The sequence below is a fragment of the Ambystoma mexicanum genome, chromosome 3q, assembly GCF_040938575.1.
Source record: "Ambystoma mexicanum isolate Mex_15411 chromosome 3q, UKY_AmexF1_1, whole genome shotgun sequence".
NCBI lineage: Eukaryota > Metazoa > Chordata > Amphibia > Caudata > Ambystomatidae > Ambystoma > Ambystoma mexicanum.
The window spans coordinates 639,902,426-640,046,604 of NC_090926.1; positions in this window are offsets into that span (position 1 = coordinate 639,902,426).

Sequence of the window (144,179 nt, forward strand, 5' to 3'; positions counted from 1 at the left end):
TAAAACATGTTATAGGCAGTTATACTTGCTCATCTCTCATCTGTGGAGTTTAATCAAAGGCCCCAACAAGCACAGGTGAAGGGTCCACTGGAAAAATTACCTGCCAGCCTTAAAAAAAACTTTACACTGAAAATTGACCTATTAAGGCAGACTATGGGGGTTTCTGCAAGTAACACAAGGAAATGCTACGTGAAAAAGGCCTATCTGTCATTATAAAAGGAAAGGCAGCCTTATAAATCACAGTCGCTGAAGAAATTCAAAGGCCCCTTTTACATGAAAAGCAGGATTTTCAAACACTCAAATTAAAATGGCTATGAATGTGCATTTGCAGTTTGAATGCAAGGCATGATAAAAATGTCCCCGGCTAACATAAAGATGTCAGGAAAAAGACTAGTGTGTGTTGACAAAATGTAACGTATATTATGCTTCAAATACAAAATACTGGCAACAATTGAAAAGAAAAATCCACTTTGTTTCCATGGGTCACATATACATTTCATTTAGGCCCAAGGCAGTCCCTTTTACTTTCTGCTGGGAAGACTTCACAAAGGACTTCCCCTGGCCCACACCCTCCCCACAGGCTTGTTGGCCTTCTGGTCTGGAAAGAGAATTCTTTTGAAGTTTGAGCGTCATAATATTTACAACCTACAGCTCACTAACTTCAAACAACAGAATAGCACATGGCCTATCCAGTGTGTGACTGGATTGTGGGGATGAGCTGTGCAATCAAGGGAACCTGAACTCTGAAAAAAAGAATACAAGAACATAGAAATGGTGGTCAACTTCAGATAAATGTAATGATTTAGGAATTGTGGATTTTCAGACCGCCTCCACTTAAAGTCTTGTGGCAAATGGACTGGAGACAGGAGAGCTCTGATTTTCATACACGAAGATTTCTCATTAGTTTAAAAGGACAATCATAACTGGTGCATTTTTCTCAACAATCAGAAGTTGCATTGCATTCATTCATGTGTCATTTATAAGATCATTTCAAAGCGATTTTGTTGAAATATAATTAATCCACCTGTAATTTAAGGAATTGTAATGGCAAGCAAAAATGTGTTTTGACTGCTCTGAAAATGTCCCGAATTTAAGAGTTGGTGAACTGGTGGAGGGTATATTAGGTATTTGAAGAGTAAATTGCACGTTAATAACTATTATGCTTTTTGGATAAATGGCAGAAAATTGCCACACGCTCCTGTAACATGGTGTGGACCCAGCTGTCAATTTATTAAATCCCCCATGATTAGCTGAAGCGGAATATAAATATATATATATTATGGCAGTTACTAGTGAATTAAAAAGTTTTGCCACGTAACTACTTTTTGCCAAAGAGTTGACATGTAAAAAAAAGGGGATTGCAAATGGGAGTTGCCATATTTCTGTTCTAGACTCCTAAAGAAATCCTTAGAGAGAGGCTGGGCTTGGGGGAGAGAGAAGGGTAAGTGTCCAATCCTGGTTACGAGAATTCTTACAGGGTATTGCCCAATATTGAAAACTTGATGGCGTCATCGCTGGTATATAAAGTGAATGCACTATGAGGGCGGAGCTGCTAAATATTACCAACTGACAGCCGTGAGGAAACACCAAAGGTGATTTGCTGAAAATGCATCTCGGTGGAGCTTGTAAGAGGGCTGGAGATGTCTATTGCTGTAGAGGCCTAAAGGCTGACTGGGCCCTATGGTGAAGAGCTGGGAACCATCCTTGAGAGTGGTATGACCAGACCCATGCCCTATCCTCCTAAAGGGTGCTGAAAATGCAGCTGGCTTTCCTCAACTTTAAACATAGGTTTTCAATGTAAGTAGAATTGAGCCATTTGAAATCAAAAGGTGAGGGAATCTGATTGCCTTAAATCCTTTCCCTTTATAGTGTGCAGGGGTCAAAACTGTGTAGATCCTTAGCCTATTCAACTAAATATTAATTGAATTAATTCCCATTTAGCAAAATACTCTGTGGCAGTTTTTCTGTTAACATTAAAAATTAAGCTCATCCCCATTGTATGCTGAAAGCTATAGCCTGTAGTTTAATTAGGTAATCCTATTCGTCCTTTTGACCCCGACTTCTTTAAGGAAGAGGGGTGTCCTTGTCCCTAAACTAAACCAATCCCTAAACTGCTAACTTCCCCAACACAGGCATTTCAGTGCAGGGGGGTGCTGAAAATCCCAAAATCCTTAATCATACCAATTGTTCGGTCCAGCTTCCCCAACACAAGACTTTAAGTGGGGGGTTCTGAAAATCCACAATTCCTAAATCAGTCAATTTTTCTGTCCAACTTCCCCAACGCAAACCTTTAAATGAGGGGGGGGTCTGGAAAACAGAATACTAAATCACCCTGTTTATTTCCAAGCAGAATTGTGTGTGAAATAATTGCCATATGCATTTGCACAAATCTGTAAACCAAACTGCTAGCCTTTTTAAGCATGCAGGAACACCGAAATTGCACAGCACTGCATATGTAAATTGATGTTGTTCTTTGACCAGTGTTGATTATTTCTTGAATTGAAATTGGTATAAAGTAAAGTATTGTGATTTGTGTTTGTCCCAACCAAATTGTGTAGTTTATATATGTAAAAAGATGTTTGTGTGCCACAGAGAAGGTGGTGTGTGTAGTTTTAGTGTGATCTCCATTACCTACAATTCAAATAAATATAAAAATATTTCCTGTATACCAGCCAGGTTCTTGGCTAATTGGTGGCACAGGGGGAGGGAACCAATGGGCATGACATTAATCTGAAATAGGGTCTAACAAAGAACTGACATTAAACAGTTTGTTGTGTGACACCTTGATTGGGGCGGGGAGAAACTCCTTGTGTTGAGGGTGGCCTCTTAAAAAACTGTTACAGATTGGGGGCTTGTGCCGGTAATTGGCTGGCTATTTTTGACTCATGGCACCTAGACTTACCCAGGACTAGCCAAACTGATCCAGAAGACCATGCCTTATATGAGATTAATGAGTACTGACCTCTACCACACAGAAGGGAAGGTGGCCGCACCAGTGTGTCCTGGGAAGCCAAGAATAATTTAGTAAGTGTTTCAGACCATGAAAACTCCCTTGATGATAAAATGAGGGAGTTGGGCTTAAAGAAAATGAGATTGCAGAGAGACTATCTAGCACGCTTCGCTGGAGAAGCACATTCGGAGCTTCAGCCCAGGAAGGGCATATTAAAAACCTCCTTACATTCAGGTGAAGGGGTGAAATTACCCAGACTATCTGGAAGTTGGAATACTACACTGTTGAGTCAGTCTGAGGAAGAGACTGAGTATTATCCAGTGCCAAAAGGTGACTACAGGGGAAATAACCCTGAGAATTAATGGTGGCACAGGCAAGAGGAGTTCAGACCCTGTGGTTCTGGGAGGCATTCCCAGTCTCATAGAGATAGGGAATGCCTAGAACATAGCGACTGGAGTACCAGTAGAAGCTCTCTGAGTCAGAAGGTGAATGGACTCATGCGCAGAGAAAAAGGAAGGCAGGGAAATAAAGAAAGTGTTTTGTCAAAGACCCAATTAGAGAGATGAAGGCCATAAAGAGCTTCATGATGCCATACCATAAAAACGTGAAGTATTCGGTGTGGGAACATCTAGAATTGTATGAATAAATGATATCCTCATTTGTCATTTGGAATTAAGAGTACTTCAGTCTCTTCTTGGGACTGGTGGACCAGAATGATTGTAAATGGTCCAACTAAATAAGGCAGACATTTTGAAACATTTCTACACACATAGGAACCCACAAGAGGTCCGTAAGGTTGCATATAATTTGCAATGTGGGCAGGATTAGGCACCTATGGAGCTTGTACATGAGTTAAAGCCGGCATTTGCTCATAATTCCTGGTGGGTGAACACAAATAGTAGGGAGTTCATAACTACATATTTCCATGCGATCCCCAAATACATAATGAGTTGTGATTTTCATGACCACAGGACCCTGGATTGGGTAATTGAACAGCCCGCCAGTATCTATGAGATCCAAAAGCCCACTGAGATTAAAAACACCTCCAAAACCCCTAAGCCATCTAACACACCTGCTGCTGCGAAGGTCACAGAGTTGAGAACTACCCCTCCCTTGGACCTGGAGAAGGAGGGCCTAAAATTCTCCTTCTGCCAATAAGCAGAATGAAAGGCAGAGGAGATCCTCATACCCAACGCAATCAAAGGGTAGTCAGGCAGGATCTCAGACCAATGTCCCCTCTGACCCTCCACCTATGTAATTCCTAGGTACAAGGGTACGTAGCCAATCGTAGGGTATGCATACACTCCTCCAGCCCGAGGGGGACCTAATCAGTTAAGTACTGCCCCAGGAAACTTTGCTCACAAACTTCCATCAGGAGAGAAGTATCACTATACCTCACAATCAAAACTTTTTCCCCAGATATCCCCCGAACCACAACTTCCAAAATAATACTCCTCTCTCTCCTGAGTTCCAGGACAATAGATCCCTGAACCCTGGAGAAGGGTGATTCAGGATGGAAAGTTATGGGGGAAATTTCCAGTACCCAAATTACTCCGGGAGAAGGGAGAGTAACTAGTTTCGGGAGCAGCAGAGTTATGACTCAAGGCCTCCCACCAAACCCAGAAAGGGTCTTGTAGGTTGAGCCACAAGGCCAGCAACTGACCCATGACCTGGGACACATGCTGAGGCATCAGTCCAACCATCAGCCTAACCCTTCACCCCAGAATGCCCCAACACCCAGAGCTGATGCTGCGAGAGGAAAATGACGGGAGGAAGTGTCTGAAAAACCACAGGTTCCTGAGGAGGGGACCTGGGTGGAGGGGAGATGCGAAGACCTAGAGGAAGATTCCTTTCACCCCCAGACTGAACCCCTAGAAACTACTCAGCATGAAAGTGACTCTTTTACCCGCGGAAAGTTGAAACCCAAAGAGCAAACGGTAAGTAGGAGAGGGCAAAGAAGAACCCACTTTATGGAGGAGCTCAAGATTATCCCCTTTGAAAGAGAAGAGTCCCTGGAGGACTCAGGAAAGCAGACATTCTCTTTTAGAAATAGGGTGATCCCTCCCAAAGATAAATGGGTCCCAAAAGACACTAAGTGGGACAGGGTAAGTATGGAGACTGACCCAGAACCAGAAACTATTCTACCCAAAAATGTGAGCTAGACAGAATAGAAACAGAGGTATCCTCCCCCATACAGGTTCTGACAACTGCCTCCAGGTAAAAGGGACAGCAAAGAATCAAGGAAGAAAGAAGAATCCCTAAATCCGCCCATTGTTAGTTGCCACATTTTCTTTACAGATTCCTAATATCTGACACAGACAATCACCCAGGATCACCTTGTGCCGGAGTTCAATATCAAGAAAATGACCATGGGCTGTCAAATAACTCACAATTTCTTTGCACCTTGGAGGAGAAAGAAGGTTGACTTTATGCATCGGTCAAGTTGCAGGGTTAGTGTGAATTATCAGCTCTGGTGAAAACTGGAGCCACCCTCCTGTCCGAAAAGTCCTTTAACCAACTAAACTCAGGATGGGGGTAGGGCCACAAAATTCCCCTCACACCACTTCCCGGACAAGTCCAAAATGTTGACAGGTATAACATTTCCGTCGATGGGATGGGACTGCAGATCTGAAAATAAAAATAAGGGCCACATTGATTAAAACATCCGATGATAGTCGTCACTCCAGGGGGCACACCTTGTTTACTGGGGATAAATCACCTCTGATCGACTGTGTAAACCAGGTCCTATGGACCCAAACTAATCGGCGTAGAAAATTAAAAATGAGTGCCAATTATGTGAGCATGAACGGTACCTGACATTTAATTGATTGACTTTCTGAGAAAGTAGAATTCCATTTCAAGAATAACCAACTCCAGACATCACTGTCATCTCTGTGGGAGAACAAATTGGTGATGGGAACCCTTCTTCATTCTTTAAAATCAATCTTCCTCCCAGTTTTAAGTGGCAATCCACACTGGAAGGGAACACCCTAAAATGTTACACCAGTACAAAATCATTAGAAACCCAGAGTCCCGTGAAACCAGACAAGGAAGAACCAGCTCAAGGTCTGACGGACATTGAAAAAAAAGGCTGAATAGTTATTTTTCCCCCATTCAGATACATGAGGGGGAGAAACCTTTGCTCACCAGCGTATGCTTGCATAATGGAAGGAGATTCATCAGCAAAGGATTATTCAGGAAACTCCGAAAAGATCAGACCATTCCCACGTTTAAATTGATTGACAAATGGGAAGTAGGTCTGCAAACTCTAAACTCCAAACATCTCCTCCCTAGCAGGTGTATGCTAAAAATGTCCATTGGCAACAAAAGCATAGAGCATAATTATTGGGTCATGAAAGATGTTTCTTCTGCCATTTATCAGGGAAGTGACATTCTCAACCGATTCGCAATCAATTTAGACCTAATTACTAATAAAGCCTGGTCCCGACTGGGGGGATAACCCCATGGGCTTTGACAACACTGAAAAATCTTTCCAGTTAGCACCATAGCTGACTGATGCGGTTGAGGTTCAAGTGCTAGAAGAGGTTGCCATCCCAGGACCGGTGCGACAATTCACTATTCCTCTAAAAATTAAGCGAGGAGAGAAACTCAAACATCAGGATGCCAATATACATTTAAATTCCCATTTCCAACAGCAAGGTTTGTATTTAAATCCGGCATCTCTAGTAGACCTAGAACACAACACCATTCGGATATTGGAGGATAACGGAGGCCTTCGAAGTATCACTTTGGACGAATACACCTTTATTGGAATGACAGTCGATGGCCAACATCATTCTATTCATTTACGTAATTAAATCATGGGACCAATTCCAAACGACTGTTTAAACATCAGCGGCAGTGTTCCTCCAGAAAATATTTTTACTAGGCATGGGGGCAATTTCATGGTGTAGTCTTCCTGCTCCTATTGGGTGGAAGAGGTGACGTGTGACATAAGGAGGGAGGAGGTAGTGTCAAGGACTACCTAGAATCCCAGGAACCTCCTGTTCAATCAACACCATCAAAACAGATCTCTCCACCCAACTGAAGGATACGGCTAAAATTGCTACACCTGAGGTCTTTCCAGGTTCCAAGCAGATGGTTAAGGAAAGCATCAATTCTGCAGATGCCTGTGAGACCAAGGAGCAAAGACAAAAGCTGAAACAGGTCTTCCTGAAATTCCAGGATATTTTTTCAGTGGGCTCATACGACTCTGCACACACATCAATTCATTCAACAACCATACCCATGGACCCCACGATGGATCCAGTATTTGTGAAACAATACCGGTTACCCCTTATGTCCATGGAGATTATTAAGAAGTTAGAATCCTATGGGATCATTAATCCGATCCACAGTACCTTCAACAACCCGATACTAAGGATACTCAAACCAAACGGCCAATGGAGACTATGTGCAGACCTGAGGGAGTTGAACAAATGGGTCCACATGTCAAATGGCCACTTCCCTACATCGATCAGGGATTGGCACAGATACAAGGGTCAAAGGTGTACACCACCATTGACCTGATCAATGGTTACTGGAGAGTACCCGTGAGTAGGGAACATCAGTACAAGCTTGCCATTACCTTTGGGGGCAGCAGTATACGTGGACCCAAACCCCCTTTGGATACATCAACTCCAGCAATGAGTTCAACATCTTCCTACATAAGGTCATGCCCGACTTCAGGAAAAGGGGAAACCTGTCCTATGTGGATGATGTTCTGATCAAGATCTCAACTGTGGAGGAACACATAGCAGAAACCCGCTATTTGCTAACCCAGTTGCAGAAAGCCAGATCAAAACTGTCTTTTCAGAAGGCACAGTGGTATAAGACATGAGTGAACTTCCTAGGGCACAAGATCACCCCTGAGGGTCTTAATACCCAAGTGAAGAAGTTGAAAGCCTTTCCCAGGCTCCTTGTTTGGCTTACCCCATAAAGAACAAGGAGTTCTTCTTGGAGACAGGGTTCTCAGATACTTGCCTAACAGTGGTGTTGTATCAGAAGCATGACACCGTCAACAAAGTAATCTCATACATGAGCAAGACTGTCCTCTGTGGAGGAAATATTGAATGACTGCGAGAAGGCACTCCTGGCAATGGTGTGGGCATTCGAAAAATAACCACCCATTCACCTAGGGGGAGCACATCATTGTCAAGACTCCTCACCAACCCTTGCAATATTGCCAAAGTGGCAGAATCCAGGCAGGGAATGTCAGTAATTCCAGAATTACTTCCTGGATTCTGTCCATGCAAGGCTTTCCTGTGGAGGTCAGATATAGCCAAAACAATTAGAGCCGCCTAGTGCAAGGGTTGGCGGACTTGCATGATTGTGTTCAAGAAAACTGTCTCGAGGAGGAAAGTCTAATGACCAACAACAACATGGAGGCAGACTTGACTTCCCCATACAAGGTCTATGAAGAATACATGTGTCAAGGGATACCCACAGTTATGTGGATGGGTGATCCTACCATGTTGATAACAATGGGGAAAAATAATTAGTGACTGGCATTGGGAATGTCTGGCTGAATGATAACCTGGAACCCTCTGCTGGTTACAAAATAGGACCACGAAGTAGACAGGTTGCAGAGTTCATGGCTGTTCATCAAGCCATCGTCACTGCAGTACACCACCAACTCAAAGAACTGGTCATAATCACTGACTCTGATTATATCAGGAATGGGTTTGTGCAGCACCTGATTAGCTGGAAGAATCGAGGCATGCTTTGTGCTAACAATAAACCCCTAAAGCATGCCAAACTGATCCAGTCAATTGATGATCTGGTGACCTCCAATAAGATGACCATCTATTGGAGGAAAATAAGGAGTCATTCCAAAATCGAGGGGCCAGAAAAAACTGGGAATGACTTGGCTGACCAGCTGGCAAAAACTGGAGCCCTACAGGGGGATTTCATAGAAACAGAATCCCTGCTGGGGGAAATCCAAGTTGCTGCTGTCACCAGGTCCTAAACTCGTGCAAATAGTGAATTTTCGACTGCCCAGTAAAATATACGCCCGATGCAGATTTGATCACTGCACAGAAAGAGGACCCGTCCATTGGAAATTTCTATCAACACATTGAAGACCCTGTGAGTTTTCCTCTAACAGTCGGATTATACCGGTAAAGAGGATCACTGGGCATTGATGACATGTTTCAAAATGGTTTGTTGGCAAGGAGAGCCCTATCTGGCTGTGACCAATGGGTGGTACCTGCCTCATTCTGAAGCCTGGTATTGAACCATACCCCTGACGCGCCCACTGCCGGTCATGGGGGGTTTCACACAATAGAAATCTTGTGCGAGGTTGCCTGCTGGCCACACATGGGCCAGGACCTAGACACTTACCTAAAGGTGTGTCTTGTGTGTGCTCAATTCCATCCCAGTTCACTCACACACAGAACTCCCCTACAAAAAAGGGAAATGACATTGCCTTGGTCAGATTTGCAAGTCGATTTCATCGGGCCAGTAATTCGCTCCTCTAGAGGAAACCAGTACAATTCCAACCTGGAGATCAGAGCAGAGTCTGGTGAGAACCCCAGGGACCTGGAAAGGAAGGAAGAAAGTGGGTGCTGTGCCACGTCTTCCAACCCACAGATGGAAGGGGAGGCTGGAGTACCCACTCCCAAAGGAAAGAAGAAAAAGTGGGTTCCATGCCATACCCCGCAACCCAGAGATGGAAGGGGGGACAGGAGTGCCCACTCCCTGATGAAGGAAATTACGCCTAATGAAACTCTCCTCTGCCCTGCTCTTCCCCAACAAAGTCATGGAAGAACGGAGTGGGGTATGTGGGGTGCATTTAAAGGCCCCAAACAGAAGTCCCTTTCACATAAATGGCAGGATATTAAACACTGAAACAAAAATGGCCTGGCCTTTATTTTTGTTTTTTCAAGTAGAATTAAAGAGCCATGTGGAAAGGGGCCTACCTGTCATTACCAATGGATAAGCAGCATTTTAATTTACAAAAGAGGGAGGAATCAAAGATCCCTGTCACATGGAAACAGGATTTTAAAACATTGAAAACAAAAATGGCCTGCACATGTGTGTGCAAATAAAAACGGTTTAAAAAAAGTAAAAGTGACAAAAATATCTGTGCTCACAGAAAGATTTCATGAAAACAAAACATGATGTGCGGGTTGACCAAAAGCAATGTATATTATGTTTCACCTACAAAACTCCAGTGATATTTCAAGAGCCACTTCATGTCTTCATGGAAAATGTCAGCGCAAGGCAGACCCTTTTGCTGGCTGTGGGCAAAACTTTATGAGGCAAACTCCCACTCCCAACCTGGATGTCACATCTCCCATCTAATGACGACCCGCAATAAAAATGTCCTGCTAAAGGTGTCGAAATTCAGTGTTCTCCAGACCTGCTGTCTCTGAAAGCAAAAGTTACCCTTGCTGGAACATGACTAATATGTGTGAAAATGGCGGCACAGACTTCAAAGAGCAAGCTTCCAACACAAAGGAGATTGATCAAAAAAACTGTTGGCACAGGCTGGGCCAGTGAAAACAAATTGTGGGAAGCAAGAGCAGGACCATTTGTCCCACATGAAGATTCACAATTGATTTAAAAGGACTATTATCATTTAGGCCTTTTTCTCAACCATCATAAGGCGGATGGATTTGATCTATGTACCATTTTTTATGTAATTTCCCAGCGATTTTGGGGATATAAACTGGATCTACCTGTGACTACGGGAACTGTAATAGCCAGTTAAACTAGGGTCTGGCTGATCTGAACATGTTCCAAATATGTGAGTTGGTGAGCGGATGAAATAAGGGATATATTTAATAACTTACATATTCATAACTGTTATGCTTTTTATGTAAACGGCAGAAAGGTGCCACATGGCCGTGCTACATGATACGGACTTGGTGGTCGGCCTATCTAATTCCCCATGATTAGTGGAAACATAAAATATGTTTCGTATGGCAGTTACTAGTAAATTTATGAAATTGTGATGCATTCTTCGTTTTTGCAAATAAGTTGAAAGGAGAACAAAGGGGAGATTGATTACAAATGGCAATTGCCATATGTTGCTCCAAAACCCTAAACCAATCCTGACTTGGAGGCTGGGTTGGGAAGAGAGAGAAGGGTAACGGTCCAATCCTAGTGGCAGGGATTATTGCAGGGTACTTCCCCAAGATTGTAAAATTGGTGGTGTCGTCGCTATATAATGGGGACTGCACTAGGACAGGGAACGGACAGAAAAAGGAGAAAGACAGGAGGACAGAGAGAAGAGACAGACCATCAGGAAGTAGGTCTGCAAACTCTAAACTCCAAACATCTCCTCCCTAGCAGGTGTATGCTAAAAATGTCCATTGGCAACAAAAGCATAGAGCATAATTATTGGGTCATGAAAGATGTTTCTTCTGCCATTTATCAGGGAAGTGACATTCTCAACCGATTCGCAATCAATTTAGACCTAATTACTAATAAAGCCTGGTCCCGACTGGGGGGATAACCCCATGGGCTTTGACAACACTGAAAAATCTTTCCAGTTAGCACCATAGCTGACTGATGCGGTTGAGGTTCAAGTGCTAGAAGAGGTTGCCATCCCAGGACCGGTGCGACAATTCACTATTCCTCTAAAAATTAAGCGAGGAGAGAAACTCAAACATCAGGATGCCAATATACATTTAAATTCCCATTTCCAACAGCAAGGTTTGTATTTAAATCCGGCATCTCTAGTAGACCTAGAACACAACACCATTCGGATATTGGAGGATAACGGAGGCCTTCGAAGTATCACTTTGGACGAATACACCTTTATTGGAATGACAGTCGATGGCCAACATCATTCTATTCATTTACGTAATTAAATCATGGGACCAATTCCAAACGACTGTTTAAACATCAGCGGCAGTGTTCCTCCAGAAAATATTTTTACTAGGCATGGGGGCAATTTCATGGTGTAGTCTTCCTGCTCCTATTGGGTGGAAGAGGTGACGTGTGACATAAGGAGGGAGGAGGTAGTGTCAAGGACTACCTAGAATCCCAGGAACCTCCTGTTCAATCAACACCATCAAAACAGATCTCTCCACCCAACTGAAGGATACGGCTAAAATTGCTACACCTGAGGTCTTTCCAGGTTCCAAGCAGATGGTTAAGGAAAGCATCAATTCTGCAGATGCCTGTGAGACCAAGGAGCAAAGACAAAAGCTGAAACAGGTCTTCCTGAAATTCCAGGATATTTTTTCAGTGGGCTCATACGACTCTGCACACACATCAATTCATTCAACAACCATACCCATGGACCCCACGATGGATCCAGTATTTGTGAAACAATACCGGTTACCCCTTATGTCCATGGAGATTATTAAGAAGTCAGAATCCTATGGGATCATTAATCCGATCCACAGTACCTTCAACAACCCGATACTAAGGATACTCAAACCAAACGGCCAATGGAGACTATGTGCAGACCTGAGGGAGTTGAACAAATGGGTCCACATGTCAAATGGCCACTTCCCTACATCGATCAGGGATTGGCACAGATACAAGGGTCAAAGGTGTACACCACCATTGACCTGATCAATGGTTACTGGAGAGTACCCGTGAGTAGGGAACATCAGTACAAGCTTGCCATTACCTTTGGGGGCAGCAGTATACGTGGACCCAAACCCCCTTTGGATACATCAACTCCAGCAATGAGTTCAACATCTTCCTACATAAGGTCATGCCCGACTTCAGGAAAAGGGGAAACCTGTCCTATGTGGATGATGTTCTGATCAAGATCTCAACTGTGGAGGAACACATAGCAGAAACCCGCTATTTGCTAACCCAGTTGCAGAAAGCCAGATCAAAACTGTCTTTTCAGAAGGCACAGTGGTATAAGACATGAGTGAACTTCCTAGGGCACAAGATCACCCCTGAGGGTCTTAATACCCAAGTGAAGAAGTTGAAAGCCTTTCCCAGGCTCCTTGTTTGGCTTACCCCATAAAGAACAAGGAGTTCTTCTTGGAGACAGGGTTCTCAGATACTTGCCTAACAGTGGTGTTGTATCAGAAGCATGACACCGTCAACAAAGTAATCTCATACATGAGCAAGACTGTCCTCTGTGGAGGAAATATTGAATGACTGCGAGAAGGCACTCCTGGCAATGGTGTGGGCATTCGAAAAATAACCACCCATTCACCTAGGGGGAGCACATCATTGTCAAGACTCCTCACCAACCCTTGCAATATTGCCAAAGTGGCAGAATCCAGGCAGGGAATGTCAGTAATTCCAGAATTACTTCCTGGATTCTGTCCATGCAAGGCTTTCCTGTGGAGGTCAGATATAGCCAAAACAATTAGAGCCGCCTAGTGCAAGGGTTGGCGGACTTGCATGATTGTGTTCAAGAAAACTGTCTCGAGGAGGAAAGTCTAATGACCAACAACAACATGGAGGCAGACTTGACTTCCCCATACAAGGTCTATGAAGAATACATGTGTCAAGGGATACCCACAGTTATGTGGATGGGTGATCCTACCATGTTGATAACAATGGGGAAAAATAATTAGTGACTGGCATTGGGAATGTCTGGCTGAATGATAACCTGGAACCCTCTGCTGGTTACAAAATAGGACCACGAAGTAGACAGGTTGCAGAGTTCATGGCTGTTCATCAAGCCATCGTCACTGCAGTACACCACCAACTCAAAGAACTGGTCATAATCACTGACTCTGATTATATCAGGAATGGGTTTGTGCAGCACCTGATTAGCTGGAAGAATCGAGGCATGCTTTGTGCTAACAATAAACCCCTAAAGCATGCCAAACTGATCCAGTCAATTGATGATCTGGTGACCTCCAATAAGATGACCATCTATTGGAGGAAAATAAGGAGTCATTCCAAAATCGAGGGGCCAGAAAAAACTGGGAATGACTTGGCTGACCAGCTGGCAAAAACTGGAGCCCTACAGGGGGATTTCATAGAAACAGAATCCCTGCTGGGGGAAATCCAAGTTGCTGCTGTCACCAGGTCCTAAACTCGTGCAAATAGTGAATTTTCGACTGCCCAGTAAAATATACGCCCGATGCAGATTTGATCACTGCACAGAAAGAGGACCCGACCATTGGAAATTTCTATCAACACATTGAAGACCCTGTGAGTTTTCCTCTAACAGTCGGATTATACCGGTAAAGAGGATCACTGGGCATTGATGACATGTTTCAAAATGGTTTGTTGGCAAGGAGAGCCCTATCTGGCTGTGACCAATGGGTGGTACCTGCCTCATTCTGAAGCCTGGTATTGAACCATACCCCTGACGCGCCCACTGCCGGTCATGGGGGGTTTCACACAATAGAAATCTTGTGCGAGGTTGCCTGCTGGCCACACATGGGCCAGGACCTAGACACTTACCTAAAGGTGTGTCTTGTGTGTGCTCAATTCCATCCCGGTTCACTCACACACAGAACTCCCCTACAAAAAAGGGAAATGACATTGCCTTGGTCAGATTTGCAAGTCGATTTCATCGGGCCAGTAATTCGCTCCTCTAGAGGAAACCAGTACAATTCCAACCTGGAGATCAGAGCAGAGTCTGGTGAGAACCCCAGGGACCTGGAAAGGAAGGAAGAAAGTGGGTGCTGTGCCACGTCTTCCAACCCACAGATGGAAGGGGAGGCTGGAGTACCCACTCCCAAAGGAAAGAAGAAAAAGTGGGTTCCATGCCATACCCCGCAACCCAGAGATGGAAGGGGGGACAGGAGTGCCCACTCCCTGATGAAGGAAATTACGCCTAATGAAACTCTCCTCTGCCCTGCTCTTCCCCAACAAAGTCATGGAAGAACGGAGTGGGGTATGTGGGGTGCATTTAAAGGCCCCAAACAGAAGTCCCTTTCACATAAATGGCAGGATATTAAACACTGAAACAAAAATGGCCTGGCCTTTATTTTTGTTTTTTCAAGTAGAATTAAAGAGCCATGTGGAAAGGGGCCTACCTGTCATTACCAATGGATAAGCAGCATTTTAATTTACAAAAGAGGGAGGAATCAAAGATCCCTGTCACATGGAAACAGGATTTTAAAACATTGAAAACAAAAATGGCCTGCACATGTGTGTGCAAATAAAAACGGTTTAAAAAAAGTAAAAGTGACAAAAATATCTGTGCTCACAGAAAGATTTCATGAAAACAAAACATGATGTGCGGGTTGACCAAAAGCAATGTATATTATGTTTCACCTACAAAACTCCAGTGATATTTCAAGAGCCACTTCATGTCTTCATGGAAAATGTCAGCGCAAGGCAGACCCTTTTGCTGGCTGTGGGCAAAACTTTATGAGGCAAACTCCCACTCCCAACCTGGATGTCACATCTCCCATCTAATGACGACCCGCAATAAAAATGTCCTGCTAAAGGTGTCGAAATTCAGTGTTCTCCAGACCTGCTGTCTCTGAAAGCAAAAGTTACCCTTGCTGGAACATGACTAATATGTGTGAAAATGGCGGCACAGACTTCAAAGAGCAAGCTTCCAACACAAAGGAGATTGATCAAAAAAACTGTTGGCACAGGCTGGGCCAGTGAAAACAAATTGTGGGAAGCAAGAGCAGGACCATTTGTCCCACATGAAGATTCACAATTGATTTAAAAGGACTATTATCATTTAGGCCTTTTTCTCAACCATCATAAGGCGGATGGATTTGATCTATGTACCATTTTTTATGTAATTTCCCAGCGATTTTGGGGATATAAACTGGATCTACCTGTGACTACGGGAACTGTAATAGCCAGTTAAACTAGGGTCTGGCTGATCTGAACATGTTCCAAATATGTGAGTTGGTGAGCGGATGAAATAAGGGATATATTTAATAACTTACATATTCATAACTGTTATGCTTTTTATGTAAACGGCAGAAAGGTGCCACATGGCCGTGCTACATGATACGGACTTGGTGGTCGGCCTATCTAATTCCCCATGATTAGTGGAAACATAAAATATGTTTCGTATGGCAGTTACTAGTAAATTTATGAAATTGTGATGCATTCTTCGTTTTTGCAAATAAGTTGAAAGGAGAACAAAGGGGAGATTGATTACAAATGGCAATTGCCATATGTTGCTCCAAAACCCTAAACCAATCCTGACTTGGAGGCTGGGTTGGGAAGAGAGAGAAGGGTAACGGTCCAATCCTAGTGGCAGGGATTATTGCAGGGTACTTCCCCAAGATTGTAAAATTGGTGGTGTCGTCGCTATATAATGGGGACTGCACTAGGACAGGGAACGGACAGAAAAAGGAGAAAGACAGGAGGACAGAGAGAAGAGACAGACCATCAGGGAGGCTGCTGAAACGTAGCATCTGACAGCTGTAAGGAGACACCAGAGAAGATGCATCTGGGCGGAGCTTTCTATCTCTAGGAAGGCCTCAAAGCTGACTGGGTCCTATGGTGGAGCGCAGGAGGCCATCTTTGAGATTGGAGTGACCAGACCCCTGCCCTATCTTTTTAGAGTGTCCTGTGATGCAGCTGGCTCTCCTGAACCTTAAGCAGAGGCTTGCTATGTAAGTAGAACTGAGCTCTGGGAAACCAAGAGGTGGGGGAGTCTGCTTGCCTTGAATCCTTTCCCTTTATAGTGGGTTTGGGGTCAAAACTGTGTATATCCTTAGCCCATCTAACCAAAAATATTAATTTAATTAATTCCCCATTTGGCAAAACACTATGCAGTGAATTTTGTTAAAATTCTAAATTAACAAAGCTCACTTCCCAGTGTACGCTGAGAACTATAGCCTATAATTTAATTGGGTAATCCTTGTTGTCCAGCTGACACTGACTTCCTTAAGGAAGAGGGGTGTTTTTGTCCTAAAATCAATCCAACCTTTTTATCTTGCTTCCCCAAGACAGGCCTTTCAGTAAGGGGGATCTGAAATCCACAATTCCCCAAAGCATTCCAATTTTTCTGTCTGACTTCCCAACCTAGACCAAAGCAAGGGGGGGGCTGAAAAATAAAGTGATGAATCCCCCTGTGTTTATTTTAAACCAAAAGTGTGGATGAAATTGTCCTTACCAATCTTGAAATCATATTGGTAGCTTTTTAAGCCTGCAGGAAAATCGAAATTGCACAACATAACATAAGTGCCTTGTTATTGATCAGTGTAATTATGTTGTGACGTGAAATGTCCAGAAAGTAAAGAATTGAGATTGTGTTCTTTTTAACTCACTTTTGTGATTTATTTGTGCTGAGAGAAGTTGATTGTGTTGTGCCACGGATGAAGTGGTTTTTGTCATTTTCGTGCTAATTTCTATTACTTTTAATATTAAATAAATACCAATATACTTCCCGTAAACCGGCCTGGTTCTTGACTCATTGTTAGCTCAGAGGAGAGGAATCCAAGGGGCATGATATGTGTCTGAGATAGGGCTAAAAAAAGAATCTGTTAAACAGTTTGCTGCATAACCGCGTGAGTGGGGAGGGAAGAAACTCCCTGTGTCGAGGGTGGCTTCTCAATAAACCGTTACAGCAGACTCCCAGTGGGGGAGTAAGGAATTATCAGATGAGACATGGTATCACCCATTCACCGTTATGAATATCTGCTCTATTCATCTTGCCATGATGGCATATTGTGATAATGGTATGCAGTAATACAATTGCAGCAAAAATGTCACCTTTACAAAAAATTGCAGCAAAAATGCTGTGGTTGAACCCGGTAAAGGTGTACCCCATTATACCATTTAAGGGGAGCAGGGATTGCGGGGGTGTCCCCTGCTCCCCTTAAATGGTATAATGGTCTGGGGGTTGCTGGGGTGTCCCCCGCATCCTTTACATGGATTGCAGCAGCAAAACCACATCCTTTTTGCCAAATTATTTGTGTAAACAGCAATTTCTGCCACAATTTGAACACATGGAACTGTGATAATCCCCTTCAACATCCTGCAAAGTCTGCTGACAGTATACTTTAATTTTCTGCAGCCAAACTAATGACAAAAAATGACATGAGGAAGAGGACACCAGAATGAAGATTGCTCGACTGAAGCAAAGCGAGCAGTCCAGCAGTTGGAGAAATTGATTGACTCTGAACAACTCCCTTCCTCAGAGTGGGAGTTCAAAGATGGAACAGCTGAGCAATGCAGAGAGATCCAACCGGATAGCCACTGCTGGGGAAGAAAAGCTATCAGGTGGACAGATGAACAACGAGACATGGGAGAACCATGGAGAAGATTTCCCAGCTTGGGATGGGAATCCAGAAGGCAGCGAGAGAGGCATAGAACAGGGGGGCTAGCGTCTGGACCAGGGAAGCATCCCCAAAAGCTAGAGAGATTCCCAGGCAGGACGTGAGGCAAACAAAGAGCCTTGGACTGGCAAGGGAATCCAGACCGACCTGCAGACCACTACCAACTGCAGAGACATGGCACCTGAAGCAGAGAGAGAAAGTGGAAGCAGAGAAGGACCCAAACAGGGTCATAGAAGCCAAGGGGGCTGTCCTAAAACCAGTGAGCCCACAGTGGAAGGTCGGGGGCCCGGGAGGGAGCTGGAGAAGGTATTCCCTAATGGTAACAGGAGGCAAATTCCTTACTGAACTGATTTATGTAATCCAAGCATTTGGGCAGATATGAATACACCAGTGATAAGACGTACTTGTGGAAGACCTATAGCCCCTTGGACTAAGTTGTGTTGTACAAAGTTTCTGTCAGGAGAGTACCAGGTGTTGTGCGACTCTGGGGCCCACACCCAAGTTGTGGTACTTTGAAAACATAATCCCAAGGAAGATTCATGTGCTAGGATTTTGAATTACATTAAATGTGAAAAAGACCTAGGGAAGATATTCATTTCCCCTGGAGTAGATTGCAACACCAAGAGGGAGGGGTTATCCTTTTTAACTTTGTTTTGGTGGAGAGAAACCTGGGGAAAAGAGTAATTCTCTGGAACTGTGAACATTATCCCTTTGGAACGTTTGTTGGATTTATACCTTTTTGTTGAACTTGAACTTTTGTGCACTTTACAAGTCAAAGACATTACCCTTAACACCTTAGAGCTACTTTTAGAATGAGATGCCTAGGATAGGATTTCAGACACAGGACATTTTTTCTTTGGACATCTTGACACAGGACAGACCCTTAGTTTTTGGTTGAAGTAGGTAAATACCTCCTAGATTAGTGATAGTGAGGCATTTTCCAGCCCCTCTATCATTTCAATAAAGGTTAATAGCAACAACAACCTTTTGCTTTCTGCTATCTATTGTCACAGTGTTAAAATGGAGGTGCTTTTGGTGCACTTTAAGATCTCGGCGTCTCAAGCCCGCCATTTGCTCATTGTTTATCGTCCTCCGGGATCCTATTCCAAATTTTTAAACCCCTTTTTTGGAGTTGGTTGGCTCTCTTCAGGTCAAGGTTGCAGATTTGCTGGTCTTGGGAGATTTTAACATTCGTTATAATTTCCCCCAAGTTCCTATAATGGCTCATTTCTTTGACTCGCATGCTGACCTTGGATTCAGTCAACTTGTTCACTCTGATACTCATGCCTTGGGCGGCATCTTAGATTTGTTTTTTCTGCTGACTCGGGTACTTTGATCTCATGTATGAGATCGGTGCTGTGGTCAGATCATTATTTGTTATCTTTGTCAGTCTAGGATATTGTTCCAAAGACCCGGTTTTGTTCCACTACAATCTTAAAACTAAATTGGGGGGGGGGGGGCGGGGTTGCTGACCACAATCTTATGTTAACTGTAATTAACAACATATATGAGAATACCTCATGTGTTGATCTGTCATTTTTGACTCAGTCATTTCAGGATGTGGCCGCCCAGGTGTCTCCACTTAAACCCACCCATCCTCAGCCATCCCAATCTTAATGCTTAAGACAGCTTGTCTCAAAGTAAGGCAGCCCGAACGTAAATGGCGGGTGGCATATGGTTCCATCAAAAAGCAATACTTTCACTGCCTTACCACTAAATACCACACCACCATTAGGGTACCGAAGAAGAGATTTTTTATGGCAGGGTCGAATCAGCATTACACCAGTCTAAGGAGCTGTTTGGTGTGATTAAAACATTTGCCTCAACTGCTTGTTTTACTCCTGGTCCGCTCCCTACTCAAAAGCTCTGCAACACTTTAGCTGAGTTTTTTATTGGGAAAATTGCTGATATCCATGAACATATCCAATTGAATCATCGGAATCCGGATGCTAGCAGTTCTGGGGATTCTCTGCCTGTTGGGTTACATTCTTGGTCGATTTTCCCTGTGTCACTATCTCAGTCTGTTGCTCGTCTCCAATCTGCAACTCCATCTGATCCTGTCCCTCTGGCTGTGCTTAAAGAGATCATGCCTGCCATGATTTCTTGGGTCACCAGTGCTTTGCACATCTCGTGCCAATTAGGCTTTATTCCTGGGGAGCTAAAAGAGGCGTTGGTTAGTGCTCTTCTCAAAAAACCTTCACTTGACTCTTCAGTGTTGGCTAATTTCCATCCTATTTCTCTTCTTCAATTTCTTGGTTGCACCTCTGCTTTCTTCTTTTTTGGAAACCTCATCTTTTCTTGACCCCTTTCAGTCTGGGTTCTGGCCGGGGTGTGGTACTGAGAGTATGCTCGTGTCTGTTATGGATGATTTGGTCATGTTGGTTGATCGTGGTGGAGTGGGTGCCCTTATTTTATTTATTTATTTGCATTTGTTAAGCGCACTTGCAGCCCATAAGGCATCTAGGAGCTGTTACAGAGGATACATAGATTTAAGATTACATACAGGTGCCAGAGGCTCTTAGTTACAATTTGGCATGCAAATAGGCAGCGGAGGATACAGATTTAATTCACACAAAGAGTCTGATTTTGATAGCCTTATGAAAGGTGGAGCCACCAGCGCGCACTTTCCGTGATGTAGGCCTAACAATGGTGTTGGCATAGATGGATCCGAGTGGTCTTGTGGCGGAGTGCCTGGTAATTCTGTTAGTTAGGTAGGGGGGGGCAAGTTCGTGAAGGCATTTGTGGGTGAGGGCAAGAGTTTTAAAGACAATTCTCTCTTTGGCAGGGAGCCAGTGAACTTGCCTTCTGATTTCGGAGATGTGGTTTCTTCTTGCGGTGCCGGTGGCTGCCCTTAGTGCATTGTTCTGGGCTAACTGGAATTTGGCAAGGTTTTTGTTAGAGGTCCCGACGAGAAGGGCATTACAGTAGTCAAGTCTTGACCCAATGATTGGCCTGGCAATCGTGAGGCAACCTTGACAGTCCAAGAAGGGCCTGGCTGCGTTGAGGACTTTGGAGTAGTACGCTGAGGAAGCAACGATGGCATTGATCTGTCTGTCCATTGACAGGTCGGAGTCAAGGTAGACTCAGAGTGTCTTAACATGGTTTGAGACCTTAATTGGAATGTTATCAGTAGTGAAAGATGCGTACTGTTCTCCAAGGTTACGGAGGGTGAGAGGTGAGCCAGTAAGGAGGAGTTCGGTTTTTTCACTATGGAGGCAAAGCCAATTCTCCGCCATCCAGGATTGGATGGTAGAGTAGATAGAGGAGAGGGTTTTGGAGTCTGCTAGCTAGTCGCCCGTGAATGGGATGAGTACCTGCGTATCGTCCGCATAGTTTGTATATGAAATACCAAGGGAGTCCAGGATGCTAAACAAGGGCCTAGTGAAGAGTTTGTAGAGTGTGGGTGCGATATAGGATCCCTGGGGAACACCTCAGGTGAGAAGGCTGGGGGTGGCGGTGGCAACTTCAGAAAAGACTTTCATGGCCCTTTCTTGGAGGAAGGAGGTGATCCACTGGCAGGTTTTAGGGGAGAAGTTGGCTTGGTTGGCTAGATGGTGACACAGTGGATTGTGGTCAACCAAATCGAATGCTGCGGAAAGGTCAAGGAGCAGTAGGAGGGCAGGTTTACCTGCGTCTCTGAGATCATCCATTTGGTTGTTAAGGTCTAGGAGGGCCGTTTCAGTGCCATGTCGGGGGCAGAACCCAGATTGCCGGAGGCCGAGGAGACGGTTGTCCTCTAGAAACTTCTGGACTTGCAGGTATGCTGCTTTGTCCAAAATTTTGAGCAGGAAAGGTACAGTCGTGATGGGCCTGTAGTTCCCTGGGACGGTAGGATCGAGTGAAGGTTTCTTGAGGAGTGGGCGTACCCAGGCTTCCTTAAGTCCTGATGGGACATGGCCTGATTGGAAGGATGAGTTAATAAAGGCTGAAAGGAAGGGGGCTAGGCTAGGCGCGGAGTCTTTGATGAGGCTGGCGGGGCAGGCGTCCCCTTTGCAATTGGAGGGTTTAATGGAATTGAGCAGGGTGATGACCTCTTGCTCAGTAATGTTTTTGAATTCGAACAGCGGGGAAGACGTGGTCTTGGTGGGTGGCTTAGCAAGCATGTTCGCTATAATTTCGGAGAGGGCTTTTTGGTGGCCAAGAATTTTAGTTTAGAGGGTGTCAAGCTTCTCTAGCATGGCAGACTGAATGCTATTACACCATTTGTCATCTTTGATAGTTGAGGAAGGGGGGGCAGACGGTTTTTCGAGTTCCCTAAAGATGGTGAAAAGTTCCTTGGATCCCGAATTGGCGTAAGCGATCCGTGTGTTAAAGGAAGCAGCCTTAGCCTGAGTAATGTTGGTCTTGTAAGATTTAGGGATAGCTTTGAACTTCTGTTTAGTGGCTTCAGAAGGGTTGGTTTTCCATGTGGATAGTGCAATCCTCTTCTGCGCACGTTGGTCAGGGAGTTCTTTGGAGAACCATGAGTTGGCGTGTTTGGCTTTTTTAGCTTTTTTGAGAGTCAGGGGGGCAATCGCCTCCACAGCTGACGTGATGACATCCTTGAAGGTGTTAGCTAAGGTATCAGGGTTGTTCGAGGAGGGGATTTGAAGGGCTGGGTTAAGGAGGTAGGGTGCCAAGTTCTCGACAGTGAGGAGGCGTGAGCTCCTGGCGTATGTGGCGGGGCATGGAGGTGGCGGAGAGGGAGCCACTTTGTTGGTTCTGAGGTTGAATTGGATGTAGTGATGATTGGACCAAGGAATAGGGTTGTTGTCCTTGATGAGAAGGGAGCAGTTATGATAGCTGACCCAGTTAAGAGTGCATCCTTTGATGTGTGTGGCTGGGAGATGGAATGAGTGAAGCCTAGGTTGGAGAGTGCCTTCTTGAGGTGTTTCGCAGGGGAGTCTTTGGGGTCGTCAGGCCTAGGTTGAGGTCCCCGAGGAGTAGAACCTGTGAGGTCTTTTTGATGTTGTGAGAAAGTGCAGTGATGAGGGTGTCGTGGAAGTCGGTGCACGGTCCTGGGGGTCTGCAGACAATGAGCATGGATGTGGTACAGTTAGGTGAGACATTAATTTTTAGAGGGAGGTAGTCGCTGTTACTGTCAAGGATGCCTTCAACTTCTCTGATGGAGAGGGTGTCTCTGGCGAGGAGGGTGACGCCTCCACATCTCTGAAAGGTGCAGTCTTACCTGAAGATGGAGTAGCCAGGTGGGATGGCCAGTGATAGGGCTGGCCCTGAGCTTTCATTCAGCCAGGTTTCCGTAAGGATGATGAGGTCGAGCTCATCTTTGATGAGCAGGTCGTTGATGTCGAGGGTGTGGGCTGGTACGGAGCGGGCATTGAGCAGAGCACACCTAAGCGTGTGGGTGGAGGGAAGCAGGGGGAGGGGAGGGGTGGGCTGGTAGGTGGAGGAGGGTCAGAGGACCTAGGTGGTGTGGTGGTAAGGGGAGTGTCAATGATACGATCAACGGGCACCTAGGCATCAGTGAGCTGCACAAAATCAATGTGGGCACAAACAATAGGGCTGGTAGGCGTATGAGCATCAGTACATTGCACAAAATCAATGGGGGTGCCATATAGTATATAGTAATATAGTATTAGATCTCTCTGCTGCATTCAATACTGTCGACCACTCTATCCTGCTCTCCTGCTGGTCTCGCTGGTCTTTTCTTGGCCTGGTTTTCTTCTTCCATGACTGGTAGGGGCCAATCACTGTCCCTTCCTCCTTTTCTGTCCTTTTCTCACTCTCTGTTGTGTGGTGTGCCGCAAGGCTCTGCACTGTCCCCATTGTTGTTTAACATCTAAATAAAGCAGATCCTGGTCCGTTTAGATCTGGACTGGGCAGAGCTGTCATCGCGTGTGTGCGGCTGCCTGGCTGCCATGAAGTGCTGGATGGACAACAATTGGCTCAAGTTCAATGGTGACAAGACAGATTCTGTTGGTAGGGTCTGTCCCTGATTCTGCACTTTGTACTTCATCTTTTTGGCATTCTTTTTGGCCATCGTCCTTGGGTCAGTCTCTGTTCCCGGTGACTTTGGTAAAAAATCTGGGTGTATGTGTATCTTTTTCACTGTCGATGGCTCCCCAGGTCAGTGCAGTCAGCGGGACAGGTCACTGTTGAAGGTTCCATTTCTGCCAGACACTTTGAGGCCTTTGGTGGTGGCCGCAATCAGTTACTAGTTGTTTAGACTATTGTAATGCATTATATCTTGCCCATCCAAAGGGTCTGATACATCGGATGTAGCTATTGCAAAACCTTGCAGCACGCATTGCTACATCTTCTCCGTATGGTGCCCACATGAGCCAGAGTTGCATTCAATCCACTAGCTCCCAGTGGATAAAAGGGCCCAGTTTAAATCCCTTTGCCTAGTCCACCGGGCATACCATAATCAAGGGGCTGACTTTCTTCAAGATTTGTGCCTTATGTTCCAAGCCGTTCTCTTGGTTCAACAGTGCAAGTTTAGTTGTGGTTCCTAAATTTCACTTTGCTCGCATTGGTGGCCATGCCTTTGCTGTCGTGGCCAGCAAATTATTGAACAACATTTTTGCTGCACTTAGGAGTATGGAGAACCATCTGCTGTTTCATCGCTCATTGAAGACACTGCTATTTGAGGCTTGTGTGTGTTGCTGTTTCATCTATGTCCGAATGCCAAGATGCCCCTGGGCGTACGTGTGCTATACAAGTGCTTGTAGCATGACATGATATAACAAACCTATGAGTCCTCTGTGTCCGTGTCTCATTCCTTACATCTCGCAATATTTACAAGTGCTGTGGTCAGGAGTATGATAATGATGCAAACATGAACAGGTCGAACAAAGGAGTCAAAAAGCGAGTTCTTGTGCAACACACCCGTGCATTTTTCAACCCATGTGGTTGTAACATTTGACATTTGGTGATTGCTGATGCTTTCAAATCATCAGTGAAATCAGTTTCTCTTTTTTGTATACTTGAGAGACGTCATAGTTTGTGTGCAGCTTCAACTAAACAGTGGTGCATTCTCAGTGAACATGTCCAAAACCTTTCATTGAAAAAGGTCCGTGAAACATGATGGGAATGTATAATTGAAAGCTTAAGAGCTGTGTGGCATCAATTTGTTGATCCACACGCAGCACTCATGAGCATTGAAGAAAAGGTCAATGATGCAACATTGTCCTCAGAAGCAAAGTCCCTTTCTTTACACTTGGAAGATTTCAGTTTTCTTTGTGCTATAGTTGCGTGGTATGACGTTCTCTTTCACGTGAACATTGCAAACAAATTGTGGTACATTTATACATACTGTTGTGTGAATAAGGAGGGTTACTGGAAGGATGGGTGTGTGAGTGTTCTGAGAGGTTAGAATGGAATGGAACTGGGTTTTATTGGAATCGGTTGAGTGGTGGATGGAAAGGGATGAGCTGTGATGTGTGGGCGCTATCCACACTTTTTTTTTGTTACTGTCTGTGGAGCTCAATAAACTCACTGGGAATCTAGGTTATGGTTCTCGTTGACTTTGTTATATTGGTGACGAGTTCAGCACCCTTGCCTCCATCAAAAAGAAGAAACAGATCTCCAGTGTGAGTCCAGTGACCACTAGCACATCAGAACTTCTGTGAACCCTCTCGTGACCCCAGAGGGCATAAGGAGTGTTGCCCTGGTGAAGTTTATACCAGCATGGGCATTTCCGTGAGTATGGGTGTAAAGTGCCGTACCTTACCAAGTCGAGTAACCTAAGCGATGCAAGGAACGCAAAAGGACCTTGGAGCATAGGCATACCTCAGCGATCCGACCATGTTACCTAGTAACAGGCGTCAACAAAGGAGCAGTCCCTCATCTGACAGGAAGAGAAAATTAAAGCAGTTTCGTAGGCTTTATTAGCACTGTTCAAATAGGAATACCAATAATCACAGAACACCACTAACCTGATCGGATGACAGCAAGTTTATGACAGTGAGAAATCCCCCTGAAAGTCCTGCAGCCCGCCACCTGATGTTGTGCGGAGCGGAGGAAAACACAACTCCCAGGGAAACCCTCCTGGGAAGAAAACCATTGGACAGGAATAGGGTGCGATGTTTCTTTGGAACTTCTATTCCTCGAATCTTGTCAGATGAATCTTGGTAGAAGCAGGGAATTAATCATCCTTAACAGTAGATCAAAGAGAAAGACATAAATAGATAAGTATATAGAAACGGAATGCAACCATTCATCCAGGGAAAGAAATTTTTCATACTTCTCATAGAAGAGTCACTGTTTCTGGTGCTGGATCAAAGAAACCTTATAAAGTTTTATAGTACGTAATGGAAAGAATAGTAAGTATGAGATACAACCAGAAGGGACAGATTCAGAAATGACAGTATTATAAGTACCTACGCAAGACGGTATTGAAAGGTTTTGGACATTTTGGAGGCGAGGATGAAACTCCAGACGTGAAACTTTCTATAAGGAATGGTGAACAAAGTGAATGGCTTCTCTTAAGTAACTTTACTCATATCAGAAGAGAAAGGATTGTGTGTCAGAACTTCCTAGGCTCCCTAACTGATCTGCAATTAAGATAGAACAACCCGCCAACTACAGAGAATGATCCGAAGGGCAAGGAAATGCAGGAATTCCAGCCGGCGACTCGCGTAGGAAGATCCGCAGCTGATGAGAGGAGTTTCCCCAAACGGGTCTGAGTCTGATCAGGTGAAGGAAAGGCAAAGGGCGGATCTGTAGGAAAGAATCTATCATACACACAGCAAGTAAGAAAGGAAATCTACAGCTGGTAGGTTTACAGAAGAATACAAATTGTTAGGGACAGTAAGAACCTAGAGTCGAACTTACAGAACGTCTCTCAGAAGAGTAGCAATGCGTTGTGTTCTCACGTTCCGGCTTCTAAATACAGTCACATGACCGCTTGAACACGGAAGTCCAGAGCAGGCAGAGTCAGTCGACGCAGCCAAACTGGGACAGGCTTGTTTGGCGGCCATTTTAGGAAGGGTAAAAAAAGTAGTATAACAGGATCTATTCCGATGCCAAATAGACCAACGTGTTACGCTCACCTGGTTCCCACAGGGGCGTCAACCGGAACTGGGCTGCTGTTCTTTCCACCAGCGTGACGTGTAGCGCTGAGATGACTGACTGGACTGGCCCGCTCAGCCTAGTTTGTCTGGCTCGCAAGAATATTCTTCTGCAAAGGAGAAGAGGAATTAACCACCCGTGGAATTGAGTGTCAACCCACCTTCCCCACTCCCGTTGTCTTCCCACAGATCACTCTTGATGTCCCCTCCTTAGTCTCACCTGATGGTTTGGAAGGATGAGCTCTCCATCCTGCATCGACCGCAGGGGCGCGTTAATGACCAGTTACTTCACTGGCGTAGAGGAATTGGTGAGTTCCAGTATTGACTCTAAAGTCCAATTGTTCATAAGAGTTCAAATGTCTGATCTTCACTCTGTCCGATTCCTTGCAGGTTGCCGATTAATCCACTCGAAGATTTCCAAATGGCACTCGGTAAGATTCAGGTAAGTCTATTGTGGTTTTCCCCTTAGGGGCCGGGGTACGGCGATGAAGCAGAGTTGACTGTGCCGACCCGAGATGAGGTGAGACCCCCGTGGTAAATCAGGTAAGTTTTGTGGGGGGTAACTGGTATTGTCTTTGCTTTCTCCCCTTAGGGGCCGGGGTACGGCGATGAAGCAGAGTTGTCTGCGCTGACCCGAGATGAGGTGAGTACCTCCCGTGGTAAATCAGGTAAGTCCTTGGGGGTAGCTTGTATAGCCTTAGAGAGTCCCCTTGCTCACCTTGCTGTCTTTGTCTCCTTAGGTGTCGGAGGGCGGCCGCGAGATGGAGAGAGCGTGATGGAATGCTGAAGTACCGCCAAGCATGTGAGTTCAGCGCGGCGCCGTAGGAATGCGAAGCAATGCTTCAAAGACTTCTGTCTTTCAGTTCCGTGGTGAAATGGATCAGGATTCAGGTAAGGATTAAAGTTAAAACTCCTGTTCTAACCTTTATCCTTCTTTTCTTCTTGTTTCAGGAGTCCCAGGACTGAAGCGGGCGTGGCTGAAGACTGGAGCTGCTGAAAACACGGTGAGCGTTACGCTGCAGCAAGCAGAATAACGCGAAGCACGTGTGGCTGTCCGGGCGTGGTTTAAATAGCCTTGGAAGAAGATCCAGGTAAGTATTCTTCCACAGCCCCACCCAAGTAACAAAATAGTCCCTTCAGTAAAATAGTCCCTCCTAAGCCTCATTTGGCTTGAGTCTTCATGCAGCATGGTCTGCCTCAGGTGAGTATGCAGCATGGTCTGCTTCAGGTAGGTTATCAATAATGAGCCTGGCACCCATGGCGCCAGGACTGACTTTATCTTTATGAGCCTGGCGCCATAGGCGCCAGGACTGTACCCAAATAGCCCCTAACTGGGGCTTTTGGGCATGCTCCAAGTGGCATGATGCCTGCTTTCGGGGCTGCTGGGCCTGGTCTGGTCTTCCGGGGGCAGGCATCATGACAGCACTCCCCCTCAAGGCCCCTCCTAAAGACGTTCTCCCCCTTGGTCGTGGTTTGTCTGGAAATTCCCGATGGAACCTCTTCAATAAACGAGGTGCATGCACGTGGTCACTAGGTTCCCAAGACCTTTCCTGCGGACCATAACCTTTCCAGTCAATTAGGTAAAAGAGTTTTGATCTCACTCTTTTTGAGTCCAAAATATTCTTGACTTCGAACTCGGGCTCCCCGTCTACGAGGATAGGTTCAGGTGGAGTGGTTAGCCTAGTTCCTGGTTGCACTGGCTTCAAAAGAGACACGTGGAAGACGGGATGGATTCGCATATGAGCAGGTAGGTCCAACTTGACGGCCACTGGGTTAATAATTGCCTTGACAAAAAAAGGTCCCAAATACCTGGGGTTAAAGGTCCGAGTACCCTTGAGTGGTAAGTGCTTAGTGGCTAACCATACTTGGTCCCCTATTTGGTATTGAGGAGCTTTACTTCTGTGCTGATCCACACCCTTTTTGTATTTTTCCTTAGCCTTTTGCAAATGGATGGTTGCTTCTTTAAAGGCTTGTGTAATAACAGCGTGGAGATGGTCCACTGCGGGCATCTCTAAATGCTGGGGTGAGTCCAAATCCGAGGTTCGAGGATGGTGCCCATAAATGGTAAAAAAAGGACTTTGTCCAGTTCCTAAATGTACAGAATTATTGTACGAATACTCTGCGATCCACAGAATGTCTTTCCAATTCCCCTCAGACTGATGTAGCATACAACGGAGGTACTGTTCAAGAGTCTGGTTGGTCCTCTCCGTTTGACCGTCGGTCTGAGGGTGGTGACTGGTCGAAAGCCTAACATCAATTTGTGCCAGTTGTCAGCATTTCCTCCAAAAATGTGAAATGAATTGACTGCCCCGATCTGAAATTAACACTGAAGGAAAGCCATGCAGGCGGACAACATTTTCAAGGAATTCCTTGGCCAGGATTGAAGCTGAAGGTATCCCTTTTAAAGGAATGAAGTGGGCCATTTTAGAAAAAAGATCTACAATAACTAGAATGGTATTGTAACCTTGGTACGGGGTAAATCTGTGATGAAGTCTAATGACAAGGTATGCCAAGGGGTAGGTGGTATGTCTAATGGTTGCAATGATCCAGCAGGTTTTTTCTTTTGCCCTTTATTTTGTGCGCAAATGCCACAAGACATGACAAATGACTTGACATCCTTTCACCAGGTGGGCCACCAAAATTGCTTCCTAATTTTAGCTTCGGTTTTTGCCCTTCTATTAAGGTGTCATGGTAATGGGAAATGACAAGTTCCTGTAGTTCCTTTTGCGGTAAAAATAGCCGGCCTTGGTAATAAGGTAAATCATCGATGACAGAGTACTCTGGACCTTTCTTTGCCCAGTCCTGTAGGGCAACGGAATCAAAGAGTTGGTGGATCTTGTTTTGAATGTCCTCCAGTGTCTGTATGGATGTCAGGCCAAGGATTCTCTGTTCCGGAATTATGGGTACGGGTTCTAAAGTTATTTCTGCTTCTCCCATTCGAATCCGGGACAAGGCGTTTGCTTTACCATTCTTACAACCTGGTCGATAGGTTATTACAAAATCAAACTCGGCGAAGAACAATGCCCAACGGAGTTGGCACGAAGATTGGGCTTTGGCTGTCTTTAGGTATTGTAAGTTGCGGTGATCGGTGATGACCGTGATGGTATGTCTGGCACCCAGTAGATAGTGCCGCCAAGCCTTGAAGGCGGACTTGATGGCCAGCAGCTCCTTGTCGGTTATGGCATAGTTTAATTCGGGGGCTTAAAATGTTCTTGACCAAAACGCCACTGGGTGAAGCTGGTTAGTTTCGGGATCCTTTTGGGAAAGGACTGCTCCCATGGCTGAACTGGATGCATCTGTTTCCACTATGTAGGGAAGCTCGGGGCGCGGGTGTCTTAATATGGGAGCAGATGTGAATTTAGCTTTTAACTCTTGGAAGGCGTTCTCGGCTTCCTCTGTCCACACAAAGCATTTGTTTTTCGCAATAGCGTTGTAATGGGATGTACAATGTGCGAGAAGTCTGGGATAAACCTGCGGTAGAAATTGGCAAAGCCAAGCATGCTTTGAACTCCTTTGATTGAACTTGGCGAAGGCCAATTAAGAATGGCATCCACTTTTCATGTATCCATCCGGATTCCTCTCGGGGTCAGAATAAATCCAAGGAATTCCACTTCCATAGTGTGGAAGATGCATTTGTCCAGTTTAGCATATAATTTATGCTGGCGTAACTTCTCTAGGACTGCTCGGACGTGTTTTACATGCTCAGATTCTGATAAAGAGTTTACTAAGATGCCGTCGATGTAAACGACCACACAAACGTCGATAAGCTCTCGGAGGACATCGTTCATGAAGAACTGGAAGGCTGCTGGTGCATTGCATAGTCCGAAGGGCATCACCTGGTACTCAAATAGTCCGTACTTGGTGCGAAAAGCAGTCTTCCATTCGTCACCCTCTTTGACACGTACCAGATGATATGCCCCCCGAAGGTCTAGTTTCGTGTATATACAAGCGTCCTTCACCTGGTCTAGTAGTTCTGGGATCAAAGGCAGTGGGAATCGATTCTTGATGGTTATCTGATTCAGTGCGCGGTAGTCTATACATGTTCTAAGGTCGCCTTCCTTTTGCGGTACGAAGAACAAAGCTGAAGATGCAGGGGATTTGGACGGGCGAATGAAGCCATTAGCAAGGTACTGGTCTAGGTACTGGCGCAAATGAAGATTTTCGGGTTCCGTAAGGGCATAGATTCTGCTGCAAGGTGGTTGTGCTCCAGGGTCAAGATCTATTTGACAATCATACGATCTGTGAGGTGGTAAGGTGTTTGCCTGTTCCTTTTGGAAGACATCCTGAAAGTCTTGGTATTCAACAGGTAATTGTATGGCTACTGGAATTACTGGGGCCAGGACTGAGTTTTGAGTTTTCCTTGGGTAGCAGGTGTGAGCACATTCTGGGAAGGTTAGTCTCTTCTCTCGCCAATCAATACAGGGATTATGTTTTTCCAACCAAGGTATCGCCAGTATCAGCTGAAACTGTGGGGCCTTGATTAAGTCAAACCTCATAGCCTCTCGATGCCCATCTTGACTCAGCAATGTCATCTCTGCAGTGGAATGAGTTACGGGTCCAGAGGCAATTTCCGTTCCATCTACAGTGGTGACAACATCGGCCGTGGTCTTGCGGGTGAGAGATAGATTCATCCTGGTAGCCAATTCCCAGTCCAAGTAATTTCCTATGGCTCCACTGTCTACGTACGCCTTTACCGCGTGCATGCGTGATGGCTGCTCTGGATCTACAAGGACCATGGGTATGGTGAAATGCGAGGTCAGAGTGTCCTTCTTTAAGCTCGGCAAGCGGACCTCTACGCTTGCCGGGCGTGGTCGTTTCCCGAGTCAGATTTCCCATGGTTTTCGTCTGCTGCTCCTATAACTTTCTTAGGTGGTTTTACAGGGCAGTTCCGAAGAAAATGACCAGTAGTTCTGCAATATAAACATAATTGCAGTTGCCGTCTTCTATCTCTCTCCTTTTGGGTTAAGGGTCCTCTAACCCCCCCGATTTGCATAGGTTCTCAGACATCTACTCCCTTGGAGTTTACGTGGGTTTTAACCAACACCCTGTTCTCAAACTTGGTTCGGTCAGCCTTCCTGGTTTGAAGTCTGTGATCGAGCTGGACCACTAGATCTATATATTCAGCACAGTCTTGAGGCGGGTTCACGATTTGGGCCAAAACATCTTTGAGTTCTCCCCGAAGTCCTCGATGGAATAATGTGATTCGCTTGGCTTCAGGCCATTCGGTTTCCACTACTAATCTATTGAAAGTTGCAATGTAAGATAAAAGATCCTGGTTACCTTGACGTAGGAATAAAAGTTCGTTGTCCAAAGCCTGTCCTCGGGGGTGTCGGGCGAATAGCCTTTCCATGCTTGTTCGAAAACCCTGGAAATCTCGAAGAATCTGGTCATCCTGGTTAACTAGTGGAATGGACCAATCCGCCGCACTGCCGCTGAGATATGACAGTACAAAGGCTACCTTGGCCTGATTGTTTGGGAAAGCTCCAGGTCTACATAAAAAGTGCAAGCGGCATTGATTCATGAATGTTGCAAACCCTTTTGGGTCTCCGGCAAAGCGTTCAGGCGGAGCCAAAGGAACGGCTCCAGGTAAATTTATCTGCACCGGGTTACTCGATGGTACAGGAGCTGGACTTGCCCCAAGTCCTGGTAGAGGTGTTTGTCCAGCCTGGCTCTGTAATAGTTGTCTGGCCAACTCATCAGTTCGTTCTTTTGACACTATCAGTTCCCTCCTGAGGGCATTGGTTTCTTGGCGGGCGGAATGCACTTCGGCCCTTAATTCCCCTAATAATTGGGCCAACTGATCGGTTTCCGAGGTCTCCATGACGCCCAGGTGGGTATTTGTGGGTTGGCTTCGCGTTCTGTTACGCTCACCTGGTTCCCACGGGGGCGTCGACCGGAACTGGGCCGCTTTTATTTCCACCAGCGTGACGTGTAGCGCCGAGATGACTGATTGGACTGGCCCGCTCAGCCTAGTTTGTCTGGCTCGCAAGAATATTCTTCTGCAAAGGAGAAGAGGAATTAACCACCCGTGGAATTGAGTGTCAACCCACCTTCCCCACTCCCGTTGTCTTCCCACAGATCACTCTTGATGTCCCCTCCTTAGTCTCACCTGATGGTTTGGAAGGATGAGCTCTCCATCCTGCGTCGACCGCAGGGGCGCGTTGATGACCAGTTACTTCACTGGCGTAGAGGAATTGGTGAGTTCCAGTATTGACTCTAAAGTCCAATTGTTCATAAGAGTTCAAATGTCCGATTCCTTGCAGGTTTCCGATTAATCCACTCGAAGATTTCCAAATGGCACTCGGTAAGATTCAGGTAAGTCTATTGTGCTTTTCCCCTTAGGGGCCGGGGTACGGCGATGAAGCAGAGTTGACTGTGCTGACACGAGATGAGGTGAGACTCCCGTGGTAAATCAGGTAAGTTTTGTGGGGGGTAGCTGGTATTGTCTTTGCTTTCTCCCCTTAGGGGCCGGGGTACGGCGATGAAGCAGAGTTGACTGCGCCGACCCGAGATGAGGCGAGTACCTCCCATGGTAAATCAGGTAAGTCCTTGGGGGTAGCTTGTATAGCCTTAGAGAGTCCCCTTGCTCACCTTGCTGTCTTTGTCTCCTTAGGTGTCGGAGGGCGGCCGCGAGATGGAGAGAGCGTGATGGAATGCTGAAGTACCGCCAAGCAGGTGAGTTCAGCGCGGCGCCGTAGGAATGCGAAGCAATGCTTCAAAGACTTCTGTCTTTCAGTTCCGTGGCGAAATGGATCAGGATTCAGGTAAGGATTAAAGTTAAAACTCCTGTTCTAACCTTTATCCTTCTTTTCTTCTTGTTTCAGGAGCCCAGGCTGAAGACTGGAGCTGCTGAAAACACGGTGAGCGTTACGCTGCAGCAAGCAGAATAACGCGAAGCACGTGTGGCTGTCCGGGCGTGGTTTAAATAGCCTTGGAAGAAGATCCAGGTAAGTATTCTTCCACAGCCCCACCCAAGTAACAAAATAGTCCCTTCAGTAAAATAGTCCCTCCTAAGCCTCATTTGGCTTGAGTCTTCATGCAGCATGGTCTGCCTCAGGTGAGTATGCAGGATGGTCTGCTTCAGGTAAGTTATCAATAATGAGCCTGGTGCCCATGGCGCCAGGACTGACTTTATCTTTATGAGCCTGGCACCATAGGCGCCAGGACTGTACCCAAACAGCCCCTAACTGGGGCTTTTGGGCATGCTCCAATTGGCATGATGCCTGCTTCCGGGGCTGCTGGGCCTGGTCTGGTCTTCCGGGGGCAGGCATCATGCCAGCACTCCCCCTCAAGGCCCCTCCTAAAGTCGTTCTCCCCCTTGGTCGTGGTTTGTCTGGAAATTCCCGATGGAACCTCTTCACTAAACGAGGTGCATGCACGTGGTCACTAGGTTCCCAAGACCTTTCCTGCGGACCATAACCTTTCCAGTCAATTAGGTAAAAGAGTTTTGATCTCACTCTTTTTGAGTCCAAAATATTCTTGACTTCGAACTCGGGCTCCCCGTCTATGAGGATAGGTTCAGGTGGAGTGGTTAGCCTAGTTCCTGGTTGCACTGGCTTCAAAAGAGACACGTGGAAGACGGGATGGATTCGCATATGAGCAGGTAGGTCCAACTTGACGGCCACTGGGTTAATAATTGCCTTGACAGAAAAAGGTCCCAAATACCTGGGGTTAAAGGTCCGAGTCCCCTTGAGTGGTAAGTGCTTAGTGGCTAACCATACTTGGTCCCCTATTTGGTATTGAGGAGCTTTACTTCTGTGCTGATCCGCATCCTTTTTGTATTTTTCCTTAGCCTTTTGCAAATGGATGGTTGCTTCTTTAAAGGCTTGTGTAATAACAGCGTGGAGATGGTCCACTGCGGGCATCTCTAAATGCTGGGGTGAGTCCAAATCCGAGGTTCGAGGATGGTGCCCATAAATGGTAAAAAAGGACTTTGTCCAGTTCCTGAGTGTACGGAATTATTGTACGCATACTCTGTGATCCACAGAATGTCTTTCCAATTCCCCTCAGACTGATGTAGCATACAACGGAGGTACTGTTCAAGAGTCTGGTTGGTCCTCTCCGTTTGACCGTCGGTCTGAGGGTGGTGACTGGTCGAAAGCCTAACATCAATTTGTGCCAGTTGTCAGCATTTCCTCCAAAAATGTGAAATGAATTGACTGCCCCGATCTGAAATTAACACTGAAGGAAAGCCATGCAGGCGGACAACATTTTCAAGGAATTCCTTGTCCAGGATTGAAGCTGAAGGTATCCCTTTTAAAGGAATGAAGTGGGCCATTTTAGAAAAAAGATCTACAATAACTAGAATGGTATTGTAACCTTGGTACGGGGGTAAATCCGTGATGAAGTCTAATGACAAGGTATGCCAAGGGGTAGGTGGTATGTCTAATGGTTGCAATAATCCAGCAGGTTTTTTCTTTTGCCCTTTATTTTGTGCGCAAATGCCACAAGACATGACAAATGACTTGACATCCTTTCGCCAGGTGGGCCACCAAAATTGCTTCCTAATTTTAGCTTTGGTTTTTGCAATACCCAGATGCCTGTCTATTAAGGTGTCATGGTAATGGGAAATGACAAGTTCCTGTAGTTCCTTTTGCGGTAAAAATAGCCGGCCTTGATAATAAGGTAAATCATCGATGACAGAGTACTCTGGACCTTTCTTTGCCCAGTCCTATAGGGCAACGGAATCAAAGAGTTGGTGGATCTTGTTTTGAATGTCCTCCAGTGTCTGTATGGATGTCAGGCCAAGGATTTTCTGTTCCGGAATTATGGGTAGGGGTTCGAAAGTTATTTCTGCTTCTCCCATTCCAATCCGGGACAAGGCATCTGCTTTATCATTCTTACAACCTGGTCGATAGGTTATTACAAAATCAAACTCGGCGAAGAACAATGCCCAACGGAGTTGGCGCGAAGATTGGGCTTTGGCTGTCTTTAGGTATTGTAAGTTGCGGTGATCAGTGATGACCGTGATGGTATGTCTGGCACCCAGTAGATAGTGCCGCCAAGCCTTGAAGGCGGACTTGATGGCCAGCAGCTCCTTGTCGGTTATGGCATAGTTTAATTCGGGGGTTGAAAATTTTCTTGACCAAAACGCCACTGGGTGAAGCTGGTTAGTTTGGGGATCCTTTTGGGAAAGGACTGCTCCCATGGCTGAACTGGATGCATCTGTTTCCACTATGTAGGGAAGCTCGGGGCGCGGGTGTCTTAATATGGGAGCAGATGTGAATTTAGCTTTTAACTCTTGGAAGGCGTTCTTGGCTTCCTCTGTCCACACAAAACGTTTGTTTTTTCGCAATAGCGTTGTAATGGTTTGTACAATGTGCATGAAGTCCGGGATAAACCTGCGGTAGAAATTGGCAAAGCCAAGCATGCTTTGAACTCCTTTGATTGAACTTGGCGAAGGCCAATTAAGAATGGCATCCACTTTTCGTGTATCCATCCGGATTCCTCTCGGGGTCAGAATAAATCCAAGGAATTCCACTTCCGTAGTGTGGAAGATGCATTTTTCCAGTTTAGCATATAATTTATGCTGGCGTAACTTCTCTAGGACTGCTCGGACGTGTTTTACATGCTCAGATTCTGATAAAGAGTATACTAAGATGTCGTCGATGTAAACAACCACACAAACATCGATAAGCTCTCGGAGGACATCGTTCATGAAGAACTGGAAGGCTGCTGGTGCATTGCATAGTCCGAAGGGCATCACCTGGTACTCAAATAGTCCGTACTTGGTGCGAAAAGCAGTCTTCCATTCGTCACCCTCATTGACACTTACCAGATGATATGCCCCCCGAAGGTCTAGTTTCGTGTATATACAAGCGTCCTTCACCTGGTCTAGTAGTTCTGGGATCAAAGGCAGTGGGTATCGATTCTTGATGGTTATCTGATTCAGTGCGCGGTAGTCTATACATGTTCTAAGGTCGCCTTCCTTTTTCGGTACGAAGAACAAAGCTGAAGATGCAGGGGATTTGGACGGGCGAATGAAGCCATTAGCAAGGTACTGGTCTAGGTACTGGCGCAAATGAAGATTTTCGGGTTCCGTAAGGGCATAGATTCTGCTGCATGGTGGTTGTGATCCAGGTACAAGATCTATTTGACAATCATACGATCTGTGAGGTGGTAAGGTGTTTGCCTGTCCCTTTTGGAAGACATCCTGAAAGTCTTGGTATTCAACAGGTAATTGTATGGCTACTGGAATTACTGGGGCCAGGACTGAGTTTTGAGTTTTCCTTGGGTAGCAGGTGTGAGCACATTCTGGGAAGGTTAGTCTCTTCTCTCGCCAATCAATACAGGGATTATGTTTTTCCAACCAAGGTATCCCCAGTATCAGCTGAAACTGTGGGGCCTTGATTAAGTCAAACATCATAGCCTCTCGATGCCTATCTTGACTCAGCAATGTCATCTCTGCAGTGGAATGAGTTACGGGTCCAGAGGCAATTTCCGTTCCATCTACAGCGGTGGCAACATCGGCCGTGGTCTTGCGGGTGAGAGATAGATTCATCCTGGTAGCCAATTCCCAGTCCAAGTAATTTCCTATGGCTCCACTGTCTACGTACGCCGTTACCGCGTGCATGCGTGATGGCTGCTCTGGATCTACAAGGACCATGGGTATGGTGAAATGTGAGGTCAGAGTGTCCTTCTTTATGCTCGGCAAGCGGACCTCTACGCTTGCCGGGCGTGGTCGTTTCCCGAGTCAGATTTCACATGGTTTTCGTCTGCTGCTCCTATAACTTTCTTGGGTGGTTTTACAGGGCAGTTCCGAAGAAAATGACCAGTAGTTCCGCAATATAAACATAATTGCAGTTGCCGTCTTCTATCTCTCTCCTTTTGGGTTAAGGGTCCTTTAACCCCCCCGATTTGCATAGGTTCTGAGACATCTACTCCCTTGGAGCTTACGTGGGTTTTAACCAACACCCTGTTCTCAAACTTGGTTCGGTCAGCCTTCCTGGTTTGAAGTCTGTGATCGAGCTGGACCACTAGATCTATATATTCAGCACAGTCTTGAGGCGGGTTGACGATTTGGGCCAAAACATCTTTGAGTTCTCCCCGAAGTCCTCGATGGAATAATGTGATTCGCTTGGCTTCAGGCCATTCGGTTTCCACTACTAATCTATTGAAAGTTGCAATGTAAGATAAAAGATCCTGGTTACCTTGACGTAGGGATAAAAGTTCGTTGTCCAAAACCTGTCCTCGGGAGTGTCGGGCGAATAGTCTTTCCATGCTTGTTCGAAAACCCTTGAAATCTCGAAGAATCGGGTCATCCTGGTTAACTAGTGGAATGGACCAATCCGCCGCACTGCCGCTGAGATATGACAGTACAAAGGCTACCTTGGCCTGATCGTTTGGGAAAGCTCCAGGTCTACATAAAAAGTGCAAGCGGCATTGATTCATGAATGTTGCAAACCCTTTTGTGTCTCCGGCAAAGCGTTCAGGCGGAGCCAAAGGAACGGCTCCAGGTAAATTTATCTGCACCGGGTTACTCGATGGTACAGGAGCTGGACTTGCCCCAAGTCCTGGTAGAGGTGTTTGTCCAGCCTGGCTCTGTAATAGTTGTCTGGCCAACTCATCAGTTCGTTCTTTTGACACTATCAGTTCCCTCCTGAGGGCATTGGTTTCTTGGCGGGCGGAATGCACTTCGGCCCTTAATTCTCCTAAAAATTGGGCCAACTGATCGGTTTCCGAGGTCTCCATGACGCCCAGGTGGGTATTTGTGGGTTGGCTTCGCGTTCTGTTACGCTCACCTGGTTCCCACGGGGGCGTCGACCGGAACTGGGCCGCTGTTATTTCCACCAGCGTGACGTGCAGCGCCGAGATGACTGATTGGACTGGCCCGCTCAGCCTAGTTTGTCTGGCTCGCAAGAATATTCTTTTGCAAAGGAGAAGAGGAATTAACCACCCGTGGAATTGAGTGTCAACCCACCTTCCCCACTCCCGTTGTCTTCCCACAGATCACTCTTGATGTCCCCTCCTTAGTCTCACCTGATGGTTTGGAAGGATGAGCTCTCCATCCTGCGTCGACCGCAGCGGCGCGTTGATGAACAGTTACTTCACTGGCGTAGAGGAATTGGTGAGTTCCAGTATTGACTCTAAAGTCCAATTGTTCATAAGAGTTCAAATGTCTGATCTTCACTCTGTCCGATTCCTTGCAGGTTGCCGATTAATCCACTCGAAGATTTCCAAATGGCACTCGGTAAGATTCAGGTAAGTCTATTGTGGTTTTCCCCTTAGGGGCTGGGGTACGGCGATGAAGCAGAGTTGACTGTGCCGACCCGAGATGAGGTGAGTACCTCCCATGGTAAATCAGGTAAGTCCTTGGGCGTAGCTTGTATAGCCTTAGAGAGTCCCCTTGCTCACCTTGCTGTCTTTGTCTCCTGAGGTGTCGGAGGGCGGCCGCGAGATGGAGAGAGTGTGATGGAGAGAGCGTGATGGAATGCTGAAGTACCGCCAAGCAGGTGAGTTCAGCGCGGCGCCGTAGGAATGCGAAGCGATGCTTCAAAGACTTCTGTCTTTCAGTTCCGTGGCGAAATGGATCAGGATTCAGGTAAGGATTAAAGTTAAAACTCCTGTTCTAACCTTTATCCTTCTTTTCTTCTTGTTTCAGGAGTCCCAGGACTGAAGCGGGCGTGGCTGAAGACTGGAGCTGCTGAAAACACGGTGAGCGTTACGCTGCAGCAAGCAGAATAACGCGAAGCATGTGTGGCTCTCCGGGCGTGGTTTAAATAGCCTTGGAAGAAGATCCAGGTAAGTATTCTTCCACAGCCCCACCCAAGTAACAAAATAGTCCCTTCAGTAAAATAGTCCCTCCTAAGCCTCATTTGGCTTGGGTCTTCATGCAGCATGGTCTGCCTCAGGTGAGTATGCATCATGGTCTGCTTCAGCTAAGTTATCAATAATGAGCCTGGCGCCCATGGCGCCAGGACTAACTTTATCTTTATGAGCCTGGAGCCATAGGCGCCAGGACTGTACCCAAACAGCCCCTAACTGGGGCTTTTGGGCATGCTCCAAGTGGCATGATGCCTGCTTCCGGGGCTGCTGGGCCTGGTCTGGTCTTCCGGGGGCAGGCATCATGACACAACGCCTGTAGTGATTCATAACAGGCTTATGGAGTTGTGATCGCATAGCAGTGATGCAATGCAACAAGTGCAGGTAGACCAAGAGTAACATAAAGACATTATAATATGCACTTTTAAACTAAAAGTATATATATATATATATATTCAGTAAAAAAACTTTCTTAAAGGGACATCATGGTTCCAAGTAAAACCGAAAAACCCCTGAAATTTCGCCAGTTATGGTAAGCTAAGCAACCATAACTCGCGCCACCACAGTGCACTGCTAAGACTACCACCCAGGACTTCAAAGATGACATCACAGATGTCATTGATGATATCACTGATGACATCACATGTGCATTTACCTTTCATGAAAAGTCTGTACAAGGGATTCTTATTGTAATGTTAATAAAAAAGTGTCAAGGATCATTGGAATAAATATCATGAGGTACGGAGTGCATTAAGTAATGCATTAATCCAAATAGTATTGTATGATGACGTTATTTCCAATATACTAAAGTACCCATGTAGTAACATAGGCATAGGCCCTCATTACGACCCTGGCGGAAATCGAAAAACGATGGCGGAAATGCAATACCGCCATCGAATAGCGCTCGGTGCGATTATGACCCGTCACCGTAAAGTACGATGCCATTAGCGACACCGTAGTGAACGCCAACGCTAACTGCACCAAGTACGCGCGCGCGCGCCATGCCAAACCGTAATTAGCACCATGGCGCAAGGGTACGCGAATTCCGACCCTAGCGGACATGTACTTAACGCCATCAAGCACGGCGGAAAGTACCATTCCGCCATGGTGAGAAGTACGGCATCGCGAATCAACCGTAAACGGCCCCACTGAGTGCCTGTACACCGCTCCCTGGCCACATAGTACAACTCCCCGTAGGTGCAACAAAGTCACAATGCAACCAGTGAAATGTACAAGTCACCCATGCATGCCAACGAACAAAAGAATCACAAGAGGGGCCAATGGGAGCTGCAGGGCACAGATGGCACGAATACAGAAGCTATACCAATGGACATGACCTCAGTCTCCCACCAAGAAACGCACACAAACACAGGCACCTGTGACCAGCAATATTTCGATAATCACATCATTCCACCAATCCACCTGGCTGACCGGCATCTGTTACACAAAACCTAATCCCCCGCCCCTGAGCATGACATCATTCAAACAGTCATATTGGCAGCCCTCACCCCTGACCTCACTGGGCTTCGTAGGCAAACGCGCCCAGCACAGTACCACGCAACTATACTCCGAAGCTGGAACCCAATGCAGATCTCCTCACAATACATCGCTCCCCAAATAGGAATATGCCACATCACTTGCAAAGAAGAACGCTACACGGCCCATATCAGAATAGAAATTTAATGCACAACAAATTCACCAAGCCCATACAGCCATTAGGCCATGAACTCCAAAACACATTTCACCATTGTGGGCTGCATCCGCAATAAATGACCAGCTACTTCTTGTGTGACGCCCTGTTCCTTCATGGTACACAGGGGCTACATTCTCGTACGAAAAGGCAACATGGAAGCGCCTAGAACCGCAGGGCCGTCCCAATAGGGAGGCACTAGTCCAGCTGAAAGGCCGAAATGTTGCTCCGAGCCACTAGTACTGCGTAAGGGCATGTGGCCCATTGGCGATCGTCCCATAAGATCGTAATGCTGCTCCACTGATTAACACGAAGCAGCAGGTGTCGGGAGTAAAACCCATCTGCAGGAGTGGCATACAGATGGCAGTGGCAAAAGGGGAGGAGATACCTGTCAACCAAAAGAAAAGAAAAAGAATAGAATGGCCATCAGAACTACATTCGAACAACTCACTTCAATGATCACACTAGATCCACAGCCATATGCATGCTAGCCCACTCCAAAGGATCATCACCACCCCAAAACCACTTGCGACTCATAACTATCCATATCGAGGTGAAAACACCATCACAAACGAGTGTACCTGTGCATGCGTCTGTGAAAACAGAATCCATCAGATGGGATTGGTAACGTGCATGGACACAAGTGTCTGAAGGCGCGTCGAGACAGGGAGGGCTCAACAAGGCCAGATAGACGATGGTCCCACTATGGCAGCCCTGCATCACATAGCGCAGGGGAGGCGGACAGATTCCAAGAAGCCCTGTACATGGCAAACACCGTATCAAATCATCTGTCCATGCATCCATTCATCATTCCCTCATCCCGTAATGATAACGCCTGTTTCCATACTCACATAACATGTGAGAATTCCATTGAGTCTGTGCGTTATGCAGCCTGCAAAATCCACTGTGCCCCAGCCCGTAATTCCAGTGTTGTGAAGTAACATGTATTTGGGAACATCCGGCCTCATCATCCACTTCGCTATTGCGCATCCCAAACTATTCATATCAATCATTGCATCCTCGCCATGGCCCCTGTCCCAAGGACACTGAACAATAGAACGTTATATTTGCAGTCAGACCTGTGGGCATCTCCTCGCCGCTAGCTGAAGACCGAAAGCGCCGCCCTTCGAATTCCTCATTTGCAACATAACGTCGAAAAGGCATCTGTGGCCGCTTGAAATCACAAATTAATCCATCTAGTGCGGCTGTGTGTGAAAATGGCAACTGCCTTCACTCACAAATGGGAGGCCCCGCCCGTCGGTGAACCTCGGTACAGTGATGCATGAGGGTCCACCGTTACTCGAGTACTACGTTCCACTGACCCTTCACAAGTCTGTTCGCGACTGCAAAGAATGCATGTGAAACAATGGGACCATAGCCGAATGAACATATCAACCAATGTTACACGGCCATCGGGTACTAATACATGATTGTAATAGCAAGATGCCATTCCTCGAATTGCAGCGTTGTGTGCGGGACGTGCTCGCCCAAAGGGGAGAGCAGCTTGCACAGGTGGAATGAATCACCACAGGTGGAGGCCATACAGCCTGAAAACACATAAATTGCACACCCAGTCTCCTCCCACAACCACACCCACTCCGAAATGCTACCGGCAGGACTCGCGATGTTGGCCCTGGGGGACCTGATAGCACTGCAAGTACTCCAACTCCAAGAATAAGACGAACACCAACTACAACCGGCCGCACGGAGGAGACGCAGGAGGAGGAGGAGGGCAAGGCAGGGCCAGCAAGGGCTGCCAGCACAGCCACTACCACCACCACGCAGGCAGCCCGCAATCCCACGCCTCCGAGCACATCCGTTCAACCTCACTGATGAGCAGATCCACACCCTCTACCGTTTGGACCGGGACACCATAGCCGCCATTGTGGACATGACACAGGCTGACCTTGTCAGCATGATAGATAGCCCAACCGCCATCCCACCCCTACTGAAGGTGGTGTCTGTACTCCACTTCCTGGCCACAGGCACCTACCAGCACACAGTCGGACAGTTGCATGGCATTTCTCAGCCACTGTTCTCACGGACACTATTGCAAGTGCTCGATGCCCTCCTGCAGCACGCAGATGACTACATCTCTCTACCACGCTCGGAGCAGGAAATAACCAACACAAAAGTGGGATTCCATGCACTTGGCGGCATACCGGGTTGCATTGGTGCCATCGACTGCACCCATGTGGAATTGGTCGTCCCACATGCCATGGAGGCCCAGTACCGCAACCGAAAACAATTTCATTCACTGAATGTACAAATGGTGTGTGACTCCAACAGGATCATTACACATTGTTGTGCCCGATTCCCTGGATCAACCCATGATTCTATGGTCTTGAGGAACTCTACAATACCACGCTACATGGAGCGACACGCAGGGAACAGATCCTGGCTACTCGGTGAGTCTCATTTCATGCATGATGATGTGGGGTATGTGATGCGGCAATGACCTGGCAGGAAGGGGGGGGGTGCGTACGTAGCAATGGCATTCCACATAATTCGTTTATCGTCCACATACAGGTGATGCCGGATATCCACTGAAGAGATGGCTCCTCACACCAGTCCGGAACCCACGGGACCAGCATGAGGAGGACTACAACCATGCCCACTCACGTACCCGTGTAGTCATTGAACAGGCATTCGGCCTACTGAAGACCCGTTTCCGGTGCCTCAGCAGGTCTGGCGGGGCACTCCTGTACCGCCATGAGAAGGTTGCAAAGATGGTGATGGCATGTGTCATGCTCCACAACATGTGCGTACGTAGAAATGTGCCCATGCCCCCTGACGCAGAACTGCAAGCACCTGAAGATGGTCATGATGAGGGTGGGGATGTGGCAGCACCTCAAGGAGTCTGCGAGGCACAGGAGGGCCGTGAAATTCGCCAGCATCTCATAGATGCATGCTTCTAGCACTCACGCCTGGTGGCTGATACATGGACACGGGACTAGTGGCACTGTGTGTGTCTGGTACATGCACAATATGGACTGTACGCCTATGATGGCCTAGTACACAAAGATCATTGTCCACACATCTCATTGTTTGATCGTGCATTGTTTATGGCATATGTGATATCATGTTGAACACCCTATCGACCCGCCACCCAAGTGAGCCCAACACACCCCCTCCACCCTCCTACCTCCCCCCCGAACACCAGTGTCCAAAGATGCTCATTGTCAGTGGGCAGTCGCTATTGCAAGCCCCCTCTGCGGGTATCAGGGGCACCCCTGCCTGTGGAGCGCAGGTTCCTCCCAGATCTACGTTGGGGGCTGCCCTGGACGGAACTTGCAACGGATGATGTCTCTGCCTGCTCACGTCCATGCATGTCCCTAAGGGTTTGTGAGAGCTCAGTGAGCACACGGCGCACTGCGGCAAGTTCGGCACATACGTCTTTGGACGTCGCATGCAGTTCCCCCCTCAGGCTCTCGGTGCTTCTCTCCATTTGGACTCTCAGGCTCTCGGTGCTACTCTCCATTTGGACTCTCAGGCTCTCGGTGCTACTCTCCATTTGTGCCCTAAGTGTCTCAGTTGATGTTTCTATGTCTGCCTTGGTGCCCCCACATCCATCGGCATGGTCCTTGAGGAGCGTGGCCAGTTGCTGCTGTTGCACGATTAACTGGTCGAGGGACTGTTGCCTGTGCTGGGCCATGGCCATTTGCGGTGGTCTCACAGAGGGGCTGTTCGCCTCATGTTGCCCTGCCACAGGGCTTGTGGGGGATGGCCAGTCGTCGTCTTGTGGGTGCCCCTGCGTGGTATCCTCATGGTGTACGGGATGGAACAGACAGGGGGATTGGGACAGGTCATGGATGGATCTGACTTCGACATCCCCGTCTTCTGTGTCGGAGCATGCTGCCATTAATGGGGTGTCACCTATGGTGCTGCTGCCACCAGAGGCAGTACCTTCTGTGGCATCCATTGGGGGGACCTGTGGTGGTGCTGTTGTGGGCATGCTGGCTGCTGGGGTGCCTGTTGATGTTCCCTCCTGTGTGCTGCCACTTGATATGTGCTGCTGCCGTGTCTTGATGCGTGCAGCTGAGGTGGAGGGTCTTTGGCCGTCGGTCTTGGCCCTCTTTGCAGGTGTGCTGGTAGGGGTGTCCTGGAGCTCGTCGTTTGGATCGGACCCTGTGGTGGAGTAAAGGAGGGCGAGCGTTATTAATGGGTCTGTGGGAATTGGAATGGCAATGTATCACATGCATTGGGGTGGTACCTGAGGGTGATTTGGGTCGGGGCCTTGGAGGTGCTTTCATTTGTGTGTGGAGTGAGGGTGCAGTTGTTTGGCAGCCTGCAGTTAGGGTGTGCCTGCTGCACGTGTAGTGGGTGTTTTGGGGGATTTTACTTATTTATGTATTTATTGTGAGTTTTAAAGTGCACTATCAGGCCAATGTGTGTGGACGTTCTCCTGGCCATGTGTTGCTGTTGCGCTATGTGGACACATGTGAGTCACATGATTGGACATTGTGGATTTGGCATGGTTTTATTTGGGCCACCTACCTGATTCTCCGGATGTCTGCACTCCTTTCTCCATCCCTCCGACTCCCTCTATGCTCTCCATTCCAATGGTGGAGGCACAGATTTCTTCCCAGGGGGTCAACTTGATGGGTGATTCCGATTCTCCCCCGGTGGCTGTGGCAATGTTGCGGTTGGCAGAAAGTATGCTACGGACGCGTATCCGCAGGTCGTCCCACCGCTTCCTGCATTGCTGTGGGTTGCGGGGTGCGGTCCCCACCGCACTTACCCGCTGTGCCACCAGGGCCCATATGGCCTTCTTGTTCGCAAGTGCCGTCCTGGTCATTTGCGTGGAGAAGACGGCGGCGGCATTCTCCTGGAGGGTCTCTGTAAGCACGGTGAGTTCCTCACGGGAGAAGTGGACCTGCCGCTTGCGGTCGCACGCTTTCTTCGCTACTTTTCCCATTTTTCTTGGTTTCACTAGGGTGGATGACGGGTTGGGATGTGTCTCAGGGTGGTGTTTTTAGTGGTTGTGTGTATTTTGTGGTTTTATAGGTGTACGGGGTGTTGTTTCCCGTTCCGGGCCCATGTTTTTACTTCCGTTTCCGTATATTTACGGTCACCGTACTTTCCGGTTGGCGCTCACTGCGGTGTCCGCTATGATGGGTGGCGGTATTGCACCTAGGGCGCCGTACGGCGGCGGTGTGGGCCGTTTTGGGGTCATTTCCGCCATCGCGGACTTTGCACTTCCGCCATGGCGTGGTGCTCGTGCCCGATGGGTCGGAATGGGCCGCACTTTGCTCCATCGTGCAATGGCGGAAACGCTATTTACGCTGTGGCGGTCCGGTCAGTCACTTTCCGCCAGGGTCGTAATGAGGGCCATAGTGTGCAGCAGACATGATGAAGATGCAATATTAATAATCTTGCCATGTTAAATACTAAAATTATAAATGCTTTCTTATTAGAGTCTTGCATACTGTGAAACATTTAATAAGTACCTAATCAAACCCACTTACTACATTATTGCATTACTGCACACAAAACACAAACAGACAACAACACATACAAATAGAGCATATACAGGGAAAGTGAAGTAAACAAAAAAACAGCAGTATTTCCCGACAATCTTCATAACCTAACTGATTATCTTCATGTACAGAAATTATTGCTCTGCTTCAAAGCTACTACTTCCCTATGTATAACTATCACATATTGTAACTACACCCTAAGGAAAGTAGAGTAAGTGCAATGTGTACAAATATGAGCATATCCAGGGAAATTACAGTAATAAAAAACAACAGGACTATAAGACAGTGTTGATAACCGTACTAATCATCTTCATACATAGAAAGCATTGCTATCTTCCAAGTCTGTGTTTTCCTCTTTGTATGTGTTTCATATGCTTTGAGTGGACCCCAAGTGAATTGCTGTAAGAAAATATTTGAAGTATAAGTCTACAAATATAGTACTTTAAACTATAGTATAGTGAATTTTTAGTTCCTGACTGTTACTGGCCTAGATATATCAGTAAAGGAAAAAAGAGTGAGCCAGGCATGTGATGTCATCAATGCCATTTGTGATGTCACCTTTGATGTCCTGGGTGTTAGTGTCATGATGCATACCCCCGGGCATCCAGACCACGTCCACCAGCCCCGGGAGCAGGCATCATGTTGCCTTGAAAAAACCCAGCATCCCCTGCTAGGGGCTGTCTGGGTTCAGTCCTGGCGCCAATGGCGCCAGGCTCATATGGGACATCAGTCCTGGCGCCACAGGTGCCAGGCTCATAAGTGCACACTTACCTGATGCAGCCCATGCTGCAAGAAGATCCAAGCCCATGTGAGGCCTGGAAGGGACTACTTTACCTTAGGGACTATTTTGTTACTCGGGTGTGGTCAGGGAGGAATACCTACCTGGAACTACTTTGGAGGTTATTTAAACCACGCCCGAAGAGCAGCACACACTTCGCGTTATTCTGCATCCAGCAGCGTAACGTTCACCGTACCAGCAGCAGCATCCAGCCTTCTGCCACGCCCGCCTCGAACCTGGAGCACCTAGAAAGAAGGAAAGAAGCAAGGTTAGAACAAGAGTATTACCTGATTTCTTACCTGATCCCGTATTCATCGCATCTTCAAACCTGAGGAAAGACTTTGTTTTAAACGCCTCGCATCGCCAGCAGCAGCGCCACGCCATACTCACCGTTCCACGCAGCATCCCTTCGATCCGGCGCTGTCTCCATCTTTACATCGCCGAATTCCGGCAACTAAGGGGGACAAGAAACAACAAGGTGAGCAGAGAGAACAGACAGAGACAATCTCTTTAGCCGCCATATGCTTACCTGATTTTACCGCCGGAGGTATTATTCATCACCATGCCACATCTTCTTATGCCGCACCTGTGAGAAAAGGAGAAAGCAGCAAGTTTAACCCTTGGCATTATTTACCGGACAGTGTTGGGTAACACAGACTTTTACCGGAGCACTTTTCAGCTGTCAATCTTCTTATTGGGTCAAAGCTGCAAGATAAAAGAGGAATTGGACAGGAGTGAATTCCAGACATTTTGAACTCTTATGAACTATATACTTACGGCTCTTCGCCAGGACCTTTTGGAGTCAGGATTCGTCTACAACTCTTCCAATATCTTCAGGCCAGTGAAGTAACTGATCTTCAACGCGCCCCTGCGCACTTCGCAGGATGGAGGGCTTATCCTTCAAGAATATAAGGTGAGATTGCTGAGAGGGCACTTCAGAGGTGATTAGAGGGGAGGACAGTGGGGGTGCTATCACTTAAATCCACAAGTGGCTAAATCCATCTCTCCACTTGTAGGAGAATATTTCTACGGGTCAAGCAGACAAGAATTGGAGGGCAGATCCAGTCAGTCATCGCTGCACTACGCATCACGTGGGTGGAGGCCTCAGCAGTCCGGGTCCGACCGACGCCCCTGTGGGAGCCAGGTGAGCGTAACAGTTAGTCTTAGCAGTGCACGGTGGTGGCGCAAGTGTTGGTTGCTTAGCTTACCATAACCAGCAAATTTCAGGGGGTTTTCGGTTTTACTTGGAACCATAACGTCCCTTTAACAAAGTTTTTTACTGAATGTCATAGGTTTGTAGTAGCAGAACTTAACCATAACGTCCCTTTAACAAAGTTTTTTTACTGAATTTCATAGGTTTTTAGTAGCGCAACTTAACCATAACGTCCCTTTAACAAAGTTCTTTTTTACTGAATATACATATTCATAGTGTGAATTTGATAGATTTTTACTAGGAATCCCTTATTTTATATACATGTAACATAGAACATGCTGAACCCCCTGCTAATGAGTTTGTTTCCGCGGACTGTGCGTATGTCTGCGAACGGACGCGGACAACATCAACACTACCCAAACACTCAGGGGGTATCTTAAATTGTTCTATCAGGCCATATAAACACTGCACAAGTTCAAAAAGCAGCACACAAACACATTATATGTAATAATAAATAAGAAGTGGAACCTATATATGAAACACATCAGCCATCCATTTTAATACCATATGTACTAAAATGGAATATACCAAGACAAAAAAGATATGCTTCCAACATAATTACCTCACAGAAACTGCACAGCTAGGAGCAACAGTAGACCTACACAACAGTAAGAATACAACTTACCACAAACTAGTAAGTAAACTTTATTGTTCTTATATATTTCTAAACTTTTTGTATTAGGTACACTAAAATGAATATATTTGTGTTTTTTACACAGAAATGTGCAGTACTTTGGAATGGCTTGAGGAACATTTTCCACGTGAGGAAATGTCTGAAGACAGTGATACTAATGGTAGTCACTTCTCTATATAAGCAAATTAATAATCATTACTTTATGTGTACTTAACATGTAGTTATGGTTAAGTTGCTGTTTCCATAGGAAGAGCACTTTTTGGGCGGCTTATAACTTCCCTCTCCCTGGACGAATCCTCACCAAACTTTGCAAAAAAAGTATTTGGGTCACTCTGAATTTTTTTTGCAAAGTTCGGTGAGGATTCGTCCAGGGGGGGCAAAGTTATAGGGGGCGTCCCAAAACTTTTTTTTTCCCATAGACATAATGGGAAAAAACTTTGCTCACGCCTACAGCCCAAACCGCTGGACGGATTTACACCAAATTAGCGGCAGGAGCGGCGGCTTGGCCCCGAAGGCGTGCTTTGCTTTATTTGGTGTAAATCCGTCCAGTAGTTTTTAAAAAAATGACAAAAATGTAAGTGAAAAAAATTAGTGATATCTGTGTTCGCTTCGCGGACACACTTCCCTGTTCGCTCCGCGGAATGAGCTCCGCGGACATCTGACGTGCTCTCTCATTGGATGCGTGAAAGCGTGCAGTGCGTCTGGCTTCAGAGACGCCCGCCATCTTTGTTCCTCGCATGAGAGGCTTTGTATCCCGCCTGCACAGTAAGTCTCCCACCCCCGCTCATGTCCGTGTCTGTCTCCTGTTCCTCCCACCCCCCGCTCATATCCGTGTGTCTTTTTCCCTCCCGCCCACCACCGGCTCATGTCCGTGTGTCTTTCTCCCTCCCGCCCACCCCCCGCTCATGTCCGTGTGGCTTTCTCCCTCCCGCCCACCCCCCGCTCATGTCTGTGTGTCTTTCTCCCTCCCGCCCACCCCCCGCTCATGCCCCGCTCATGCCCCGCTCGTGACCTGCTCGTCTCTCCCAACCGCCCACCCCCCGCTCTTGTCCCGTGTGTCTCTCCCACCCCCGTGTGTCTCTCCCACCTGCTGCTCATGTCTGTGTGTTTCTCCCCACCCGCCGCCCGCTCATGTCTGTGTGTCTCTCCCCACCCGCCGCCCACCCCCCGCTCATGTCCGTATGTCTCTCACCACCTGCCGCCCACCCCCCGCTCATGTCCGTGTGTCTCTCCCCACCCCTGCTCATGTCCGTGTGTCTCTCCCCACCCGCCGCCCACCCCCTGCTCATGCCCCGTGTGTCTCTCCCCCTCCTGCCCACCCCCGCTCATTTCCGTGTGTCTCTCCCCACCCGCTGCCCACTCATGTCCCATGTGTCTCTCTCCCTCCCCCCACCCCCGCTCATGCCCTGTGTGTCTCTCCCCCTCCCGCCCACCCCCCGCTCATGCCCCATGTGTCTCTCTCTCCTTCCCCCCACCCCCCACTCATGCCCCGTGTGTCTCCCTCCCCCCACCCATGACCTGTGTGTCTCTCCCCCTCCCGCCCACCGCCCGCTCATGCCCCGTGTGTCTCTCCCCCTCCCGCCCACCCCCGCTCATGCCCCGTGTGTCTCTCCCCTTCCCCCACCCCCCGCTCATGCCTCATGTGTCTGTCTCCCTACCCCCCACCCCCGCTCTTGCCCCGTGTGTCTGTCTCCCTCCCCCCAACCCCCGCTCTTGCCCCGTGTGTCTTTCCCCCTCCCGCCCACCCCCGCTCTTGCCCCGTGTCTCTTTCCCCCTCCCGCCCACCCCCGCTCTTGCCCCGTGTCTCTTTCCCCCTCCCGCCCACCCCCGATCTTGGCCCCTGTCTCTTTCCCCCTCCCACCTACCCCCGCTCTTGCCCCGTGTCTCTTTCCCCCTCCTGCCCACCCCCGCTCTTGCCCCGTCTTTCCCCCTGCCGCCCACCCCCACTCTTGCCCCGTGTCTTTCCCCCTCCCTCCCACCCCCGCTCTTGCCCCGTGTCTTTCCCCCTCCCGCCCACCCACGCTCTTGCCCTGTGTCTTTCTCCCTCCCGCCCACCCCCGCTCTTGCCCCGTGTCTTTCACCATCCCGCCCACCCCCGCTCTTGCCCCGTGTCTATCACCCTCCTGCCCACCCCCGCTCATGCCCCTTGTGTCTCTCCCCCTCCCGCCCACCCCCGATCATGCCCCGTATGTCTCTCTCCCTCCCCCCACCCCCTGCTCATGCCGCGTGCGTCTCGCTCCCTCCCCCCCACCCCCTGTTCATGCCCTGTGTGTCTCTCTCCCCTTACCCCCACCCCCCGCTCGTGCCCCGTGTGTCTCTCTCCCTCCCCCTACCCCCGCTCATGCCCCATGTGTCTCTCTCCCTCCAGCCCACCCCCCGCTCATGCCCCGTGTGTCTCTCTCCCTCCCGCCCACCCCCCGCACATGCCCCATGTGTCTCTCTCCCCTTCACCCACCCCCCGCTCATGCCCCATGTCTGTCTTCTGTTCCCCCCGCTCATGCCCCGTGTCTATCTCCTGTTGCCCCCCACCCCTCCCGCTCATGCCCCGTGTCTGTCTCCTGTTCCCCCACCCGCTCATGCCCCGTGTCTGTCTCCTGTTCCCCCCACACGCTCATGCCCCGTGTCTCTCTCTTGTTGTCCCCCACCCCCCCGCTCATGCCCCGTGTTTGTCTCCTGTTCTCCCCACCCCCTGCTCATGCCCCGTGTCTTTTTCCTGTTCCTCCCACCCCCCGCTCATGCCCTGTGCCTGTCTCCTGTTGCCCCCCACCACCCCGCTCATGCCCCGTGTCTGTTCTCCCCACCCCCCGCTCATGCCCGTGTCTGTTGTTCCCCCCACCCCCCGCTCATGCCCCGTGTCTGTCTCCTGTTCCCCCCCACCCCTCGCTCATGCCCCGTGTCTGTCTCCTGTTCCCCCCACCCCCGCTCATGTCCCGTGTCTCTCCTGTTGCCCCCCACCCCCGCTCATGCCCCGTGTCTCTCCTGTTGCCCCCCACCCCCGCTCATGCCCCGTGTCTGTCTCCTTTTGCCCCCCACCCCCCGCTCATGCCCCGTGTCTGTCTCCTGTTGCCCCTCACCCCCCACTCATGCCTGTGTCTGCCTCCTGTTGCCCCCCACCCCCCGCTCATGCCCCGTGTCTATCTCCTGTTCCCCCACCCCCCGCTCATGCCCCGTGTCTCTCTCCTGTTGCCCCCCACCCCCCGCTCATGCCCCGTGTCTGTCTCCTGTACCCCCCACCGCCCGCTCATGCCCCGTGTCTGTCTCCTGTTGCCCCCCCGCTCATGCCCCGTGTCTGTCTCCGGTTCCCCCCACCCGCTCATGTCCCGTGTCTCTCTCCTGTTGCCCCCCAACCCCCGCTCATGCCCCGTGTCTGTCTCCTGTTGCCCCCCACCCCCCTCTCATGCCCCGTGTCTGTCTCCTGTTCTCCCCACCCCCCGCTCATGCTCCGTGTCTGTCTCCTGTTCCCCCCACCCCCTGCTCATGCCCCGTGTCTGTCTCCTGTTGCCCTCACCCCCCGCTCATGCCCCGTGTCTGTCTCCTGTTGCCCCCCGCTCCTGCCCTGTGTCTCTCTCCTGTTGCCCCCCACAACCCGCTCATGCCCCGTGTCTGTCTCTTTTGTTCCCCCCACCCCCCGCTCATGCCCTGTGTCTGTCTCCTGTTCCCCCCACCCCCCGCTCATGCCCCGTGTCTCTCTCCTGTTGCCCCCCACCCCCTGCTCATGCCCCGTGTCTGTCTCCTGTACCCCCCCACCCTCCGCTCATGCTCATGTCTGTCTCCTGTACCCCCCCACCCCCCAGCTCATGCCCCATGTCTGTCTCCTGTTGCCCCCTGCTCATGCCCCGTGTCTGTCTCCTGTTCCTCCCACCCCCGCTCATGCCCTGTGTCTGTCTCCTGTTGCCCCCCGCTCATGCCCCGTGTCTGTCTCCTGTTCTCCCCACCCCCGCTCATGCTCCGTGTCTGTCTCCTGTTCCCCCCACCCCCCGCTCATGCCCCATGTCTGTCTCCTCTTGCTCCCACCCATGCCCCGTGTCTGTCTCCTGTACCCACCCACTCCGCGCTCATGCCCGTGTCTCTCTCCTGTTGCCCCCCACACCCCTGCTAATGCCCCGTGTCTGTCTCCTGTTGCCCCCCACCCCCTCGGTCATGCCCCGTGTCTGTCTCCTGTTCTTCCCACCCCCCGCTCATGCCCCGTGTCTGTCTCCTGTTCCTCCCACCCCCGCTCATGCCCCGTGTCTGTCTCCTGTTCTCCCCACCCCCCGCGCATGCTCCATGTCTGTCTCCTGTTCCCCCCACCCCCGCTCATACCCCGTGTCTGTCTCCTGTTGACCCCCACCCCCCGCTCATGCCCCGTGTCTGCCTCCTGTTGCCCCCCACCCCCCGCTCATGCCCCGTGTCTGTCTCCTGTTGCCCCCCACCACCCGCTCATGCCCTGTGTCTGTCTCCTGTTGCCCCCCACCCCCTGCTCATGCCCCGTGTCTGTCTCTGTTGTTCCCCCACCCCCGCTCATGCCCGTGTCTGTCTCCTGTTCCCCCCACCCCCCGCTCATGCCCCGTGTCTCTCTCCTGTTGACCCCCACCCCCGCTCATGCCCCGTGTCTGTCTCCTGTACCCCCCCACCCCGCTCATGCCCCGTGTCTGTCTCCTGTACCCCCCCACCCCCCGCTCATGCCCCGTGTCTGTCTCCTGTTGCCCCCCACTCATGCCCCGTGTCTGTCTCCTGTTCCCCCCACCCACTCATGTCCCGTGTCTCTCTCCTGTTGCCCCCCACCCCCTGCTCATGCCCCGTGTCTGTCTCCTGTACCCCCCATCCCACGCTCATGCCCCGTGTCTCTTTCCTGTTGCCCCCGACTCCCCCGCTCATGCCCCGTGTCTGTCTTCTGTTCCCCCCACCCCCTGCTCATGCCCCGTGTCTGTCTCCTGTTCCCCCCACCCCCGCTCATGCCCCGTGTCTGTCTCCTGTTGCCCCACCCATGCCCCGTGTCTGTCTCCTGCATTCCCCCACTCCATGCCCCGTGTCTCTCTCCTGTTGCCCCCCACACCTCCCGTTCATGCCCCGTGTCTGTCTCCTGTTGCCCCCCACCCCCCGCTCATTCCCCGTGTCTGTCTCCTGTTCTCCCCACCCCCGCTCATGCCCCGTATCTGTCTCCTGTTCCCCCATCCCCCGCTCATGCCCCGTGTCTGTCTCCTGTTCTCCCCACCCCCCGCTCATGCCCCGTGTCTCTCTCCTGTTGGCCCCACCCCCTGCTCATGCCCCGTGTCTGTCTCCTGTTGCCCCCCACCCCCGCTCATGCCCCGTGTCTGTCTCGTGTTCCCCCCACACCCCGCTCATGCCCCGTGTCTCCCTCGTGTTCCCCCCACCCCCCGCTCATGCCCCGTGTTTCCCTCGTGTTACCCCCCGCCCCCGCTCATGCTCCGTGTCTCCCTCCTGTTCCCCCCACCCCCGCTCATGCCCCTTGTCTCTCTCCTTTCCTCCCCACCCCCACTCATGTCCCGTATGTGCCCTGTACCCCCCCCGCTCATGCCCTGTGTCTCCCTCGTGTTCCTCCCCACCCCCTGCTCATACCCCGTGTCTCCCTCATGTTCCTCCCCACCCGCTGCTCATGCCCCGTGTCTCTCTCGTGTTCCCCCCACCACCCCTCATGCCCTGTGTCTCCCTCGTGTTCCCCCCACCCCCCGCTCATGCCCCGTGTTTCCCTCGTGTTACCCCCCGCCCCCCGCTCATGCTCCGTGTCTCCCTCGTGTTCCCCCCACCCCCCACTCATGCCCCTTGTCTCTCTCCTTTCCTCCCCACCCCCACTCATGTCCCGTATTTGCCCTGTACCCCCCGCTCATGCCCTGTGTCTCCCTCGTGTTCCTCCCCACCCCATGCTCATACCCCGTGTCTCCCTCATGTTCCTCCCCACCCGCTGCTCATGCCCCGTGTCTCTCTCGTGTTCCCCCCACCACCGCTCATGCCCTGTGTCTCCCTCGTGTTCCCCCCACCCCCCGCTCATGCCCCGTGTTTCCCTCGTGTTACCCCCTGCCCCCCGCTCATGCTCCGTGTCTCCCTCGTGTTCCCCCCACTCCCCGCTCATGCCCCTTGTCTCTCTCCTTTCCTCCCCACCCCCACTCATGTCCCGTATGTGCCCTGTACCCCCCCGCTCATGCCCTGTGTCTCCCTTGTGTTCCTCCCCACCCCCTGCTCATACCCCGTGTCTCCCTCATGTTCCTCCCCACCCGCTGCTCATGCCCCGTGTCTCTCTCGTGTTCCCCCCACCACCGCTCATGCCCTGTGTTTCCTTCCTTTTCCCCCCACCCCCTGCTCATGCCCCGTTTGTACCCTGTTCCCTCTCACCCCCCGCTCATGCCCATGTGTCTCCCCTGTGCCCCCCCAACCCCGCTCATGCGCCGTTGTGTTCTTTATACACCCCGCCTTCCCTTTCCATGGTGGCCATCTTGGTAAAAGATTTTCCTTCCTACACCGAGACGCCGCAGGCGTCCCGGTGTAGGAAGGAAAATCTTTTTGTTTTTTTTACCACCCGGCATTCCCACTTTCAGGACATAAGATGTTAGTGGTCTTCATCTATCGAAAAGGATGTTATGGTCACGTTGTACTAATAAAAACCTTTAAAATTTAGTAAAAAAAAATGTTACAGGGACGTTATGGTTAAGTTGCACTAATAAAAACCTATGAAATGCAATGAAAAAACTTTGTTAAAAGGACGTTATGGTTAAGTTGCGCTACTAAAAACCTATGAAATTCAGTGAAAAAACTTTGTTAAAGGGACTTTATGGTAAAGTTGTCCTTCTAAAAACCTATGAAATTCAGTGAAAAAGCTTTGTCAAAGGAACGTTATGGTTCCAAGTAAAACCGAAAAACCCTTGAAATTCGCCAGTTATGGTAAGCTAAGCAACCATAACTCGCGCCACCACCGTGCACTGCTAAGACTAACACCCAGGACATCAAAGATGACATCACAAATGTCATTGATGACATCACTGATGACATCACATGTCTGGCTCACTCTTTTTTCTTTTGTTGACATATCTAGGCCATATGGTTTTCTTCAGTAACAGTCAGAAACTAAACATTTTATTTTATTTGTAGACGTATCCTTCAAGTAGGTTCTTACAGTAATTCTGTTAGAGTCCAGTCACATCATATGAAACATATACATACGGGAAGACACAAGCTTGAAAGACAGCAATCCTTTTTGTGCATAAAGATAATCAATAGACTTATGAGCACTTTGTGATAGTTCTGTTGTTGTTTTTTATGGCTGTACTTTCCCTGTGGGTCCAATCACATCAAGTGATACATATACATAGGGTGAATAGCAGCTTTGAAACAGAGCAATCATTTATTTGCATGAAAATAATCAGTTAAGTTATGAATTGTTTCTGCTACTACTTGTGCTTTTTTGCTAACTTCACTTTCCCTGTATATACCCATATTGGTATGTGTTCTTGTGTTTTTGTGTTTTGTCTATAGTAATGTTTTATTAGCTACGCATTACATATTTCACAGTACACAAAAATCTATTAAGAAAACAATTATCATTTCATTATTCAACATATTAACATTACGAATATTATACCTTCATCTTGTACACTGCACACCATGTTATGTTTCTGTATCAGTAGCTTAGTATACTAGATAGAACCCCATAATAGAATGCTATTTATATCAATGCATCGTTCAATGCACTAATTAGGGTATGATATTTATTGCAATGATCCTTGACACTTGTTTCGCAACATTATAATAAGAATCCCTTGTACACATATTTCATGAAAAGTACATACACATGTGATGTCATCAGTGATGTCATCAATGACATTTGTGATGTCATCTTTGATGTCCTGGGTGTTAGTCTTAGCAGTGCACAGTGGTGGCGCGAGTTATGGTTGCTTAGCTTACCATAACTGGCGAATTTTAAGGGTTTTTCGGTTTTACTTGGAACCATAACGTTCCTTTGACAAAGTTTTTTCACTGAATTTTATATATATATATTTTTTTTTTTAACAGAGCATACAAATATTGAAAATAATACACCAAATGACACATTGGAAAATACTCTACAGCGCATGGAACAAAAAATGGGTATGCTCATGGAAAATTTCAATCTTTTGAAACATTTTGTGGAGGACCACATAAAAGAAAAAATTAAATACCATTGTCCCACATGTACCTGTTCCCCCTCTCCATGTCCTAGTCAACTATCCCCAAACCCTCAACACCAAGAAAAACGTTTTGATGAGACTTCCATCCCTCCATCCCCTCCCATCCATCCTCTCCAAACCCCTAATTCCCCTGTAATTGCATAAGTTTCTGCTTCTCCCTCTCTTTCATAAATTGTGTATTGGTATATAATTAAAAAAAATATTATGTGGCTTTTAATTAAATCCTTTGTGTCTTATTTGTTTTAAAAAGCAGTTAAAGTGTCCACGGACAGCGCGCCTGTCCGGAATGTCCAGAATTAACAAAATGGGGATGTCCTAAGGACACTATACCTGTCTGTACCATTCGCAAGCAAAGATGGAATTGTTCTTAGAACACACTCGGTGTCCGGGATGTCCGTAAAGGAACAAAATGGGGGTGTCCTAAGGACACAATATCTGTCCGTACCCTTCGCAAGCAATATGGAACTGTTCTTAGAACACACCCGGTGTCTGGGGTGTCCATGAATGAACAAAATGGGGGGGGGGTCCTAAGGACACTATACCTGTCCGGTGTCCGGGATGTCCATAAGTGAACAAAATGGAGGTATCCTAAGGACAGTATACCTGTCCGTACCGTCCGCAGCCAAGTTGAAACTGTCCTAAGAACATGCGCGTTGTCCAGGATGTCTGTAGTCAAACAAAATGGAGGTGTCCTAAGGACACTATACCTGTCCGTACAGTCTGCAGAACATCTAGGCACATGCGCACCACACCCGTAAATCCTGCGAACATCGTGCCTGTCCATAACTGTCCGTCTCACTTGTGTCGCACTTTTAATTTGTTTGAGGACCCGAACACTGTCTGTAAAACACCCGCGCGCGTGCACCCGACCGTTCCCATGCATTTGGTGTCCTGCGGACACCCGTTCCCTTCGCGGATGTGTTCCCGACGTCATCATGTGACCGCACCCACCCTGAGCGTGTGTCCTAATTTGCGGACACTGTCCGGTTCCCCAACATTTTAAAAGAACTTTTTCAGACAATCCAAATTATTTTACAGTAAAGATTCACCATTGCACATGTCCCAGACAATGACCCTGGCTTTCCACATACTTTTTGGAACTTTTTGAACCTTTTTGGGTGTTCGATCTGTCCACGAAGCATACCCCTCCACCCTTATAAAAGGCCACACCCCAGAGCTGATCTTCATTGTACTTCTGGCTATTGCAGATTGACTTTTACTGCCTTTGCTGCCCTTGCTGAGATTATCTCATCAACCCTGAGGGCATCCATGTCATGATCTCTGCTTCCAAAAGGTCAGGGTTTTCCCAACTCCCTTGGAAGCAGATCCATAACCCAGGTTCCGAGTGCCAACCAGTCCCAATTGGGACCTTTTGGACCCAGTCCTGGCGCCAGTGGCACCAGGCTCATAAATATGCCCAGTCCCAGCGCTGGAAGCGCCGGGCTCATAATGCTTGGGTGGACTTACCTGCAGCAGACCATGCTGCTTACTTGCCTGCCAGTTGAGCCTCTGATCCTCTTCTGTTTGGAACTACTTTTCCTGTTGGGTGGGGCAGGAGCCACTCCCTAGATTCAGAACACTGGAACTCTTCTGGAAAGCAGGAACTCTTTTCTTACCTAGGCGTGGCTGTGGAAGGAGACACCTAAGCACTACAAGAGGCTATTTAAACCACACCCGATGGATGAATCTTGCTTTGCGTTATTCTGCATCCTCTGCAGCAGAACGCTCATCGTGTCTTCTGCATCTGATCCTGGGCCTAAGGAAAAAGGCTTACCATCCTGAATCCAGTCTTCAGCAACACCTATAAAGACAAGAAAGAACAGGTTAGCATTACGGTCTTCAGTGACAGCTCTTCACTTACCTGGTCCATCGGCTGTCACCAACGCCTCGCGCTGCATTCCGGCATCTGAAAGACAAAGGCTTACCTACTCTTCGTGCGCTCCGGAGGTCTTCACACTGCATTCCGGCATCTGAAAGACAAAAGCTTACCAACTCTTCGCACGCTCCGGAGACCTTCGGCGCTGCATCCCGCATCTGAAAGACAAAACAAGGTGCGTTTAAAGACATTGGGCCTCATTACGACCCTGGCGGAAATCGAAAAACGATGGCGGAAATGCAATACCGCCATCGAATAGCGCTCGGTGCGATTATGACCCGTCACCGCAAAGTACGATGCCATTAGCGACACCGTAGTGAACGCCAACGCTAACTGCACCAAGTACGCGCGCGCGCGCCATGCCAAACCGTAAATACCACCATGGCGCAACGGTACGCGAATTCTGACCCTAGCGGACATGCACCTAACGCCATCAAGCACGGCGGAAAGTACCATTCCGCCATGGTGAGAAGTACGGCATCGCGAATCAACCGTAAACGGCCCCACTGAGTGCCTGTACACCGCTCCCTGGCCACATTGTACAACTCCCCGTAGGTGCAATGAAGTCACAATGCAACCAGTGAAATGTACAAGTCACCCATGCATGCCAACGAACAAAAGAATCTCAAGAGGGGCCAATGGGAACTGCAGGGCACAGATGGCACGAATACAGAAGCTATTCCAATGGACATGACCTCAGTCTCCCACCAAGAAACGCACGCAAACACAGGCACCTGTGACCAGCAATATTCAGAAAATCACATCATTCCACCAATCCACCTGGCTGACCGGCATCTGTTACACAAAACCTAATCCCCCGCCCCTGAGCATGACATCATTCAAACAGTCATATTGGCAGCCCTTATCCCTGACCTCACTGGGCTTCGTAGGCAAACGCGCCCAGCACAGTACCACGCAACTATACTCCGAAGCTGGAACCCAATGCAGATCTCCTCACAATACATCGCTCCCCAAATAGGAATATGCCACATCACTTGCAAAGAAGAACGCTACACGGCCCATATCAGAATAGAAATTTAATGCACAACAAATTCACCAAGCCCATACAGCCATTAGGCCATGAACTCCAAAACACATTTCACCATTGTGGGCTGCATCCGCAATAAATGACCAGCTACTTCTTGTGTGACGCCCTGTTCCTTCATGGTACACAGGGCCACATTCTTGTACGAAAAGGCAACATGGAAGCGCCCAGCACCGCAGAGCCGACCCAATGGGGAGGCACTAGTCCAGCTGAAAGGCCGAAATGTTGCTCCGAGCCACTAGTACTGCGTAAGGGCATGTGGCCCATTGGCGATCGTCCCATAAGATCGTAATGCTGCTCCACTGATTAACACGAAGCAGCAGGTGTCGGGAGTAAAATCCATCTGCAGGAGTGGCATACAGATGGCAGTGGCAAAAGGGGAGGAGATACCTGTCAACCAAATGAAAAGAAAAAGAATAGAATGGCCATCAGAACTACATTTGAATTACTCACTTCAATGATCACACCAAATCCACAGCCATATGCATGCTAGCCCACTCCAAAGGATCATCACCACCCAAAAACCACTTGCGACTCATAACTATCTATATCGAGGTGAAAACACCATCACAAACGAGTGTACCTGTGCATGCGTCTGTTAAAACAGAATCCATCAGATGGGATTGGTAATGTGCATGGACACAAGTGTCTGAAGGCGCGTCGAGACAGGGAGGGCTCAACAAGGCCAGATAGACGATGGTTTCACTATGGCAGCCCTGCATCACATAGCGCAGGGGAGGCGGACAGATCCCAAGAAGCCCTGTACATGGCAAACTCTGTATCAAATCATCTGTCCATGCATCCATTCATCATTCCCTCATCCCATAATGATAACGCCTGTTTCCATACTCACATAACATGTGAAAATTCCATTGAGTCTGTGCGTTATGCAGCCTGCATAATCCACTGTGCCCCAGCCCGTAATTCCAGTGTTGTGAAGTAACATGTATTTGGGAACGTCCGGCCTCATCGTCCACTTCGCTATTGCGCATCCCAAACTATTCATATCAATCATTGCATCCTCGCCATGGCCCCTGTCCCAAGGACATTGAACAATAGAACGTTATATTTGCAGTCAGACCTGTGGGCATCTCCTCGCCGCTAGCTGAAAACCGAAATCGCCGCCCTTCGAATTCCTCATTTGCAACATCACGTCGAAAAGGCATCTGTGGCCGCTTGAAATCACAAATTAATCCATCTAGTGCGGCTGTGTGTGTAAATGGCAACTGCCTTCACTCACAAATGGGACGCCCCGCCCGTCGTTGAAACTCGGTACAGTGATGCATGAGGGTCCACCGTTACTCGAGTACTACGTTCCACTGACCCTTCACAAGTCTGTTCGCGACTGCTAAGATAGTATGTGAAACAATGGGACCATAGCCGAATGAACATATCAACCAATGTTACACTGCCATCGGGTACAAATACATGATTGTAATAGCAAGATGCCATTCCTCGAATTGCAGCGTTGTGTGCGGGACGTGCTCGCCCAAAGGGGAGAGCAGCTTGCACAGGTGGAATGAATCACCACAGGTGGAGGCCATACAGCCTGAAAACACATAAATAGCACACCCAGTCTCCTCCCACAACCACACCCACTCCGAAATGCTACCAGCAGGAGACTTGCGATGTTGGCCCTGGGGGACCTGATAGCACTGCAAGTACTCCAACTCCAAGAAGAAGACGAACACCAACTACAACCGGCCGCACGGAGGAGACGCAGGAGGAGGAGGAGGGCAAGGCAGGGCCAGCAAGGGCCACCAGCACAGCCACTACCACCACGCAGGCAGCCCGCAATCCCACGCCTCCGAGCACATCCGTTCAACCTCACTGATGAGCAGATCCACACCCTCTACCGTTTGGACCGGGACACCATAGCCGCCATTGTGGACATGACACAGGCTGACCTTGTCAGCATGATAGATAGCCCAACCGCCATCCCACCCCTACTGAAGGTGGTGTCTGTACTACACTTCCTGGCCACAGGCACCTACCAGCACACAGTCGGACAGTTGCATGGCATATCACAGCCACTGTTCTCACGGACACTATTGCAAGTGCTCGATGCCCTCCTGAAGCACGCAGACGACTACATCTCTCTACCATGCTCGGAGCAGGAAATTACCAACACAAAAGTGGGATTCCATGCACTTGCCGGCATACCGGGTTGCATTGGTGCCATCGACTGCACCCATGTGGAATTGGTCATCCCACATGCCATGGAGGCCCAGTACCGCAACCGAAAACAATTTCATTCACTGAATGTACAAATGGTGTGTGACTCCAACAGGATCATTACACATTGTTGTGCCCGATTCCCTGGATCAACCCATGATTCTATGGTCTTGAGGAACTCAACAATACCACGCTACATGGAGCGACACGCAGGGAACAGATCCTGGCTACTCGGTGAGTCTCATTTCATGCATGCTGATGTGGGGTATGTGATGCGGCAATGACCTGGCAGGAAGGGGGGGGGGGTGCGTACGTAGCAATGGCATTCCACATTATTCGTTTATCGTCCACATACAGGTGATGCCGGATATCCACTGAAGAGATGGCTCCTCACACCAGTCCGGAACCCACGGGACCAGCATGAGGAGGACTACAACCATGCCCACTCACGTACCCGTGTAGTCATTGAACAGGCATTCGGCCTACTGAAGACTTGTTTCCGGTGCCTCAGCAGGTCTGGCGGGGCACTCCTGTACCGCCATGTGAAGGTTGCAAAGATGGTGATGGCATGTGTCATGCTACACAACATGTGCGTACGTAGAAATGTGCCCATGCCCCCTGACGCAGAACTGCAAGCACCTGAAGATGGTCATGATGAGGGTGGGGATGTGGCAGCACCTCAAGGAGTCTGCGAGGCACAGGAGGGCCGTGACATTCGTCAGCATCTCATAGATACATGCTTCTAGCACTCACGCCTGGTGGCTGATACATGGACACATTTGTGCCCTTAGTGTCTCTGGACTTCTCTCCATTTCTGCCCTAAGTGTCTCAGTTGATGTTTCTATGTCTGCCTTAGTGCCCCCACATTCATCGGCATGGTCCTTGAGGAGCGTGGCCAGTTGCTGCTGTTGCACGATTAACTGGTCGAGGGACTGTTGCCTCTGCTGGGCCATGGCCATTTGCGGTGGTGTCACAGAGTGGCTGTTCGCCTCATGTTGCCCTGCCACAGGGCTTGTGGGGGATGGCCAGTCGTCGTCTTGTGGGTGCCCCTGCGTGGTATCCTCATGGTGTACGGGATGGAACAGACAGGGGGATTGGGACAGGTCATGGATGGATCTGACTTCGACATCCCCGTCTTCTGTGTCGGAGCATGCTGCCATTAATGGAGTGTCACCTATGGTGCTGCTGCCACCAGAGGCAGTGCCTTCTGTGGCATCCATTGGGGGGACCTGTGGTGGTGCTGTTGTGGGCATGCTGGCTGCTGGGGTGCCTGTTGGAGTTCCCTCCTCTGTGCTGCCACTTGATTTGTGCTGCTGCCGTGTCTTGATGCGTGCAGCTGAGGTGGAGGGTCTTTGGCCGTCGGTCTTGGCCCTCTTTGCAGGTGTGCTGGTAGGGGTGTCCTGGAGCTCGTCGTTTGGATCGGACCCTGTGGTGGAGTAAAGGAGGGCGAGCGTTATTAATGGGTCTGTGGGAATTGGAATGGCAATGTATCACATGCATTGGGGTGGTACCTGAGGGTGATTTGGGTCGGGGCCTTGGAGGTGCTTTCATTTGTGTGTGGAGTGAGGGTGCAGTTGTTTGGCAGCCTGCAGTTAGGGTGTGCCTGCTGCACGTGTAGAGGGTGTTTTTGGGGGTTTTAATTATTTATGTATTTATTGTGAGTTTTAAAGTGCGCTGTCAGGCCAATGTGTGTGGACGTTCTCCTGGACATGTGTTACTGTTGCGCTATGTGGACACATGGTGATTCACATGATTGGACATTGTGGATTTGGCATGGTTTTATTTGGGCCACCTACCGGATTCTTCGGATGTCTGCACTCCTTTCTCCATCCCTCCGACTCCCTCTATACTCTCCATTCCAATGGTGGAGGCACAGATTTCTTCCCAGGGGGTCAACTTGATGGGTGATTCCGATCCTCCCCCGGTGGCTGTGGCAATGTTGCGGTTGGCAGAAAGTATGCTACGGACGCGTATCCGCAGGTCGTCCCATCGCTTTCTGCATTGCTGTGGGTTGCGGGGTGCGGTCCCCACCGCACTTACCCGCTGTGCCACCAGGGCCCATATGGCCTTCTTGTTCGCAAGTGCCGTCCTGGTCATTTGCGTGGAGAAGACGGCGGCAGCATTCTCCTGGAGGGTCTCTGTGAGCACGGTGAGTTCCTCACGGGAGAAGTGGACCTGCCGCTTGCGGTCGCACGCTTTCTTCGCTACTTTTCCCATTTTTCTTGGTTACACTAGGGTGGATGACGGGTTGGGATGTGTCTCAGGGTAGTGTTTTTAGTGGTTGTGTGGATTTTGTGGTTTTATAGGTGTACGGCGTGATGTTTCCCATTCCGGGACCATGTTTTTACTTCCGTTTCCGTATATTTACGGTCACCGTACTTTCCGGTTGGCGCTCACTGCGGTTTCCGCTAAGATGGGTGGCGGTATTGCACCTAGGGCGCCGTGCGGCGGCGGTGTGGGCCGTTTTGGGTCATTTCCGCCATCGCGGACTTTGCACTTCCGCCATGGCGTAGTGCTCGTGCCGGATGGGTCGGAATGGGCCGCACTTTGCTCCATCGTGCAATGGCGGAAACGCTATTTACGCTGTGGCGGTCCGGTCAGTCACTTTCCGACAGGGTCGTAATGAGGGACATTGGGGAACTTTAATACTCACGTGCCATTACTCCTTTCCACATCTAACCCAGTGGGTATTCCGGCACCCTGCAGCCGCTCTGAACTTGTACCTGCAAAATAAAAAGACAGTTAGAGCGCATCGTGAAGCAGGCAACAAGCGCTTACTTACGTGCTTCCAGGCGCTTCTATTCATCACACGGGCTCCATCTTCAACTCACTTCAGCCCGTCAAACGCCATCGCCGGAACCCTGCAAAACAAGAAACATCATTACTAAAGACTTTAAAGACATTAGAATTACTCGAAACTACCGTTCGTGCAGTAAACGACGGACAGCAGTCCTCTGAAGTCAAGAGGCCTGCTCCCCTTATCCAGTGAAGAAACTGGTTACAGCACCCTGCCCCGAGGCAGATGGAGAGCACGGCGTTCACTTACCTAAGACATCTTACCCTTCAAGTCAGACATACAGTGCACAGAGGTCCAGCCCAAAGAGCCAGCCGTGTGTTACACATCACCTTTGCAGATACGGTATACGCCCAGTCAAGACCGGCGCCTCTACGGGAATCAGGTGAGCGTTACAGAACGCAAAGCCAACCACAAAACTCCCGTCCAGGCGCTATGGAAACCTCGGATAGCGACCAGCTAGCCCAGTTACTTGGGGAACTAAGGGCAGAAGTGCATGCAGCCCGTCAGGAAACGAACGCTCTAAGGAGGGAACTGATTATTTCCAAGGAGCGAACAGATGATCTCGCTAGACAATTGCTACAGTCACAAGCCGGACAGACCCCGTTACCCGCATCTGGGGGAAATCTTCCTTCTACATCCTCTATGAATCCAGTGCAGATCAACCTTCCTGGGAATGTACCTCTGGCTCCGCCCGAACGATTTTCTGGTGACCCAAAGAGGTTTGCAGTATTTATCAATCAGTGCCGGTTGCATTTCTTATGCCGGCCAGCAGCCTTTCCAACTGATCAAGCTAAAGTAGCTTTTGTGCTTTCGTACCTTAGTGGAAATGCGGCAGACTGGTCGATCCCTCTAGTAAATCAAGATGATCCGGTCCTCCATGATTTTCAAGCTTTTCAGCTCAGTATGGAAAAACTGTTCGCAAGACATTCACAGGGGCAGGCCTTGGACAATGAGCTTCTTTCGTTGCGACAAGGTAATCAAGACCTTTTGGCTTATATTGCGTCTTTCAACAGACTGATAGTGGAAACTCAATGGCCTGAGGACAAAAGGATTACGCTGTTTTATAGAGGTCTACGTGGAGAGCTCAAAGATGTGTTAGCCCAAGTAGTGAATCCCCCACAAGATTGTTCGGACTATATAGACTTAGTCGTTCAAATAGATCACAGACTGCAGAACAGGAAGGCCGATCATTCCAAGTTTGATGCTCAAGTATTTTCCAAACCGCCAACTCCTTCCAAAGGAGTAGACTCCGGGGAACCCATGCAAATAGGGGGTCTAAAAGGTCCTCTAACACAAAAGGAGCGGGAAAGGAGAAAACAGTTGCAATTATGCCTCTATTGCGGAAACTCAGGGCACTTTCTTCGAGACTGTCCGGTGAAACCTACCAAGAAGGCAGTAGGAGCTGCAGTTACCAAAGTTACAAACTCTGAGCAGGGAAACGACCTCGCCCGACAAGAATAGAGGTCCTCTTGCCGAGCGTGAAAACCAGTTCCGTGACCTCGCATTTCGTGATACCTATGGTCCTCATTAGCCCTGATAATCCGGATCGATTACATGCAATTGAAGCTTACGTCGACAGCGGTGCCATCGGCAATTATGTGGATCATGAAATGGTTTTGAGGATGAATCTAAATCTTTGTCCCAAGGCTGTAAAGGACGTCATTACTACGGTGGATGGTACGGAGATAGCCTCCGGGCCAGTAACGCATACCACTCAAGAGGTGACGCTAGTAAGTCAAGATGGACACCATGAGAAGATCGTGTTCGATGTGATCAAGGCCCCTCAGTTTCAGATTATTCTAGGAATACCTTGGTTAGAGAAACACAATCCTCTGATCGATTGGCGAGCAAGAACGGTCCAGTTTCCAGAATGTGTCTCTACTTGTCACCCTCCACCTGGTGTTGCACTGGCAGCAATTTCTTCAGAGACTCCCCAGTTACCTCCCGAATACCTAGAATACCAAGATGTTTTCCGGAAGGATCAGGCTAACTCTCTACCTCCTCATAGGTCTTATGACTGCCAGATAGACCTGATACCTGGATCTACTCCTCCTTGTAGTAGAATTTATGCCCTCACCGAGCCTGAGAACCTTCACCTTCGACAATACCTGGATCAATACCTGGCAAATGGGTTTATTCGTCCTTCCAAGTCCCCTGCTTCTTCAGCTTTGTTCTTCGTTCCAAAAAAGGAAGGAGACCTTAGAACTTGTATAGATTATCGCTCCCTGAACCAGATCACCGTTAAGAATAGATATCCGTTACCTTTGATCCCTGAACTCCTGGACCAAGTCAGAAAAGCATGCATATATACAAAGCTGGATCTTAGAGGAGCTTACCACTTGGTACGAGTAAAAGAGGGCGATGAATGGAAGACGGCCTTCCGCACCAAGTATGGGCTATTTGAATATCAGGTCATGCCCTTCGGACTTTGCAATGCCCCGGCCGCCTTTCAATATTTTATGAACGATGTCCTCAGAGAGCTCATAGATGTGTGTGTTGTTGTTTACATTGACGACATCCTCGTTTATTCTTCATCGGAATCTGAACATCGGAAACACGTGAAAATGGTCCTCGAAAGATTGCGTCAACACAAACTTTTCGCTAAGTTGGAAAAATGTGTTTTCAACGTGACTGAAGTTGAATTCTTGGGATTCATATTATCACCTGGCGGAGTGCGTATGGATTCAAAGAAGGTCGATGCAGTTCTCAAATGGCCATCACCATCCTCCGTAAAAGGTGTGCAAAGCATGTTAGGCTTCGCTAACTTTTACCGCAGGTTTATCCCCGAATTCTCTCGAATAGTCCAGCCCATCACTGCCTTGTTAAAGAAAAACAAACGTTTTGAATGGTCTACCGAGGCGGAACAAGCTTTCCAGGATTTGAAGACTAAATTTATCTCTGCACCAATCTTAAAACACCCTCGCCCCGAACTCCCCTACATCGTGGAAACTGATGCTTCAAGCCTTGCCATGGGGGCAGTTCTATCACAAAAGGACCCGGTAACCAATCAGTTGCATCCCGTGGCATTTTGGTCCCGCAAATTCTCGCCTCCTGAAATCAATTACACGATTACTGACAAGGAACTTCTGGCTATCAAGTCTGCCTTTAAGGCTTGGCGGCATTATCTGCTGGGGGCCCGACACACTGTTACTGTGATTACGGATCACCGAAACCTGCAATATTTGAAAACCGCAAAAGCCCAATCCTCTAGACAACTCCGTTGGGCATTATTCTTTGCCGAGTTTGACTTCATAATTACCTATCGACCTGGTACAAAGAACGGTAAAGCTGATGCCCTTTCTCGGATGGGAGTGGAATAACACTTGATCAACCCTAAACCTGTACCAATCATTCCCGAACAAAGAATTCTGGGTGTAATCACCACAGAATCCATAGAGGAAGTTAAGGATAAGGCCAGGCAACGTGTAACTCCAGCAGACATACAGAATTGGCATCTGCAGGGAAAGGACTTTGCAGTAAAGGACAACTTATTGTATTTCCAAGAACGATTATACCTACCCAGCACAGATTAACAGAAAAAAGTAATCTCTTGTTATCACGATTCTTTAATGGAAGGACATCCCGGTATGGCCAAGACCTCAGAAAAGATCAAGCGCTACTTCTGGTGGCCGTCTTGGAAAAAAGATATCAGAGACTTTATAATGTCCTGTGGAGTATGCGCCCAAAACAAGAGTAAAAAGGAAAGACCAGCAGGCCTCTTACGCCCTATTGACATCCCACCTCGCCCTTGGCATACGCTTTCTATGGACTTCATCACCGATCTACCTCCATGCTCCGGATACAATACGATTCTAGTAATCGTGGACTTATTCTCCAAGATGGCGCATTTCATTCCGCTCAAAGGCTTGCCAACAGCAGCAACTCTGGCCCGAGAATTTCTCGAAAACATCGTCCGACTGCACGGTTTTCCTTCGGTTCTAATTTCGGATCGAGGTAGTCAATTTATTTCTCATTTTTGGCGAAGTTGCTGTCGGTCGGCTCAAATTGATGTGAGACTATCGACCAGTCACCACCCTCAGACCGACGGACAAACCGAGAGGACCAATCAAACTCTGGAACAGTATTTACGCTGCATGCTGCAACAAACTGAAAAAACTTGGAAAGACATCCTTTGGATAGCCGAATATGCCTACAATAACTCTGTCCATTCGGGAACTGGGAAAACCCCGTTTTTTCTTTTGTACGGCAGTCACCCTCGAACCTCGGAGTTGGATCCCCTCCAAGATCTTGAAACACCGGCAGTAGACTACCTGCATTCTACAATCACCCAAGCCTTTAAGGAAGCTGTTTCTCACCTTCAAAGGGCTAAAGAACAATACAAGAAAGGAGCAGATCAACATCGGAAGGAAGCCCCTCAATATCAAGTAGGGGATCAAGTCTGGTTATCCACCAAATATCTACCTCTAAAAGGGCCACGCACATTCAACCCAAGATACCTTGGTCCATATTCCATCACTACCATAGTAAACGCAGTAGCGGTCAAGTTGGACTTGCCCCGGCACATGAAGATACATCCGGTCTTCCACGTCTCTCTATTAAAACCCGTGCAACCTCAAACCCGACTAACTAAATCTCCAAAACCTATCCTAGTTGATGGAGAACTCGAGTTTGAAGTCAAAAGCATTCTGGACTCCAAGATCTCCAAATCTAAACTATTTTACCTAATTGACTGGAAAGGCTACGGCCCCCAAGAGAGATCCTGGGAACCTGCTGAATATGTCCACGCTCCTCGCCTAATCAAAAGATTTCACCGAACATTTCCTGACAAGCCAAAACCCCCGGAGAAGCCCGGTTTGGGAGGGGCCTTGAGGGGGGGTACTGTCATGATCTCTGCTTCCAAAAGGTCAGGGTTTTCCCAACTCCCTTGGAAGCAGATCCATAACCCAGGTTCCGAGTGCCAACCAGTCCCAATTGGGACGTTTTGGACCCAGTCCTGGCACCAGTGGCACCAGGCTCATAAATATGCCCAGTCCCAGCGCTGGAAGCGCCGGGCTCATAATGCTTGGGTGGACTTACCTGCAGCAGACCATGCTGCTTACTTGCCTGCCAGTTGAGCCTCTGATCCTCTTCTGTTTGGAATTACTTTTCCTGTTGGGTGGGGCAGGAGCCACTCCCTAGATTCAGAACACTGGAACTCTTCTGGAAAGCAGGAACTCTTTTCTTACCTAGGCGTGGCTGTGGAAGGAGACACCTAAGCACTACAGGAGGCTATTTAAACCACACCCGATGGATGAATCTTGCTTTGCGTTATTCTGCATCCTCTGCAGCAGAACGCTCATCGTGTCTTCTGCATCTGATCCTGGGCCTAAGGAAAAAGGCTTACCATCCTGAATCCAGTCTTCAGCAACACCTATAAAGACAAGAAAGAAAAGGTTAGCATTACGCTCTTCAGTGACAGCTCTTCACTTACCTGGTCCATCGGCTGTCACCAACGCCTCGCGCTGCATTCCGGCATCTGAAAGACAAAGGCTTACCTACTCTTCGTGCGCTCCGGAGGTCTTCACACTGCATTCCCGCATCTGAAAGACAAAAGCTTACCAACTCTTCGCACGCTTCGGAGGCCTTCGGCGCTGCATCCCGCATCTGAAAGACAAAACAAGGTGCGTTTAAAGACATTGGGGAACTTTAATACTCACGTGCCATTACTCCTTTCCACATCTAACCCAGTGGGTATTCCGGCACCCTGCAGCCGCTCTGAACTTGTACCTGCAAAATAAAAAGACAGTTAGAGCGCATCGTGAAGCAGGCAACAAGCGCTTACTTACGTGCTTCCAGGCGCTTCTATTCATCACACGGGCTCCATCTTCAACTCACTTCAGCCCGTCATCCGCCATCGCCGGAACCCTGCAAAACAAGAAACATCATTACTAAAGACTTTAAAGACATTAGAATTACTCGAAACTACCGTTCGTGCAGTAAACGGCGGATAGCAGTCCTCTGAAGTCAAGAGGCCTGCTCCCCTTATCCCCGGATGCCCCGAGGCAGATGGAGAGCACGGCGTTCACTTACCTAAGACATCTTACCCTTCAAGTCAGACATACAGTGCACAGAGGTCCAGCCCAAAGAGCCAGCCGTGTGTTACACATCACCTTTGCAGATACGGTATACGCCCAGTCAAGACCGGCGCCTCTACGGGAATCAGGTGAGCGTTACAGAACGCAAAGCCAACCACAAAACTCCCGTCCAGGCGCTATGGAAACCTCGGATAGCGACCAGCTAGCCCAGTTACTTGGGGAACTAAGGGCAGAAGTGCATGCAGCCCGTCAGGAAACGAACGCTCTAAGGAGGGAACTGATTATTTCCAAGGAGCGAACAGATGATCTCGCTAGACAATTGCTACAGTCACAAGCCGGACAGACCCCGTTACCCGCATCTGGGGGAAATCTTCCTTCTACATCCTCTATGAATCCAGTGCAGATCAACCTTCCTGGGAATGTACCTCTGGCTCCGCCCGAACGATTTTCTGGTGACCCAAAGAGGTTTGCAGTATTTATCAATCAGTGCCGGTTGCATTTCTTATGCCGGCCAGCAGCCTTTCCAACTGATCAAGCTAAAGTAGCTTTTGTGCTTTCGTACCTTAGTGGAAATGCGGCAGACTGGTCGATCCCTCTAGTAAATCAAGATGATCCGGTCCTCCATGATTTTCAAGCTTTTCAGCTCAGTATGGAAAAACTGTTCGCAAGACATTCACAGGGGCAGGCCTTGGACAATGAGCTTCTTTCGTTGCGACAAGGTAATCAAGACCTTTTGGCTTATATTGCGTCTTTCAACAGACTGATAGTGGAAACTCAATGGCCTGAGGACAAAAGGATTACGCTGTTTTATAGAGGTCTACGTGGAGAGCTCAAAGATGTGTTAGCCCAAGTAGTGAATCCCCCACAAGATTGTTCGGACTATATAGACTTAGTCGTTCAAATAGATCACAGACTGCAGAACAGGAAGGCCGATCATTCCAAGTTTGATGCTCAAGTATTTTCCAAACCGCCAACTCCTTCCAAAGGAGTAGACTCCGGGGAACCCATGCAAATAGGGGGTCTAAAAGGTCCTCTAACACAAAAGGAGCGGGAAAGGAGAAAACAGTTGCAATTATGCCTCTATTGCGGAAACTCAGGGCACTTTCTTCGAGACTGTCCGGTGAAACCTACCAAGAAGGCAGTAGGAGCTGCAGTTACCAAAGTTACAAACTCTGAGCAGGGAAACGACCTCGCCCGACAAGAATAGAGGTCCTCTTGCCGAGCGTGAAAACCAGTTCCGTGACCTCGCATTTCGTGATACCTATGGTCCTCATTAGCCCTGATAATCCGGATCGATTACATGCAATTGAAGCTTACGTCGACAGCGGTGCCATCGGCAATTATGTGGATCATGAAATGGTTTTGAGGATGAATCTAAATCTTTGTCCCAAGGCTGTAAAGGACGTCATTACTACGGTGGATGGTACGGAGATAGCCTCCGGGCCAGTAACGCATACCACTCAAGAGGTGACGCTAGTAAGTCAAGATGGACACCATGAGAAGATCGTGTTCGATGTGATCAAGGCCCCTCAGTTTCAGATTATTCTAGGAATACCTTGGTTAGAGAAACACAATCCTCTGATCGATTGGCGAGCAAGAACGGTCCAGTTTCCAGAATGTGTCTCTACTTGTCACCCTCCACCTGGTGTTGCACTGGCAGCAATTTCTTCAGAGACTCCCCAGTTACCTCCCGAATACCTAGAATACCAAGATGTTTTCCGGAAGGATCAGGCTAACTCTCTACCTCCTCATAGGTCTTATGACTGCCAGATAGACCTGATACCTGGATCTACTCCTCCTTGTAGTAGAATTTATGCCCTCACCGAGCCTGAGAACCTTCACCTTCGACAATACCTGGATCAATACCTGGCAAATGGGTTTATTCGTCCTTCCAAGTCCCCTGCTTCTTCAGCTTTGTTCTTCGTTCCAAAAAAGGAAGGAGACCTTAGAACTTGTATAGATTATCGCTCCCTGAACCAGATCACCGTTAAGAATAGATATCCGTTACCTTTGATCCCTGAACTCCTGGACCAAGTCAGAAAAGCATGCATATATACAAAGCTGGATCTTAGAGGAGCTTACCACTTGGTACGAGTAAAAGAGGGCGATGAATGGAAGACGGCCTTCCGCACCAAGTATGGGCTATTTGAATATCAGGTCATGCCCTTCGGACTTTGCAATGCCCCGGCCGCCTTTCAATATTTTATGAACGATGTCCTCAGAGAGCTCATAGATGTGTGTGTTGTTGTTTACATTGACGACATCCTCGTTTATTCTTCATCGGAATCTGAACATCGGAAACACGTGAAAATGGTCCTCGAAAGATTGCGTCAACACAAACTTTTCGCTAAGTTGGAAAAATGTGTTTTCAACGTGACTGAAGTTGAATTCTTGGGATTCATATTATCACCTGGCGGAGTGCGTATGGATTCAAAGAAGGTCGATGCAGTTCTCAAATGGCCATCACCATCCTCCGTAAAAGGTGTGCAAAGCATGTTAGGCTTCGCTAACTTTTACCGCAGGTTTATCCCCGAATTCTCTCGAATAGTCCAGCCCATCACTGCCTTGTTAAAGAAAAACAAACGTTTTGAATGGTCTACCGAGGCGGAACAAGCTTTCCAGGATTTGAAGACTAAATTTATCTCTGCACCAATCTTAAAACACCCTCGCCCGGAACTCCCCTACATCGTGGAAACTGATGCTTCAAGCCTTGCCATGGGGGCAGTTCTATCACAAAAGGACCCGGTAACCAATCAGTTGCATCCCGTGGCATTTTGGTCCCGTAAATTCTCGCCTCCTGAAATCAATTACACGATTACTGACAAGGAACTTCTGGCTATCAAGTCTGCCTTTAAGGCTTGGCGGCATTATCTGCTGGGGGCCCGACACACTGTTACTGTGATTACGGATCACCGAAACCTGCAATATTTGAAAACCGCAAAAGCCCAATCCTCTAGACAACTCCGTTGGGCATTATTCTTTGCCGAGTTTGACTTCATAATTACCTATCGACCTGGTACAAAGAACGGTAAAGCTGATGCCCTTTCTCGGATGGGAGTGGAATAACACTTGATCAACCCTAAACCTGTACCAATCATTCCCGAACAAAGAATTCTGGGTGTAATCACCACAGAATCCATAGAGGAAGTTAAGGATAAGGCCAGGCAACGTGTAACTCCAGCAGACATACAGAATTGGCATCTGCAGGGAAAGGACTTTGCAGTAAAGGACAACTTATTGTATTTCCAAGAACGATTATACCTACCCAGCACAGATTAACAGAAAAAAGTAATCTCTTGTTATCACGATTCTTTAATGGAAGGACATCCCGGTATGGCCAAGACCTCAGAAAAGATCAAGCGCTACTTCTGGTGGCCGTCTTGGAAAAAAGATATCAGAGACTTTATAATGTCCTGTGGAGTATGCGCCCAAAACAAGAGTAAAAAGGAAAGACCAGCAGGCCTCTTACGCCCTATTGACATCCCACCTCGCCCTTGGCATACGCTTTCTATGGACTTCATCACCGATCTACCTCCATGCTCCGGATACAATACGATTCTAGTAATCGTGGACTTATTCTCCAAGATGGCGCATTTCATTCCGCTCAAAGGCTTGCCAACAGCAGCAACTCTGGCCCGAGAATTTCTCGAAAACATCGTCCGACTGCACGGTTTTCCTTCGGTTCTAATTTCGGATCGAGGTAGTCAATTTATTTCTCATTTTTGGCGAAGTTGCTGTCGGTCGGCTCAAATTGATGTGAGACTATCGACCAGTCACCACCCTCAGACCGACGGACAAACCGAGAGGACCAATCAAACTCTGGAACAGTATTTACGCTGCATGCTGCAACAAACTGAAAAAACTTGGAAAGACATCCTTTGGATAGCCGAATATGCCTACAATAACTCTGTCCATTCGGGAACTGGGAAAACCCCGTTTTTTCTTTTGTACGGCAGTCACCCTCGAACCTCGGAGTTGGATCCCCTCCAAGATCTTGAAACACCGGCAGTAGACTACCTGCATTCTACAATCACCCAAGCCTTTAAGGAAGCTGTTTCTCACCTTCAAAGGGCTAAAGAACAATACAAGAAAGGAGCAGATCAACATCGGAAGGAAGCCCCTCAATATCAAGTAGGGGATCAAGTCTGGTTATCCACCAAATATCTACCTCTAAAAGGGCCACGCACATTCAACCCAAGATACCTTGGTCCATATTCCATCACTACCATAGTAAACGCAGTAGCGGTCAAGTTGGACTTGCCCCGGCACATGAAGATACATCCGGTCTTCCACGTCTCTCTATTAAAACCCGTGCAACCTCAAACCCGACTAACTAAATCTCCAAAACCTATCCTAGTTGATGGAGAACTCGAGTTTGAAGTCAAAAGCATTCTGGACTCCAAGATCTCCAAATCTAAACTATTTTACCTAATTGACTGGAAAGGCTACGGCCCCCAAGAGAGATCCTGGGAACCTGCTGAATATGTCCACGCTCCTCGCCTAATCAAAAGATTTCACCGAACATTTCCTGACAAGCCAAAACCCCCGGAGAAGCCCGGTTTGGGAGGGGCCTTGAGGGGGGGTACTGTCATGATCTCTGCTTCCAAAAGGTCAGGGTTTTCCCAACTCCCTTGGAAGCAGATCCATAACCCAGGTTCCGAGTGCCAACCAGTCCCAATTGGGACGTTTTGGACCCAGTCCTGGCACCAGTGGCACCAGGCTCATAAATATGCCCAGTCCCAGCGCTGGAAGCGCCGGGCTCATAATGCTTGGGTGGACTTACCTGCAGCAGACCATGCTGCTTACTTGCCTGCCAGTTGAGCCTCTGATCCTCTTCTGTTTGGAATTACTTTTCCTGTTGGGTGGGGCAGGAGCCACTCCCTAGATTCAGAACACTGGAACTCTTCTGGAAAGCAGGAACTCTTTTCTTACCTAGGCGTGGCTGTGGAAGGAGACACCTAAGCACTACAGGAGGCTATTTAAACCACACCCGATGGATGAATCTTGCTTTGCGTTATTCTGCATCCTCTGCAGCAGAACGCTCATCGTGTCTTCTGCATCTGATCCTGGGCCTAAGGAAAAAGGCTTACCATCCTGAATCCAGTCTTCAGCAACACCTATAAAGACAAGAAAGAAAAGGTTAGCATTACGCTCTTCAGTGACAGCTCTTCACTTACCTGGTCCATCGGCTGTCACCAACGCCTCGCGCTGCATTCCGGCATCTGAAAGACAAAGGCTTACCTACTCTTCGTGCGCTCCGGAGGTCTTCACACTGCATTCCCGCATCTGAAAGACAAAAGCTTACCAACTCTTCGCACGCTTCGGAGGCCTTCGGCGCTGCATCCCGCATCTGAAAGACAAAACAAGGTGCGTTTAAAGACATTGGGGAACTTTAATACTCACGTGCCATTACTCCTTTCCACATCTAACCCAGTGGGTATTCCGGCACCCTGCAGCTGCTCTGAACTTGTACCTGCAAAATAAAAAGACAGTTAGAGCGCATCGTGAAGCAGGCAACAAGCGCTTACTTACGTGCTTCCAGGCGCTTCTATTCATCACACGGGCTCCATCTTCAACTCACTTCAGCCCGTCATCCGCCATCGCCGGAACCCTGCAAAACAAGAAACATCATTACTAAAGACTTTAAAGACATTAGAATTACTCGAAACTACCGTTCGTGCAGTAAACGGCGGATAGCAGTCCTCTGAAGTCAAGAGGCCTGCTCCCCTTATCCAGTGAAGAAATTGGTTACAGCACCCTGCCCCGAGGCAGATGGAGAGCACGGCGTTCACTTACCTAAGACATCTTACCCTTCAAGTCAGACATACAGTGCACAGAGGTCCAGCCCAAAGAGCCAGCTGTGTGTTACACATCACCTTTGCAGATACGGTATACGCCCAGTCAAGACCGGCGCCTCTACGGGAATCAGGTGAGCGTTACAATCCATGGCTGCTGTTGCTATATCTGCCTCAGCACCACCCCCAAACCCTCGACCACCACCACCTCCCCAAGGGCCTGCAGAGGGGAACAGGCATGAGGATGTAGAGAACAAGGATGAAGATGAAGAGGATGAGGTAGAGGAACTCCCTACTACCAGCACTCGCCGGGAGTCTTGGGTGTGGCGGTTGTTTACCATTCATGGTAACGTACCAAAAGCACGTGCGAACAAGGCCACCTGCAAACAGTGCAAAATGGTGCTGAGTCGTGGGAGACGTGGTTCGTACAGCTTTGGTATGACATCCATGAAGCGACACCTAACGTCATTCCACAGTGGGGCCATTCGCAAGGTTGTACCTTGTGATCAACGTAGTAGGTTGAGTTCCTCTACCACATCCTCGGTTTGCGCTCCTCTCACCACAAGAGACACTCCTGTGGGAGAGTGCATCCCTCCAGCTGCCTCACAGGCCATTCACGATGCTGTTGACCCTTACCTTTAGAGGTTCACAATATTGTGTATGTACTGCGATGCAGTACTCTGCAGGGGGGAGAGTCTTCGAAGTGCTTTCAAGACTACGGTCACAGAGCATCAGAAGACCTGCTACCTACCTAAGTAAGGCCCACCCTACATCTTCCTCTCTCCACCTGCCCTTTCTTATCCCTGTGGTTGGTGTCCCTTCATTACCCTCCTTTCCCCTCCTGTCCGAGTGTGTCGTGTGTAAAAAAAACCAAAAAAATAAAAGAACAAAAATCAACCAAAAAAAGGCTCTTTTCAGAGCCGCCTTTCACAGTTTAAAAATAAAAGTGGCAAATAAACAGTGCAGGGCCCTGTGCATTTTTTGGAAGTCTGCGGACAGTCCTAGTACATATAAAGTTTTAGGGTGCTGCTCTAGCAAAACCAATGTACTTTTCTCTGGGAGGAAGTGGTGGCTCTGAAAAGAGCCCTTTGGTGGTGTTTTTGTGTGCTTGAAAAACTTGAAATCGTCAACATCTACTGCAAAATAGATGACTGTAATTCCAAAAAAGTTCACAAAGCATTTTGTACATTTCTTAGAAAAATCTGATTGCCAGCATAAGTAAGATGGACTCCATCTCTGCAAAAAATGTATGTGCTACGAAAGATAATATTTTCATTGTGAAAATAGGACATGCCAACATCTCTTAGAAAAGCACAAACAGCCTTATTGATATTGCGCCTCGCTTTCTCCATTTGTGGACCAAATGAAGAAGAACGCAGCCACATTTGTCTTTGCGCAATACGAGAAAAAATTACTTGGGAATTTGGAAACATGTCCATGACCTTCCCAAGTCCTTCTTTCATTGCAAATTGCAAAGAAATTCCAGACACATGTCCTAAACTGTTCCCTCCACAATGAATTATGTCTGGATGATGCTCTGTCTCTAAAGTAGCACAGAGAGGTATCAAGTCCAGCCACTTCATTCCACGCACTCCATGCCAATGCACTTCCACATGAGGGAATCCAAGATCTGCAGCTACTCCACAGCGTTCTGCATGCACCTCCAACCAATGTATCCATGAGTCTCCCAAAATCCAGATAATCTGTTTTTGGAAACACACAGCCATAGCTATCTTTTCTTCTCTCAGGAAAAAGACGTTCTGACAAAATCTCTCCTTACACAACACACCCAGTAAACTTTATTGACCAATCCCTTGCTCCGCTCATTCTCATTTGCATGCCTATCCACTCCAGAATCCTTGTATGTAATACACGCTGTCTGCGGACTACCGCCATGTCAGCGGACATATCGAAAGTCTGAGCGTGGTGAATGTAAATTTAAATAGTGTGCCCCATTTCCCCTTTGAGGTTGTCTCTGAAAAGAGCTGTATTTTTTTGGTTTTTTTGCAGATGCTTGACAAACACCTGTTATATTGTATTTTTTGGGGGGTATTTTCTTCTTACTTTACTACTAAAATCTTCACATAACCTTCTCCAAACCAACGCTTACATTCCAAAACAGCATGGCATTTCCCAAAAAAGATAGGAAATGCCATCTTCTTTCAAATAAACAGCATTACTGGAATCAATATTCTCATTATAACAGAAAAACATACCAGCTCTAAGCATGAAAGCACACATGGCTCGGTTGATTGCACACCTACCAATGTTTTGCTGAGGACAAAAAACAGAACTATTGTCCCATATTGCCCTAGGTAGTAATCCAGAAAAAATTACTTTGGCATTTGGAAGGATGTTCATAACTGCTTGAACCAACTGTTCCGAATCTGCCAACAAAGTAGGGGCACTGACGTAGCCCAAATGGAAAGCACCATAGTGCAAAACTACCAGATGGGGACTGTTCATCCTGCCCATATCTTCACAAACTTGTAGAATTCACTGTACTTTGCAATCAGGCACAGTGCTCCACACCACCTCCACTCCTTTAACATCGAAATTGGTTGCCGCATGCCTGCATTGAGCATACTGCTGTAAAGCATGCACAAACATATCTCCGAGCACCAACACCCTGACTTTCTCCACCTCTGCCATCTTCACTACACACAGTCTCTTTCAACACAAATCCACAACCTCAACATCTGATTGGCTGATCCCTACAGTCCCCTTTCCATGCTGGATTTTCTGGAAAACCCCGGATGTGGCACGCCCTATCCGTGGACAGCTGCGGTGTCCGCGAGGCACATAACTCTTAGCCAGCCCTTCTACCCTTTCCACATCACTCTCGGTACCATTCCCTCATTGGATACAGCTAAGCAGTCACACAACCATCCACCAATCACATCCAAGACCACTACATCTAACTCCATCATCAGAGTTCCGCACTTCAAATTTACCGTTGATCACTCTGAGTACAAGTCTCATATCATTGGAAAGCACCTACTACAAAAACTACTCTACAAGTCTCCAAGATTTCTACTTACAGCTGCATGCATATCCACATGCATGAATACAAACTACAGGTATGCATATATTATTCACAATACATGTACAACGCTTATGAATCCATATAAACAGAGTAATGCCACTAAACCTGCATAACCTATACATATATGCCAACCCTCCTGCCTAAATTAATGCTAATCCCAATGCAATCCTATGGGAAAAATAAATGTTCCCAATTGCTGTGGTGAAATCTCCCTCTCAGGGGCTCCCGATTGTTGGCATGTCTGCCTATAAAATGAACTTTTCCCCATCTACTATAATCATCTGTCACTTCCAAACCTGTCTGCTATCTACAACACCGCTTTAAAAAACCAAGTGAATTTCATACACTTAAAATTCTACGCATTTGCAAAGCATGTTGAACTAACATATTGTAAATAAAATAAAGGTTGCACATAGTCAAATGAAATGCATGCAAATACTATGTTCAGATATCAAACAAGAATACTACTACAAAAACATAAAAATCAACGTCTAAATTAACATCAGTGCGATAAACACACCAAATTACTAATTTCTTTCTTTTACAATTGCATTGAAGACCACTCTCCTGAAAATCAGCAGCATCTGAGCTACAAACAACATGTCCAAAGAAACCTGCTCATTCCACAAAAAAAGAGTAAGTACAATACTACCTTAATATTCCTACTGTTCCTCAAACACACTGTGTGGTTCATTCATGCAATTTGCGCACCAAAAAAACAGAGATTTCTGAACCATTCTGCCCACAAATCCCCATTTATTAAACAGGAATTAGCAGGCAGAATGGCACACAAATCCCTGTTTTTTTGGAACACAAATAACATACTCAACCCCTAGAATGTTATTATTACAAAACAAAGAACTATTTTAATTTTATACCATTAGGTTTACTATTAATGCTTCTCCTCACCACTAGCTCACTTTCTACTCTCATCTGAACCGTAGTATAGTATGTGGAGGGTTTTGACCCATGTGGGATCATTAGACGGGGTAAAGATGGGGATTAAGCTGTCGCTGCCCATCATTTTGCCCCAGAACAAAAATAAATAATTGGAGTGGGTAAAGATGGGGATGCGCTGTCGCCGCCCATCATTTCATCCCAGAATCCAGGAGAGCTGCGCAGTTGTGCGCACACCAAAATGGTTACCTAACTTGCCACCCACCAGTGTAAAGAAAGGTCTTTGTTAACAAAATCCACTGTTACTGATGTCAAAAAGTTGCTGAAATTGTGACTCATTGGACCACTTTAAAGATTCAACCCTTTTTGTGGGGTTCCACATAACCATCTTACTGTAAGGAGCCCCATCAAAACAATGTTAAGCAAGGATTTACTACCATGTAAGAACCATTCCTGTTTAGAATGCATTAATCCAAGAAAATCCCAAAATTGCATGCAGTACCAACAAAATCCTCAAGGGGGCGCTGGCGGTCTAAACTCTGACCGGAGAATTGAGTGCAGTTGCTGACAAAGGGATTTGACTCAGCTGACTTCAAAGGCTGCATTTTAATTAAAAATTAGCCACATGCTGTTCCCAGAGGCCTGAAGCCTGGGAAACCCTATCACCTCAAGAGCTTCACACCAGGAGTTAGAATCTCACATGACCTCTTGATTGATAGAAGGCAGACTGGCTGGGAGCTTCCCAGAGACCACACAAAGGACCCTTTCCTCTGAAAGGAATATGTTAATTCTGAAATGTTTAATGTCAACAAAGCCCTGCCTGCCCAGAGGACTGACCCACCCAAGTCTTGGAGGCGGACCTCAACACTCTGAGGACTGAATTGGAAGTAAAATATATATTTTACAAAAACACTGATAACTCTTTGTAATCAAATGACAGAAATGTATAACTTTGAGAGCTTTAATTTAAAAAATGTACCTTTAATTCAAGACTAAACTCGAATTTGTGTGATGTTCTGGGGCAAAACCCCATTGTTTATTAATATTACAGACTCCCTGTTTCAGCTAGACAAACGAAAATGCATTGGTATGTGGGTAGATATGTGAGGAACAGTTGTATAAAATTTAATGAAGATCCAATGTTGTTTAGCACATTAAAAAGTGCTAGAAGTTGCCATTTGTGAATGCAAGCTCCCAGGAAGAGCAGAGTTTGAACAGGGGATACCTCCTGTAATGCATGATGGGTGCATATGATTTTAAAACAATATGTACCTCTGCAAATATGTATTTGTTTCAAATCTAGATTTGTGTGTAAGTTGACAGGAGGAGTGGACTTTCTGCAGGCTGTAAAATGACATCAATCTGACTCACAGTTCAGTTTGCCAATCAAATGATAAATGGAAGTTTGACCAATTAGAAGCTGAGAGAGAGGTAGGGTCAGTGATGCTAGAACACACCCACATTCTAAACACATAAAAGCAGACAGACAGGACAGATAGGGACTTTCCAAATCCATCTGCAGCGGGACGCTCTGCCGGAAAAATCCATACTTACCTCCACACAACATCCAGAGATCCAGACTTCAAATTCATCAATCTATCCAGAACTAAGAGACCAGACCAGAGAGAAAGCAGTGCTGTACTAAGAGACCAGACCAGAGGGAGAAAGCAGTGCTGTGCCCAGAGAGTGACCAGAGCCCAGTCTAAAACCCTGACCAGATCCATGGCGAGGCCCATTTCACTCAAGAATATAGTGTGAGTACCCAGCAGAACTGTGTAGAACCAATCTCTTAGTTTAAATTCATCTAATTCAATCTATTTAACCTAAGTAGAACTGCCTCCTAGCTGTCACCTGTCATTTCTAGTTGCAAGCTGCACTTGTCATTTTGAGCTTTTGAAATTTGCAAACCCAAAAACGACCTTTATTAAATCGCTCATATCTCCGCGACCGTTTGGGCTAGAGACTTGCAATAACTTTTATTTGATAGCTTAGAATCGTGGCTTTCCTACGAACCAAGAACCGCATTCCTACCCCTTATAGTTTTACCGCAATCGCGGAACACGCATCCGCGAATTTTACCGCGATTTGCAATTTCTTCACATGTAAAAACTGCTGCTGCTTGCTTTCCATTTGCCAGAAATTCGTTTAACCTGCTAACTATCCCTGCATCATTGCTAGTGTGAGCCTGGACTAATATTAACTAGATACCACTCACCCTGAACCTCTGAAAGGGAATTAACAGCATTTCCAGCATATTTCTCATCCATTGCTAACACATATAAAAGCATTTGGGCCTGTGTTTTCAAAACTCCTATCTGTTTTCTGTTGTCTAAGCTTGCTGGATTGAACTGATTACATTGATTGCATTTCTGAGAACTGTGTGCTTTCCTCCCATTCCCTTGCATTGCATAAAGAGGGGGGGAGTGGATAGCCAGAGAAAAGTGATTACATTGTTTGGTTGAAATCATATTGAGTATTTTCTGTACTGCATTCATTGAATATTGCATCCACCTGAGCTTACATAAAGCATCCTCTACCACATTATACTTTTGTTCCTATTTACCAGTGTGTTACCTTATCCATTCATGTCAACTCATTAGTGATTATAAGAAGTGTGCTAGTGCCAGATTCTCCGTTGTTGATCTTTATCATATCAGATTAAGTGTGCTATTCAATTATTAATTTATTATAAAGTGGGATATATATACCTATTGTTTAAATTATCAAATAAACCTTTTAACTTGCAAAACAGAACTACTTCTTGGCTCAGTGGGGTCAGGGGGATTCCAAGAGAGGGGTGTTATATAAGGGTAGTCATCCAGAACGCATGAACTGGACCTAAAGATATATCAATAAGGGTTTTCATTCAGTATTATAGACTAGGCGTTGACTTAGCTGTAGTGTTGAATTGAATCCTCTTACAAGTAACACACAAATAGAAGAATAGCCTTCCCAACTAATTGTAGCTGCCCAAAGCACAATCACACACCACCACATACATCTTTCCCATCATACTCAGACACTCATGCACACAGCACACATACATTGCAGAACGGCCCAACCCATACCTTCTTTTTTTTTCAACAGACCGCAAAGAAAGCCTACAGAAAAGCAGAAATGAATATAAAAGTGTCCAAAATAAGCATCCATCTATACCAGAGTTTGTACCAAAAGTTCAAACAAAACATCTAATACAGTCATTTAGTGAAACAAAACAAGTTTCCAGTACAGAAACTTTGCCTCCTCTATCAAAATGTAAAACGAAACAGAAAATGATTAAAAAGAATTCGGCTACCACTACTGCTAAAACTGCTCCTATAAATCTTGATATACTAGCAAGTAACCATACCAATATTATCAAAAGCAGGAGACAAATCATGCACAACCCTTCAAACCTACTGTAGAAAATTTATCTTAGAAGCTTTGATAGACAGTGCAATCCTTCTCAAAAGAAAGTTATTCATTTTAGTGTTAAACAGAATGAGAGCACTAACAAAACTAACTACTCAATTACAAAAAAGACTTCTCAATAAACGGAATGTCAACAAAAATAACTTCTTAAATATTTGTGCAGGTGAATGGAGTCACACCACGAGCACAGAACCATATTTTAATGAAGAAGCATACAAACAAAACCAAACAAACACAATTGCCATACATAGCAGTGGACGAGTTTATGAAAAACTTAATAATATCATAATGGAACAAGAAATACTGCTTACAAAAATATCCCCAGAAAACGCAGAATTACCTCTCCATTCGACTGAACCAGAACGTCCAGTATACAAATGGCCATGCACGTCAATGTGTAACATCCCCAAAAAATCTTTCAAATCTTTACGCCAGTTCCTCAATCAGTATTTGAAAGGCAAAGACAAAATCAAAATGAAACTGCTGCAAAATATGGATACCTGTCCAGTGCGCAAATACACAGGACTACAAGGACATCCATTAGCCTGGATTTCATGACCTATTTGCAAAAGCACCTTCCATCATATCAAAATGATATCAACACATCATTCAACTATAAGAAATCTAGTCTATAAACTGTACTATGCTATAAGTCCTGCTTTAGCACTAGCCAATTTAAATAACAATCTTCTACATGGTACAGCCAAAGACCTACTCGAAGAAATCAACCATATCCAGAAAAAATATTTTGGAAGTGAAAGCCACTTACAAAATCCAATAGCTTTACAAAAGACTAGCAACAATTCTACACATGGCAACCTTCTACTACACACATACAAAAAAGAAATACTAAAATTTAAAGGTACATCCGCTGAAGTACCAAACCATGTGTGTGTGAGTTGCCGCAGAACTTTTTATCAAAGTAACACAAAATCTGTAGACGTATCATACAAAATAGAATACAATGAAGATTCCAAATGGTTTGAATTAGTTCTCCACCTTATAGCAGAAAACAAATATGAAATAATACTTTGCAGTTATTGCACTACAAAACTTGACAACAACCAAACTCCTTCACGTGCTATCACAAATAACTTGGAATTATGCCCACTACCAATACCCCTGCAACAACTCAATTTACATGAGAGCATCATAATTCAAAAAGTGCACCCATTTCAAGCAATAATACGCCTTCAACCAAAAACAGCAAAATGACCTCCCTCTGACTTGGTGAAAGGCATTTGTGGCAAAGTAGTTTATTTACCATTAGATCTGAAAGAAAATGTGCACACTCTGGGAGTGCAACGTCCAATAGAGCAATCTTTAATTGTCTTAGTAAATGGTGTACCTACAAAAGGCAAAACAATTTGGCAACAACTCGTAGTCTTACATAAAGTTAGACAAGCTTTGCAATATCTAAAAGACAATAATGAATACTACAAAGAAATAAATATTGAAGAAAACTTAAGGGATACAACTGAAATAATTCAAGAGTCACCAGAAACTGATCAATTTGAACTTCTAGATCCTGCTACAGTATCCAATATATTAGACCATTATAGAATTCATCCATTACACTCTAATGCCACCATATATGATGCACTAGAAACGTACCAAATGCGACAAATCAAAGGATCACCAATCAGCATATGGGAAAAAAGTATAGAAGCACATGCTTTTCCTCTACTCTTTCCTACTGGCAAAGGAGGAAGGTACGATGATAGACCCACTCAGATAACAGCATCAGAATACCGCTCATTACAAATGTATTCTGAAGATCCCAGATTTAGACAAAATGTGGAATAAACATTCCACCTACTCTTTGAAAGTGAACTAGAAACTCTATGTTACGGAGTTGCACACACATTAAAATCAGGAACCCACTTTCAAAATATGTCAGCTATGCAATCACTACAAAAAGTGCAGGAAAAAGATGAGGTTTTACAATCAAGCATTACAAATCTGTTAGCAAACATGCGTGGTATGAAAGAGTACTGGTTCCAACGTCACGGAGATGTGCGTTGTATGATAAGAAACCTTGGCCCAGCCACCTGGTTTGTTACATTAAGTTGTGCAGAATATGCATGGGAAGATTTACATGATTTCCTACGCATATCAAATAAAAACAAAACAAACATAGATATACTAACACCTGGAGAACTTTGCTCCCTAGATCCTGTTAATGTTTCAAGATATTTCCATCATCTTTTCATTGCTATGCTACTCTTTTGTAATATGATGTAAAATCAAAGACTTACATTTTCACTAACCTGGGCAGACAGAGACTTGCACTGGAGGCAACAGGCAGAGATTGAGGAATCCCCCGTGGGAGTCCTGCTCTCTCCCACTCCCCGGATTGAATATCAGAGAGGAGGGAGGCAGAATCCCCAGGGAAACACTCCTGGAGAATAAAACCCTGAATCGAGGTGGCTCTTCGGAACGGTGGGTAGCAGCTTGGACGGTCCCTCTAGGCGAGCTGGAGTGCGAAGAGGATTGGAAACCTTTCCGGGGGAACAATATAGAACAGGTAAATGCCAGGTAGGAAGGAGTGAGAGAACAAGAGAGTACTACGGATTTGGAAGGGAAACGTACGTGGTTTTCAGAATGTGATTCTCAATGGGATGAGGACATTCTTGGGAGTCTCCGGATGGCTGGAAGTCTTAGAACTGTGGTGCTGAATTAATGGAATAATAAGGGAATGAATGTTAGCAATGGGAGGATAGAATGAGCTAAAGAGGACACTGAGTTTAAGGGAACTTACAGACGCGGGCGAAACTCCTAGCTGGAAATCTATGGTGGAGACGTGATACGGCCTGAGAATAAGCCTGTGTGTATGCAAGCTAGCAATATCGAAAGGAGGAATCCTAGCGGCGAATTTACAGAGCGTCTGCATGAACAGTAGCGATGCGTATGCTACTAACACTTCCTTCCTTATCAGGAGTCACGTGCTTAGACGCAGGAACGTAAGATGTGCATTGAACAACTTCCTCACAAGGAACCGTCACTTTGGGAGCCTGAATTATAACGCTATGTGCCGTTCTTCTGAATCTCCTTCTTTGCCACAATGACCAACGCTGATAATGTGTAACAACTTTATTTGTAATAAAACTGTTCCTCCCCTCGGAGAAGTGCAACACTTCTTTTGGAGAAAAGAATACCAAGCCAGAGGAGCACCACATATCCACATGCTTTTATAGATTAAAGATGCTCCTAAATTTGGTCAAGACAGTGATCCCACTGTTTTACAGTTTATCCAAAAATGTGTCACTTGTGAAATTCCATCAGAAGCAACAAATAGTGATCTTCATGCACAAATTGTATGATTTCAAAGACGCAAATGTGGCAAATATTGTTGTCGCAAATACAAAAACAAAGGGAAATACTACACCAAATGCCGCTTTGGTTTCCCTAGACCAGTTACAGAAACAGGTGAAGTGAACAACTTCATGTCTTCAGTTAGACATAGTGTTAAAGGTAAATCACCTAAGAACACATATTACATAAAAAGAACAGAAGAAGCAAAATGTATCAATGATTACAATGCAATTATTCCCCTCTTATTGAATGCAAACATAGATGTGCAGTACATTGCAGACAATTCCACTGCAGTTGCACGATATGTTACAGCCTTCTTAACAAAAACAGAAAAAACAGAGCTTCAAGACCTCTGGAATGACCTATCATCGGACAAAACACTATCTCAGAAATTGTACAGCTTAGGCATAAAAATGCTCTCTCATAGAGAATGTGGCTCCTATGAAGCTGCAGATCATTTAACCGGTACTGCTTTGTATGGAAAATCTGAAAATATAGTATGGCTAAGTCTTGGTCCTGCTAAATCTAGAAAAAGAGTTCTCGAATCATACAACGACATAGAAATAACACCCAAAAATGATCCCAACAGTCAAGACATTTTGAAAAACAATTTACTAGACACATACTACCCACACAGGAGTGCCACTTTGGAAACCATGTGTCTATACCACATAGCCCAAAACTTCACATACAAAAATAATATAAAACCTGATGAAAAAAAGGTATATATAGAGTGACAGATTGTGAAGGCAGCTTAGTGAAACTTACCAAACGAAGCTTAATGAATCATATCAAATTGTCAATTGTTGACAACATTTACTTACACAGTACAGACCAATTGTGTTTGCAAATGTTAGTCCTTCATAGAAACGCAACAAACAATCCTGACAACACATATAGTGTTCATGGAATAAGACAAGAATTGGACTACTGTGCTTGAATGGTGAAATTCACTATAAACTCACAAGAAGATACACAAGAATGTCTAATGTACTTACTACAAGTACTGGAAAACAAAAACATACCTATAAATGAAATCTTCCAGATTTCATACATGTGGAAACATACATGCACTCTCTGCAACAATGTGGCACAGGAATAAATCCCTAATGAGCCCTTCGTGTATGTATCCATACCTAATTGTGAATCCTTTCCCTTTCAGCAATTTGTACAAAATGCAAACCATGGTAGATTATGTACTACCTGCAATTCAGATGATCGCTCCACCTTACTAATACAAACACATAGTAAATACGTAATACTAATGCTTCTACGTTACAATGCAGATGGTACCAAAAACAACTGCAAGCTGACTGGATTCACGCATACTTCACAACAATAGGTATAATCTACCACGCAGGAGCCACAACCAATGCAGGTCACTACACTGCATATATAAAAAAGAAATGTGGATGGTTCAAATGTAATGATAGTACCATTACTCTAAAGCAGAGATTATCAGCAAATCTTACAAACGCTTATTTAATCTTCTTAAAACCAAAATTTAATAACTAAACTGTACTTAACCATTAACAAAACTTCAATTAAAATCTATAAACTGTTAGAATACGCCAACAGGTATCTTACCGCTCCAAAAATCTGCAACAAGCCAACAGATAGTACATTAGCCAGAAGCAACAAGTGAACACTGAAAACAAACAAACAAATAGACTGTAGCATAACAAAAAAAGGGTTTTTTTAATCCAACATTGATTTTTTTTTCCCACAGACCCAATCATTTAAAAAACAAACACAGAAACTGAGCAAATTGCACAGTACACTGGTTTGTGAACTACTAAATATGAGGGTCGAAAAAAAGCTGAAATGCCTATTTTGCAATGTAATAAGTCTTTATAAAAGACCTACACTAACATGATCTTTTCTTTTATCACAGAAATTGAAAAAGAATATGTGCTCCAGTTACCCAACTCATGAAATAAATATACCCAATCTCAGAAAATCAAACAGTAAGTATATTCTAATAGAACACATAAATACTGCTGCATAACAGAAGCAAACATCTAACCATGCACCACAATACAAAATGTTTACTTCCATGGTTTTGCATTCTGCAGTGCTTGTTACCAAACTCTACAATCTTAATGACATGACGTAGCGAAAACTTCACATGCAAACTATACAAATCAAACAGTACACAAACTGTAGATTTGCAAACATTTGATAGATATTCGATTCTATGGGTGTGATCTATGGGTGTGATATGCTGCAGTGGTTGTGGCCAGGGCCTAGAGTCTTGGGTGTATGACCTACGGCCTACGGCCTGCGGCCATGCACCCAAGACTCTAGGCGATGGCTACAACCACTGCAGCATATCATACCCATAGATCACACCCATAGAATCAAACATTGTAACTGTCTGTATGAGCCCACCCATATCACACTTTTTGCAAAGTTTGGTGAGAATTCATCCAGGGAGAGCTAAGTTATAAGCCACCCATGGTGGCTTATAACTTCAGTGCATATAACTTCGGTCTTGGGTACCGGCCATGCACCCAAGACTCTAGGCCCTGGCCACAACCACCGCAGCATATCACACCCATAGAATCAAACATTTTAACTGTGCCATATGGGGAATTTTTATGTCCGCGGACACCGCGCATGTCCTTAGAACAGTTTCAACTTGCCTGTGAACAGCAGGGATGGGAATAGTGTCCTTAGGACACCCCTCATTTTGACTAATTACGGACATCCCAGACAGCACGGGCATGGCGAATACATCAGGGGCACCTGCCACCTAAACAAATACAGTATTTTAACCATCTCTTACTCCCCAAACCTCCCCAAGCACTCATGCACACCAAAACACTCCCCATAACTGCATGTTGCCTCTGTTCGCTGCTGCGCTGTCGGCGGATCCAAGATGGTGGGCGCATCAGAACAATCTGACGCACTTTACGCTCTTCACCATCCAATCAGCGAACACGCCACATGTCCGCGGACATGACGCGAGCCGATTAGCCAATCGGTGCCATGTCCGCGGAACGAACAGGGAAGTGTGTCCGCAGAGCGGACATAGATATCATTCATTTATTGGGACCTACTTTTTGATCGTTTTAAAAATAAACTACTGGATGGATTTTCACCACATGTACAAAAGCACGCTTTCGGGACCAATCCGCTGCTCCTGCTGCAAATTTGGTGAAAATCCGTCCAGACCATTCAGTCTATGGGAAAAAAAAAAATTTTGGGACCCCCCTATAACTTTGCCCCCCCTGGATCAAACCCCACCAAACTTTGCAAACAAATTCAGAGTGGGCCATATATTTTTTTTCGCAAAGTTTAGTGAGGATTCGTTCAGGGAGAGCGACGTTATAAGCCACCCAAAAAGTGTTCTTCCTATGGGATTAGCAACTTAACCTTAACCTTAACTACACAGCCACTAGCGTGGTTATGTGATATATATTTATATGCAAAACAAAGGGGGCTCTGGGAATCTCTCTACCAGCATGAACACAGCCCAATGACTTGTTCTTGGATGAATAACCCCTGGGAGAGACTCCACCAAGTCTTTAGCTCACTGTCCCTTTCACAGAGAAGAAATTTCCCCGCATATCAGCCTTTGTCGAAATGCTAGGCAATTCTCCTCTGAACAAGAGCACCAACAGTAACCCCATATACGTTTTTCAGCCTTGTTAGGCATCATCAGTGAGGTGAAACTGTGCCTCGCTAATAACACTGAGCAAGGGGTCCACGTCTGGATCGCCCTGGTAATTTAGGGTGAGACCCAAAGTTAATTTATACAAAACAAAGGGGGGTCTGGGAATCTCTCTACCAGCACGAACACAGCCCAATGACCTGTTCTTGGGTGAATAACCCCTGGGAGAGACTCTACCAAGTCTTAAGCTCACTGTCCCTTTCACAGAGAAGAAATGTCCCCGCATATCAGCCTTTGTCCTGCCCAGGGACAGTCCAGCGCCGAAATGCTAGGCAATTCTCCTCTGAATAAGAGTACCAACAGTAACCCCATAAACGTGTTTCAGCCTTGTTGGGCATCATCAGTGAGGTGAAACTGTGCCTCTCTAACTCACTGTCATTATGCCCGCAAATCCCTGTTTAACAAATGGGGATTTACGGGCAAAATGGCGCACAAATCTCTGTTTTTTGGTGCACAAATTCCATGAATCAGCCCCTTAGTCTCCCGCTTTAAATGCAGGAAAATATTGCATGTATTTTTCCAATTCATTCAATGCACAATAAATACATGAATTCAAACATAATTTTTAAAGGTTCGAGAATTCTTAAAAGTTCATCAGGTCTTATCTTTGTGCAAGAAGCGGATCTCAGAATAATTTCCATTTCAAGTAAACCGGAATTTCAAAATCGAAAAAACATACAAAGTTTTTAGATTTTTAAAGTTTGTTGCCACTCTGATGCTTAGTGCATGGAACAATACCTATATTACTGTGAATTTGCACTTGTTTGCCATTTAAAAAACGTTGCTAGATTTAAATTGAATACTGACCACATAAAATCGTATTTAGCGAACACCAATTAGCATATACTGCTAGTGCATTTTTCAAGTATATATATTGGGGAACAAGGCCTTCTGATCCTTTGGGCATTTTCGGATTTAAGATTCTAGAGTGCATAGTGCTGTAAACATGGCATTAAAAAATACTAACGTGCAAAGTGCAAAGTGCTTTATAAGTATCTTAAACACCCTTTTGGCCATTATTCCTGCCTTGTCCATTTGTTTTGACAAATGGTTTCTTTAGTAATTTAGTTATCCTCTGTGTCAGCAGAATAAAAAATGCTAAAGTGCTTAGTGCTGTAAACATACATTTTCCTCACAGCCAGTGTTCAATATGCAACATAGAACCAACATTAGGGAGTGTATAAAGAGAGAAAATAAAATAAAACCTAGCATTTTATAGATTATGTGATCAAGGGCTAGAGAGCTGTGTAATTCTCACTATAACATACAAAGTCAACACACATATATTCTACAAATTGTTAAAACAAGCTCAATTATCTAAGTTAGCAAAATATTTTATCACTGATTGCTTCAATAGTTTCTAAGGACTGCAAAGACAAGGAGATTTATGTTCCGAGAAATGTATATAGTTCTTCATCTAGGTTGTGTCCTCCTGGCTTTTTGGTTTGAAAGTCTAGGATAAATCGTGTCTCCATCTGGCGTAATTCCAGTTCCCGATTTCCTCCATGTGGATTAGATTTGGTATGGTGTACTCCATAGAATCTAAAGCTGTCTAATTTGCTCTGATGTTTGTCTCTGAAGTGTACTGCCATGGGGTAGGAAGCATCTATATTCTTAATGGCACGCATGTGCTGCAAAATCCTTAATTTCAGCTTACCAATAGTGCTTCCTACGTATCAATGGTTGCATGAACAAAGTAGTACATACACAATGAATTCAGTATTGCAAGTTATTTTTGTTTTTACCTCAACATTGTGACCTAATATAGGATGCATAAAATGTGTTTTATTCAAATTGACATGCTTTGCATTTGGTGCACTTGGTAAAACCTGTGTTCTTCGTGTTCAACCACGTTGGTGCGGCATAAGTTTCTGTCTTAGAGGACATGAAACTATTGACTAATGCATCTTTGAGGGAGACTGATTTTCTGTAGGTTATATTGACTTGTCCCCCATGAACAGTAATAAAGCTTCATCAGATTGTAGGACATGCCAATGTTTATGTAGTATTTTTCTTATCTTATTTGCATGTGAACCATACGTAAGGATCAGTCTTACATCGTCTGATTCCATTGTTTTTTCAGACGTTCGATTGGTTGATAGTAGTGTTGTACGATCTAAATTTCGTGCTTTAGAGTAAGCTCTTTCTATAATTGCCTTTGGGTATCTTTGTTTGGCAAAGTTCTGAGCTGTAATCTTGCATTCTCTATCAAAACAATCTAGTTTGCTGCAATTCCGTCGAATCCTGACAAACTCCCATATGGTATGCTCCATTTTAGTGGCGTTGGATGGTTACTGCTCGCAAATAATGGTATGTCTGAACTTGTTGGTTTTCGATGAAGTTCAGTACTGATTTCTTTTTGGTCAGTTTTCACCAATACATCTAGGAAGATTAAGGATTCACGGCTGTGGGTGTCAGTAAATGTGAGATTCAAATTGTTTATATTTAACATGGTTACAAAGTCGAGCAAATCCTTCTCTTGCCCGTTTCATAGGATAAATAAGTCATCAATAAACCGTAGCCAGAGGACTACCCGGTCGGTATACTCCATGTTGGCGTCTGTCCAGACAATTAATTTTTCCCACCATCCCATTGTTAAATTTGCATAAGCCGGTGCAAAGCTTGTTCCCATCACTGTTCCGCGCAATTGCTTATAGTAAATATTGTCAAAAGAAAGATGTTATTTGTTAAGCATATGTCTATCATCTCCATGATCATTTGTCCATGACTCAAATAGTTCAATTATCTGCTGTCAAGGAAGTATTAACATGCTTTTTTTCCATCATTATGTTCAATGGAGGTGAATAGCGATACTACGCCTAGTGTTGCAAACATAATGTCTTTTTCCCAGGTAATTCCTTCAATCTTACTAAGAAAGTCTTTCGTATCACGTAAATATGATGGTAACGTGAAGACTAAAGTTAATAGTGTTTGATCAACATATTTTGACATATTTTCCAAGGAGGCACCGTTTAGAGTAATAATAAGTATTCCAGGGGGACAGGTTGGGTTTTTATGGATCTTCGGTAGGAAGCAAATCGTGGAGATGATAGGTGTTTTATTGTATAGGCACTTTGAGTCATCTTCATCAAGAATATTCAGTTCTTGCCATCTACGCAGGAAACACTCAACTTTCTTTTTTATTGATTCCAACAGATTTTCAACAGATTTTCTTCAAGCTTTTCATAGCAGCTGTTGTCACAAAGTTGTCTTTGTGCTTCTTTCACATAGTCTTCTCTATTTAAGATGACTATGTTGCTTCCCTCATCTGATGCTTTTATGATTACATTGTCAAGTTTTGTCAAGTTCTTGCAGATCTTTTAGGATCTTCCTCTCTTTAAGTTAAACATTTGGCTTTGTAGTATTTCTGTATGATCTAGCTTTCTTTAGGTCCTGGATAACCAAATCCTGGAAGGCTTCGACTTTTCCTCCTGGCTGAAACATAGGGTTGAATCTTGATTTGGCTTTTAATGTACTCTCTATAGGCCAATCTGTCTCTATGTTCAACATTTCAGGGGTAATGTCTGAGACCGTATCGGTAGGATTATTTGTGAATTCTAGTTCAGCTAGATCAATTAATACCTCAAGATCCTCAATAGCTACTGCTGTTCGACCTGATAAACTTGATTTAGGTTTTTCTTTAGGTGGATTCAAAATGAAGAATTGCTTTAATCGGATTATAACCTGCTGTGGGGCAGAAGTTCAATCCGTATTGGAGAACTTTCATTTGTTCTTTGTTGAGTGCATAATCTGAGAGGTTGATGATACTTCTATCAAGTTTTTTGACTCTACTGTGCCTTCTTCTTCCCTATATATGTTATAAGGACAAGGTTTGGGAGAACACTCCAACTTCAAAAATGGCCATGCAAAATGTACCAGGACCCCTCATTTTCCTACATTTATCAGGGACTCCTAAAATTAATAGGAGTCCATGGAAGAAAGGTTTTCTACACTACACATGCGTCACATGTGGAGCGGGTTTTGCCATTAATAGGTTTGTTGATGCATTTCCTTGACTATGAGGGTCTGTGTATTTATGATACTTCACTAGATGTATTCAATGACGTGCATAACGTGGATGACATGAACGAATTAGAGACTACCTTGTTGAAACTTGATCTTTATTCAATCCTAAAATTAGCCCCACATTAGAATGATATAATTTTGGTACTTGTGCACAAGAAGATAGTGAAACGGTGGAGGAGTATTTAAAAGCATTGATGCACCTTTGGAAATAGCCTCAATGAACATATACGGGACTAATTTATGATACATTGTTGAAACAATCACATCAGAATGGAGTTGTGGCTTGAAGACAACCCATCACTCAACAAAGTCTTGAAAATTGCCAAGAGGGTAGAACACTCTATGGCTTGTGTTGCAAAGCTAAATGGAACAAATGAAAATGGCTGCAGAGGATCTTAATGGAGAATCAGAAGAAAAGAAAGGAACAAACAAAAGGGGCACAAGTTAGGAGGCGACTATCTGACACGCCAGGGAACGGATGCAGCAGTCCAAAAACTGCTGTCATGACCCTTGCCCCTGGCCCTCACTGTCAAGTCAACCTTCCAGTTAGGGCCAGGTCAAAGGCCTTAAAACCTCATCCAAGACTCTCTTGGAGTCAGTCCTGGCGCCTTTGGCGCCAGGCTCATAACCATCATGAAGACCAACATTAGAATGGGACTATTTACTTGGGACTATTTAACTTGGGGGGTTCAGCCAACATGGAGACACACACATAGCTCAGTAACAAGGAACTGAGCTATGTGATCTAATCTTTTGCGTGTGGCAGGCCTAGGACTACTTTACCTGGACTACTTTACCTGAGACTATTTAAACCACACCCAAACAGCAGAACGTGCTTTGCGTTATTCTGCTGTGGGCAGCGTAACGCTCACCGTGTCCAGTTCTTTGATGCCAGTTTACCTGAAACCAAGGACCTGCAGAGAGAGAAAGAACACTACGAAACTTATCTGGAACAGTATCCTGTCTTCAATCCATCGCCGACTTCAGTCTACTCACCTGAAGGTACGAACTCCATCATCCGGCACCGCATGCATCCTGGAATACCATAACCTGGAAAGAGCAGAAAGAAAGACAGCATTAGTAAGCGTTTACTCACGTTTCCTTCCGAATGAAGAAAGCCACACAAATCTTACCTGGGTAGTCATCTCCTGGTCAGTATCATTGCTGGAACATTACGGCGCTCAGCGAGGAACATCGCAACCTGCAAGGAGAGAAAAGACACAGGTTAGCAATACAAAAGGCGAAACAGCACAGCGCATCGCGCATTACTCACCGGGCAGCATCGTGCACACCGCGCTTTCGCCTACCGGCCCATGCTCATCTTCAAACTGCATGACAATTCCAAAATACCTTTCAATACCTGAAAAGAAAAAAGGAAGACATTATTATTCGAACTAAGATGAATATAAGAACTGCATATAAAGACTGTAAAGCAGCAAACCTACGGATTTGCAGCAGGCCCGGATTCTGACGGGGGCCTTGCACCAGTGAAGTAACTTGGTCGCTGCTCGCCGCCCACATCTATGCGCCCCTGTCGCGAGGAGCATGACGGAGAATCCACCTTCTACAATATTAAGGTGAGGAGAGGGCCCAAGGGGAGGAAGGAGTTGAGGCCAAGGGAGATGGGAAAACATAAAGACAATCTGGTATTGAATCCAGCTCTCCTATATTGCAGACCCATCTTTAACCAGAGTCCTTACCAATGGACTGGGAGAGGGTTCGACAGTGCAAATCATCCAACCAGGGCTGGGTGGCATCCCCGTGGATACCAGGTGAGCGTAACAACAGCCTATTACTGGTACTTTCATAAACGATTGTGCATGCTACCGATGTGGCAGCAAAAATCATTTGGTTCGTGCTCCAGTGTGCTTTGCAAGAAATCATATGTGTGAGTGCAAGCGGTGGGGTCACTTTGCAAGTTGTTGCAAAAAATGTCAAGCAAACATGGCCGGTCGCACAAAATCTTAAAAAGAAATCCATGCAATTTGTCAATGGTTATGTAAGCACATCTTCTGATGATGACGAGAGTATGCAACCTGAAATTGTCACAGTAAATGTGGTGTAGTGTGACATGGAGGATGACTGTGAGAATACAGTGACAAATGTGTTGCTTAATGTAGTGGCCATAAAGATGATGGCGGATTCAGGAGCTATAGTAACTTTGATAGAAAAGAAAGTTTTTGAAAGAGACTTGGGTGGACAGTTATGTGAATTGAAGTCTCCAGATATGAAAATGGGAGGATACAACATTTATCTTCTAGGATATTCTGTGGGGAACTTTGAGTTTAAGGGCAGGAAAACTCTTGGAGAAGTATATGTGACAAAAAAGGGAGCATCGCTTTTGGAATGGAAAGAACAGAATTTAGATCCCAATAATGAAGAGCAAGTAAAACATGTGCAAGGGTGTGAAATACCAGCTGTTGAAGAAAGTTTTACATCAGTATACTCCCAGAAAATTGGGAATCTGAAAGGAATGGTCCATATGAATGTTGTGAAAGCGTTCCGGTGGTGTCAAATGTTCAACCAGTTCTGTTACCTTTAAGAGACAGTATGAACAAACGAACTGAGAAACTTATGCAATGGTGCCATAACAGAAAAGGCAAATGATGTGGAATGGGTGTCGCCTACTGTGGTTGCAAAGAAACCAAATGGGAGTATCATGCTATGTATTGATCTTAGGTAACTAAACAAATGTGTGGTGGTAGATAGGCAACCTCAACCAAATATGAGTGAGCTGTTGAGCTGACTGGAAGAGGGTGAGTATACTCAAAGTTAGACCTATCTTCAGCATACCACCAGATTGTCTTAGAGAAGGAATCACAAAAGATCACATCTTTCATTACACATGAAGGAATATTTTAATATCATAGAATGCCTTTTGGACTTATTTCAGCCTCTTCTGTTTTCCAAAAGGCTATGCAAAGATTATTTGGAGATATGGGTGGTGTGTTGTGCTTTCAAGATGAAATAATAATATTTGGAGAGAATAGTGAGGAGCAGGAAAATAATTTGAGAGCAGTGTTACATGTGTTGGAAGAAAAGGGTTTGACATTGGCAAAGGAGAAATGTGTATTGAGGAAAGAAAGTAGACTACTTGGGTCATGAGGTATCAAAATAGGGAGTGTTTCCAAAAGAGGAATTGGTAGATGCCATAACGAAGATTGAAAACGCATGAAAGTAAAAGTGAACTACGCTCATTCTTAGGTATGGTAGTGTTCAATCAAATGTGTGTACATAATGTTGCTAGTAAAGTTGTGTAAATGAGGAAATTGTTGAGGAAGGGAGTAGAATTTCAGTGGAATTGGAGTTGTGAGAATGAGTTTCAGAAAATAAATGCGGACATCGTTTTGGCATTTCCATTGGCCCAGTTTGACACTCAGAAGACACCAGTCATTGCGGTGGATGCGAGTGATGTGGGTTTAGGAGTGGTCTTATCACAAAGGGGTGGAAAAGATGAAGAAGGGTGATTGTGCATGCATCACATATTTTAAAGGGTGATGAAAAGAGGTCTCAGTGATAGAAAAGGAGGCTTTGACTTGTTATTGGGCAGTGGAAAATCTTTGAACATTTGTGTGGGGGTCTGATTTTGTTCTACATGCAGATCATCTCCCTTAAAAGCGATTTTTGTTTCAAAAGGATTAGATAAGGTACCAAGACAGTTATCTGGATGGTTTGCCAGTATGCAATGCCATTCTTTTAGTATGGAGATAATTGCTGGAAAAGAAAACAACCTGGCAGATTGCCTGTCATGAGTGAAAGCGAAGGAGGAGTGTGGAGAAGACGAATGGTATGAACAGATATATTTGACCAGTGATGGTGATAGGTATGGAAGAGTGGATGAAAGGGGCGAGAGGGTACGTTGATATTATGGAAACAATGCGACCTGTGCAGTGGGAGTGGCCGTGTAAGGATAAGGATAGATTGATAGGGGATGTGAACGCATACTTGGAGGTTCAAAAAGATTTGAGCATTGGAAATGAAATACTTCACCGATCAGAGAAAGGTTGTTGTCCCTCTGTGATGTGAGGTAAATTGATAGATTTAGTGCATGTGCAGCACATCAAAGTGTCCAAAACAAAAGGCGTGTTGAAAGCAGATTATTGGTGGCCAGGGTTGGACCAGTTGGTAGAAAAAAAGTTAGATGAATGTATGGAGTGCGAAAAAAGAGCGACGTTATAAGCCACCCAAAAAGTGTTCTTCCTATGGGATTAGCAACTTAACCTTAACCTTAACTACACAGCCACTAGCGTGGTTATGTGATATATATTTATATGCAAAACAAAGGGGGCTCTGGGAATCTCTCTACCAGCATGAACACAGCCCAATGACTTGTTCTTGGGTGAATAACCCCTGGGAGAGACTCCACCAAGTCTTTAGCTCACTGTCCCTTTCACAGAGAAGAAATTTCCCCGCATATCAACCTTTGTCGAAATGCTAGGCAATTCTCCTCTGAACAAGAGCACCAACAGTAACCCCATATACGTTTTTCAGCCTTGTTAGGCATCATCAGTGAGGTGAAACTGTGCCTCGCTAATAACACTGAGCAAGGGGTCCACGTCTGGATCGCCCTGGTAATTTAGGGTGAGACCCAAAGTTAATTTATACAAAACAAAGGGGGGTCTGGGAATCTCTCTACCAGCACGAACACAGCCCAATGACCTGTTCTTGGGTGAATAACCCCTGGGAGAGACTCTACCAAGTCTTAAGCTCACTGTCCCTTTCACAGAGAAGAAATGTCCCCGCATATCAGCCTTTGTCCTGCCCAGGGACAGTCCAGCGCCGAAATGCTAGGCAATTCTCCTCTGAATAAGAGTACCAACAGTAACCCCATAAACGTGTTTCAGCCTTGTTGGGCATCATCAGTGAGGTGAAACTGTGCCTCTCTAACTCACTGTCATTATGCCCGCAAATCCCTGTTTAACAAATGGGGATTTACGGGCAAAATGGCGCACAAATCTCTGTTTTTTGGTGCACAAATTCCATGAATCAGCCCCTTAGTCTCCCGCTTTAAATGCAGGAAAATATTGCATGTATTTTTCCAATTCATTCAATGCACAATAAATACATGAATTCAAACATAATTTTTAAAGGTTCGAGAATTCTTAAAAGTTCATCAGGTCTTATCTTTGTGCAAGAAGCGGATCTCAGAATAATTTCCATTTCAAGTAAACCGGAATTTCAAAATCGAAAAAACATACAAAGTTTTTAGATTTTTAAAGTTTGTTGCCACTCTGATGCTTAGTGCATGGAACAATACCTATATTACTGTGAATTTGCACTTGTTTGCCATTTAAAAAACGTTGCTAGATTTAAATTGAATACTGACCACATAAAATCGTATTTAGCGAACACCAATTAGCATATACTGCTAGTGCATTTTTCAAGTATATATATTGGGGAACAAGGCCTTCTGATCCTTTGGGCATTTTCGGATTTAAGATTCTAGAGTGCATAGTGCTGTAAACATGGCATTAAAAAATACTAACGTGCAAAGTGCTTTATAAGTATCTTAAACACCCTTTTGGCCATTATTCCTGCCTTGTCCATTTGTTTTGACAAATGGTTTCTTTAGTAATTTAGTTATCCTCTGTGTCAGCAGAATAAAAAATGCTAAAGTGCTTAGTGCTGTAAACATACATTTTCCTCACAGCCAGTGTTCAATATGCAACATAGAACCAACATTAGGGAGTGTATAAAGAGAGAAAATAAAATAAAACCTAGCATTTTATAGATTATGTGATCAAGGGATAGAGAGCTGTGTAATTCTCACTATAACATACAAAGTCAACACACATATATTCTACAAATTGTTAAAACAAGCTCAATTATCTAAGTTAGCAAAATATTTTATCACTGATTGCTTCAATAGTTTCTAAGGACTGCAAAGACAAGGAGATTTATGTTCCGAGAAATGTATATAGTTCTTCATCTAGGTTGTGTCCTCCTGGCTTTTTGGTTTGAAAGTCTAGGATAAATCGTGTCTCCATCTGGCGTAATTCCAGTTCCCGATTTCCTCCATGTGGATTAGATTTGGTATGGTGTACTCCATAGAATCTAAAGCTGTCTAATTTGCTCTGATGTTTGTCTCTGAAGTGTACTGCCATGGGGTAGGAAGCATCTATATTCTTAATGGCACGCATGTGCTGCAAAATCCTTAATTTCAGCTTACCAATAGTGCTTCCTACGTATCAATGGTTGCATGAACAAAGTAGTACATACACAATGAATTCAGTATTGCAAGTTATTTTTGTTTTTACCTCAACATTGTGACCTAATATAGGATGCATAAAATGTGTTTTATTCAAATTGACATGCTTTGCATTTGGTGCACTTGGTAAAACCTGTGTTCTTCGTGTTCAACCACGTTGGTGCGGCATAAGTTTCTGTCTTAGAGGACATGAAACTATTGACTAATGCATCTTTGAGGGAGACTGATGTTCTGTAGGTTATATTGACTTGTCCCCCATGAACGGTAATAAAGCTTCATCAGATTGTAGGACATGCCAATGTTTATGTAGTATTTTTCTTATCTTATTTGCATGTGAACCATACGTAAGGATCAGTCTTACATCGTCTGATTCCATTGTTTTTTCAGACGTTCGATTGGTTGATAGTAGTGTTGTACGATCTAAATTTCGTGCTTTAGAGTAAGCTCTTTCTATAATTGCCTTTGGGTATCTTTGTTTGGCAAAGTTCTGAGCTGTAATCTTGCATTCTCTATCAAAACAATCTAGTTTGCTGCAATTCCGTCGAATCCTGACAAACTCCCATATGGTATGCTCCATTTTAGTGGCGTTGGATGGTTACTGCTCGCAAATAATGGTATGTCTGAACTTGTTGGTTTTCGATGAAGTTCAGTACTGATTTCTTTTTGGTCAGTTTTCACCAATACATCTAGGAAGATTAAGGATTCACGGCTGTGGGTGTCAGTAAATGTGAGATTCAAATTGTTTATATTTAACATGGTTACAAAGTCGAGCAAATCCTTCTCTTGCCCGTTTCATAGGATAAATAAGTCATCAATAAACCGTAGCCAGAGGACTACCCGGTCGGTATACTCCATGTTGGCGTCTGTCCAGACAATTAATTTTTCCCACCATCCCATTGTTAAATTTGCATAAGCCGGTGCAAAGCTTGTTCCCATCACTGTTCCGCGCAATTGCTTATAGTAAATATTGTCAAAAGAAAGATTTTATTTGTTAAGCATATGTCTATCATCTCCATGATCATTTGTCCATGACTCAAATAGTTCAATTATCTGCTGTCAAGGAAGTATTAACATGCTTTTTTCCATCATTATGTTCAATGGAGGTGAATAGCGATACTACGCCTAGTGTTGCAAACATAATGTCTTTTTCCCAGGTAATTCCTTCAATCTTACTAAGAAAGTCTTTCGTATCACGTAAATATGATGGTAACGTGAAGACTAAAGTTAATAGTGTTTGATCAACATATTTTGACATATTTTCCAAGGAGGCACCGTTTAGAGTAATAATAAGTATTCCAGGGGGACAGGTTGGGTTTTTATGGATCTTCGGTAGGAAGAAAATCGTGGAGATGATAGGTGTTTTATTGTATAGGCACTTTGAGTCATCTTCATCAAGAATATTCAGTTCTTGCCATCTACGCAGGAAACACTCAACTTTCTTTTTTATTGATTCCAACAGATTTTCAACAGATTTTCTTCAAGCTTTTCATAGCAGCTGTTGTCACAAAGTTGTCTTTGTGCTTCTTTCACATAGTCTTCTCTATTTAAGATGACTATGTTGCTTCCCTCATCTGATGCTTTTATGATTACATTGTCAAGTTTTGTCAAGTTCTTGCAGATCTTTTAGGATCTTCCTCTCTTTAAGTTAAACATTTGGCTTTGTAGTATTTCTGTATGATCTAGCTTTCTTTAGGTCCTGGATAACCAAATCCTGGAAGGCTTCGACTTTTCCTCCTGGCTGAAACATAGGGTTGAATCTTGATTTGGCTTTTAATGTACTCTCTATAGGCCAATCTGTCTCTATGTTCAACATTTCAGGGGTAATGTCTGAGACCGTATCGGTAGGATTATTTGTGAATTCTAGTTCAGCTAGATCAATTAATACCTCAAGATCCTCAATAGCTACTGCTGTTCGACCTGATAAACTTGATTTAGGTTTTTCTTTAGGTGGATTCAAAATGAAGAATTTCTTTAATCGGATTATAACCTGCTGTGGGGCAGAAGTTCAATCCGTATTGGAGAACTTTCATTTGTTCTTTGTTGAGTGCATAATCTGAGAGGTTGATGATACTTCTATCAAGTTTTTTGACTCTACTGTGCCTTCTTCTTCCCTATATATGTTATAAGGACAAGGTTTGGGAGAACACTCCAACTTCAAAAATGGCCATGCAAAATGTACCAGGACCCCTCATTTTCCTACATTTATCAGGGACTCCTAAAATTAATAGGAGTCCATGGAAGAAAGGTTTTCTACACTACACATGCGTCACATGTGGAGCGGGTTTTGCCATTAATAGGTTTGTTGATGCATTTCCTTGACTATGAGGGTCTGTGTATTTATGATACTTCACTAGATGTATTCAATGACGTGCATAACGTGGATGACATGAACGAATTAGAGACTACCTTGTTGAAACTTGATCTTTATTTCAATCCTAAAATTAGCCCCACATTAGAATGATATAATTTTGGTACTTGTGCACAAGAAGATAGTGAAACGGTGGAGGAGTATTTAAAAGCATTGATGCACCTTTGGAAATAGCCTCAATGAACATATACGGGACTAATTTATGATACATTGTTGAAACAATCACATCAGAATGGAGTTGTGGCTTGAAGACAACCCATCACTCAACAAAGTCTTGAAAATTGCCAAGAGGGTAGAACACTCTATGGCTTGTGTTGCAAAGCTAAATGGAACAAATGAAAATGGCTGCAGAGGATCTTAATGGAGAATCAGAAGAAAAGAAAGGAACAAACAAAAGGGGCACAAGTTAGGAGGCGACTATCTGACACGCCAGGGAACAGATGCAGCAGTCCAAAAACTGCTGTCATGACCCTTGCCCCTGGCCCTCACTGGCAAGTCAACCTTCCAGTTAGGGCCAGGTCAAAGGCCTTAAAACCTCATCCAAGACTCTCTTGGAGTCAGTCCTGGCGCCTTTGGCACCAGGCTCATAACCATCATGAAGACCAACATTAGAATGGGACTATTTACTTGGGACTATTTAACTTGGGGGGTTCAGCCAACATGGAGGCACACACATAGCTCAGTAACAAGGAACTGAGCTATGTGATCTAATCTTTTGCGTGTGGCAGGCCTAGGACTACTTTACCTGGACTACTTTACCTGAGACTATTTAAACCACACCCAAACAGCAGAACGTGCTTTGCGTTATTCTGCTGTGGGCAGCGTAACGCTCACCGTGTCCAGTTCTTTGATGCCAGTTTACCTGAAACCAAGGACCTGCAGAGAGAGAAAGAACACTACGAAACTTATCTGGAACAGTATCCTGTCTTCAATCCATCGCCGACTTCAGTCTACTCACCTGAAGGTACGAACTCCATCATCCGGCACCGCATGCATCCTGGAATACCATAACCTGGAAAGAGCAGAAAGAAAGACAGCATTAGTAAGCGTTTACTCACGTTTCCTTCCGAATGAAGAAAGCCACACAAATCTTACCTGGGTAGTCATCTCCTGGTCAGTATCATTGCTGGAACATTACGGCGCTCAGCGAGGAACATCGCAACCTGCAAGGAGAGAAAAGACACAGGTTAGCAATACAAAAGGCGAAACAGCACAGCGCATCGCGCATTACTCACCGGGCAGCATCGCGCACACCGCGCTTTCGCCTACCGGCCCATGCTCATCTTCAAACTGCATGACAATTCCAAAATACCTTTCAATACCTGAAAAGAAAAAAGGAAGACATTATTATTCGAACTAAGATGAATATAAGAACTGCATATAAAGACTGTAAAGCAGCAAACCTACGGATTTGCAGCAGGCCCGGATTCTGACGGGGGCCTTGCACCAGTGAAGTAACTTGGTCGCTGCTCGCCGCCCACATCTATGCGCCCCTGTCGCGAGGAGCATGACGGAGAATCCACCTTCTACAATATTAAGGTGAGGAGAGGGCCCAAGGGGAGGAAGGAGTTGAGGCCAAGGGAGATGGGAAAACATAAAGACAATCTGGTATTGAATCCAGCTCTCCTATATTGCAGACCCATCTTTAACCAGAGTCCTTACCAATGGACTGGGAGAGGGTTCGACAGTGCAAATCATCCAACCAGGGCTGGGTGGCATCCCCGTGGATACCAGGTGAGCGTAACAATAGCCTATTACTGGTACTTTCATAAACGATTGTGCATGCTACCGATGTGGCAGCAAAAATCATTTGGTTCGTGCTCCAGTGTGCTTTGCAAGAAATCATATGTGTGAGTGCAAGCGGTGGGGTCACTTTGCAAGTTGTTGCAAAAAATGTCAAGCAAACATGGCCGGTCGCACAAAATCTTAAAAAGAAATCCATGCAATTTGTCAATGGTTATGTAAGCACATCTTCTGATGATGACGAGAGTATGCAACCTGAAATTGTCACAGTAAATGTGGTGTAGTGTGACATGGAGGATGACTGTGAGAATACAGTGACAAATGTGTTGCTTAATGTAGTGGCCATAAAGATGATGGCGGATTCAGGAGCTATAGTAACTTTGATAGAAAAGAAAGTTTTTGAAAGAGACTTGGGTGGACAGTTATGTGAATTGAAGTCTCCAGATATGAAAATGGGAGGATACAACATTTATCTTCTAGGATATTCTGTGGGGAACTTTGAGTTTAAGGGCAGGAAAACTCTTGGAGAAGTATATGTGACAAAAAAGGGAGCATCGCTTTTGGAATGGAAAGAACAGAATTTAGATCCCAATAATGAAGAGCAAGTAAAACATGTGCAAGGGTGTGAAATACCAGCTGTTGAAGAAAGTTTTACATCAGTATACTCCCAGAAAATTGGGAATCTGAAAGGAATGGTCCATATGAATGTTGTGAAAGCGTTCCGGTGGTGTCAAATGTTCAACCAGTTCTGTTACCTTTAAGAGACAGTATGAACAAACGAACTGAGAAACTTATGCAATGGTGCCATAACAGAAAAGGCAAATGCTGTGGAATGGGTGTCGCCTACTGTGGTTGCAAAGAAACCAAATGGGAGTATCATGCTATGTATTGATCTTAGGTAACTAAACAAATGTGTGGTGGTAGATAGGCAACCTCAACCAAATATGAGTGAGCTGTTGAGCTGACTGGAAGAGGGTGAGTATACTCAAAGTTAGACCTATCTTCAGCATACCACCAGATTGTCTTAGAGAAGGAATCACAAAAGATCACATCTTTCATTACACATGAAGGAATATTTTAATATCATAGAATGCCTTTTGGACTTATTTCAGCCTCTTCTGTTTTCCAAAAGGCTATGCAAAGATTATTTGCAGATATGGGTGGTGTGTTGTGCTTTCAAGATGAAATAATAATATTTGGAGAGAATAGTGAGGAGCAGGAAAATAATTTGAGAGCAGTGTTACATGTGTTGGAAGAAAAGGGTTTGACATTGGCAAAGGAGAAATGTGTATTGAGGAAAGAAAGTAGACTACTTGGGTCATGAGGTATCAAAATAGGGAGTGTTTCCAAAAGAGGAATTGGTAGATGCCATAACGAAGATTGAAAACGCATGAAAGTAAAAGTGAACTACGCTCATTCTTAGGTATGGTAGTGTTCAATCAAATGTGTGTACATAATGTTGCTAGTAAAGTTGTGTAAATGAGGAAATTGTTGAGGAAGGGAGTAGAATTTCAGTGGAATTGGAGTTGTGAGAATGAGTTTCAGAAAATAAATGCGGACATCGTTTTGGCATTTCCATTGGCCCAGTTTGACACTCAGAAGACACCAGTCATTGCGGTGGATGCGAGTGATGTGGGTTTAGGAGTGGTCTTATCACAAAGGGGTGGAAAAGATGAAGAAGGGTGATTGTGCATGCATCACATATTTTAAAGGGTGATGAAAAGAGGTCTCAGTGATAGAAAAGGAGGCTTTGACTTGTTATTGGGCAGTGGAAAATCTTTGAACATTTGTGTGGGGGTCTGATTTTGTTCTACATGCAGATCATCTCCCTTAAAAGCGATTTTTGTTTCAAAAGGATTAGATAAGGTACCAAGACAGTTATCTGGATGGTTTGCCAGTATGCAATGCCATTCTTTTAGTATGGAGATAATTGCTGGAAAAGAAAACAACCTGGCAGATTGCCTGTCATGAGTGAAAGCGAAGGAGGAGTGTGGAGAAGACGAATGGTATGAACAGATATATTTGACCAGTGATGGTGATAGGTATGGAAGAGTGGATGAAAGGGGCGAGAGGGTACGTTGATATTATGGAAACAATGCGACCTGTGCAGTGGGAGTGGCCGTGTAAGGATAAGGATAGATTGATAGGGGATGTGAACGCATACTTGGAGGTTCAAAAAGATTTGAGCATTGGAAATGAAATACTTCACCGATCAGAGAAAGGTTGTTGTCCCTCTGTGATGTGAGGTAAATTGATAGATTTAGTGCATGTGCAGCACATCAAAGTGTCCAAAACAAAAGGCGTGTTGAAAGCAGATTATTGGTGGCCAGGGTTGGACCAGTTGGTAGAAAAAAAGTTAGATGAATGTATGGAGTGCGAAAAAAGTGGTAAGAGAATACGTGTATGTGCTAGGCCTATGATATGTGTGGATGTTCCACAGAATATATGGGAGGCTGTGATGTTGGATATTTTGGGTCTGATAGATGTTGGCGGGGGAAATGGAAAGAATATTGCAGTGTTGGTAGATCTATTGTCCAGGTGGTTGGAGATATCATTTGTAAGAGAGGTGAGTGCTACAATTATTGTGAAACGTATGGAGGCATCCAGAACAGAAGGGTATCCCATATCACTGCTGACTGATAATGGGACAGAAGTTTGTGGAAATGTAATGGAGGAATATTTGAGAAAGACTGGAGTAAAACTTAAAAGGATAGTAATTATATCATCCTGAATTTAATGGCATGGTGAAAAGGATGAATAGGTACATCATGAAAGCGATGAGGATAGCTGGATAGCTGATGTGTGTGGCTAAAATAAAAGAGACGTTGTGTAAGAGAGGATAAGACCAAATGAGGATATCGCTTCATGCCGCAACGGGAGAGGTACCTTTCCAATTGATGAGGGGAAGAAAGGGAAATACATGCATTCATCCTGCTTGGTTAGGGCGAGCTGGCGATATGGAAATAGATTTGCAGGAGGTGAGGAGAAAGTGTACTTTACGGAAGGAAGCAATGAAGGAGAGGAGTTATATAAAAAAGGGGTGAAGATGTTGGAGGTGAAGAAAGGTGATTGGATAAGAGTAAAAAGAGGCATGCTTAGAAAGAAAGGTGAGATGTTGTACAGGGATCCTGTCCAAGTTGAAAGTGTTGGAGAGGGGGGGTGCTGTTGCGCACGACATCGATTGCCGCCTGAAGGGAGAGCTCCGGCCCATAACATATCCTATCATAAAATTAATCCTGTTCGGGGCCACCTACACGCCAATAACCATCTGTTATCGGCAGCGCAAGACCTGCGGCATCATTCCACCGATTTCCCTGCAGAAACGCTGGCTTAATCCTGAGATATCGGGCTGGAAACCTACACCGTGAGTGCGGTGGCGACATATCTGGACCACGGTTCCAGAGAAATCACGCGACAGCCGGAGGCGTCAGCTCGCCTACAGGCCGGAGAGAGGAGGAGCCGTGCTGCACGCCTTTTTGCTGCTGGGTGCCTTCCTGATACACTTCGGAGTTGCTGGTGAATATATCCTGCTGGCCCCTGGTTCTCCACTTGGGTGTACACCGCAAGCCCGGTCCGGACGGAACACTACTCTTTTTCAGCGGGGCACCGACCCGCCTCTTGAGCCGTTGCTGCCCCGCGAGCTGATCCTTAAACTGATAACCGAGTCAGACCTTGCCAACGGCGGCGTGCTAGCTGCGTTCGCTCGTTGTGGCCCGCTGATAACATCATAAGGTGGGTGCCCTTGCCATGGCTCCTCGCGGGCCGCTCTGGCACATTTCCTCCGCACATACCTGCCACACAAGAGGTGTTACTCTCGCCTCCCCATATGCCCACAAACTACGCTGATGATTGAGCCACACGCCTAAGTGCCGGCAATCGCTGACCACCGACTACCACTGGGCACCAGAACGTGCGTGGACGCAACCCAACAGATTTAATTTATGGGCCACAGCGAAAAGAAAAGTATGGGCCCCAAGAAAACTGGTCCGATGGACTCCTTTGCCAGCTCCCAGCCGCATGGGTCTGCCAAAGCACCCACTGAGCCCCCGGGCGGCCAACCGGAATCTTCAATGAATGAGAGAGTGGACAAACTAGTATCGATGGCCCAGAGTGGATTCCTGGTGGTTACCAGCAAACTGGACGATATAGGGGCCACGATCAGCTCTGTGAAGGCAAGGGTTGATAAGGGAAGTGCACGCACTACGGAGGCGGAGAATAGGATTGGAGTCAACGAGGACTCGATAGCACAACACAGCCACGATATCGCCCAGTTAAAGGGTGACCTGCAGAAAACCCTGAGTAAGTGCGAGGACTTATCTCGTTCCAGGAGAAACAACATCCGTCTGGTCGGGGTAGCCGAATCCTTCGGAAAAGGTTCCATGGAACGCTAGGTGGAAAACCTCCTGAAATCCCTCTTGGGCCCCGATGCCTTCTCCGATCACTTCCTCGTGGAGCGGGCCCATCGCACCCTGGCCCCCCTCCTATGCCTGGAGTACCGCCCCGCACGATCATTGCCCGACTCCTGAATTATAGAGACAGAGACGCTATCCTGAGACTCTCCAGGGAAAAAGGCTCTCTACATAATGAAGACAACAGGATACACATATATCTGGATTTTTCAACTAATGTGCAAACGCTGAGGAGGTCCTACGAACCAGTCAAGAGACAGCTGAGGCTACGCAAGATCCCATATGCACTTGTCTTCCCGGCTAAAATGGGCATCCAACACGGAGGCCGAGCACACTTTTTAGAGAATCCTACGGAGGCCATGATGTATGTCGAGGCCTCCATCCCACTTCCCCCGGGGAGCCGGGAGACTAACCACAACTTGCTGCCCCGGTCGGTGGCGGAACCGGAGGACCATGCTGGCTGATAAGACTTACTCCGCACTGCCTTGCCACAAGTTCAATAACCCGTTGACGGCGAGGTGGCCCTGTCCACCATATGTTGTCGTAGGACCGTGAGCCCCCCCATGGTGGTCGGTCATGTGAGTACAGCTCACACCCCCAGCAGACTTCCCAAGTTATGGTTGATGGGATACATCATCGGGTTGGGGTTGATGATGCGGGTGGGGGTTGGCGGGGGAAACAGGTTAAAGTTTGTCCTGGTGTTATCCCAGGCATGGTTGGGGATGTTACAAAGTTAAAATCAGGGGACTATTTTCCAGCAGGACTCTTACATCACTTAAGACAATGGCGCCGTACTTGGCAAATGCTCCTTCCAATAGGCAACTATGGCGCAGACTAAAAGTGGCTTAAGCATTAGACTACTCTCCTGGAACATTCGGGGTCTCAATAATCCAGTCAAGGCAAGGAAAATTGCTGCATACATTACACGCCACGACCCCCACATCCTTCTGATACAGGAAACGCATGCACTGGGGAGTATCAATACCAAATTCCTCCCACGATGGGGTCCTCATAGGTACTTCACAGAGTATTCGGCACAGTCCAGGTATCTTTCTAGTAAGATAGACCCTCTGGGTAGATACGTGTTGGTATGGGGGGAGATGGCGGGACGGCAAATATTACTGATTAACACATATGGTCCTAATATAGATGATCCGCTATTTTACTGCACAATCCTTGATATGGTGTCCACATCGGGAGAGGCGCAAATAATATGGGGTGGGGATTTTAATATGATACTTGATCACTCCCTGGATCGCTCATCTACCTCCCCGAGGGCCCCGTCCAAAGCGGCACTTACTGTTAGACAGATGATGGAACAGACCGATATAATTGATGCATGGCGCACGTTACATCCATATGAGAGGAAATTCACTCTCTACTCATCTGTTCATGACTCCCACTCCCGTATAGATTATTGGTTCATTAGTTCATCCCTCTCTGGGGCGATCACTGACTGTGCAATACACCCCCGCACGCTCTCAGACCACTCTCCGATAACACTAGACATCAGCCTAGATGACTCCCCACCTCCGGCTAAAAGGTGGAGAATGCCCTCTGCGATCCTTATAGACCCCAATATCTGTGAGACACAACATATTGAAATTGAGGAATTCCTGGAGTTGAACGAGGGTTCGGTGAGCTCCGATGCTACCCTATGGGAGGCATTGAAAGTTTGGATTCGGGGTACTATACTGGGTAAGTCTACAGGTATGCTGAAAGCAGTGAGAAGGGAACTGGGTGTGGCCGAAGCCACAATAGACACATTACAGACGGAATATAGCGCCACATTGAACAAGGAAACCCTATCTAAGATTCACGCTTCCCTTAAGGAATTAAATGAGCTAGCCAACAGGGAGGCCTTATACATGGCTGCCCCGGCTAAGGCCCGCAGATACGGGGAGAGCAATAGAGCGAGGGAGGTTTCTGGCTAACATGCTTAGAACAGACAGGCACCTTAACCCAATCGCTAGTATCCAGAACCCGGCTGGGGTCACGGTCAATAAAGAAAGGGACATTAACTCTACTTTTGCTGATTTCTACTCTGCTCTGTACTTTGATTATGATATTAAAACCAGGGAAGACACGTTCAAGTACCTAGACTCCCTCGATCTCCCAACACTTACCCAAACGACACGAAACATTTTGGATCAACCCGTTACTATTGAAGAACTCACTGCTGCCATTAAATATCTATCCGGTGGCCACGCCCCCAGCTCAGACGGCCTGACCGCCGAACTGTATAAAGAATTTCAGGGTGAACTGGCCACACTATTATTGAAAGTGTGGGAAGAGGATATGAATCGTGGTATCCTTCCAGACTCGATGCGTGAAGCAGTCATTACGGTCCTCCTGAAGCCACGCAGACCAGCACAGGATATGGCCTCTTACAGGCCCCTTTCCCTAATCAACACTGATGCGAAAACCTTCAGCAAAGTGCTGACCACCAGACTCCTGCCATACATGCCAATCCTGGTCCACCCTGACCAAGCTGGCTTTATACCAACCGGATCTACAGCTTTAAACCTGAGACGATTATTCAATGTTCTGGCGCAAATAGATCCGGAGACAAAAGCGGCTGTAGTGGCCCTAGATGCTAAAAAGGCCTTCGATTCCGTCTCCTGGACATACCTTTTCCTGGTACTCGAGAGGTTTGGACTTGGGCCATATTTTATTAAATGCGTCCGGCTGCCCAACCATCTGCCAAGGTCCTAACTAATAACACCTTGTCCCCTTCTTTCCAATTACACAGAGGGACCAGACAGGGCTGTCCTTTCTCGCCCATTCTCTTTGCACTCACTATTGAAACGATGGCGGAATACATCCATTAGCACCACTCGCACAGAGGTCTCAGGATGACTGGCCCTCCCCAAATTATATCACTGTACGCGGATGATACATTGTTATATGTCCGGTACCCACATGAGAATGTGCAACACATTATGGCTGATATAAACGAGTTCTCAGAATATTCAGGTTATAAAATCAATGTCCCAAAATCTGAAATATTTCCATTGACCCCTAATACAGGTGACCTATCTCATATTACGGGGTTTAAGCCTGCCCCCACGCAGATAAAATACCTGGGAATAATGGTGGCCCGAGATAGACAGCTGCTTTACTCGCACAATCATGGCGATTTACTTCTCACCCTTACGACCAAGCTCCAACTATGGGCTAATCTCCCTCTGTCCTTATATGGCAGAGTGTCCCCACTTAAAATGGTAGTACTACCCAAACGCTTATATTTCTTCAACAACATCCCGATTTGGCCTGGTAAACCCTTTTTTCGAAACTTAAATCATTGGCGTCTTCCTTTATTTGGAACGGGAAAACTGCTAGGCTGGGCTGGGACAAGATGGTGGAGCCATACTCACAGGGCGGGATTGCGGCACCTGATTTTGAATTATATTGTATAGCAGCACAGGCACAATTTGTGAAACATTGGTTTGACCCCGAAGACACAGCCCCACACATTCTTCTTGAAAAGCACGCAGTCCGTCCTAACGATATACAATCAGTCCTCCTGAACCCCACTTATCGCAACATCTGCCCATTCGACCCGGTATACACCACCACACGAGCTTGGTCCAGGATCTAGAGGAGAACTGGCCTGGAGATCCCCTATGACCCAGATATAACACTGTGGAACTTCTCTAGTATTTCCCCGACCTTTGACATGGCCCTTCAGCGAAACTGGTACCCAAATAAACTTTTCAGGATGCGAGACATGTTCCCCGATGGCGTGTTTTGTGAACTCACAGATTTCCTGGGTGCAGTGGGGGGTGGCCAGCTTAAGCGCCTTCAATACTATCGTATGAGAACAGCTTTTGCTGCTAAATGGCCTTCCTTCCCGGCAGAACCCCAGACACACGAATGCATTAGAGCTGTGGTGACGACGGATGGTCATAATAAGTGAGTCTCGTCGCTACACACCTTGGTACAAACACATTCCCCCCTCACGAAACACTATTAGAGAAACCTGGGAACGGATGTGGGTACCCAGATGGATGACGTGAAATGGGCCCGATTTTGTCAACTCACCAAATCGGTCTCTATGAACTCAGGACTCCGACTGATTCAATTTAAAATCCGGAATCAGTTACATTACTTCCCGGCTAGGCTGGCTAAGTTTGTGGAGGGTTGCACAGGGACATGTTCGAAATGTGGAGCCCCCGATGCTGGAGCGTACCATATGTATTGGTTGTGCCCTGTTATTGCGGACTTTTGGCGAGAAGTGGCTGAGCTCCTTGAGGAGATAACGGTGATCCCAGCTGCTCTATCCGCCCTGAAATATCCGTTTGGTGACATTGGAAAGGTGAAGGAAACCACGGGAAGGTTTTTTAATATCTCATGTGTTATTGCCAAACGCTGCATTCTTAAATGTTGGAAATCCGTCGCAGGGCCTACCCGATCCAACTTCCTGAAAGACTTATGTATGGTGAATGACGATGAGGAACTTTTTGTCTTATCAGTCCCGACGCCCTGTCGTCCCAAAGATATATGTTCGCTGTTACGTCTGTACCTGTGTGATCTGATGTCTTATGCTGATGTAACACCTACTCCGTCACCTTAGGTGACGATGCCTGCCTCATTGCCATAGATATATGTCATTGTCGAAATTATGCTCATGCTATGTTGCACTGCTTATGAGAATTGCCTTGCTGTGAACCGTTCCCTTAATAAACAAAGTTTAAAAAAAAAGAAAGTGTTGAGGGAGCTGTGGGGAAACGAGGGGGCAGATGTAGAATATGGGGAGATTGGTGAAGATGAGAGGGCCATGGAATTAAATCAAATATTTTGGTGAGTTAGTAATAAAAGGTATTATGCATGTTTATTTGTGTGGATGTGTGTTAGTGTGTGTGTGTGTGGAAAAGAGGGGAGGTGTGTGGTATGATGGTACTGCGTGAGTAAGGAGGATTATTGAAAGGATGAGGGTGTAACAGTTCTAAGATGTTAGAATACAATGGAACTGGGTGCTATTGGAGTCAGTTGAGTGGTGGATGGAGAGGGATGACCTGTGAAGTTGGGTGCTATCTACGCGTCTTGTTTACTGTCTGTGGAGCTCAATAAGCTCACTGTGAATCCAAGTGACGCTCTCATTGACTTCATTATAGAAATGTGTGCAGTCCAAAACAATTGATTTGCCGGGTAGCAATTTCCTACTCCAGAACTGTATTACCTTTGTTAAACGTTATAGAAGTGCTGGTTTTGAGTCTTCCATAACAAAAGGGAAACAGGTAGCCTTTTAGATGTTGAACCTGAACGGCAACTAAACGGCATAGGAAAAGGAACCGTGTGTTTGCCTACGAGACTCCGAAAATGAAGAAAAACTTTAAGTCAACTGTATTTTACCCCTGATTAACAAAATAACTACTTTGCTCGAAAGACGTTTTTCTCAGTTGCCTGCTCACAATACAAGCTGGGGTTTCCTGTACAATATAAAGATCTTGCCTGAAAAAGAGCAACTGAAAAAACTATGCAAGCACCTGGAGCAATTGTTGGGAAAGGGTGGTGATAGTGTACCTGATTCTGATATAGATGACATATGCAGCCAACGCTTCATAAGAGTTCTGTTACCTCCCCACCTCCTGAAGTTGTGCAGCACTTTCATAGTACAAAAAAGCATTGGTTGTTTCCAAATGTGTGGGTTACCATGAGGATCTTGCTAACAATTACAATTACTATGGCAAATAGTGAGAGGAGCTTTAGTAAATTAAAACTGATAAAGCCATACTTGGGCTCTTCAATGGCTGAAGAAAGGCCCTTGCAATACTCTCAATTTATAGTGAAATTGTTGAAAAAACAGATTACGTAGCAGCAATAAATGCTTTTGCAGCAAAACATTGATGCACACTCAAAATGTAGACGAAACCTTGAAAATCAACCCTAGCACATAATGTTTGTGTACTTTTCTTTGAGGAATTTTCTGAAAAATTACAATGTAATAAAACCAGCTTCATTTGTATAGCAGTTATTTATTTACGTTGGGGTGGTGTTCCTTGACATGGGGGAGTAGTTTGGGAGTGGTGAGCCGCGCGCATGGGGGTTTTGAGAGGTGTCATTCTACTGATTCGTCCTGGCTACCAAATGGACTAGAACCTGCTACGGCAACAGCAATATCAAAATTAACTGTGAAATGCTCATGTGTGCTGTTGGCGACCTAGAATCAATTGGATTATTTCTTATGTTACTTCCCAAAACCAACCGAATGTAAATTGTATGTTTTTTGCTCAGTTTTTCAAGAAGAGTGTGCTGTAAAATGTACCGTTGTATTTAAAAAGGACCCCCATTCCCTTCCCCCTAACCTCCAAAGCTACCCCGGGTTGGTTGGATCTCCCTCGCTACTCTCAGTCGCTTGCACACATTTGTGGGAAATGTTTACGGACCTCCGATAAAAAATATCACCACCTGCCACTAAATGCCAGTGCCACCTAGACACCTGGAAGTCACTACCTCTCCTCCCGTCCCCGCCCCCTCTCCCCACACACCATGGCACCAAAAGCTGGCTCAGCCATTAAGACAGGCATATACAGTATAAAAAGACTGCAAAGCATAGCTTACTGACCTCTGCTCTTTTTAGTTGTCTGGTGTGAAACTTCATTATCCGGCATTTTTTATAACTGAAAGTTAACTACTTTACCTGCAATTTAACAGAACTTTCAGGTAAACAAGGAGCTGGATGATGTTTTCACTAAATATGGGCCTGGTGTTCTTTTTCTGTGGTCAATTCTTAAATTCGATAGTGCACTGTAGTGCAGGCCCTAAATCCATGCCATTTTTGACCCCGTGAGTCACCGCCGTCTGATGCGGGCGACTTTATTAATCATATTATAATAACTCTTTTAGATATTTCTATTCTGTCAAAGTATTCATGTGTTGCAGATGGTCAATGATAACGATAATTGTGTATAAAAATGGTAAACTATGTATAATGATTGCACTTGTTCAAACGTCGAAATGCATACATTGAATGTAATTTACATTTTAATCAAGATAAAGGCTATTGCTTAACCTTTAAAAAAGGAACATACACAATCACTCAATGATATTGTGATCATGGAGAAAACGAAGATATTTATGTCTTTGCTGTCTTTATAAAATAAGGAATTTGTTGGAGAATTTGTGCATCTCTGAGTGTTGATACTAAGAAACAATACTGCACGTCAGAATAAAATACAATGTACCACTTTCTGCTTTGAGTTATATATTCTTTCTTCCCAGAAGATGGCGGTATTAGCAAGGGTTACAATTCGTTTCTCGAACTAATTATCAAATAAAATCAACTACCTCTAACTTCCTGCAGTTAATTATAACAAATAAACTGGGAATCTATGTTGAACTGATTTTCCAAAACAAAGGCAGGAAGCTTCACTAGAAAAATCCATAAATTAAAGTAGTGTTAAAATAGAACCACATCTTCCAGATGAAAAGATAGAACAACGAATTAGCAGTTTCTGGTCTTTTGCCCAGAAGAGCAACAGGCAACAATACGGGAATTAAAACTTGCACGAAGGGAATAACTGATTTCATCTTTAAATTAAATAGTTTGTTAAAAGAAATTGCCACATATGGTTTCAAGTTTATATTTAGAAAGGGATTGGGGTATGATGCCATACGTGATGTCATATGTGATATCATCAGTGATGTCATTTGTGATGCCATTACTGTGCCATCACTGTGCTTAGGGGGCGCACAATGGAGGCATCATAGTTAAGGTTGCCTAGTTTCCAACCCCTTACCCAATAGGGATTTTGTTGCATAAAATTAGCACCTTCAGGTCACTTCAACTAAAGTGTTTCCATTAATTTCAAGGGTTTTGTTGCACAGAACATATACAATTTCGAGGGGTTTCTTCATCCTATACCTCCTACCCCCTGTAATTCTGTTTTATTTATAACATACATATAATCTCTTATCAATATCTGTTCTTGAGCTAGGCAACATGGGGTTTATCAAGGTCTTCATCTTTTTGTGTGTTTACTAGATAAAATGGGATTAGTAATGGTGTATTTGTGACGAAGAAGAGCAAGGTGGGGCTAGTGGGAATTGTGATGCAGAAGGCTTAAATTGTGTAGTTGCAGACTGTGATGAGGAAGAGCGAGTTGGTGGTAGTGTGATACTGAAACGAGGAAAAGTGACATGGTGATAGTGGGGATCTGTTACCTACAAAACAGGTCCTTTTAAGGACGGCCTATGAATATGAATGTTTTAAAAATATACAACACTCAGATTGTGATCTGTGAACGTACTGGGGTGAGGAAGAGGGACATGCTGATATTAGATCTAGATTCATTAACAGTATCTATAAAAATGAATAAACACTGTATTGAACATTATTCACATGTAGTGAAAACACTACTCATAACATGTGAAATCCTTGCTTTCTGTTTTTTCTTTCCACTTTAAATCACTCATCACGAATTTAGATCTCATACCCATACAGCCCTCTTACTCATCCCATACTTTATTGGATCGCAAATCTTTATATATAAAGCTGAATGTATGCATGTGTGTAGGTTTGTCCAGCTATACAAATCCACACCGTTGAACCCAGGTCTACCAAATTTGGCATGGATTCCTCTTTTGTCTGGGGCAAGATCGTAGTCTATGTTTGAATGCAAAAAAAGGCACTTCGTAGACACCCTCATTTACTGATGCTCACCCCGATTCACTACAGTAGGTACTAGAAGGAGGCAACATTTGGAAAAGTGTCTGAAGCAAAATGTTCGATGTATTGCTTATTCCCTTGAAATGTTACTGTATACAGTTTGAAACTGTCTACTAAAGCATTTTTAAAGGGAATATAAAAAAATGTAATGTGTTTTATCACGCCTCTCTAAATATGGGAAATGGCAAGGTTACATTTTACTTAAGTTCATTCACGAGAAGAGAGTGCAATCAATCAATCTTTCTTGGACATTTTCTCAAATGTGCTGACGCCATTGAGTGACTGAAACATGCCGCACAAAAAACAAACATCACTTGGAAAAGCTCCATCTGATGCAAAGCGAAAATCAATATCAAGAGCTTCTGAAACACAACAACAAACAGCAGCATGACTTGCTGACCAGAGGACAAGAGCAACTTTCTCCAGAGCAAATGAGATGCCAGATCAAACTAAAGCAAGACTTGCCGACAAGAGGAAAAGAGCAACCTCCTTGAGGGCACATGAGACACAACTCGATCAGAAAACGAGCATCGCCGGGTACCCCAGCTAGTTCAATATAGAAACAAAAGGTAAGTTCTCAGCACATCAGAATAACATACGCATTTTAAAATATTACCTCTTTTCATTAGTTACTCATCTCGAATCACATGTGTACGAGTTTCCCATATTGTTTAGATTTTATGTGCTTGGAGTATTCAGATCGGGAATTTACAAAAAAGATGAGATACGAAGACACTATGTGAACCGAGAAGCCGATAAATTATGTTTTTAAAGTTTACCTAGTTTCTATCCCTTACCCAAAACGAATTGAGAATTTCTAACGTTAGGAATTATTCAGACAATACTGAAACGAGGAAAAGTAGACTGAGCAACAATGCTACGAAATTATCAAATCAAAATGCTCTACCACTCTTGTAGTTTGAGAACCACGTTTACACCCAATGAAATAACTGCATCTCAATCTTCCAATAACTTTATTTTACGTGAAGAGAGAATATAAACACTACAAAAACATAAATAATTGCACTCTCCTTGGGAAAGATAAAAACAGAGGGGAAAAACACACACTATTTGACTTAACTTCCTGATTACAATTGCAATATGGCAAGCGCTAAAATTCGACATTCGATTCTCAAATCTAGATCCGTCAGAATATTCATATAATGAAAAAAACATACATGTATAATTCTTAGAAATAAGTATTTGCCACACCTAATCTAGTCAACAACCAAATTGTCACTTCACATATTAAAAAATCCATAATATAAAAAGAATAAAAACAGACTCTTTTCTTTTCGAATCATGAATCACGCGTATAAAAAAAATCTGAAAACAGATTGGCCTAAGGGCATGCATGTTATGCATTTTGAGAGCCAATTGGCTCATAGACTCACACATCGTAAATCACATACATAACTCCACATAACTTACACTTTCTCATTGCTTTGGAGACGCATTCAGATAGTCAAAGTGCAAACTGTGTGTGTCCTATTTGTCCAAAATCACTATTTCTTACCGAAACCTTTTTTCTGTGTGTTATGCTTTTATTGTACTTTGCTTTCTGTTGGTTTGTTTGTTTGTTTGAGATTACATTTTGGTTTTTGAATTCCCTTTTTAAGGATTTTTGTATCCGTTTTTTAAATGTTTGTCTTTTTCTTTTGATTTTTTCTGGAGATCGAGACACAAAATCCTGAGGCACCCTCCAGTGATGAAGTGATAGACCTCATCATTGTCCCTGAAGACCTGGAAGAGGCGCAGGAAGATGATGTCAAATGGGTAGAGCAGCCAACTCCACCCAAGAAGTACAACTGCAGGTGTTTTATACCTTACCTTTGCTGGCAGTACCTCAAAGTCCCAAAAGACACTCCACTTTCTGATGCCGAAAAGGAACAGTGCACATTTTGTGGTAAGGTGTGTAGGAGAGGATTCTCTGTGATTCCTGTGCAGAGCTTGAACACCACGGCGTTCATTAACGACCTGATTTCTTACCACTCGCAGCAAGTGGGTGAATGTTTTAGAAACAGGTTCCAGCAACGGGCAATCTGGCATGGTTGCAATGCCCACAACAACTGCATTATTCTCTGGACCTCCCTTTCAACTTCATCTGCTGCCAGTGATGGTAGTGTCTCCTCTGCCACCCATGCTTTGGACCCTCCATCCCAATAGAGTTCTCCAGAAGGAGGTGTTTTCACCTACAGGAAGTGCTATCTGCCTATAGCACTGAATATAATCGGTTTTGAGGTAACTGAAGATGCCTGGGTGGAGTCTGGGTGAAATTGCCAGTAGTATATATATATATATATATATATATATATATATATATATATATATATATATATATATATATATATTATTTTTTTTTACATCTTTTATTGGTTAATACATTATAAACCTTTAACATTATTCCGTCACGCACTTAAAATTACAATCCTATCTAGTTCCTGTTCTACACTGCAGCTCTTCCTTCGTTATTTAGTCATCATTGCTTCTTCCAATAGTTTCATGGCGGCAATTGTTATGCCCAAGTGCTCTGCTGACCTTATCCCTTCCCACCACATCTCATCTGATATTGGGGAATAGCGCTGGTAATAATCACCTAGGAGTTTTCCCTGGAGGTAGCTCAAAGCTGGGCATGATATCATTAGATGTTTAATCATCATGTGTTACCATCTGGGCCACAATGACGCCATCTAGAATCTTTCTGTTCAATATGTTTTCTCATATTCTCACCTCTACAATCGGGAGAATGTTCATTCTACTTCTTATCAGCAGATCTCGATAGTATGCAGATGGGATTTGTTTTATATTTCAAAAGTTCATTTAACTTCTTTATTTCCCAAATGATGTTGTTGCACAGTCTATATTTGTGTCTTTGCTCTGAGTAGTCTTGCCAGTCGTTTTCTTGTAATTTTCGCTTTACTTTGAGAGGATCGATATTAAGCATTTCCACTTCGATATTATTTTCTTCCAAAAACTCCTTACATAGGTTTTCCAGTGGTTTATATATTTATCATTGCCCGTCTGTGAGTTATTGAGAATGTCAAATTGCACCGGTGGGCAATCCATTATACATTTTCGGTACAAGGAAATTTTTTACCACATCACTACCGACATCAGGGATTGAAGTCTCAGCTGAAATCTAATCATGTATCCCGGGAGGGAATTTGGGAGGCTCAAAACCTTTCTCCAAAATTATCCTTCCCAGATACCCCAAACCTTGCAAGACAGATTTAATAAAGCCTCCGCTCCATAAGAAAGGACTGCCACCACCTTTTGCTTATAGAACGTTAGTGTGGGGATCATGGAGTAAGTGCCATACCGGTTATGGATTGCTCTGCCTTGATTTGTCAGCTTAACTAGCTTATCTTTATCTCATTTAGGTTTTTATTTATTTTTACTCCCAAGTAAATTATTGAATTTACTGTTTCCAGCTTTTGGATATTAAAAAACCATGCATAGGATTTCTCCTTCTTCTTATTACTACGAGCCGACTGCATGATCAAAACATTTGACTTTTAACATTCGCCTTCATGTAGTTTTCTTCCAGGAAACTTTGGAAAGTATTCAGACCAATGGATGTCTGGTCAATAAAGACCAGATCGTCTTCATATAATATCCATGGGATGGTTCCTTCATTTATTTTTGGGGGAAACGCTCGTGTCTGGTTTTGGGACTCCCCCATATCTGTCATATAGAGGACAAACAGCAAAGGCACTATAGCACAGCCTTGCTTTAGTCCTCGATGTTTATGTATCTTACTTGATAGAAGACCTTCTTTTGTTAAACATATTTGGATTGATGTATCTGTGTAAACAGCTTTCATTGCTTCGATTAATGCCTTGGCACAGCCCCATACTCCCAACTTCCTCCATAGACGATCACGGCACACAGCATAATAAGCCTGCTCGATGTCGATAAATCCGAGGTCGATCTGAGTCTTAGTATCGATCGCCCTCTGTTAAAGCAGGTTTAGTATGAAAATATTCAACGCTGTTCCCACACCCGGCAGAAATGCTGATTGCCTTGGGTCTAATATACCAGCCGAACTTGCCCACCTTTTGAGATCTCTCAGCAGTAATGAGGCGAATAGTTTGCCTATAGAATCCAACAGGGCAATAGGGCGGTAATTACGGGGTCTCCTCGATCGACTTTTTTGTAGATTGGGATGATTATCCCTTCCTTCCACGATAGTGGGATTGATTTTGTTCGCAGAATTTGTGCAAATAGCAGAGAAATAATTTCGGTCCATTTTTCTTTATTTGTTTTGAGTTCTAAATTAGAGATGCCGTCCGGGCCGGCTACTCTTGATGTACTGAGTTTTTGGATCATCATCTCTATGTCAAGAGGGTCAAAGTTTATGTTCCAGGCCTCCAAATTATTGCTTGCATTACAATCAGTGGGATCCAAGCCCTCTTTCCTTTTGAATAATTCTGTGTAGTGTTCGATCCACCTGGCTTCTGATACTTGGTTTGCAGTGAACGCCACTTGGAAATCATCACCCTTGTTGATTATTTCCCATAAACTTCGGGCATTACTGTAGATATCGCCGCCAGCATCTTTTCTGCATCAGCTAGCGCACGTTTTGCCCTGGCCGCTTTAATGCAATTTGTATACGCAATTTGTATACGTTTGCTTACACCTCCTGATCTTCTCTTGCTTAATATCCCCCTCCTCTTTCTGTAATCTTTTTATCTCCGATCAGAGCTTTTTCCTTTTACCTGCCATCTCTTTATCATAAGCATGTTTCCTTACCACATTTCCTTGATTAGTTGGTTTCTTACGAATTTCATAATCTTTTAGTAGCCACCTGGATTCCACTGCTCTGGGGTTTTCCCTTACATAAGTTGCATACCGTTTAGTCACCTTTGGTATTTCCTCATGCTTTATTCTCAATTTATTTAAACCCCAGGCTACTTCTACTGGTCCCATCCTGCGTTTGACCTTAGTAGAAATTGGTTTGGATGTTTCAATTTTCAGAAGATCATGGTCGCTTGCTGTTTGCTTTACTACTGTGAAATGTTCAATCCAGTCCCACATTTTTCCAGAGGCATAACAATAGTCAAGGCACGCACAGCTTTTCCTCCGGCCCCATGTATCTGAGCCATGAAGGTCGCCCTTTATTTGGCTGTTTAGCATTTTCATATCTCTTATTGGCATTTCCTTTACCCAGCGTTGTGCTCTACCCTTTAACTGGGATTCTGTGATTTACTGCCCAGTTTTTGACAGTAGTTTAATATTTCAGTCCCCACAGATCAGGATTAGTTGATTTTTATCCTTTACATGGATAGATCGATTTCTTTCATTATGTCATTCAAATAAGGCTCTGATAGCGGCACTTTCCCATTCCAGTAGATGTTAATTAGTAGCAGTTCGAGGTTCCGTCCCTCCAAGAGCTTGGTAATTTTTATAATCTGCACATCGGGATTTGGATTATGGCAGTCCATTACTTTTAGGTTGCTATTTGTCTTAATTAAAGTTAACAAGCCTCCATATGGTCTCCCTTGGGTCCCGTTTCTTGCTGGATTAATAAAGACTTCATAGTTCTTGCAGATCAGTGTTTTCCCTACCCAGGTTTCCTGTAGACACAGGATTTCATATTGGTTAAGACAATCATCATCCCCTGGGAACAGATGTACAAAGCCACATTTATTCTAGGAGGCACATGTTAGTTTCCTCCCTATTAAGGAGAATTCTCATAAATGGTTGATTTCACTTACCTACTGAGTACCTCAGCAGCTTTGCTGCATTTCTAGGATTTATTTTTCTCACCTGGTAAGAGTGTGAGCCTTTTTTTCCCACTCTTACATGTGTTTTGCTATGTGTGTTTCTACTTTCTGTGTGATCTTGGGCACTGGAGCCTCACCCACTCCGGGACACCATATTTTCCATGTGTGTTACACAGCACCTTCAGTGCAGTGACACAGGGTTGTCTTTTAGACTTCCCACCGACTCCATTTTCTGGGGCTGACTACAGTCCCCCAAAAAAGGGTAAAGTTTCCATTAATTTTACCTTAGTCACTTTAAACCACAGACCCAGTACACCCCATCTTCCATGGAGTATTGTAAAGGGTTCATTCTTATCCCTTTTTGTCTGTGCCTCTTGGGGCATTGTTTCGCTCCCTTTACATTGAGACTTGGCTGGTGGCAGTGGCATCTACCCTAACTTTTCTACCGCGATTATCTTATATAAACGTGGTAATATTTTAGGCTATTATATTAGCCTCAAACATAAACCCACTTGACCAAATACATTTTATTTTGGCTCCAGCCGGGTTTATTCACCATTTCTTTTTGCTTACGTCTTTCTCGTGTTTTACTCTGCGCGCCAAACCAGGTTTGGTCCCTTTGTTCATCGCCTTGTCACGGGCTTCCACACAGAAGCCCTCCTTTAAGTGCCTGAGAGTCTGGGTAGGCAGGATGTGAGGGAGGGGTTTTCAGACCACTGCCATGGGTTCCCTTGGCAACCTAAATTGCACTTTTGTCTGATTGGCTAAGGGGACTGGCCTTGCCAGGCCAGCCACCCTGCTGTGTGATTGACAGCCAGGCTGTAAGAATGTCGGAAAACTGCATAAAAAGCAGGTCTCTGGGACTGGAAGAGCAGAGTCGCCACTGGAACGAAAGAACCAACTAGGAACTGGATGAAGAGGACCCCTACAACGACTGAAGCACCCGTTGAAGCCCTGCTGCAGGTCCGAATCTCCAGACTCCGACGACAGAGAAGATCCTCCAGGAAACTTTTTCCCTTGAGCTGGTGGGACAAACCAGTTCACCAAACCAGACCCCTCCTCTGGTCAAATTCTCTGTACAGAGCTACAGTGGGCCGGATAACCAGGAAGGTCGGACCCTGCTCGGGTTTTAAGGAGTGCACCTTATATTCGTTGTTTGGCGCTGCTGCTGGTTTCTTCCCTGTGTAGTGCAGGACCCTCCAATCTTCCTACTTCTTATCACTCCGACAGTCGCTTCAGGAACCGTGAGCCTGCAGGAACTACCAGGAACGTCTGCCTCAGCTACAGCCCCCTCTCCGTTTTAAGGTACTGTGCAAATCCGGTTGTGCGTTTCGTTCAGCCGCGGTGAAAGTGTTTGAAATCTTTCTCCAATCCGAGGGCTTGTCCTTCTCTTCTCTTTGAACTAACTTTTCTACCAACCAGCCTCGTCCGGAAACCGTGCCACTAACTTCACCGCAAACTACCCTGAACTGTATTATCTTGAGCAAAAGACTTTTGAACCATTGACTTTGGTCCTAAGCCTTTTCTATCTGATTTTATCATTGTAGTCTCTCTTGTTCGCTTGCCCTAAGTACTTACCTGTTCCATTTCTGTTAACTTTTGGCTTTCCCTCCCTTTTAAAATTGCTGGAGTGCCGTTTTGCTACCACTTCATTTTGTGAGCTTAACTTGTCTGGAATTTAAGGGAAGGTGTATTAAGAAAGTGATTTTTAGACTGCTTATAATAGTATAATGTTATACAACTGAAGAGTGAAATAAATGTATATTCTTTTACTTGAAAACCTTGAGTCAGTGTTTGCCTGAATCATAGTAATTGCTGTCCTTTGTGTAACTATTTGATACTGCTCACTTACTCTTGAGATAAGTATGGCTGCTCTGCTACTGCTACCACTTTAACTGTGTATTACAGGCTTGTACCAAAGGAGGAATTGGACTGTCACTTGGAGTCTTAATTGTGTGTGGTGTTCCCAAAGGGTACTGCATATAATTCTGCCTAACACTCCCTTCCTCCTTCGTCACATCCTATTGCTTTATCTTTCCTGATAAGGCTTCTGCCATCCAGGACCAATCCGCAGGTTTCGATCTCTCCTGTTTTACTTTTATTGGTTTAAATTGTTTCCTTGAATTATCAATGGTAAAACGCACATTTTTCCCCAGGTCTTTGCCTTCTATGAGGTGTATCTCGTTTCCTCTCTGAGTTTCATAGTCTGCGTATGTTCTTACATCTTTTCCAAACTTCTTAGGTATTTTTCCAAGATTTTGTCGATTTTCTCTATCAGAGTCATTATTTTCTGTGGCTCCAGAGTCTTCATGCGATCTTCTTTGGTCATTCCTTTCCAATCCCTTTGATGTTATCTTTCCAGGCTCCTTTCGATTTTCCGTGCCATAACCATCCTTCAGTGTATATCTTAACAAAGTTATTTTTTCACGTGCTTCCATCAGTGATTCTCCAATCACCTGTGACTTCAAATGTAGGGTCACCCAGCCCATTCTGCGTTCATTAACAAATTCCACTATCCATATGTCATCTGACAATATGAATCTAGTTGTCGGAATTTGCTGGAGGACTTTCATTACTTGTTCTCTGTTTAGAATGAGCCTTTTTGGGTCTAGTGGTGTTCTTTCCAAATTTATCCTGTACCTGGTTCCATCCTCCCTTCTTTCAGCTCTATGTTCTTTAAAGTGAGGCATGATTTTCTTCACTCTATTTTCTTGGCTGCTCTCCTGGCCATCGTCATTTCCTAACTGCAGGCGTTTTCTGTTTTTTGTTTCGCTGTGGTGAGTTATTGGACCTTATGAGGGTCTTTCTTTTTTCCTCCATAGCTTTGTATTGGTCCCCCTTTTTTGAACCTTTTTTCTATTTCCTCCCATTCTGAGTCACTTAGATTGCCCCAATCTTCTTCGTCCTTATTGTCTTCTATAATCTGGATCAGATCACTCAGGTCTGCACCGGAGTCCTCCTCATCTGGATCACCTTCAACTCGAGCTCTATCAGACCTTGCTTCTTTTCCTGCTTCTAGTGTTTCTTCACTTTCTTTCGGCATAATCATTTCTCTGCACGCTTTCTATGCACAGTGTTTTGGCTCCGAGCTCGGCGGAGTCCTTATATTTCTTAGAAAGGATCTTGAGCCATTTAATTTCCTTTTTGCGGGTTGTTTCATGTTTTTTGTTTCTTTAAGTTATTTTGTTTTATCCAAAACTACCGGTCTCTTTTTCCTTTCAGTATATTTTGATACTTCCGGCTTTTCCGGGCCTTGAAAAATCGGGAAATTAGATGATGTCTGTGGTACTTTCCCTTCCTGGTTAGCCTGATCCTTTTCTTTTACTTCTGTGCTTGATTAGGGCACCTTTGTTCTTGCTGTATCTAAGCTCAGGGCTTGATTGGCCTCATTTCCCTTCATTAGCTCGTTGCCCAGCTGAGGGTGGTCTGGGGCCTTTGTTTCTTCAGGGCCTGTCGGACTTGGATTTTTAAATTAACAAAGGGGGGTCCTGGGAGTCCCTCTGCCAGACATTAGTCTTTGTTACAAGAGACTTACCCAGAGTCTTTAGCTCACTATCTTTTACAGAGAAGAAATATCCCAAACATATCAGTCTTTGTCCTGCCCTAGGGCAGTCCAGCACCGAAATACTAGGCAATTCTCCTCTGAACAAGAGTACCAACAGCAACCCCAGACACGTGTTTCAGTCTGTTTGGACCTCATAAGTAGGGTGGAGCTGTGCCTCTGTAAGAATAGTGAGCAAGGGGTCCACGTCTGGATTCCCCTAGTAACTTAGGGTGAGACCCAGAGTTACTTAAATATGCAAATTAACAAAGGGGGGTCCTGGGAGTCCCTCTGCCAGACATTAGTCCTTGTTACGAGAGACTTACCCAGAGTCTTTAGCTCACTATCTTTCACAGAGAAGAAATATCCCAAACATATCAGTCTTTGTCCTGCACTGGGGCAGTCCAGCACCGAAATGCTAGACAATTCTCCTCTGAACAAGAGCACCAACAGCAACCCCAGACACGTGTTTCGGTCTGGTTGGACCTCATCAGTAGGGTGGAGCTGTGCCTCTCTAAGTATAGTGAGCAAGGGGTCTACGTCTGGATTCCCCTAGTTACTTAGGGTGAGACCCAAAGTTACTTAAATATGCAATATGTTTCTACCTTTTTAAAATGATGTCCCATCCACTTACTGTCTTCTAAGACTGCTTCAATTAGGATGATCTTATCATTCAATTCGCTTCTGGCCAAGTCGCATAATCGGTTTTCCCATGAATTTGTCAATTCGGCTTCTTTATCCAAACGTTTTTCCAAAATCTTCATGAAACTTTCTACTTCTTGCAGCTTTGTTACTGCCATTTCATTTCCGGTTTGTAAATCTTGGAGTGATGTATTTATGCTCTCATAGAGCTTTAAGAAGGGGGACCCAGATATTGCTAAGGCTGCCATCACTGTACTGTGTATGTGGGCCAAATCATTTCTTTGCTCCTTATTTGCCTCCTCTTTTCTGATTCTTTCCCACTCCTTCTTTTTTAACTGATTTCCTTACTCCATTTATTGGGATCCTTCATCTGGCTCGCAGACGATCCATTTGAATGGTCCTTTCTTACTGGAATTGTTTTCCCAGGGGCCTGCAGCCAGGGGGTTTGGGAAAAATCCTGCAATTTTGGTTTTTGAGTTTTTTACTCCCTTTTACAGGTGAGTTTTAACCAGACTCTTAATTAATACAAAACTAAAAAAATATTCTTGTCATTAAAAAGTCTCTACTTTCTACCTATCTTTCCTACATCCACTCCATTCCAATCCCCTCCTTAACCACACAACAGCTGTTTTCAGAACCATAATAGAAGTTTAAAAAAAATCCAAACTGGGAGAGGTAGGTTTAACTTAAAGCACAATGGCAACAAAGTTAAAGGCCCAAATGCAGGCAGCGGTACCATTACGATAGTCTTGGCCTGCCGCCGTGGATTATATTTCCATTAGCACCCAAGTAGTTTACTACACAGGTGTGAAGGGTGTTTCTTTTTTTTTTTAAAGACACTTAACTTGCTGCGCCCCTTGGCACAACGCCCTTATTCCTGAAATCCATTTTCTCTGTTGAAGGCCATGTAAAGGCTGACCTCAGCGCTCTGCAGTCCAAAACAACCCACTTTTCAAGAAGTGAATGCATGTTGTCATTGTCATTTAACCATTTAAACATTTAACCAAGTTTATTTCACTACTGCCACTGGGAGAGAGGTTAGACAACTCCATGGAGATTGAACTAACATGAGTTTCCCAGAACCACAGAACAGATACAACATATATACATTTCCAGAACAGTTAACACACTCCCACATCTCCCTAATGTTCCCTTACATCATCCAAAATACAAATGGGTTGTCCCTATACAAGGACATCTAATCCACACAATCTCATTGGCAGCCTTCACTGTGGCACCATCCCCTTAGACATGCAATCTTCATGACATTGCAAATACAAGCCCAACCGTCTTCTTGGGTTTCTTTCTGCAAAACACACAACCCTAACATGGGATTCCACTTGGTAACAGACATGCAAGGCAATATCTGCCATGCATGGTTTATGTATGGACACTTTATGAGGCTATAGAGGGATAACAAAAAGGCTCCTTTGATCAGGCACTTACTCATTTTTCCAAACACTCTGGCACCCTGGATATTTATATATTTGACCTTCTCATAGGACCACGATCATCTCCACTCCCAGTCACCCTTTTACAGTTTTAGCCACTAACCCTAGATTGGCAGTGCCAGGTGGCAGATGCCACTTCGGCTACTCGAACAACAATTTCCAAGCTAAAAAACTCTATGCCCATGCCCTCACTCTATTTTAGTTCCAACTAGTCTTCCGAACAAGCTAGAAATGTATTTCACAAACCCAGGCCTCAGCTTACGTGTGTTCGAAACTACTGCATACCATCATATTGGGTTTCCCAGTTGTAATCCCAATGTGCTCCCATATTATATTCAAACAATCTTCATCATGTTGCTGCATGTTTGTAAATCTAAATACATCATACTTGACACGAAATAATACTAAAAGTAACATTTAACAACCCTTAATTAACTATTCTAGATACACGCAAAACTACAACATTGTAACAATAGCACATCCATTCGTAACATTAATAAGGTGCGCACAATGTGAATCTTTCCTTTCTATTGAGATAAAATCCATTTACCCCAACAGACATGATGGCATCGACAGGGAAAAAGACTTTGGAATCTACAATGTGCTAAGAGGTGAAGGGGGAGAGGGCAGGGGAAGAATGAACAGGGAATGGGGTGTAAGGAAGGCATGGTACCAAAGTAAGACAGACACAAGTGATCACAGTTCAAGGGTGTTTATTAAACTGTAAAATGGGTGAGAAAAACACCTAATCTAAACCTATATCTAAGATGGGAGCAAGCTACAACCATCAAATTATAACAATACAGTCCTAGTGGAGTCGAGTCTAATAAAAAGGGCCTATACTAAAAGAAAACTATTGCCAATCCTTACCGCTAGGCTACAAAAGAGTTTGGGACAATGTTCACAAAAATAGAAAGAAATGTTCACAAAATTATAAGTGAGGATGTTATGGCCGGGGTCTCCCTTCCCCACGTTTCTAGCACGGGATAAGGTCAGGCTTTTGAGCACAGCACACTCCTTAGCTTCTCCAGCACGAGGTTAGTTCCTTTTCTCAATATCAGGACCTTCTGTGTCCAAGTCTCTTTCATGCAAAGTCTATTGCTTCAGAGGGTCTGATATGCCATTATAAACAACAAAACAAAAAGTCCTTTAGGTAATCTTCACATCAGGTGATTACTCCTCACCCCTGGATCACCTTCAGCCAGCCTCTGATCCTTCTCTCAACGTTAGTCTCCCTCAGTCGGGCTCAGACCAACCACTCACTGTGGATATCCCTCAGTCACAATGTTCACAGGTGTTTTACTGTTCACCCTAATTCGCAGGCATCCCTCAGTCAGGTTCACACTTTCCCCATATACACAGTTTACTTTGCTTCCACAACGTGTCAAAGACTTTCGACTTTACAAGGGGTTTGGCTGGACCCTCATATGACCACTTTGACAACTTTCGCCGGCCTCCCCTAAGGCCTCTTGGTACTTGTAGTTTCTACAACACCGGAAGACTTTTGACTATGTGCAGGATTAAACATAACCCGCTGCAGGACCACTTTGATTTTCCAGTTCAATACATTGGGCCTCATCACGACTTGGGTGGTAACCCTTAAAATCGGCGGTAACGCTCTTAGCGCCGATTTTAAGGGTCCGTCGGATCACGACTCCAAATACTGCCGGCGCCATTACAGCCGGCGCAAGGACAGCCGGCTGTACAAGGGCCGGCCATAACAGCGCCAGGAACCATTAGCGCTAAAACATCAGCAATCACGAGTCCGGCGTAAGCACTATTAGCGCCAGAAAAGCGGCGGAAAATTGCTGGAGGTAACAGAAACAGGCCACAGCAATGAAGGCCCAGGTGGAACCAATGCAAATCAGAGGCCTACAAAGGACCCACCCATGCACAACACACCCTCCCCAACACCATTACACCAGCAGGAGCAGGGAGGAGACAGCAATGAGGACCCAGGTGGAACCAATGCAAATCAGAGGCCTACAAAGGACCCACCCATGCACAACACACCCACCCCAACACCATGCTGCCATTTGGAGCCGGGAGCCTTGATGTCGACTTCTACCTGCTGCGCCTGGAGCTACAGAGGCCAGTCAACCAGGCCAGGGCCCTGGGAGTGCAGGGGGCAGTGGGGATGAGGAGAAGGAGGAGGAGAGCAGCACCAGCAAGGCGGCCAGCCATCCCCAGTGTCAGGCCAACACCCTGGGCCCTGACTTATGGTCAGTTGGTGACAGAATATCGGCTGGACAGGGCAACCATCACCCAGTTGCTGGACACAATCCAGGGTGACATATGCAGCCGCATAGCCACCAGCACGGCAGTACCTCCCCCAGTGAAGCTTGTGTCTGTGCTTCAATTTCTTGGGACTGGCAGCTACCAACATACCGTTGCCATGATGCATGGAATGGCCCAGTCCACATTCAGTGCCATGCTGGGACAGGTGCTTGATGCACTGTTGAATCATGTGAACGAACACATTGCATTGTCAGCCACACAGGCACAGGTGCACCAGCTTCAGGGTCAATTCTATGCCATTGCCCAAGTCCCGAATGTAATGGCAGCCCTGGACTGCACATATGTGCCACTTGTACCACCCCAGGCACATGAGGCTGCCTACAGAAACCGTAAACAGTACCATTCCCTCAACGTGCAGATGACATGTGGTCCTGACCTCACCTTCAGCCACTGCTGTGCCCGCTACCCAGGATCCACCCACGACTCCATGGTCCTACGCAACAGTACCCTGCCAGCGTACATGGAAAGGCACCAAGGCCAAAACACATGGCTACTGGGTGAGTACAAATGTATACCACAAAGCATGTCAATCCACAACTGATGGTGCCTGTCACAGAATCCATCATTCCCAATAGGCACCAGCATCACTGCAGCATACATATTCAAGCACCTTGCACGATGAACCTTGGACATGTCCAACACAGCAGAACACACCCATGCAGGATGTAAGACATGTGGCGGCACAGTGACATATGGAAGCCCCACCACAACAAAACCTCCTGTGTGAGTAGCACCATGGCTCCCAACACTGGCAGTACAGAAATCCCACCCTGCCCATCCGACAGTAATGAAATTCCAAACCATGAGCTGGCACATCCACGAATGCTCCACACATAAGTAGGCCGAGTAATGACAATGCACATCCCACAAACACTGTTCCCAAAATGGCCATGGAAATGCATGGAGAACAGTACAGAATAGTGAAGAGCAGCAAATGCAACTGTAGCCAAATGGATTTGCAATGATACATGAGGCAGCCACTTCTGTCAAGCAGAAGTAGATGGAAGGGCCCCCTTATCCTGCGACAAGTGAATGAGAACATACAGAAACATAGGCGTACCAAGTGGAGAGTACCCCATTGATTCAATCGTGCCCGTAGGACAGCACACTCCACAATGTTATAGGCCAAATGACAAATATGGCAAAATCACACTGATGACAGGGCTCTGTACACCCACTGGACTTACCTTGTCCCCATACCAGCTTTCTATCCCCTGCAGGTGATTCTGGATATCCCCAGTACACGTGGCTCATTGACCCCTGTGCGTCACCTACACGGCGGCGGAGCGGGCAAACAACCTTGGCCATGCCCGTAAACGGATATGCATGGAGAGGGCATTTTGACTGCTGAAGGCACGCTTCCGGTGCCTCGACCGCATGGGAGGGGCAATGATGTATGCACCAGAAAAAGTTGGAAAAATTGTACTGACATGTGCCATGCTGCACAGCATCTGTTGTCGCAGAAATGTGCCACTGCCCCCTGATGCTCATGTGCAGCCACCTGAGGATGGTAGTGATGAAGGTGTTGCACATGCACAAAGGGTTGGGCTGAGGGAGGGGTGGTTGGCCAGACAGGGATTGATTGATGGATTCTTTTAGAAATGGGTAATCGGTAAATTGTAAATATGTCACTTCAACATTAAATTGCATTTGTAACTATCACTACTGTCCTTGCATTGTGATTTTGTAACATGATTTATTTTCCGTCCAACGAACCCCCCTCCCCCCAGTAAACACCCAGCACACAATCCCCCCTCCCCCTAGTAAACACCCAGCACACAATCCCCCCTCCCCCCAGTGAACACCTAGCACACAATCCCCCTCCCCCCAGTGAACACCCAACAATCCCCCCTCCCCCAGTGAACACCCAACAATCCCCCCTCCCCCCAGTGTACAACCCCCAACTGTGCAGTTGCCTCATCAGGCCAACAACAATGATGCCATGCACCACTAGGATGGGCGCGGGCGCTTCCCTCTCCCAGGCCCCTCCGGTGTGCGTGCCCTCTGGTGGCGCATGGACCGGCGCCTTGGAGATGGCTCTAGTGAACCCTCTGTGGGTGTGGTGGAAGTAGAGGGTACAGAAGCGCTGGCCATCATGTGCTGACGCATGAGGTTATTGGCCTCGCGTTGCTGTTCTGCAAGTGCTGACACTGCCTCTGTGAACTCGCGGACTCGTTGCCCGAAGCCTGTCAGGGCAGCGGTGCATTGTTGTACGACTTGCCGTGTATGCGCATTGTCCCCCGCCACGTATTTGCACCCATGCCTGATGGAATGACTGACAGCCTTTATGTGCCTGCTCTGCACCTTTGCCATGGCTTCAACCCGGGCCTGTTTGGCCTCGATGATGTCCAGTCGGCCCATGACTGCTGTTCCAGTGACAAAGGGCTCCCCTGGTGCGTCACGTGGTGGACCGTGAATTGGGTGCTATTGGGGGGGAGGGGGCTGCATGGCGAGAAGCCACCAGCCTGGACTGGGCTGCCTGGCTCAGATTGCTGGTCCTCTGGCCTCCCATTGGATGGTGTGTCCACATCTGGCTGCGGTGTGCTGCAGCGACGCACAGGCACATGGCGTGTCCCTGCCTGCTGTCTGCCTGGGCTTGGGCTTCCCTGGGGTGTTGACACCCCTTCTCCATCACTACTACTGTGAGAGTTTAGTGCGGCGGCATGATGCCCACGTGGAGGTGTTGCTCCCATGTCGGGCTCCAATTCAGACCTCTCTCTCTCGGCATCGGGGCTGTGGATGGTGGCTTGGGGTGAGCTGCCGGTCGCCTCCATGCGGCCATGTGGCTGCTGCTGCTGTCTGGCGGGGCTGCGTTGGGGTGAGGTGGGTGTTCCCCTGGGTTGTCTCCCTTGGGTGTGGCATCTCTGTGGGGTGCTGGTGCTGGTGGAGGCACGGTGCTGTGGGCGCGTTGTCGGTGTGGCCTCATCCCCTTCATCACCGGGCTGTTGGATCGACGTGTGCCTGTGGGGTACATAGGGTGTGGTTTGAGTACAATGCTACATACATTTGTATGATGCAGGTCATGCCAACAAGTGTGATTGAAAACAGTACCAATGACGCACTCAACTTGCATTCTGTTCAGTCACCATGTGGTGCTTGTTGTGGATGTGCATGGAGGTACACTGCATGGGAACGCGTGGTTGGTGTGGACTGCGCTCAGGCTTTTCTGGTTGTGTTGATGCACAGTACCACTCTACGTAGCTGTCCTATGGCTATGGGAGTCTATCCCCTGCTCCTGTCATTCATGCACTGCACATGCGGGGTCGTCTAGGCAGCACTACCGTTCTAGGGATGTGGGCCTCACTTACGGGTGTATGCAGTGCCTCAGACACATGTCTTCACTCTCATTCAGATGCATGTATTTGGGGATGGGACTCACCTGCCGTTGGGTCGATGCCAGTCCCTGCATCCGCTCCACCAATGCCCTCGATGGTTCCGACGTCGATCAGGCCCGTCAATTTCTCCTCTCATGGTGTGAGGTCGGGTGGGGGTGGTGGTGGCACTCCTCCTGTGGCCCTGCTTGCACTCCTGTGCTGGGACAGGATGCGTTGCACTCGCACGCGCAGGTCCTTCAGCCGCTTGCGGCAGCTCTCCCCATCCTGGGGCACGCGCCCCACGGCACTGACCCTTTGGGCGACGGATCGCCATATTTGGCCTCTACGATGGGCACTGGTTTTCCGCTGCTGCAGCTCATTATGGTATGTCAGTGCCTCCTCCACAAGTACCTCATGCTCCTGGTCACTGAACTTGGGTTTCCTGACCCTGTCCAGTGCAGACTTGCCCCGAGTGCGCTCTTGTCTCATTTTCCAGCCTTGGATTGCGTGGATGGCTTCCAGTAGCTGTGATATCCGACGGATTGTGATTTCCAAGATGGCCGCCGCTTTATTTCCTGTTCCGGCGGTGACGCGTTTCCCGCGCGCTATAAGCTAACGCTAACGCCAGGGACCGGGGCGCGTGCACGATGACTCGTGATCTGGCGGATTATCCACTGGGTGCCTTGGCATTAGCGCTATTTAGGTCCAGAGGATAATCCGCCACATTTACCGCCCAAGTCCTGATGAGGCCCATTGTCCTTGTTGACGAGCGGGGCATCAGTCAGAGTCCTTCGAATGAGCGCTCACGTGGGGTCGGGCCACTCTAACTCTGATACCAATTTTGTTTACAAAAGACTGTTAGGGAGAATTCTCTTAAATGTTCTAATTCCCTTCACCTTAGAGACCCTCAGCAACTTTGCTGGATTTTTGAGGACTTGATTTTCTTGCCTGTTCTTCCCACTCTTTCATGTATTTTGATGTGTTTTACATTTGTGTTCTTTGATTATGGAGTTTTAGATAACTCTATAGGCATCATCTTTTCAGGGGTGTCATACAGCACCCTCAGTGCAGTGACACAGGGGTGTCTTTTAGACATTCTCTGGATAAACTACTGTTTCCCAGAGAATGTAAAGTGAAATTGACTTTACTAGTCTTTCCAAATTACAAGACCAAGCACACACCATCTTACAATGGAGTGCTGGAGGGATTACATAGTATCCCCTGTGTCTAAATACTCATGTAGCAGTCAAGTGCTACCCTTTCCTATTGAAAAGGCTGGTGGCAGTGGTTTTACAATGAACTACCATGATTTTTCTCGACCGCGAACACCGGTAGCTAAAGATCACGGGAGCCATGTTTTACAAGATGCCGCCTTAAGCCCCTTTGTTTAAACAGGTCCCGGTCTTCTTTTTTCACAGTTTCTTTTTGGAAAGGTCCTTCTAGTGTTTGTCTCTGCGCGCCAAACCAGGCTTGGACCCTTTGTTCATGTGCCTTTGGTGGGCTCCAGGACTGAAGACTGCCTCTGGTGTCTGAGTGCCTGGGGTGGGTAGGAAGTGAGGGAGGTGCCCAAAACTCCCTGTGCTTAGTCTCCTTGGAGACCGAAATGCACTCTGACGTGATTGGCTAGCTGACTGTCCGGCAAGGACAGCCAAATTGCTGGGTGAGTGACAGCTAGGCTGGAATGAAAGGGAGAAAACTGTTTAAAAGGCGAGTCTCCAGGACTGGAAGGCAGAGTCGACCACTGGAACGAAAGAACTGAAGACGAGCAGGAAGAGGACGGCTGCTGCAACTTCTGGATCATTGGTTTGCCCAGTGAAGCCCTGCTGCAGGTCCGAATTACCAACCTCCATTCGACATAGAAGCTCCTTCAAGGACGGCTTCTTCCTTTGAGTTTGATGGGATCAATCAACTCATAAGACACCTGGATACCATTCTCAAGGCTGGTTAGGATTAACCAGGGAGAGGGACACTGGTTTGTGTTCTTGAATCTACAGCTACTGGAACTGAAGTGACTCCATCTTCTTTGCTTTCTTCAATGATCCCGTGCAGTGCAGGGGTCCCCCGATATCCTCCCTCTTGTCCCCACGAATGAGGTTCAGGAACAGCGAGATCTGCAGGACCTGCCAGGAACCACAACTTCGGCAGCATTTGTTTCTTCAAACAAAAGGTACTGTGCCAACCCGATTGAGAGAACGCCACTCTCGCTGTGAAAGTTCGTGAAACTTTCCCAACTTGCAGGCCTAATCAGCTTGTGACCCGACATATGATTCTTTTTCACCTAAAATACTTCTAAGAACTTTCGCAAAGACTTTACCGTTTCATACCAGAACTGCTCTTCCCTATCCAGAACACTAGCCCATTGACTTTGGCCTGGCCTATTGACTTGAATTGAACTCTTCTGGTGAACTGAAACTATTTGCACTATCTAAAAAGTGTATATGATCTATTTTACTTACCTTGTGCTTTTTGCTCCTTTCTAAGTAACTGAACTGCCATTTGGCTCCTATTTCAGGGGAGCTCAAACTGTCTCAAAATCTTAGAATTTTGCATTGAAGTATATTGGGTTATAATATTAAGTTGCCTTCTGCTAGTGAAATGTTTTATAAATGATTGTGTAATAAATTACTAAGTGTTTTTACCAAGAACCCTTGAGTATGAGTGTCCACTTGAACTAGTATGATTGAAAGTCCTCTGTGTAACTACTTGTACTGCTCACATTCACTCTTGAGATAATCCTGGCTGCTCAGCTCACTACCAAAAATTGTGTGGTACACATATATACCAAAGGTTGGTTTGGCTAACATCTGTAGTCCTAATTGTGTGTAGTGGTTCCAGAGGGTACTGCCTGCAATTCTACCTAATAATGACCTCTGTACTTTAGTCTTCTTTTCTTATTACAATGTTGTTTTTCACAACTTGAGCCCAACACAGTCCGTTCAACTATGAACTCCTTCTGATGCACCGGCTGTGCCGAACTCTGTTGCCGTCTCCTGCTTCAGGAGTCAAGGACGGTACCACAATGGCAACCGCCTCTCCCCGCCCTGGCTATCAGCACGGGAGGGTACCATGTACCGAGTACAGCCTTCGCACCATTTGCCAGTTGCGATTCCCGGTCTTATGTTTCCCTTCTCTGAGACTCTGCGGGTCGCGGTTGAAAAGGGCAAGGGTAATTCCCTCTTCTTCGTCCTTTTAGGTCTCGTAGCCTTCCTCCTCTGTTCGAAATGCCGTCCTGGAATAGCTTGTGCATTTGGCCTTGCTCTCTGTGTACTCTTGTGCTCCGCCTTTTATCCCTAGGGTGAAACGGAAGGGAAGTCAGGTGTGTGTAGCTATTGGCAATTGCCTGACTCTGCCTGACCCTTGTATTGGGACATATCAGGTATACGGCTCTGGTATAAGTCCATTGTCTTTCATGGTAATCTGTCTGTGAGAAAGTGTTTGTGTCAAGAAAGGGGGGCGGGGGGTTGAGTTTCTAGATATCCTACTGGGTAGGATGGGGAAAAGGTGTCACAAGGAAGGGGGTACAGCGTCTCACCCTCTGGTGTCCCGCTTCCACTCCCGAAGACGCCCCATGCAGGTGATCCTCCCCCACTGGTCCACCCCCAGGAACTGCATCCAATAGCGATGGCCGTGTCCTGGCCACCTAGATGACAGATCCCAGGGACTAGCAAATGACACACCTTCAGGTTTCTCACATACCCTTCCTCCATACGATGTAGCCGTTTCTGTTTCACAGGGGAACCGAGCAATGAAATCTACATTCACATACCTTCCAACATCCTGTGACCAAAAATCTGTCGGAATCTTAAAGTTTCAAAAATAGTAATTAGCATAATGATGACATCACAGGAAATGGCCTCAAGTGACATATGGCCTTTAATAGATCACAGGAAAGTTCAACATAATGGTTATCACGAGATGGCCAGGGAGCTAAAACAGGAAATACCCTCTGAAAAGCGATACATCCTTCTGTGTCACCAAGTGCCTGCTGTGGAGGAATCAGTGTGAAAAGTAAACAAGGTGATAACACTTCTATGCCACAAGGAAAGTGACGGCCACAAGGGCTTCTGCAAATGTAGCTTGTAAGACGATCCCTAGAACAAAAGTAATACAGAGACAAATATATTGCTGTGCCCTTTAGTCCATAACCCGGATGGAGTACATACAGGGGATTATACATTTCTTCAACATGCAGTCGGCCGTGGACGATCGGGTGGCAAATATTTACCAAGGAAATGCCCTAACACTTTTCCTTCTTCACTGTACAGCGAGCAAGTCAGCGTGCACCTTCCCAAATTGATCTAAAGCAGTGCCTGCCGAGGTGTCTCTCCTTCATGGACCACTTAAGGGATTCTGGTACTACACACTTGCATTCCCAAAGTTGGTCTTGGACTCTGACCCGTATGAGTCAGGCAACCCGGGCAGAACTTAACTGGCATGCTGAGCATGCCGGCCAGCAATGGAGCCAGATGGGCGAGCCAGTAAATATCCTGCCCTGGGCCGTATCAATGATACGATCCGGATAAGCAGAGGCAGTCTGCAGGAAGTCATTCTGTCCCATTATTACCTGAAGTGGCCGTGATTAATACAAAAAAGGCGCGGGCCGCCCACCTGGCCAGAGGAACCAAAAGATGTGTAAGGTACTGTGCTCGGCAAATGTGCAGGAAAGTTGCTCTGATAGAGGACAATTCCTCTTATGTTAACCACAATCTAGTACAGTGTTACCAGAGCTGGCAGTACCGCTGCGCTCAAGCAGGCCCAGCATATGAGCACAGCTTTAAGTTTGTCTAAACACATTAATGGCACACATCCACTTAAACTCTGAGCATCATCATCAAATGTGAGCAAGTGGATATTCAGCACCTAATATTTATGAACTGTTAATGACATGCCCAACACCTGGGATTACGGTGGGCATGTTGAGAGGGTGTGCTTTTTCCAAATTTGATCCCCCATGGCCATTCAAATGATCAAAATATGGAGGCTCAGCCAAATCCTCTACTTCAGGAAGCTCGCAGTAACACAGCAGTCGAAATGACGCTGTTCCAGCAGCATAACTGATTGTTTCCCTCTGCTGCTTATAAATGTTTTACCACGTGCAGCGCTCAGAAGCGATTGCGAGATGAGGTACAGCGCTAAGCAAAACTCCTAAATAAATGGCATTATATATGTATTTATTTGGTTATGCAAATTCCCTGAGGTCCATTTTTAGCTAACACTCTAGAATAAGTGTAGCCAGATAATGCTCTCCCACGCACGTATCCAGCAGTAATAACTCCCCCTGCACCTGGCACTTAACTGTTCTTGCACTCTCCCCTTCCCCGTCCCCAGGGGTGTTGCTAGGTCTGGAAAATGTCAGGGACTGGCGGGATTCGGGGCTAGCTATAGACATTTGGTTGTAGTCCCTGAGCTTCTATCCGGGGCTACAACCAAATGACGCGGGGCTATAGCCCCCTCAGGCCAAACCCCCGCACTTCTCCCCCTCCGCACTTGAGCGATCTGAATGATACAAGCCCTAGTAAGGTCGTTTGTTTTTGTCCTCCTTCTGTCCTGAGTTATGCTCCTGACTTTGTTTTTTCATTACCTGTTAAGACAATATTTAGCAAGGAATTGTTATTGTCTGTTGTCGTTGACACATTGGGAACAGATTCTGGACTCTGCACGTTATTATTTCTGGTATCCTTAGACATTTTCGAATAATAAAAAAAAAAACGAATGGGATATTTTTTCGAATTTCGGCTGAACGAATTGGTAAAAATGTCGAACAAATATCCCATTCGGTACCATTATAGTGAACAGGGGGAGTGGGGTTACGGGGGCGTCCCCCGCACCCTTTTCCACTACAACAGCATCAGGGGTTGCGGGGGTGTTCCCTGCTCCCGAGGAAATAATAAAAAGCAAGAAGAGGACTCGGCGGCGCCCATTCCCATCCACTCGAGTGAAGGGAAACAGCGTCGCAGAGATATGGAGGAGTCAGCGGCACACATCAACAGGAACGGGGAATCGTTATTTGACCGAGGCACTCATTTCGAATTTGGCATTGCTGTATTCAGCAATTTCGAATTTGAAATTTCGGGTTCTCGGTTAGATTACGGATATCCATTATTTCCTGGTGGAGCAGTGTTTCCAGTAAGCCCGCTGTTCGGAGGAGCTAGCTTCACATTTATTGCTCCCACTCTTTGGAATGCTCTCCCTCCATCTATCAAAGACAAGCCTTCTTACCTGATCTTCCGTAAAAAAACACAAAACCATTCTGTTTAACAAATACACCTTACTGTATCCTACTTACCATTACTGTGCAACCCTGCGAATTTTGTAACCTAGCAACTGTTCCACTTCAACTGTCTTTTTCCAACCAATGTAACCTAGCGCGTGATACTTCCAGGTTTGGGTGCTATCAATAAATGAAATAAATAAATAAGCATGTTGAATGGAAATAAGAAGGTAACACGAAATATATATTGGTTGACAAAGTTCCATATTGTAATATTTGCAACTTGAAAATAAAAACATTTGTAAAAAAAAAAAAACAGCATCAATTTATCAATGGCCTCACAACGAACACATTTCTTTTATCAGCAGCACCAGCTCAATTCAAGAATGTTTAGGCAACTGGCATTATTATGAGACATTTCTAACTTAATGAGTCCACAAAGCTCCAGTTACCTACCAGATCTGTCTGCTTCCAAAACAATGAAAGCGAGTAAAACAATAAAGCTCAAGCGGTGAAAAGTGGTGTTGGTGGTATCAGGATCCTGTATTTTGTTGTGCTATAGTCTTCTTGCTGCTGTTTCTGCTAGTGAAATGTTTTTTTAAATGATTGTGTAATAAATGACCAAGTGTTTTTACCAAGAAACCATGAGTATAAGTGTTTACTGGAACTACTTTGATTGAAAGTCCTCTGTGTAACTACTTGTACTGCTCACATTCATTCTTGAGATAATCCTGCCTGCTCAGCTCGCTACCAAAAATTGTGTGGTACACATTTATAGCAAAGGTTGGTTTGGCTAACACCTGTAGTCCTAATTGTGTGTAGTGGTTCTTTAAGCAGCATAACCATCCTTCCCAGCATCCCAATTGTTCATAAGGACTTCCCCCAAGCGAAGTGGAGCGAAGTGGTGAAAAGTGGTGTTAGTGGTGTCAGGATCCTGTCTTTTGTTTTGCTACAGCCTTTTTGCTGCTGTTTCTTTAAGCATTTAAGCAGCCTACCCAGAATACCCAGCCTTCCGAGCATCCCAACTGCTCATAAGGACTTCCCCCAAGCAAAGTGATGAAAAGTAGTGGGGGCGGTGGCTTTACTTAATTTTCATCTTATCCTGTTGATACTGGCCGTTACAAGCCGGTAGGACTGCAAAGAAAATCGTCGAAGCACCGTTACGCCAATCATCGGTGGTAAGAAGGTGCCACATTTGCTTATTACCTTGTCCATAAGTCACAGGTGAGAGGCTAAAAGACTCGTCGATGCAGGTTTGGGTCTTAACTTCACTCTGACAGCGTCTTTTAAGGCAGCCCATCACCTGTATTTGGAGTTTGCAGTTATTCATCTACCGGTCAGGCACAGAAACTGCAGGCATAGGCCTTTGATCTGTGGCACTAAAGGAAGTATTTCTCTGAATACAGAGTTCAACTAGGGGTAACCGACAGTGGGTGTAGATCACACTTGGGTTTTACGCTCAGACATAGATTGCAGAGGCAGCGGGCAAAGGCCTTTTATCTACACGAGGGTTACCACACAAGAAAAGTGGTTGTGAGCAACCCCTATCGTTTGGTTACTGAATTAAGAAAAACTTGAACAACTATTATTTCTACCTGCTAACTGGCAAGTGAGCGAGAACGTTTATCAGGTCAATGTTTTGGGACTCACTCAGATTTGGGTGCAGAGACTGCAGGCTAGGCC